Below are 120,989 nucleotides of genomic sequence, written 5' to 3'. Positions count from 1 at the left end.
CAGTTACAAACCCAGAAGCGTGCCGTTTAGAAGTAGGTAATGATGGGACTGATGTTTAACTTTGCCGGTTACTACAAGTCTTACAGCTCTTGGTTCCTTTTAATTTCTTTGCAGGACTGAGGTCGAATTTGCACAATACCGTGGCATCAGTGATTTTGTGTGATTCCACAATTAAAAGAAGAGGTTTACAAGGATTACATATTAATGTCTAATCTAATGTATTACCGTCATTATTTCTGTAAGTTGCAATAACGTTTTTTCAGTGCAAGCTTTCAGCATCCTTATTTTGAAGAGAAAAATTCCACACACGCACCCTGAGCAAAGCAGGAACATTCACTGGAGATATGCATCAACAGAGACATGGACGTCTGTGGGTCTGTTAGAGCTATGCTTTGATCAGCTGGTGTTCATTTGACACAGCTGATCCATGAGAGGCTCTATTTTTTAATGATTAATTAGCTAAAATATAGGGCTTTGCAGATTCCCATTCAACATCTTTGATCCAATCCTGGATGTTACAGGGGATTACAGAGTCCTGTTTGAATGGATTGGGTAGCCTTGTTGAGGTTTCATTAGGAATTCTGCTTTTTCTTAGTGCCATGCCTTTTTCTTTCTTTCTTTTTTTTTTTAAATGAAAATCAATGCTTCCTTACTGCCGTTTCTGATATCTCTGCTGTTTTTTTCAGACAGGCAGCTGCCACAAGACAGCCAGGAAAATCCCCGTACTTTATAATCTCATGTCTCACCGTGGCTTGTGGCAGCTGCAGTTGTTTCAGTTACCTCATTACATAAAGGAGCTTACTAGATTGTTTTTTGCTGTCTTAAACTTCAGTGGTGGCAAGGAACTAACCAGTGCCTTTTGTTCAGTTCAGCCTGTTATGTTATCTTTCCATTGTGGAATAGTTGGAAAAAGGTAATAGTGATGTTGTCACCTAAGTACCTTCAGTTGTATTTGTTCATACGTGCCAGGTGCCTTGCTAAATTATGCCCTTATATACACATGAGCAGCTTTGCTGGGTTTACAGGAAAAAAAAAAGAACACCAATTTGTCATGCAAATCTTTTGCTGGCATTAATTTTGCTACTTAAGGCCGACCATTCCGGACTGGCACTTGAAGCGGGGTGGAGCATCATCTTTTTAATTAAATTTGCTATGGAAAAAAGAAACAAAACAGTCATCTTACCATGTCCTTTTTTATATGGATGGGGATTTTATGGAGTAGTAGTGGACTTCAACTGAAGAGCTGAAAAGGCTATTGAATTATTTCAGAGAACAGCATGAAGTCTTTCTTTCTTAAACTTTGACTTAAAGGACAGTTATTAGCCATAAATGGCTTTCACAGCTGTTTGTTAGGTTAGGTGGAGCTGGGAAAGCTGGCAAAACAGCATGAACAAATTCAAAAAAGGAATGAGAATGGAAAAGAAGAGGTTCATCTTGGAAACATTGGTAGAGCTGTAGGAAAACATCCAACAAGAGGACAAAATCTGCAATATTAACATGTAGGAGTTGAAGTGGGACAGTACGTTACGTGTGGTCTTGCAGAACAGCATAATAACAAAGCCTGCAGAATTTAAGCCTCCGTGTGAAGGATCCCATCCCTGAGGAAGGAACTAATAGACTTTCTCTTCCGCTTCTTTGGCATGACCACCCTCTGCATGCTACTTAACTAGGTCACGCCTGGGATATTTTTGGGAATCTTCCTGTTAGAAAATTACACTGAAGGGAATTTAAAAAAGAGCAATTAAAATAATTAAAGAGATGGAGGGATTGATTTATGAGACAAGATCAAAAGAGCTGGAATATTAAAACATGTTTCACAAATGCTGTGGAGTTGGAATGACATCATATTGTTAAGATTAGCACAGGCTATATGGAAAGAGTGTATTCAGTGTAAGATGACGTGTATATTTTGAAACCAGTAATGACTGCAAAAGTGGGTGCAACGGGGAAAAAAAGGTTGAGACACCGATGTTTGCCGAGTTATGGAAAGCTTTGTGTTGAAAAGCAAGGGCAGGGGCCCTACCCTCTACAGGTAGATTGGACAGATTAGATAAAAGACTCGGGCTGACGGGAACAATCTTGCACTGGAAAATGGTTGGGACAAAAGCCTTGCATGGTATGCAATAACCCGCACTAGAGGTGTGGTTTAGTCTGCATCACCTCTCTTCTCTGTATAGAACCATGGTGGGCTGAAATGCCAATGTTGCAAGTCCCAAGATTTTTCAAGCAGAGCGTAATAGGGTTTTTAACCACAGGCTCCCAGTTCGCCTTCTCTGGCTACATCTGCCTGTGTTCATTGGTCTGAAAATATTTCACCTACAACTGCCACAATCCAAAGTTCACCTCAGAAACTGGAGTTAAGACCAACTTTTTGTCACAGACAGAAATCCTTTAACAAAAAGATTTTTGCCTCATATTTATGAGTTGTTCAGAAATTCTTTAATTTCGGGTCTTTTTGAGCCCTACCTAGGGTACACTAGGATTGCTTGATGTTAGTGGACTTTTTTTCCCTGAATGGTGAAGCACATTTCTAAAGTGACGACACATTTGAGACAGGAGTTCACAAAGGTTGTGTTAGCACTTGCTTAAGAATTCCTGTATATCTCATGGCTTTGTCACTCATGAATAATGTGGTCGTAGAATCATAGAATTGTCTAGGTTGGAAGGGACCTCATCTCACAATGCTAATTAAAACATGCCTATTTAAAATAGATGCACACACAGGTTCTCTCCCCTTGCCTGATTCTGTATATTCAAACTAATGTTAATCAATTTATGCTAAGCAGAGGCATTTATACAATACAATTAAATAAGCAGGGTAACATGTAAAAACGTAGCCCCATGCTGAAGTGACTGCTAGAAGATAGTACCAAAATGGGAATAGCAGGGGCTGCAAACGAAAGAGGGTTAGAGTTTGATTTGAACGCTTGGAAGTAGTTTCATCACCTTCACTGTTAATGCATCGTACTGCGTCAGTTTTTTCCCTAGGCATTTTTTTTTTTAAGCACAGCTCTAGTCCTTAAGTATTTGCTTATAATTGGTAGGAGTCACAGTAAATTTTGAGGGGTAGGAGAAGGAAGATAATACATGATTTCAGAAAAGTCATATGGGGGGAAAAAAAGGGTCTTGTAAGTTAGTTGTTGTTCTTAGAAAATGATTTGAGGTAAGAATGTAGTACCACAATCATGACCAAAGATGAAGGTCACCTCTTTGCAAAACAGTGTATATTATTATATAAGACAAATTAATGTTTTCTAGAGGTGAACATCTGTTTAATACAGCCAAGAAAACTAGAACTCAATATTATAATGAATTTACTTCTTTCGTTCTTATTTCTACTTTTGTGTCTGAGCATGTTACTGTTTACTAAAACAAACATAATTTATCTCCCTGTTCTTGGATGCTTACAATCAAGTATGTAGGCTTGCTGGGGCATTGCTCTGGAGACTTAAAAAAAAGATAGCAAACTGACTTTTTCAAAGTAAATTTCAGCACTGCAGAGCCTACATCTTACTGGAAACCATGAAAAAAATCTCCAATTTTAAAACCAAGCATATTGAGTTGAACAAGGAAACACATTCAAGTAGATTACAAGATGAGTAAAGACTTTTTTCTTTCTTTTTTTTTGAAGTTGTGCAAACAAGGACCCTGGAGAGTCAAATTATATCCTAGGACATAAGGCTTCTCACAGAACAAGAGAACAATTTCAGGAAGTTTTAGCAAACTCAGATAAGAGTTAATTGCTTAAATAAGTGCTACCATAAATTATAGCAGCTATTATACTCCCTGCTTTTTGAGAGCCCTCTGCTGGATTTCGGCCAGAGCGCTGCGTTTGAACCGTTTCAATGGGATTTCCTGTGATCCAAATAGACTCCAGTCTGTCTCTTTTGGGCAGAGGTTATTTACCACGGAGGTGAGACCTCAGGTCCAGTGTCCCCAGGATCCTGGTCACCCTACACACCTTTATCACGGACACTTTAGTTAGGCTAGCACACTCACTAATCAGGTTTCAAGTTTGACAGAAGCTAACAAATTATTTTGATACCACAGGGGAGTAGCCGTGGAAACCACTGGCAGATCATTCCCTACCTTTGCCTCCCCACAAGCATCCTCTCAGCTTAGCCCAGGGTCGTACCTCTCACCCGCACATACTGGGGGGGCTTGGGGTTGGTTTTTTTTTTCCTAACTCCCAGAATGCCACAGTCCTGACAGAGTTTCTTTCTATGTTTCTCTATAGATGTTCGATCACACAACAGAATTCCTCAGAATCCCAACTACTATTTCATCACCCCCAAAGTGAATACAAGGAAAGGCTAGATGAACACTGCTTTTCCACCCCGACCGCAGTCTTGCTTGTGAACCCATCACATGACACAGTGAATTGGGGTCAAGCTTTTCCTTAACGTCTGTGTCGTCTCTCAGAGCAGCTACATCCTATAAGCGGTCCCTTTTGGTGTTTGAAAACAGCTCCCGAGAAACCATTTTATAACTTTTCTCAGATGACCTCCCCCACTCCATCCCGAGCCATCATCTGATCCCAGAGCTGGCTCATCAGGTCATTCCCAATCCCACATCACATGATCATTATCTTGGATAGCAACCAAAGGGCTTGCCTGGCTTGTACATCTTCTTTATCATGGCTGTCACGTAGTCCAGATACAACTCTTCAGACATTGACAGGGCCTGCTAGAACTAGTCTTCCTTGGTGATCTAAGCTATAGAAGTTACGTTCGATAGCTGCAGCAGCTTGTTAGAATATCTTAACCACTCCCAAGTGGTGACTTACAGACCCAGCTGCAGAACAGGACCTGTAGTTCACAAAAAGCATAACAGAAAAAATTGGATTCTGATGCCTTGTTTCCTTGTAGGTAGAGGAGAACGACGGCAAGCTCAGGTGAGGTCAGAACACCAGTGCTGGGGGTGGCTATGTGTGGTATGGTTGGGACTTTAGGATAGCCCTCTCCTCGTTTCCATCAGTGACAGAACAGAGTCATTTTTCTATTACCATAAACTAGTTTTTTCTGCTTTGGCTTCTATTTCCTAATAAATACAGTCAGAAAACCAGTAATGCACAGCCCATTTTCCCAATCCACCCAAGTCACATCTTGTCTACTGATTGATCATTTCCCATGTTATGCAGGTCACTTCAGGAAGAGGTTAACCTCTGAATATCAAAAAAAACCCCAAAACCACAAAATACTGAGTAGGTAAATGCCCTGTGTTTTTCATCACAGCACTCTGTATCCAGTGGACAGCATTCTCCTTTCTTTTGATCAGAATTAGCAGTTACAGTTGAAATAATGTAAAAATGATATCAGACCAAAGAAATCTTAAAAAAAAAAAAGGTCAGGGAGAGAGGATTTCTTTTTCTATCTTTTAAACCACTGTAAATTAGGGGAAAATATACACAGGTCGATAAATTGTAACCCTTGCCTTGCATAACATGAAGGAAATACTGCTCTTTCTGATCAAAGTGTTTATAGGGAGGGAGGGAAGTCCTGTACAAAGAAGAATGGATGTTAAATTGTTTAAAATTAGAATGCTTAATTCATCCAGGCAGCACAAGAAGGCAGTAAAACAGATGACGAAAACAGAGTGTAAAAAAAGACAGTGGAAAAGATATTTTTACCTGCAGTAGAGACCAGTTATACTTACCTTACTTTATATGCATGTTGTGCAATACTGTTTCTTATAAAATTGTTCCTTTTAGTTGTCTTTTCTAATTCCTTTTGAGGGATGATGCTTCAGTGTGCAATCTATAGGAAACACTGGTAAGTGCTAACGTGAAATTTTTTGTCGTACCTGTATTCTGCACTGAATTCAGGGCTTCTTATGTGAAATGCTGTTGCCGCCAAGGTCAAAGACAGACTTACTGCTGATTTCGAGGGAGGCAGAATGTCAGTGTTTGTCTGGCGCACTGCAGACAAGATTATGTTAATACTGTGTTTGTTACATGGTCATCTGACTTTCTGGGCAGAATTGTACGTAACTGCGTTCAAAATATAAAACCAGGGAGAATGAACAAAATGCTTAAACCCACGCTGATAAATCATAGTAGCTATTAAGTCACACACATGCTGTCATAACTCTATAAGAGGTATTAGTTTATGTTCACTAGGTCAGCTTTTTTATTATAAGCAGAGGTATTACCAGCTTGCCTGTCATGACTGAACCTTTTGATTGCAAGTGCAATAAAAATTCCAAGGAAAAGGATGGTCTCTTCCTCAAAGGGATTTCCAGATTAAGTAAAGGTGCCTGTCTAAAAGGCCTGAGTGTGAGTGCAGAGCAGCTGTTCCACATCAGGCTCCCCCATGAGCCCTGTGCTTGAAGCTCATCTCATCTAACTTCAGATGTCTACAGTCCAGAAGCCTGTATTTGATCTGGTTGAGTTGACTGCCTTACCAGCAGAGAGACATTTTTAAGATGCGATTCATCTCACCCTGCAGTAGATCTCTAAAACAGATTAGATGAATTGTGCTCTGCTTCTCTCTGTTGACTGTGAACAGTTCAGGTGAATTCCGCTCTGCCGTTCCACATCAATAGAGTGCTTTGCACAGATTAAATTCATTCCCTTCTATTCAGAGATATTCTTGACGTGGAATAAGAGTTGCCATGTAGCGAGTTCGAGCAATGATTGCTTTCTAAAAGTTTGCTTCTTTGCAGAAACTTTTGCACAAACTTCTCCATTCATTTTCTATTGTAAATGAGAAACAACATATGCTTAGGAAAGAGAGATGAGCTTTTCAAGGGAAAAAACAATACAGTAAGATAATACAAATAATTTCATTTTATTTACTGCCAGACCATTTTTGAGTTTATTAAAGGCATCACAGAAAAAGGCTGGAAAGACTTTGTGAAGGACTTTGTGGTTATTCACAGGCAGTTCCTCTAAGAAGTCATCAGGGAACATCTAATTATAAATCTGTGTTTTTAAATGCAAGGTAATTAAATCAAAAGGTAGAGTCAAGAATATAATCCAAAGTGATTGATCTATAGCTCACCTAAATATCACAATTAGAGCTACAATGATTAGACCCGATTTGGAGAAACAGACAAAAATGTAATTTATCCTCCAAAAATTACGTAAAAATGCTAAATAAGGTAAAATATTAATGCACTGTAGTCTGATACCAAAACTTCACCAGAACTCAGTAAAGTAGTAGTTGGCACTAAGTACAGCAAAGTGACTTTTGGAATTAACATAAAAATTTTCAGCCTAAAACAGCCTGTTGTCTTAAGTATCAGAAAACCTATGCGTCCTTGTAACCTAAAAGTTTGTCAAATAACTTATACTTGATTGTGGAGTTTGGTCCTCCCTGGTGCCAACTCAGTCTTTGCTAAATGTCTCAGTGAATACTTCAAGAGGAAGAAATATCTTCTAATTAGAGCAATAGGTTGAGAGTCAGGAGATCAGTGTTTTAATTCTTAACCTACTACTGATTGTTCCACCCTAGATAAGTTAGAAACTATCTGAAAAGTGGTGGTAACAGTACTTTCTTTCTCTCTTAGTTTTTAAACCCATGAGGACAGAAACTGTTTCAGCTGTGACGTTTTTAAAAATACAAATTCAACAGCTAAGTAGAAATTTCTCTTGTGAACAATGTGTTTTATATTCTACGTACATTTTCCATAATGCTTTTTTATTGTTTGCCTTACATTATCTGAATACTCCTCAGACAGTCTTTATTATATTCTCCAGTTATTTAACCATTAGGTTAATAAATTGCTGCTTTTTTTTTTCAGTTTCTCTTCATTACTCTAATAGTTAATTTTGAACTGAAAGAACTTCTGATGAACAAAAAATTATATTTGTAGCTATTGTTAACGATCAAGCAGTTGCTCAAAAGATAACCAGTAGTTTGTCTAGAAGTTTTGGCTGCAACACTTCTAGAATGACTACTATTGCCAGCAACGTTAACCTAAAATACAAGAAAATCAGAAAATTAATCAGACAGGAATACTTACCACATGCAGAGTTCAAACACAACTTTTTTTTTTTCGTCCCAGCATCAGAATTCTGGAAAGTTTTCTTCAAAGAGGTGAGAGGTAAGAATCTTGAGAGGTAAGATTTTCAAATACTTAAAGGGATTTATGATAGAAATGGTAGCTACATTATACTGGTAACACCTGAGTATGATCTTCAAAGGCAAGACTTTTGAGTACCATTTCTGTTTTGACTTTTAGGCTGAAAATTGTGAGAGAAATGCAGACTTCCAAAAAGAGACAGAGCAAAGGAATTTCTTATACAAATATCAAAACATCATTCATTTCCTCTGTCCGGACAAAATTTGAAGAAAAAAACTCCCTTGATGAGAGTTATATCAAAGCAGAGGCAATGAAGGTGCGAGTTGCTTCAATAAACAAAGGTGTAAAATTGCTCGGCAACATAAAGGAAGGCAATTCATACAGGGTTCTGCAGTTTAAGGACTTCAGTTATCTTATGCAATAACATGCAATTATCATTTCTTTTTTAAAGTTTATTAATTCAGAGTCTTACTTTGTGAGTGTATGAATCCCGAAGAGAGCAAGTAGCTATTTTATTTCTTGTAATTCCCCAATCCCAGATATACTGGCATGGCATGCAAAATTAGAAATGTCCATGAATAGATAGTCTTCTTAGAATTTCTGGTGTGGAAACTTTCTAATTTTTCAAGTAAATGTTGATAGAAAGGTTGCCTTTATGATTTATAGCAAATGGCAGGTAATTTAGTTTGGTCTGGTTCCCCGGCTTTCAGTGGTGTTTTGGAATTGTTACTCTGCTGGGGCTCAGTTGTAAGAAAAAACGAATGTATTGTCATACCTGCGGGGTTTTAGAAATCGGAGTTAGGTTTCTCCTCTGATCTGGGCAGTGATATGGTGGCATTCAGTTTGTACTCTGATGAATTCAAGCAACGAGGTGCTCTGTCCTGAGCACTCACTTCTTCCTTCTCTTTCTGTTTTCCAGTTTTCAAGGGCTGCGTCTATCATAGCCTACAGTACTGTATCTCGTGCTGAAAGAGCTCAGGTTGGTGTCTTGCCAATGCCAAAAGACATTGACTCAGAAAGAGATTTGAGAATGCTGAAATGAAACTTCTGGATTATATTTTCTACTTGATTCCTGTTTTAAAGTATACAGTATTGTATTTCTCTTCATCACATACGCAAACTAACACAGCCCCATGTAACAATGAACAATACCGAACTGACGGCCTTTTAACTTTTACTGTTTGCTTAGGAAGCGTGCGAGAGCTAATGTGAAAGCGTATTAATTCATTTTCTGACCAATGTATGATGAATAGCAGATTTTACAATGAAAATGGTTTAGGAAAAGACAAGATACATTTTCTGTGTGACATCCACTTCTGACTATGTCAAACAAAGCCATAAAACTTAACTTTAGCCAATATATCACGCAGACTTTTTGGAACAAAATTATACAGTTGCCTCACTCCATTCTTTCAGAAATCTTTTCCGCAGATTCTATTACACTCCGACATGGTTTCACTATGCCACTGAGAGCCGCCGGCACAAGGAGCCCAGGGCTTTCCTGGCGAATGAGTCCAATTGTCCTTTGTGTTACGGGCAGTTAACGTGCAGCCAGGCTTATCGTGGAGCCTTTGCTGGCTCCAGCACTGTAGGAGTGTCGAAGCAGCGTATGGCTCTGCTTTCCAACACACTGTCCAGCGTTGAAACTATTCAGCTAGACTAAAAGCCCTGGCCCTAAAAGAAAAAAGCTTATCCTGTCACAAACCAGACAGGAGTAAGGATGTCGGAGCCCCTCACGCCGATCTGAGCTGCAGAAGCGTTATTTGCTGCAGCGCTTTCTAATGGTATCGGAACAAGCCCCGTAGGATCGCGCTGGGAGGAGCCGCAATAGAGTTGCAGGAGGAAGCCAAGATGGTCGGAGGAAATACTAGTAAGCACCTTACTCTTTAAGTATTCAGCTTCCCTGAAAATACGTTCTTGTCAGCGTTCCTAGTGTTGGATCCCTCCTTCCAGTTGTGAGACCACAGGATTATGATTTTGCAGGGTAAATCTAAAGGACTCTTTTAAAAGTTTCTTAAATTTCTTGACAAGAGAGCAAGTCCATTATTACTACGCATGTAGGACTGTTTAGACTACTGACCACTTGTCAACTTACCTTCAATGACTTTTATTTTCCTATTGCTTTTCTTTCTCATTCATGGATAATATCAAGCTAAACATACATGAAAAAAAATTTTGCACATGTTTTGTTCAAAATGAAAATGGTACTTTTTGATGGGAAAGAGACCATAGTTTTCTGCTTTTGGGTAATATTTCTAGTCAAATTATACGTTGTCAGTAGCATTAGCTTTAGGCATACTTCCACTAGTGAGCCTCACTTCTACCTTTATAATAATTCATGGAGCCTAACTTTAAGGGATAGTGCATGTGTTATTGGCAGACTTGTGCTATTTATATGAGATGCATCATGCACAGCATATTTCATTGCCTGGATAATATGCAGCCTGTCTGAATGGTGACCCCAGGTAACACATTTACAGTATATCCTTCTGTAGAATACAACTGTTTGGAGCTCTATTTATAAACTGTTTAGGAGTTACATGTCTTGTAAATGTTCCTGTCCATAAAAGCAAGAGTTCCCACTTCCAATTTATTAATGAAATGCACACATTTATTTGCAAATCAGTCTCTGGACTGGTTTTATCAATTCTAAACCCCAGCTGAATCAATGAAATTTTCTCTCTTCAACTGGCTTTCAGTCAAGCCCACAATCACTTTCCCTGTGTGCCTTGAATGTTTAATCGGTAAACACTGCAGGGAAATATTTAACTACAAACAAAAATCTATCATCGCTGCCATGTCATAAACACATAGGGAAATTCCTATTTAATTTTCTGAAATTGCTTGCTTACAGCACTAAGTATGTGGGATTAAACTGACTTTAAGAAAATGCAAACCGAGAAGCAATAAGATGCTTTTGGCCCTATGCTGCTTCTGTAGGCTTTGCAAAGATGCTATCATGCAGCGTTTCAGTCATGGCAGGAATGAACTGGAAGTTGCTTGGGAAGAGGTGGTGGGTAGGTAAAAGGTTGCTATAAAACCTTAAACCTCCCCTAAGGTCATATTGCAAGCTGCTTGAAATAACAGATGTTAGAAACAAGTAATGCAACTGTGGTGTGAATACAAAAGTGCTGTCTAACTAACAAGAGAGGGAGATAAAAACACAAAAAGATGAGGTACCTTTCAATAAAGGAGCAGCAATGGCTATTTACGTGATCTTTCCTTAATCCTTACATCCCTTCTGCAGTTTCAAGCCCCAGTCACCTCTCCCATTCCCCCTCTGAACATCCCGTCTTCTCAGTTCTGTTCCTTTCTTTTGTGTGATCATCACTTAACATCTTTGCCACTGGAGGCATCCTTCTTTAATGCTCTCCCAAGTATTTCCACTCCATCAGCTTGGTTTTTCTTTTGCCACGTGGTACTTCAGCCCTGCTTCTGTCTATAGCTCTTCGATACCTAATTCACCTTATTATCTTTCATTCATCGTAGCATCTTTATCTTTTATTTAGAAATCAAAATCAGTGGAGATTTCTCTGTCTTCCCATTCAAACTGCACAGTCACTTGCCTAACCTGTTCTGAATGAGGCACGGTTTGTTCTCACACCTTTCTTCCTTTTCTTTTTTCCTAAGCCATACTGTATTCTGTTTGATACTAGTCACTTGCATCCCCTCCTGATGCGAGTCCTTTGTATGATGTTCATTCCATCCGTTTCTGATTTCTCTGCTGTTTACAACCTCTTTTTCTTGTTCTGCTTGCGCTGTTTTCAAAATGCATACTGCTGTTTGGGTTTGGGCTGTGTGACAGAGATCATGTTTAAGAGCTGGTATCTCTTTTCTGGAAGCCAGTCTTTCCGGTGCACATTACTCTCAAACCATCTTTGTATTGATACCTGGAGGCCCCCCTCTCCCCAAACTGAGTTACATCCTCCCATCACTGCACTCAGAAGAGGGAGCTTCTACCCAGAGAATTTATGATCCAAATACTGACAATAAAAGGGATCAGCAAAACATCAAAACATTATTGCTGCTGTTTTACAGTGGCTGAACCGAGAGTTTAATTCAGGCCTTGTAAAACTTTGTCCAGTTTGTTAATGGTGGAAATATCCTGCGACTTGGACTGTCATCTCCCTGGTGCTCCTAGAAGCCAAACCAAACCTGGGCAGATATGGGGATTTTCTCAGCATCTGCCCTAGTTACTCGGTGTGACAATTAAGGTGCTGCCGATTTTGATGACAGTTGTATTGCAGACTTTACTGTGATGCGCAATCAACAAGTAGAAAGTAGTTCAAGGGCACTAAAATGGGCTGCTATTATTTCATCTGTCCAGGAAACTAGTGTGATTGTATGTAACAATATGGCCAGTGGCCGTACTGGCAACTGTCTTCAGTTTTTCCAACCTTTTTCTTTTTTCTTCCAGTGAGAAGTAAATCACAAACATTCACAGATATAAACACAAATGTTACTGTGCAGTAAGCAATGTTTCTGGTGTGCAGGTTGGTTCTTTTTAAAGGACTTGATTTTCTGCTCTGTTGCATTGGAAAAGTAAATCCTTTAGAATGGGTATCTTAGAAATGTACCCAGATTCAGTAGTCACTTTCCAGAATCTTGGCCATATCTTTATATGATGTATGTAAGGCTTACTCACTGTAAAAATCTCTTTCTTCCCAAAGCAAATTATTCTTCAACATGAATCCAGGTTTTACTCTAACATCTCTAGTGTCAGGGGAGGTAGAGCATTAAGCTATGGATTGTATGAAAACATATAACCTGGTATATATCAGCTGCTAATAATCCCCACGCTGGAGTGCAGCCTTTCAAATAGATGCCACAGCTGGCAAACTGAACACAACTAGGTAGGGAGTCATAACTGTATAAACAGTCCTTCTCAATCATATCACCACAGTCATTTATTTTAGAGAGGTAAAGAACAGAAAGGTTGACAAATATATTTACTAATGAGGTCCTCCCTCAGCTAAATCAAGAGTAAAACACATAGATGCCTTCCTCCTCCTTTCCTTCCTCCTGACTGCATAGGAATGGCTTGCTGAGAAATCCTCACTTTTTCGTCTGAAAAACATGTTTTTACTGACAAAACAAAGTCAGACAGAAATGAATATCTCTGCAAAGTGGTTCCGGACTTGTTAGAGAGAAGGTGAAGTCAAGATGGGGATCGGGGGGAGGTGCTGGGAAAGGCAGGAGGCAGAGGAAGTACGGGTTGTGAATTCAGTGTCAAACTGACAGGGAAGACGTATTTCTAACTGGCTTTCCAATCTTCAGTCTTGATCTTGACAGAAACACAGAGAAAAGGCTAGTAAACAATTCTGTAGGTAAAAATGTAATTATTTACAACTAGAGCAGAGATGTACAGTGTGGAAGGCGGAAAGGGGCCATTTGAGGCCGCACATATAATTGAGAATCCCTGTCTTTAAGGCTTATTTCTAAGCTTATCCTAACTAGGTTGATTTCTGAATGACTATAGAATCATAGAATGTGGTGGGTTGGAAGAGACCTTTAAAGGTCATCTGGTCCAACCCCCCTGCAGTAACTAGATCAGATTGCTCAGAGCCTCATCAATAGTGTTTCACTATCTTCACCATCAACACTTTTAGCATTATTGTCTACTTTTCTGATCTGACATCTTCAGCTAGATCAGGCTGCTCAGAGCCCCGTCCAACCTGACCTTGAATGTTTCCAGGGTTGGGGCATCTACCACCTTGCTGGGCAACCTGTGACAGTGTTTCACCACCCTTACCGTAAAAAAATACTTCCTTATCTCTAGTCTAAATCTACCCTCTTTTAGTTTAAAACCATTGCCCCTTGTCCTATCGCAACAGGCCCTGCTAAAAAGTCTGTCCCCACCTTTCTTATAAGCCTCCTTAGAGGACTGAAAGGCCACAATAAGGTCTCCCCGCAGTCTTCTCTTCTCCAGGCTGAATAACCCCAACTCTCTCAGCCTGTCCTCACAGGAGAGGTGCTCCAGCCCTCTGATCATTTTTGTGGCCTCCTCTGGGCCCATTCCAACAGGTTCCTGTCTTTCCTGCGCTGAGGGTTCCAGAGGTGGATGCAGTACTCCAGGGGGGGTCTCACCAGAGTAGAGTAGAGGGGGAGAATCCCCTCCCTCCACCTGCTGGTCACGCTTCTATGGATGCAGCCCAGGATGTGGTTGGCTTTCTGGGCTACACGCGCACATTGTCATCTCGTGTCCAACTTTTCATCCACAGACCCCTGGTTTCCTTGTGAGCAAAGACCCTCTTCCCCCTTTCAGAAAGGTAAATCCCATCTGATGCGAGAAAACCTGGTGCCGCGTAAGCCATCCAATTATTGAAAAACCCAAAATTGTGTTGATGACACCAGCCATGGAGCCATGCGTTAATAGACTGGGTCCATCTGTTTCTTCCAATGTCGCTGCCTGCAACTGGGAGGAGAGAGGAAAAAATAACCTGTACTCCAGATTCCCTTACCAACCACGCCAAGGCCCTGAAGCCTCTTTTGATCCCCCTTGGACTACACGTTGAGGCTTCATTGCCACCCACACGGAAGAGCGGCAATGGGTAATAGTCCAAGGGCTGTACCAGGCTAGGAAGTTTCGTAGTGATGTCCTTAATCTGTGCCCCAGGGAAGCAGCAGGCTTCCCTAAGAGGAGGGTCAGCCTGCCATACTGGGCTCTGTTCCCCTCAGAAGGGAGTCACCTACAACTATAACCCATCTTTTCTTCCCTATGGAGGTGGTTGTGATACAGGGGCAGGCCTTTCTGACCTTGGCAGCAACTGTGGTGAAGATGGACCATCACCCACATCATCCATTGACTGGCCTTCCACATCCAGAGCCTCATACCTGTTGTACAGAAGCATCTGGGAAGGTGAGGCGGGCAAGGAGGGGGTTCATCTGCCACCCTGAGCATGGACTTGCCTCCATTCATGCCTCTCCTTTAAGCTACTGCCTTCAGCTTGTCAGGGGGAGGACACGGGATCCCCTTGATCTTGTTTTTTTTTCTGGCGGCTGTTCCCGTTTCTGTCTCAGGCAGGGCAGAGCAGGGTTCCACCAGTCTATCTCTTTCTCAGGCTCCCTGGTGCTCCTTAACCTTTCTCCTTCCTCTCGTAGCTCTGCCACCAGGCTGAGCACATCGTCCACCTGGTCGCACCTCACACAGCTGTTCTCGCTGCTGCGAAAGGCTCTGCCATTCCCTGCAGCCCCACACCTGGATGGCTGCAAATTATTGTAATTTTTACTCTACTGTAAACTTGTATTGTTTACTTAACTTTTTACTTTATTGTAATTTTTACTTTAAAACTAAGAAGAGATTGATAATGTCAGATACCTATCAATTACAAATTGTTCATCATCGTGTTTCAGTGATCTTAATGACACATGCACGTATAAGAAGTGATATTCTGTTACTAGACTAAAATATTTTAAAATCAGGAATGATCCTTACAATTTTTAGAACCTATTCTAAAACATTCTTTAGAGGAATGTGGTGTGCATGAATAAAGACCTTTTGAGTAAAGTAATCAGCCACAAACCGGTGTTTATTCATGCAAAGCTTTTTATCCGTTCATGTGCTATGGACCACAGAAAGAAAGAAGGAATAAGGCACTGTAATACTCACTGGTTTCAAGTTACATATATGGTTTTTGTGGGGTACTGTTTTACCCCATTACTGCCTGTCTAAGTGCTCTGAGCAATCCTATTTATTAACGTACTCCTTCTTCCACACGGCTGTGGAGCAGGCTGTACCTGGGCTGCGTACCCAGGCTGCGCCTATAGTATGTTGGGTGATGAGCAGCCCCACAGCGTGATCGCTCCTCTGATGGCTATCATCTGTGGTGGCATCTCTTTCTTCATCCACCGTAGAGAGGGGAAAAGATAACTATCCAAATACCTAAGCAAGTGACTCAAGCTAGATTGGAATGAATCCCTGAACTCCTCCCCTCATAGCAGCACCCTGTTCAATCCACCAGAAGCCTTGAAAGCTTCTTACAGTCCAAAGCAGAGAAAACTTCCAAATTCCATTTGATTGCTACATCCTTACGCTTCAAGACAAAATAGCTTTTGCAAGATGTGCTTAGAAGAATAGGCCTATGTCTTACACCATGCAAGTAAGGAGCTTTGCAAAATGCGTTAACTATAACAAGGGAAAACCTTTGCTTCTTTTTGCCAAGGTTTTCCTACTTCGGCACATCCAGTTCTGTCACTGTTCTTTAGGCTATGTCACCTTATTCTACTATAATACTTGATATTCCACTCCGTATAGGGGCAGGATGTTTTCCTCTGCTGTCAGTGTAGCCAAGATCGTGTCCGTGGTGAACGAGGATGGAAGAAAGGAGTCCTTTATATTTTCATATTGATAACAGTCTTATTACTCATGCATAATTTGGCTCTGTTTTCACGTGAATATCATATTCAGGGCTTAATTCATGGACTCCATTTAATCTGGACCTATGATTTTCTGGTATCAGGTCAAATTGTCTCGCTGCAGTGTTGAATTTCATAGGACAGCATTCCAAAGGCTGGGATGCAGCAGCAGAAATCTCTAATTTCAGATGCTTGACTGGCTGATAATTTAAGCTGTTCTTAAAACAGATGGCTGCTCACGGCTGGAGAACAGCAAGCTTTTATCAGCAACACGCTTGCCACAGTTTCTTCTCAATGATACACCAAGGTCAAACATTTGGAGCAGTTGAAAAGGAGACAGCCTATTTCAAAGCTCCTTTGTTCATAAGCTTCCGTAGCTCTGTATGCTTCCTAGCCTGTGAAGAAAGTTAGATTTATGGGTTTTTTTAAACATATAAAAGGTGTTTCAGCAAATACTGTAGAAAAGCAGAACAGTTATTCAAATATTAAGGCACTTTTATCCTTTAAAATAATAGTTGGGTTTTCCCCAAAGCTTAAAATTGACAGTATCTCTTTAACGTTCCTCTCCAAGAAGAAACCACTTCATTCTTACACGGTTTGTACGCATCTGTAGAGGAAGCATCCCCACGCAGACTGCTACATGATATTAATGGCCCTGGATACCAAACTCCTTATGCTCCAAAACAAATACAGCAAAGATTAAAAAACTCCCAACAACCAAAAGAGGCAATTTAAAACATTCCTAGAAACATCTTGGCTCTGTCCTGGGATTGTAAGTAGGTCCTGGCCAAGACCTCGAATTCACCTATAGTATTGTATAAACAGTCTGGACAGTGGTTCACTAAACAGACACTGGATTGTATCCAGGCTGTTTCACATCTGCTGTATCCTGCTCCCACCCGTGCACACAGCATTTTTAAAGCCAGGACTAACCCCTGCTGCATTTTCTGGGGTCCTTGATTTAAAACTTCTATGCTGAGACCAAGCGCTCAACTGAGCCCCTGGGCAAGAGGGATGGCACACGTCACTGCCAGACCCTGGCCTGAACCTCGTGTAGCAGCTCTTCTGCTGTGGCAGGGCTGGGCATGTGCAGAATCATAGAATCTTTGTGGTTGGAAAGGACCTTTGAGATCATCGAGTCCAACCAAACACCCTACAATCTCTGCCACTAGAGCATGCCCTGAAGTGCCACACCTAGACGTTTCTTAAACACCTCTAGGGATGGTGACTCAGCCACCTCCCTGGGCAGGCTGTTCCAGTGCCTGACCACGCTTTCAGGAAAGTAATTCTTCCTAATATCTAATCTAAACCTCCCCTGCCACAGCTTCAGACCATTTCCTCTGGTCCTGTCATTATTCACCTGGGAGAAGAGGCCAACACCCACCTCTCTCCAACCTCCTTTCAGGTAGTTGTAGAGGGCAATGAGGTCTCCCCTCAGCCTCCTCTTCTCCACACTAAACATGCCCAGCTCCCTCAGCCTCTCCTCATATGACCTGGTCTCCAGACCCCTCACCAGCCTGGTAGCTCTCCTCTGGACACGCTCCAGCACTTCAATGTCCCTCTTGTCCAGAGGGGCCCAGAACTGAACACAGGACTCGAGGTGAGGCCTCACCAGTGCCAAGTACAGAGGCACGATCACTTCCCTGCTCCTGCTGGCCACGCTGTTCCTGATACAAGCCAGAATGCTGTTGGCCTTCTTGGCCACCTGGGCACACTGCTGGCTCATGTTCAGCTGGCCGTCCACCAGCACCCCCAGGTCCTTTTCTGCCAGGCAGCTTTCCAGCCACTCTTCCCCAAGCCTGTAGTGCTGCTTGGGGTTGTTGTGACCGAAATGCAGGACCCGGCACTTGGCCTTATTAAACCTCATACAGTTGGCCTTGGCCCATCGATCCAGCGTGTCCAGGTCCCTCTGTAGAGCCTTCCTACCCTCAAGGAGATCAACACTCCCACCTAGTTTGGTGTCATCTGCAAACTTACTGAGGGTGCACTCAATCCCCTCATCCAGATCATCGATAAAGATATTAAACAAAACTGGCCCCAAAACTGAGCCCTGAGGGACACCACTGGTGACCGGCTGCCAAGAGGATTTCACCCCATTAATCACAACTCTCTGGGCACGGCCATCCAGCCAGTTTTTAACCCAGCGAAGAGTACACTTGTCTATGCCATGATTCGCCAGCTTCTCCGGGAGAATGCTGTGGGGGACGGTGTCAAAGGCCTTACCAAAGTCCAGACAAACAATGTCCACAGCCTTCCCTGTGTTCAGAAGGCGAGTCACATGGTCATAGATAGAGATCAGGTTGGTTAAGCAGGACCTCCCCTTCCTAAACCCATGCTGGCTGGCCCTGATCCCTTGGCTGCCCTGCACTTGCTGTGAGAGCTCACTCAAGATGATCCTCTCCATGATCTTTCCTGGTACCGAGGTCAGGCTGACAGGCCTGTAGTTCCCCGGATCCTCCTTCCGACCCTTCTTGTAGATGGGCAGCTTTCCAGCCACTCTTCCCCAAGCCTGTAGCATTGCTTGGGGTTGTTGTGACCGAAATGCAGGACCTGACTTCTTGTAGATGGGCGTCACATTAGCCACCCTCCAGTCATCTGGCACCTGCCCTGTTGACCAGGATTGTTGATAAATGATGGAGAGGGGCTTGGTGAGCTCTCCCGCCAGCTCCCTGAGTACTCTTGGGTGAATCCCATCCGGCCCCATAGACTTATGTACGTCTAGGTGCAGAAGCAGATCATTGACTACTTCCTCCTGGATTATGGGTGGATTGTTCTGCTCTCCATCCTTATCTTCCAGCTCAGGAGGCTGAGCACCCTGGGGATAGCTGGTCTGACTATTGAAGACAGAGGCAAAGAAGGCATTAAGTATCTCAGCCTTCTCCTCGTCCTTGGTTGCAACTTTCCCCCCCGCATCCAGTAAGGGATGGAGATTCTCCCTGGCTCTCTTTTTGTGGATGTATTTATAAAAGCTTTTTTTGTTGTCCTTAATGTTAGTGGCCAAGTTGAGCTCCAGCTGGGCTTTTGCCTTCACAATTTTCTCTCTGTATAACCTAATGAGATCTCTGTACTCCTCCTGAGTTGCCTGTCCCTTCTTCCAAAGGTGGTAAACCCTCCGTTTATTCCTAAGTCCCACCAGAAGCTCCTTATTCATCCAGACTGGCCATTTTCCCCGCCCTTTAGACTTGCGACACTTGGGGACAGCCTGCTCCTGGGCCTTCAAGATTTCCTTCTTGAAGAGCGTCCAGCCTTCCTGGACCCCTTTGCCCTTCAGGACTGTCTCCCAAGGGACTCTCTCAACCAGTGTCCTGAACAAGTCAAAGTCCACCCTCCAGAACTCCAAGGTGGAGGTTTTGCTAATCCCCCTCCTTACATCGCTACGAATTGAAAACTTGACCATTTCATGATCACCAAACCCAAAACGACCTCCGACCACCACATCTCCCACTAGTCCTTCTCTGTTTGTGAGCAGTAGGTCTAGCAAGGCACCTCCCCTGGTAAGCTCCCCTACCAGTTGTGTCGGGAAGTTATCTTCCATGCACTCGAGGAACCTCCTAGCCTGCCTGCTCTCTGCGGTGTTATATTTCCAGCAGATACCCGGCAGGTTGAAGTCCCCAAGCAGAACAAGGGCTGGCGATTGTGAGACTTCAGCCAGCCACTTACAGAATACTTCATCTGTCTCCTCATCCTGGTTGGGTGGTCTACAGCATACTCCCAGCACAACATCTCCCTTATTTGCCCTCCCCTTCAACCTTACCCATAAACATTCGACGTTATCATCACTGGAATCTAGCTCTATACAGTCAATACATTCCCTAATGTACAGAGCCACACCCCCGCCTCTCCTTCCTTGCCTATCCCTTCTGAAGAGCTAAGACTTCAGGGCTATTTTGAGTAAAAATCTGAGCTAGTTCTGGAGGCCTGTTGACCTCAGAGTAAGGAAGGTCCCAACTGCAGAACTTAGTGAGCTTAAGCCCCTCCTCAGGACTGTAGATGCCATTCTGAGACGCTGCAGGTCATGCAGGGAAGGTGTAGCACAGCGGGCAACCTGTCCTGCTGCCTGGTCTCACATCCCAGGCCCATACGGAACCACTTTTCTTCACTGCAAGCCCTGATTTATGGATCTGACAATGCCATTTCAGCTTCCTTCACTGCAGCTAGAGCCTGTATGTTTCACAGCCTTCTCTAGCCACTAACAATCATTTTTATCTAAACTGATGACAGTTCAGGTCAGTGGAAGTTAACCAAGTGCTTATCAAATTAGCATCTGTGTGTATGCACAAACCCATGGTAGAAGAAAAGAGGTTTATTTTGCATTTCAAAGCACCTTTTTGATCTAGAAGAGGGCCTTCATTTAAGGGGCATTTTCCCCAATTATTTACATATTTATTTGTAATTAATAAGAAAGATTATTATTTTTTAAACCTGCATGACCATTCATTTTCTGGATTCTTTTTGCTATTTTACATCAGAGCATGACAAGTTTGGTTTCATGACTCCTTTATCAGCTTGTTACTTTATCCTTGTTACTAGGATGAACTAAGTTCCCCAAACCTGGACCCCTGGTTTGGCTGAAACCTTAGTGTCTTCAGCTACACCATACAGCTATAAAAGCTCATGCAAGTAATCTGCATTGCACTTGCATTTGGCTTAGTATAAAGCATGGGAAATGAACTGGAGAATCACATATGTGAGAACAGAGTGATTTATCATATTTAGTATCACATTTAATATCACGTTGTTAAATGATACAGTTTAATTTCTACACCATCATGTGCACATGCTAAAAGCAACCCCCTCTAAGTTAACATGTAAGTGAATGCTGAGATGTTTTCTTCAGAACTGCTTTTGGTATTTTCACATCAAGATAAAAAATAAAGATTAAAAAAAACATTGTGCAGTTTCCAGTTAGGTAAATTCTCAAGTGAACAATAGGTTTCTGCAGCTTATGAAAAAATACTGCTTGATAATATGCTAAATTTTCACGATTTTACTTCTGGTTCAGTTATATTTAATTGCAGGTAAAGTGGTACGCAGAGGCTAGTTAGGTTAACTACTGAATTGCTCTCCCTAGGAGCAACTTGGAAGATAAATAGTGGAAAAATAACCAAAGCCTCCATATATGGCTAATAACTTATCTACACTGGTCCAGTAAATGAAACAGTGAATTTTGTCTAGTTGCAAAAAGCATACAATACAAGTTCTGGTTTGCCCATTTCTTCCTTCAGCGCTGCAGCACGTTGAGCGTTGCAAGTGCCTCGCAGAACATCTCCAGGGAATAGATTCAATCATCTAATAAAGAGTGGTAAACAGTCAAATTAAAAAAAAAAAAAAAAAGTTTGTTGGTATAACCAGTGTTAAGCACCCAGGAATTTGTGGTTTATAATGCACGTTCATAATCTGGCTTTGTTGATTTTGCAGCGATGATACAGATACAGGTGGTTTGGCCCAGTTTCTGCTAGTTATTCAAATAGCTGCAGGAATGAAAACAAAGCCAAGGGGCAAAACATTATAAAAATGGATTGATTAATTTTTCTTAATAATTGCACCTGTGAGGTCAACACGTGCTGAAGAGGGAATGTGGAAATGGGAGAAAAGTTCTGACTTTGCATGCAGACTAACTGAAAGTAAGATCAGGCCCGACCCTTAAAGAGGGAGAGGGACACAACTCCGACGTCTAAATGCCCTGAACTACTATCTAGAAGGACAGGCTTCTGATCTTACTACACGAGATGTTTCTACCCATGATGGAAGTTTGTCAGTTTTATTTGCAGGTCAGCTGCATAAATGCTTCAAGGGGGAAAAAAAAAAAAAAAGTAGTAAAAATGCTTATCGTGGAGTTACTGAACAGCACTTGTATCTCCACTCGTAAAGTACACATGCTCATTTTCTGATTTAAAGATTCTGTAAATGAATAAACCACCTCTCACTGTCACGCCCCTTCCCAGATTTTATCCCATTCCTAACTGTAAGCCCCACGAATTCTTTTCTCCTGCAAGGGGAAGAAAAAAAAAAAAAAGAATCAAGTACACAATTGTGGCAGTTGGCCAAGATGATCATAGTCCCCTCGTGCAGTCTTGTCTCCACCTGGTGCCTCTTCATCGCTTCCTCTAAATCTGTGCACTGCTGTTACCACCACTCCGCATCTGGAGACAGATGGTATTTTCCTTATAAAATAAGCCTTCCTTGTTCTTGCTGTAGATAAGGCAGCAATACTCATTTCTGCTGCTTCCAGACCTAAGGTCCAGAGCAGGAGGATAATGCATGTATTCTGCTAGCCTAACTTTTATAAAACAGCCTGTATGGCACTATTATGCACAAACAGAAAAGCGCGGATGTATTTTTATGTCAAATAAAACTCACGCAAAAAGCCTCATATTCCACTTTAATTCATGAGTCAAAAAGAAAAGAAATGCAAGGAAAGGAAAGGAGTCATTCTGCCTTGATTTTTTTCCCACATCTAAGCATCTGGCGTGATACAAAATGCCCTCAGGTACCCACCCCTCCGAGTATCCAGCTGCTGGTCCAGAATGCCTTTGATCTCCTACAGGGCCTCACCCACATCTGCCAACCCCATGCGTAGGCCTTAGAAACCCTAAGACCTAAACCAACTGGAGACAAAAGGAGACAACTGGGGAATGAGTTTCAAAACGTCATTCCAAGTCAGGTTATTAACCTAAGAACACCTTAGGATATCTCAGACCACAACAGATGCCTATGTGGGTAACTGAATCAAATTCAGTAGGCTCAGAGGAATTTACACATTAAAAAATATGTAGTAGTAATATTTTAGTAGAGATCCTCATGGAGCTGTGAAAGGGAAAAAGATACAGAGACTTTCATAATACAATAGCAAGTAAAAAAAAAAAAGTCTTTCTTTTTAGTTTGAAAGATTCCTTTCAGGGGAAATGAAAAAGGATGTATGACCATGTGTTTTCAAGACTGTCAGAAGTGGCAGTTACATATTATTCAGCCACTACTGTATTCACAAAGAACTAAAAAGAAGTAGAATTAATCAGAAATGTAGAGAATAAGATATGTAATTGTTAAGAACATCCAATGCTATTTCAACAACAATGGAGCCTTAAAAGCATCAAGGTAAACACCAGACCCACATCTATCTGAGGTAAAAAAAAGGGGGAAAAAGTTGGTAGAAGTCTGGGTGACTGCTGGTTAGACCTCATGAAAGTTGTGGATTCTCCCAGCTTACCACCATAAGATTAGAATTAAACCTCAAATTGTATTTCATTGGCTAGCTCACATCAAAATCTCATAAATATCTTAAAAAAGATTTAAGTAAGTCAGTTCAATGCAAACAGGTCTACTGAAGGTGCTTAGGAATGCTTCTGCTTGGTGATTGAAACTGGTATGATCAGAGGAAGAATTATATTAAGCCTTCTTTATAAAATTACCAGCAGTAAGCCTCATAGATACAGTATTTCTTTTTAAATCTCATCCTGAAATTATATTAGTGATTAAGGGAACATTCCTCCAGATGACATTAAGACATCACTGTTTTTATTCTAGACTACAGAACATACGTGATCAGACTAAGGGTTAACATTTCTAAAATCAATTGAAAAACCTCAGGACCCTCCTAGAAGCTTAAATGCTTCAGAAAAAATAAACTGTTGTCTCTACCTTTAACATGGGCAAGAAACAGAGGAAAAAAAGCACCATCTCCTCATGCAAGTATTCAGAAAATTGCATAGCGACCTATCTGGGAAATCCTACCAATGTGTCCGATCTGTGCTTTGTGCCTGTTTCTCATGGTAATCTTTTATCTGGGAACAAAGCCATGCTTGCTGAAACAGCTCCGCTTGTATAAAGTAACAGCTTGTCCAATAAGCAACAAAGGACAATTTAGTTCTCAGTACAAATAACCTGGCTAACTCCACATGATCTTGCTCAAGAAACTGAGCAATAAAGCTTCATTCTCAAATAAAGCTAAATAACCTGGTTACACCCTGCTAACGCAGCCCCAGATAGCATCTGGATACCTAAGTAAATTTGTTCAAACTAGCTGGGATATGTGCCCAGCTCCGGGCTGGCCTGTCTCTACAAATCAAAGATTGTGATACATAACATCACCTTAACGTCATTCGAAGATCTGACTTTTTAAGTCCTTCACACAGGACTGGCCTTAACACCCAAAGAGGTGGTTTCACTTACCTTGACTATGGCACCCTGTGTCAAATATTTCACTACAAACCAAGCTCACAGAGGTCCATAACTCCATCAGAGAATCACACAGGAACTAAGACAAGAGAAAGGGATCTGCTCCTGTAAGGCAGTCACGATGTACCTTGGGCACATTCAAATGAAGGTAGCTTCACTCCAGAACAACGTGTAGGTGTCTGTCTGCATGTATTTCTGCTATAACTCAAACCATTACTGTGGTAAGCTGATAAATAAGGGAAAGTAAAGTGATTATTAATTTTAGGAGGTGGTCAGATACCGAAAAGGATAGTAGTACCTTGTGGTACCTCGTTGGTACCCAGAGACAGAATATAAATTACATACGTAAGAGTATGAGAATATACGAGAGAATACGGTAATTGCTACAAGTAAGGAATTATGTCACTCTTACCTTATTTTTAAAAACAGATCTAAGCACATTAACAATCAAACAATGAATTTATTTGCAGGATACATTTATCATACATAGAAAACAATACTTATTGTTTGGTTGATTAAATAGAGAAAAAAGGCAAAACAAAAGCACAATACATTATTCAAAGTGTTCCATATATTTGTTAGCTGACATTTTAAAAAAAGACGCTTTCTTTTTTTTTTTTTTCCTTTTTTTAAAAAAACATGATCATGAACAATGCATAGTGGGAACAAAGGGTCTAGAAATCTAACATTCCACAGCTGTGAGTCAGTGTGAAAAATAAGGCTATGTAGAGGAAAAAAACTCCACAGTGAATTTCAAAACAATACGCATTTCATTGACAGATTTCAGATAAGATCATCTGAGCATATGAAATCTAAAAGCAAAGTTATGTAAGGAAAAGAGGAATTTAAAATATTAACAAACAACTTGGGAAGGAAGAAACAAGATTTCTCTAGTGATGGCTTGGAAATAGCCTCCAAACTTTCAAATTAGTATCAAGTGAAGGTCAATTACACGATGATACTGCAAAACCCAACCCTCAAGATGAACAACTAGAGGTGAGAAAAATCCAAGTCCATTTTACTCAGGAAGTTACAACTACCCACGCCACTTGGTCACTACACGGAATGACAAAGTGTAAAAAAAAACAAACCCAAAACCAGTTGGATCGCCCGTCACTGAATGATTCAGTGAAAGGCTGGAAAATATATCTGCATGCTCTGAAATGATAATTACAAGTTCAATTCATGCTTCATGCCAATGTAAATGGAATTGCAGTGTCATATCCTGCTCTTTGTTCCTGTCCTTTCACACTGGGTCAGCAGTGCGAAGGTTTCGTAAAGCTGCCATAAACTGAGGTTCTTCACTGCCCTTAGTCACTGCCATCTGCTCTTCACATGACCATAGTGGATGAGTCCAAGGAACAAGAAAAGTAATTTTCTGGAAGTTACAACACTTCCCAAATGCTGCATTAATACAGGATACGTACCCCAGATAACTCAGCCACATTAAACAACTCATCCATCTATAGTGTTAAATGAAGTTCAGGGTAAAAAGGGTATAAAATAACTGCTAATATTGGATCTTACCTGAGTTAGATTCAGCTTCCTTACTCACAAGGTCACAAGAACAAAGCTGAGGCAAGACTGGTTGCGGGAACTGGTCTGAATGCAGGTGTATAGAATGCATATTTTACAAATAACTACTTACTTCTAGAGTTTAATTCACATCTTTTTAAAATAATTAAAACCAGACTAGGCTACCTAAATCTTTATAACCCTTCTTCATCTGTCATAAATTATATCCAGATACAAATTCAGATCTTTCAGATAGAAGCCATACAGAATTTATTTAAAAACTTATTTGCTACAGGTCACCCTTTGCCATCACGTAAAATGTAAAGGAAACTTATTAGAAAACTTGGATTGTTCTAAAGAGAACAAAAATTTATCCTTATTTCAAGAAAACTGAAACATCCTGACTGCCATGGGAGGGTCTGTCCTGAAAACATTATTTCTTCCGTATAATCTACACAGTCTCACTCATCCCAGTTATTCAGAACAGCAGAAACAGCAGCATTTAGAGAGTGATGGATTCTAAGGTTGACTGCTTTTAGTTGGCCTGAAAAATCTGTGTTTACCATGCTTGTAGCTGAGGCCTCACAGAAAGCAAGAAACACATTTTAAACATTGGCTGAGCAGAATTTATGCAGCTGTGCCTACATTATGTCCATCACTTGTCTTCTGTTAATAAAGAAGAGTTAGATCAGTTATGGGAGAAAAACATAGCCGCAATTTTAAAATCCAGTGAAAGGCATGGAATTCATAGAGAGAAGGAAAAGGAAAAAAAAGCCTTCATTGCAGAGTATGGAGGACTGCTAAGTTATCCCTAAAAAAGTACCAATACAGACTGTGGCTGTGGCTGTATCTTATTTATATGTGTCTATACATGTATGCACACGCATATACACAAACACAGAATCATCATCACTGAAAAGTATAACTGCCAATACAGTTTCTTGTTTCATTCTAAATAAAAAGGATGAATTAAGAGATTTTCCACTCTGGCTCATAAATTTGGTCTGACTAATCTGCAAGTTTGTCTTTACTTTTTTTACTGAAGTCACTTTCATTTAACTTGTACAGAAGCAAGCTGCTTTTAATTTCCTAAGTTAGCAAAGAGTGTGTAACTTCCCACATGCTAAGAAGTTAGCCATTTTCATGTCATATCATGGATTATCAGAACATGCTATGGAAGTCTGCTGATATAAAAAAATTCTCATAAAAAAAATCAGAACAATCACTGATTACAATTGTGGAATTCTTCTGGCAGTTTTCAAGTAAAAGCTATATATTACGCTTCCCAATGTTAGACATTGCTTTTTCCATCTGATACAGATTTCAAATGCATAGTATATACATAAATAGTAGTACCCATCCAATCTTTAAGAGTGTTCTGTTCTATACTCCAGTTACTATGTCCTATAATTATATTGATGGATTCTGTATTAAAGAATATGCTACATTCTGAGGCTAATTAGAATGAGAAATGGAAAAATTTCATTTTAAGGAAAGACTTCCTTTCAATTTTTACAAAAACAGAAATAGTCGAGAGTAAAAATACAACACAAAAAAACCCCATTCTGTGTCCTTCTGTGTTCTCTCTTGTTAAACAAACAAAACCCCAGCAAAACTCTTCCCAATGTGTGTCACTTGCTTATCAGAATGTAATCCATATGTTAGGATTATAGGAGAATGAAATGGATCCACTGAAGAACTTTTTCTTCCGAGAGTGGTCCAACTTAACTATTACCTTTGTCCACAAGTAATCTAAGATGCACTGGGTCACCATTCATACCCAGTTTGCTTAAAGTCTGGATTCAAAGCACCTGTACATAACTAAATCAGACCCTTCTTCAGTAGAATTCCAGCACACAAAAAAATGGACCCATGAATTATTTTTAAACACGTCTAGTACTATCTCTCCTATAAAAGATAACCAGGGTCTTTACAGTGTACTAGCATGTCCGTTTTGCTAAAAACATGACTGATGTCTTCTCCTCCCTCTTTTTGATTATAAGGTCAAACACAGACTGAAGTTCTACTTAGTATAACTGTGGCTTTCAGTGATTGTGTAAAGTAAAATAAACTGGATTTAGTTTCCTTTGATAAAACATCATGTTTTGGTAGCACATTAAATAACCAGGAACAACCTGCCAGCCTCATTATAGCAGACGTAACTTGTGTATGTTAAGTCAGAAACTTTGTTTTTTTAAATCTCTTGCCTACACGTTCAGGAGGGGTACTATGCTAAAAGATTGTCCCAAGCAGTTGTAGTCGACTTGAGATGTTTTTCACAAAATATTTTTGAAATCACCATAGATGCATTTTTTGCTGCTTTAGATAATAAGACAGCAATGCAACTCTGACACATAAATAGTAGCCACTTTAAAAAGTAAATATCCTGTCTTACTAAATTGTATTAAAAGTCCTAAATGCCAATTAATGTTGTGCACTATAGATTGGACAAGACACAGAGACAGAGGAGAGTGGCACAGAGCCACTGGAAGGAAGAGCCCAGATGAGTAAGCAGCCACTTAGGCGAGCGACAAGGCTCCTGGAGCGTAGTGTCAGAGCCAGGCTTTGTGCAAGAACCGGGCTGCTCCTGCCCCTCCTCTCCACGGAGAGATGGCAGTGCCCATCAGAACTGCTACCCTGAAACCTCGATACGCTTCCAGGAGTGACGATGAGCTATAGACTTTCGGGGTGTCTCTGGAAGAAAGAGAAGCCTGCTGGCAGTTTCTGACTGTTTTTCCTTTCTTGCACTTTGTCTGACCTTTAACAGTCCCCAAAGGGACCGACTCACGCTGGATTGACCGGAGGATTTACTCTCTCTTACCAAGATCTGTGCCGACAACGCCTGAGTTGAAATGGCTGAGAGGCGCGGGCCTGCCACCCCGCAGAGGTGAACTTCAAGAGGCCCACCGAGCCTGTGACGGCACTGGAGAGGTAAGTAAACTAACACAACAACAAATAAACAAACATGCTCTCTCATCACTGCTTGCATCAGCATCAGAAAAGAATACATCTTAAGCAAGCGTGAAGGCTACTGTGCAAAAATACATCAACACATCAGTGGACAAATGCAAACATCATAGTTACGAATCCACACAGTAGCACCAGGAACCAGGCTCAACCCCTCTTTTACAATTACCCAGGCTTTCACCTGTAGTGCCCCGAGCATCCATGTTGGCCGGCCATGAACGCTTCAGTACTCCCTGCAGGCCAGTACCCCTGAGATCAGCTTCCACGTCAGCTCCTGATGGAAAGGCCATTTCTGTAAAGGAACTCTGAGCTGCAGCAGCTCCTATGGGGAGCACTGTATGAGACAGAAGCTGCAGGGTATTTTTCAAAATATCCCTAATGCAAATATTTAGGCTCCCAAACTAGAGCTTTTTTTTTTTTTTGTAATATCAGCCTATATTGAGGCAAGCAGCTGAATGAACCTGATTTATATAAATTAGGCAATATATCACAGGAGGGTATGACAGTCAATATGTATTCCTATTGGGGACAAACCATTACAGACTTAAAGACCTTCAAAGTATGTCAGACATACTTCAGTCAGCAAAACACTGGCTGTTCCTCCACCGTTCATTTACGAACGAGGATATGGTCTGTATTCATTTCAGAAAGCAAAGCCAAATGTTTAAATAGTTCAATTCACAATTGTATTTTTCCTCTAAGCATTCTGATCCAAGATCAGCTTCAGCTAAAACATCTTTGTTAGCTATCTTTGAACAGAATGAATTCTATCAAAGGAAAACAACCCTTTGAAAGACAGAAAACCATCAGTGAGTTACTGTACATATTACATGCATAGCATCAGAAGATAGACACCGTAAAAACAATAGGTTTCACTTTTGACTGTAAACAGGTATAACACATATTATTTTCTGAGTAAAACAACACAAACATTACTTATCACTTGTATTGTGCACAGCATACTTCATCACTCAGAAACTAAATTTCCGTTATCTAATGGCTATTGCTGACAAATATTGCCTTTAAAAAAAAAATCTTCATCTGTGTATGATAATATACAACTGAATGTGTAAGAAACACAGACATGTGGGCTTTGTTATCCTCCCACATATCCTCCCACATGCCTCATTCTTAACAGATGTTGGCACTTCTCATATACATCCTGAGGACAACGTGCTTCCAGTCATTTTGGCCAGCTGAAAGGAAAGATACTAACCCATATGGCCTCTCACTCCTCATTAACACACCGTAAGTATTTTCTTAGCTTTTCACCATTTTGAGATCAGACTTTAGGGCTTCTTAGGGTCCAGTCTGGTAGAACACCAGATTAAAAAAACAAAACAAGACACTCAAGACTATGCTGACTGAGAAATGATCAGAGCCTACACACAATTTTCTGACAATTATTCAAATTATAAAATAAAACCTAAGCATTTTTTTTTTCCTCCCACTTTACAAATATTTGAGGCCAAATAATTCCCTTATTTTGAGATCTAAATTAATGAATTCTCAGGCTTTTTCATGTGAAACTTTACAATGCAATTTCTCCCAAATTAGTACAGTGCTTAAAGAGTACATGAAAAGGTTCCTACTTCTTTCTATTAGTTTTCTCACGACCACAGGCACAATGTACAGATTTAAATTAAACCAGCATCCACCAGTGATTGTTCTTTCAGTGCCATTTTAAGGGAATTATTTCAATCTCAGTACTGAAGTTCTAAAAGGCAATGGATTAATTATTTCTGTGTACTTTGAGAACTGATGGAAGAGCGTCCAATATTCTATCGTGCTGTCACCATCCAAAGTCCCAGTGCAACATTGGCAGCCAAAAGTGCACTACCAGCAAGCAAAATTAAAAAGCCAACAAGCTCTCTGTTTTGTTTTTCTACAATCAGGGAGCTCAGAGTGGCTTCCAGGAATGAATTCAATATCCACTGACCATCCAAAGCGAAGCAGGGTACAGCATTGATAACTGCCAGTGCTCCTGACAGGGAAATTAGGTACCTGGTTGACATTAGTTAAGGTTTATTAATGATATTCAAGAAAATGTAAAAATAAAATAAAATACAAAACATTTTTTTTATTTTTAGTATGCAGAAGCATATGAGGTTTATTATCTTTTTTTAGCTACCATTCTGTTTCACGGAAATTACATGAGTACAATGATTTTTACACCATAACATACCAACTCAGAGAATTGCCTTTATAGATTCATTTTTTTTTTTTTAAAGCACTAGGTTTGGATACTTAAACAACCTGCACTCTTCACAACTCAGATGAAAGCAGGAGACTGCAAAACAATACTTAACGCTGCCCATCTTCCTCCCTCGCTTTGTGTGGTTTTGGAGCCAGGTTATAGCTCTGACACCATGCCTGAAGTAAGAAGGTATTCTAGACCTATGACCTAAGTATGAAATAACAATTGGGAATATTTTCCAAAACACTCCCTTGCTGGAGTAAGTAAATGGCTAGAATATAACTGGAAACCTGGCCTCTCTCTCCTACTGGCCTGTTAGCCAGAAAAGATCAGTGTATTTCTGTATGTGCATATGCATGTGAGAATAAGGCACGGGTAGATAATTTTTATTGTTGGTAAAGGCTTGCTAACATTAATACCTACCTCCATCCTATAATGGCTGGATAAAAAGACATACGACTCAGAAAGCAGCTGGGTCAGCGTGAACCTTGGTGTGTTCCCAGAAAAGGGAAGCTCATGTAGCATCTTTACTCTAGATTTATGGACAAATCTGAACTACACTGTTTAATTGTTCTATAGCCACACATAAACATTTCCATTTCTAAGGCTAAGGGTTCTTAGATTAGCCATATTTAAGCCTACTCACCTTTACGTATACGGATATATATAATCTTGCTCATTAATACAAATGTTTTACCTGAATTGTAATCCTACATTTTGAATAGGCTAGGTTTTCTTTTCTGTTGACGGAAAAGAAAAAAAACCAACAACAATAGCCTGTTATTTAGTTCATTATAATGACTGAAAAATGATAAAACTCTGACATAACAAAGCTAGCAATAACATCCAATTTGTCCTGCCGTAAATTCAGGATTACTTTGACTTTGTCATCACAGCTTTTAAGACTTACCCTTAAGAAAGAGTTAAAAAAGCACTGACCAAAAATATCCTGCTAAGCACAAGAAAGTGAGAGATTTCATTTTGAGCTTGTCACATGGACAATAATCAATGCAGAGATGGGATAAAGATGTTAAAATGCAACAAAAATGTTTCAGAGCTTCCTGTCTAAAATGATATCCAACTGAAATTTTGCTGGGTCACCAAATTCTAAACGCTTCCCTTCTTGCCTTAAAAGAACAAGCATACTTCAAAGGATACTTGCAAAACGTCTCTATCACCACAGGCAGATCGATGCTTAGAAAGTTTTGTCTTGGTACAAAACTGCTGAGACTTACTGAAATGAAAAGATAAAGATACACAAAACATGAACAGTCATTCCAGGATTATAACATTTATGAATTATAATTTTGCAGAAAAATCAGATCTGAAATCACATTTCTTCAAGGATGAATAACCAATCTAAATATGGTTTTGCTTTGTCTTTCTTTTTAAAAGAGTGCAGCCATTAAATCTTTCTTAACCATGGTCACTATCATAGTAAAGTCACTCCACAAAATAACAGTTAGCATGATTTCAGTAAAAGTAGATCTAAGATATATATTTTCAGAGGCAACTGGACATCTGTAGTAGTAAAGACCACATTGTGTAATTTAAGTCCTTTTCAAAGAAAAACATATAAAAAGAAATTATAGTTACCAGTTACCATAGTTTTTCAACATATGCAGTCCACATGTATACATTCATACTGTGGGTGCACATGTGTGGGTACTTTCTCCAAAGGCCAGAAAATTCTTCTCTTGCAGTACCTGCAGAAGATACCCCTGTTCTCAGGGGGTATAAGAGCGGGGCAGATATGGAGCAGAGTTCTAGAGTCACTCTGAGAAAGCAAAGGCTAGGACATGATGCACGGGTGCATTACACATCTTAACACCAGTTAGCCAGTATGTAAGTAGTTTCTTTTTCAGTCTTCAGATGACTCCAAGGTGTAACTTAATGCAACTTAAAAACCTGAGAGGTGGGACACAGCATCCTTCATATAAATAGTGACTGTAAATTTGAAGTGTCAAGCACCACATGACCTTGAAACACTTCTTTAGTATTGTAACTTCTTTGAAGGTGTACATGAAGGTTCATCTGTCTGCATGTCAAATGTTTATGAGAGACTCCTCAAAGAAAACTGAGGTAGCTTGAGACCTCCCAGAGTGCACTCTGTTTGTACAGGGATGCTCCATCTGGGCTGTCTCATAAAAAGTCTTGATGCAGTCTTTCAAAGTAAACAGCAGTCTTGGTCTGTGATCCTCAGGGACCATTTGAAAGCCTTAGTTCTGTGACAGCTGGAAGAGGGACACCTTTCCTACGAGAAGGCTCCACTCATAGCATAGGGGAGTCTTACCCATGGAAGGAAGAGGTTTAAGTAAATTAAGGCAGAATTAGAAAACCACCTTAAGAATGAGCTTGCACAGTATCAACAATAGTCCCTCTGTCCCTAAAGAACAACTCCGGATGCGAGTTGAGGCCAGCCACAATAGCTTGAATTTCCCCTGTCAACCTGGGAAAAAGTTATAGCTGTAAGAAATACCTTGTCCACAGAGACAGGTGAAAGCAAGAGTTCAAATCCCACTCAATACAAACACCCCCTGAGAAAGGAACAATTTTACCCGCCCTTAGAGAAGTTTTAAAACCATAGGCTAAGAGAACACTGGAAACCCCAGTATTAGTACATAATATACCAAAAGTGCTGCTAAGTATATCTTGCTTAAGATTCAGACCAGACTTCTTCAGGTTCAATAAACAATTCAAGGACATTGGAACAAAGACGAAGGGAAAGTAGTTGCAAAGGCAGAAGAAGCACAGAACTGGTCCACTCAGCCACATAAACACATTTTCTTCTGTTAGAGACCTTCTTGACGAATCAGAAGAGGTAATTATTACAACCAGCAAGCATACCATGGAGAGATTTGGATAGCAAGCAGTCCCAAAGAAGGAATGCTTTTGGTGTGGCAACAAGAAGAGAACTTTCCAATACCAAAACTGCCACAGCTATGCCAAGATGGCTTGAAAATTATGTTCTCTCTTACCTTAGCTTAAGACAGACCTCTGATGAAGGGGAACTGAGAGAAAACAAATAAGTCTGTTGGACTCAGCTCAAAGACTTCCAGCTCGAAGGAGATGCTTACTTTCAAGACCAGGCTGGATGGGGCTTTGAGCAACCTAGTCTAGTGGGAGGTGTCCCTGCCCGTGGCAGGGGGGTTGGAACTAGATGATCTTTAAGGTCCTGAACCTGAACCATTCTATGATTCTATGACTACTGAGTGAAGAACATAACAGTCAGAAATCTTGGACATCACCCAGCTCAGAAAGTCAGAGGCATCCAAGTCAAGTGATATCCAAAGCAAACAACTCATGAAGCTGAAGGCTGGTATCAGAACATCTGATCAGACCACCTGACCAGACCTCTTGTTCATGAGCCAAAACAGCAAAATGGCTGAGGCAGACAGTGTATTCAAAGGTTTCGAAAGACACACACTGCAATACAGCGTAATTTCAAAGCCTGACTGCTCTTGACGAACACCTAATGGCAGCTAACAAGTCATCATCCTTAACCTGAAGTTGTGCCTACATTTAGAATGGATCACTAATCTCCTTCCCTCTTTGTTATAACAAACTGTCTGCTGTCCCTGACAGACAGTAGACAGGCTCTAAACTCCAAACCTTGCTGCTGAAGCAATCTCCAAGACACAAAGAAACTCTTCAGGAAGTTACTGTACTGAACTCTAGATACTGTAATATGAGGCAATGAATTTAGTGGCTGTAATGGATCAAACCTAATGGCAGCAGGCAATCTGTCCTTTGAGGAAAAAGCAAAGAATTACAGAAATAATGTTCTCCAGCCTTGTCTTCAAAAGACGCTGCTGCGAAGAGATGAACGGCAACGAGGCTGGGTGAGAGAAAACAGTCATTGTTTTCCCACTCTAATTAAACAATTCTTTGACCTGGAATTAACATTTCTTTTGTGGGCTAATGCTACATGGTGTTGGCAAATATTGAGAAGAATGCACAACAGGCACAATTTTAATTAGAAGTGATTTGGAGACTACGTTTACCAAAAAGCTTTTCAAAACCTCTTCATGGAGGAAAGGGCATGTATGCTATGGAGGAAAGAGACAGTACAGCATGAGATATTTCTGAGTGGTCTCCAGAAGAACTACACCTGTAACCCTTTAAATATGGGCTGAAAGCAAAGAAGGATCATCCTCAGCAATAACGGGAAACATGCATGGAAATACTGAGAAACCAGACTCTAACAGACAGACCTTAATCAGGGATTATGGCTGTTGTTGCCCCAAAACCTTCCCAAAGCTAGGAAGTGGCTTTGGTAAATTCCATCTTATTTTCATGAAGAAAATCTTGCAGTTTTGGATCCCTGATGGGCGATGCAAATAGAGTAACATTCAGGGATATGATCTTCCCTCAAGCAGTGCAAATTCCAAATGTGAATGTTAGTCACCAGATTCTTCCCAACCAACAAGGGCCACAGAAGGAAGCCAAGATTTTGCAATACCAGCAATGACATGAAGGAATAAAAAACAACACACAAAATAAAGAAGAAAGACTGCAAAGTTGCATGGCAATAACAAAAGGGCCCTCCATTTCAACCTTACAACCTTACATATCATATGTCCGACATAGGGAGAGCCTCCAGAGCATAACTGTCCTGCAGTAAGAAAAGTATAGAAGTCTTGAGTAATACCACATGACTTAAACCCACAGTATGAATTTATATTGGATTACATTAGATACTTTTTACAGGGAGAGTGCTAATTAAAAGGATTAATCAATGTGTCATCCTAAACAATGTGCATTCCTCATCATCCCTTCTCGTTTAGTTTTGTCAAAATCTCCAGCACTGTAAGTTCATTAAGGAGTATGATTCCTTACATTTTTTTTATACTGGAAACAAGAGCAATATATGGCATCTATATCAACAAAAAGTATTTTTGCTAGGATATTTTACATTGAGGAAACAGGAACATTTCATGGAATTAGGCTGTATAGCCTTTTTCTTGTGAATGTGAATACAAAATTTTAAAAATAATGTACCTGGAAGCTAGCTTCAAATGAAAATATGAAATAATTATTGCTTCTCCGTAAATCAGGACTATCATGACAACAATACAAGCCTAAGTAGAAAATAATACATGCATAATCTTAGAATGTTTTTCAAACATTACCTTAGTGACATTACTAGAGAAAGTAAAGCTACAGTACAAACTAGTACAACCACCGTATCAGGTTGAGCGTTAAATGTGGCACTACTCTAAAAAGTAATGTTTCCTGCAGGCAGAAAGATCACAGTCAAGAATAAGGCATTTCACTAAAATGTATTCCTATTTCAAAAGTCACACAGTAGAGGAAGAAATTATTTTCCTTTCTTAACTGTAAAAAAATGGTTACCACATTCTGATAGGTCACACTTGGAAAAAAAAATCAAACCTGTTGTCCTGAAGCCAGCATTGTACAGTGCAAAGTTAAGTCTGAAATATTTAGAAGTTGTTTCATTGGAATGCATGGAACCCTACGATGGTACAGCAGACCACCTGCTGCCCAAGCCAGGATCCTATAATTTTAGCTCTGGTGTTTTTCCAAGGGGAGTACAGTTTGCATTTGCAGCGAAGTTTATTATAAAGTCAAGCTTTTAGCTTTCAAATTAGCACATTCAATGTGCAGCTCCCCGGGTACAGTAAATCACTTAGGAATTATATTCCTGTAAATTGTATTTTCACACAGTAACTTCTTAAAGTAGAACTACCTCTTTAGATGCAATAACATTCTTTTCCGACTTCTGAAAGACTGACAGGTTCTGATCGTTTTGCAGAATTAGCGTTCAGTAGGAAACACTGACTAAAACTCCATTGCTCCAACATATTAGAAAAGAGAACAATATCAATTATTCTACAGTACCTACAGTTTGTATTGTTAGAGACCAAGAAAGGGAACTTGAAATAATTATCAAACTCTATTCTTAAAATTTGTTGCTGCGTTTGGAATAGATGTCATCAAATATAGAACTGTGTATCGATATCACACAGGTGAACAATGTTTTTCCTCCTAAATGGCAAAAGGGCAGAAATAACAAGTAAAGCGATCGTATTTTGCGCTTAAATGAGGGTAGAGTGTAAACAAGTAGAAATAAATAATTTGTCATGCAGTATTAAAATACGACCAGTACAGAAAGATAAAGACTGAGAGATTAACTAAAAATATGTTTATGCAAGATTGCTAATGGATTTACACTACCAGATTTCATCACTGTTTCTAAAGCTTTTAGTACCTAATTCCAGTGCTTATTCAGAAAAGTACAATGCCTTGCTAAGGAGGTACTTCAAGATGTCTGAAGTAGAATCTCCCCCTGTGAGGTATAGCCGTCTGTGAGGAACAGAGAACTTCCTCACAGGAAGGGACATTACTTTAACACTTCAGAATTTTTTAGGCCATCTGAAGCTAATTTTCACGATGCCACTCAAGCTACTAAGTAGGAATGTAGATGAATTTGTTCATTCTTTCCATATTTGCTCCAAGAGCAGAATTACTTTTTACTTGTATACCTGGCTTAAGCATATAAGCTTGCCTAAAGGAGAGCCATAGTCCATTTCAAAGAAAGGGACTAAGCTGTTGTATGTTACTTATTTTAGGGCACTCAAATAAATAAATAAAAATCAGGAAAAAGCTATGTTGTAATTGTACCTGTGGCTCAGCAGTCATGGGAATCTGTCACAGATACTTGGATATTAGGTATGATTTAAGCAGTCATGCTAATATTCCAGGCAAGGTCTTACAGCAAGATGCCCTAGAGATTTTACAATAGTATTTTGAGAAGTTTATGTGTTAGGAAAATGCAGGTGCCTGGTTCCCATGACTAACCTGAGTGAGATCTGTTATTGAAATAGCCCTTTCATACTTTTCTGAAAAAAACCCAACTATCTCATATCACATATGGTTTCTATTACCTTCGTAACTCATTGCACTGTGCACATTTCATTTTAGGCCTGAGTAGTCCATGTCTCTCCACTGGCTGTAACAAGAAATGGATTCTGCATTAAACAAGTTAACTGACAAGTGCTCCAAGACCTTGTTCAAGCAGCCAGGCAAAGTAAACAATGTTAGAAATGTTTTTTCTTAAATTGTTTTAATAAATAACACCAACCTGTGTACTGAAGATGCATAGGGTGTCCTACATACAGCATGTCAATATGGGGTGGATGTTTTACCCTGATTAGTCTTGTTTGGTTCTCTAAAGAAGGAGTCACACAAAAGCTTGGAACAGAGTCCTTCTGGCAATCCATGTTGGTTCGACAAACTTTGCTGGCCTCAATAACTTTTCGTGCTGGCAGACAGGCATACTGCAAAGGGCATTTAAAATGATTATCAACTGTAAAGGTATTTTCCAACAGATCAGAAAAAAGGTACTATATAGTCCTTTTTAAAGCGAAGGAAGTGCCTCACTAATATACTACCAGTCCATGAAGAGCTCAAATCTGATTTAGTGTTTTTTTTGTTTGGTTTTTTTTTTTTTTTTTTCAAATCCTGCAGAACCTCTTCCTGATATATATTCAGCTTGTCATTCCATTTTGGCGGAATGTGGAAGACAGGGTGTGCACGTGTACCAAAATAAAGATAACTATTTTTAAAAAGGTACACACATGCACAAAAGAAATCAAGGCATCTAAACATAAGTCAGTGATTTCTAATGAACAGAGCTTGTATCAACATACTAGTGACTTACCTGTTTAAGAAGTTTTAATCTTCATTATCTAAAACCTCATTTGGCTGAACAAAACCTTATGTTCAGCAAACAAACCAAAAAACCTACCGGCTGTGTGATCACTAAGAAACCATTCTCAACTAAGATGAGCACAGGACTTAATGCAGTGCTGTGTCCCAAGTCCTACCTATAACACTCCCTCACTCAGCAGTCTGAAAGTCCAGATCTTTCTTGCTCCCCACAGGCCAAAGAGAGTACAGCAGAAAGGAACAGGAAATTGTTTTTCCCCCCTCATGCCTCTCGTAAAAGCTCAGTGCTGATTTTCATTTTGCTCTTAAACGCAAGCAAGGAAAGTTCTTCATCTACTGTTTGCCTTAGGAAGACAAAAACAACAACAAAAAAAGGGATTTTCTTGCTTCTCATCATGATAGTTGCAATCCCCATAGATGCACGAGTGTCAGACACTCTACATTAAACTCAATACAAGCTCTTTCAATTCTACTGAGGGGGAGAGGACACACTTTCAAATACTGCTGCGTAGCACTGCAAGGACTATTTGAAGTAATTGTTCAGAAACTCACAGCCAATCTAAGTACACTTGAAGGTCACAGGCTTCTGGATGCTTTTATTTCTTCTCTGTTCCTAAGTAGCAGCTATGAGCTTAAGAATGTCAAAGCTCAGTGGGGCAGTGATTTATCAAATCTTGCAGAACTCCGGGATGTTACCAGCCACTGTCATCTTTCAAATGAACTGCTGGTCTGTACTCAGTTCTTAGTGGTTAAATACCACAAAATCACCCTGAAGTGGGAAGTTTACCATCGTAGAAACTGTAAACATAGCAGATGCAGGAACAGACTTATTTCCAGTTCTTTAGGTATTTAACTTAGAGGTCAGAACAATAACAAACTGGTATGTGTAGAAAAGTTTACACAGTTGGTATTTGTGCTCTTTTTCTTGTAAAGAGAACTGTTAGAAATATTCCATCACTGTCAATATCAATCATGCATTTTAACAAACATTTCTGTATTCTGAAGAGAATAAAAATCCTACTGAAAAACTTTATGTGTTTTCATGTGTTACAAGAAAATCAACATGGTGAAAAAGGAATCAAATAGAGGACCTGATTCTGAGAAACCAGGCAATCTCTAGGACCTTCTCTTGCATGTTTTTAGTTTAACCTAGTGAGCAGCACTGCTAGCTTCAGACAAAATAACTGAACAGAGTCCAGTTTTTGCCTGTAGTGCTCAGTACCTTTAAAGACTGAAGCACCAAAATAAGCAATTTCACCTTGTTCTCAAAAGCTGTTTTTTCTCGCCAATATTCTGCATCCAGTGGTGAAAATGGGGGAGATGTCTCTGCCTAAAGGAATGAGGAATCTTTTCTGATTCTTCCAGAGACTCCCTGATTAATCATGGGAAAAATCATAAGTAATATTTTGGGTTTTTTAAGCTGTAAATGGGGAGAATAACATATGCATACACCTTTATTACAAATTGTAGGTATTAAGCACTTGAGTATGCTGCATAAATGATGGTAAATATTACAAATTTAATATAAATAATTTCAGATTTACCAAACAGAATTAGCAGTTTAAGTAACTTACCAGGTGGCTGTCCAAGTTATTGCTATATGAAAAGCAAATGTCTGTGAGGCTGTTGTTACTACAACACTCAACTGTGCCATCCAGTCTTCTGTAGACTAAAGAACATAGGCAAAGAACAAATAATATTACAGTAACTTCATGAAAAGCAATTGGTCTCTGAATAAAGTCAAATCATTCTGTAGCCTTCAAGAACTATAGTAATTCACAGGGCCTAGCTGTGGTTCAGTCACAACTAAAAATAAGCTTCACCGCTTATATCTGTGAATGTCATCTGATTTCAATCATGTCACATACTGATTTTTTCATTGTAATAAATCTCCTTGAGATACGGGGGATCTAACCACTGCAATGTCCTGAGCATTACAAATTACAAAATGCTTTTATCCATTGCCCCAACTTGCGTTAAGGCTTGACATAGAAAATTCTTACCTGCTACTGTACCTACTGTACCTAATTGTCACCTACTACTTCACTGGCTGGCTACGGAAATGACCAACACTCAAAATGTCCTCTTAAATACGTGAAAGCCTTTACAAGTATTCAGGTTTTGAAAGCTTTCCAAGCCTTGAAGGCTGCAGCAGTGAATAAATGATGTTTTAAACCATGATTTAACTAGTCTGGTAGAGAATCTTTGTACAGATACTCTTTAAATGAATTAAACCTAACGTACTCTGCAACAACAGCTTTAAAAAACCCACAAAAGAATAGTCACTGTAAGAATCTGTGTCACAGCAACGCTGCAGTACCTTCCTTAGGCAGATGAAGCCTGCGATACTCGTTGATGATTTATCACTGCATAATCTGCAGTCCACTAACATGAAGCTTTATACCTGGGGCTTACAGGTGCAAGCACTGTACCGTACAATCCTTTTTTCAAGTACCCTGAGGCTAAGCAACCACATACGTTTTTGAATAGTGAATGACCATGAAATTAGTTTCCTTATAAACTACATTGAAAATACTTTTTTACTTTTTTTTTTAATTTCAAGAAGGTCCCTGGGGCATTGTTTTCTGTCCAGCTTCATACTCAAATAGTTTACTCGCCATTTGTTTTATGGCCAAGTAGATAGGGTCCATTTGCTAGATACATTTTTATTGATATTCTGTATTTATGTCAAGTTGTGAACTGTCAAGATTTTGACAAATGACAGCTGCTAGAGAGCAAACAGAGTTCATTTAATTTCAGAGGAATATTTCTCGCTGCTGGAGGCTTATGGCTCTGAAAATGCAGACAGACTGGTCTGATTAGAATGCAGCAGTGGGACAATGGGCTGCTAACACAATACCGCAACCAAGCTTGGAAGCACTATTGAGTCTCTAGTATTAAGTCTCTAGTATTTCAATCTAAATAGGACTGGTTCAGTTGCAGAATATGCAGTTTTATTATCCATGACTCTGAAATTGCATTCCAGAGAACAGAAGAATCTAAGCAGATATACATACAGCATCTAAGAATTGGTTCTTCCTTGCCATCCCTGCACAGCTGAAAGCGTGTGCCAAAGTTGCCCTCCTCTTCAGAGGGATAGTACAAACTGTCAGGTCTCTAAAAGCAGGATCTTACCCATACTCTCCTAATTTCCAGTTTAAATATTTATCTTAGTTCCAGCTGTAAGATTACTTTCCTTACATACTAAAAAATACATAAATTACCTTTTCAGTCTCACAAGAGAACTATAATGCACCAAAAGAACATAGGTCATCAAGCTGCCTGACCTCCTGTTAACTTCCAGTATGATGGTAAAATGCAGTGACAATTTTAAAGCTCTGAATAGCATCATATAGGTTTTGCTCAGCTGCAGCCCCTTACCTTTGGAATTCAGTTTCCATGCATGTTTGCATGAAACAAACTCTAGAGAGCTTTAGGGCACATGACAAGACATTCAGCCAATTCAATTTGACTATTCTTTTTTGTTCTACTTAATTTTTGTTTATTGTTCTAGTTTAGCTCAGTTCACATTTTTTTGTTTCTGAGGGGTAAGCTGTTACAGCAACAAGCACTCTAATGTACAAATGAAAACAGAAGGAAATAGACTGACTTCTAGAAGCAATATGTGCAATTCAGGCAAAACTAAGTTTATGAGTAATGACATCATGAGGTTGAAGAAGCAAATGAAACATAAAACCTGTATAGTTAGACCAATCAGAAGTGGCCATAATAAGGCACATCACTGGGTTAAGCCATACAATTTGTAATGTCACGCTGATCAAAGCAGTAAGGTAACGTGTGGAATTTACAACTGCAAAAGGTCACTGCGATGATCCATATAACTGAACTAAAAATAGAGGAGATAATTTTATTACTGCTAATAACCATGCTATGCAATATCCTGAAGAGGCAAATTTCATTATTTGGATCATACAGGATATTTGTATAGGATGACAGAAGAATTTCACAGGTCTTCCAATCTTCTATCTACCTCTTTCTTCCTTTCAGATTTCACAAAAATGAATGGCGTATTGGTCACTGCTTAAGATAGGATAGCAGACTCAACTTAAGAGAAATCTGTCCCCACCAACAAATCCTAAACCCAAAATAGTCTCTAAGACATGAAAAAATTACAATATAAAATAATGAAGAGAGCACTTAAAGTCATACCTCTAGCTGGAAAGCTTAATTGCTGTAGGGTGGCTGCACTTAAACAGTAGCCGACCTGTGACTTCTCTGAAATGTCTTCCAGACAAGAATTCCAGTCTTCCACACTATAGACTGGGCAGTCTTGTAGGTTAGTGACAAGGTCTCCCACAAAAAGACCTCTTGGTCCATTAGCAGGAGAATCCTGAGAAGAAACAGTGAAGTCAGTCATGTTATAATTAAAACTACAAGGATTTGTTTACAGTTCTGCCAAATAGCCATGAAATCTTTAGGTTAAGACACTTCCCAGAGAAACAGAAAATCTCAGGCTACAGTAGAACTGATTATTTCAACTTATGATACAGCATTACAAAAACAACCTCCTTGACAAATAACAACTTACTTAGTGCAAAGAAAAAGAAAAGGGCAAATCCTGAAGTTTTCCAAGGGAACTCTTCAAATTTGAGTAACTATTTTCATACAAGTTCGTATGTTGTGGGTTTTCCTACCATTTTAAGTTCAAGAAGCTTAAATTAATACCCTGGATCTTTCAACAAAGCAGGGTGTACGTATACTTTTGAAGGTATAAAGCACAATAAATGTCACTCTCCTCCTGAGTTATATCAGTTCACTTTTAGACACAAGAAAAACTGAATCCTTTCAGCTCCTTTCAGCTCTACAGCTGTGCTGTATTTGATTAAGTTGGAAAAAAATCAGTCCTTGCCAGAAACTCAGCAGTCTATCTCTACTTTGCTTCCAGCTGACCAAACAAGCAAGGAAAACAGCTCAAAATAATCTTTAACATTAAAACCAGATAGCAATAACTAGAATGATAATGCAGTTTCCAGTAGATTTACTTGGTGCCAATATTGAAAAGAAGTTAAAAAAAACCCTGAAATTAAGCCTGAAAACTCATCTCAAATGTCTAAACAGTTTTATAGTACGCTGGATAGTCTATAATTATTCATGCTATGTTCCTCCATTTACTAATACTAAAAACATGAGACTGAGAAGGATACTTTAGGCAGACAAAAAGTGCAACGTAATAGATTCTGCAGAGTGCTGCACTGACCAAATTTGATTGTGATAATAAGAGACACCCTTACGTTTCAGGTTACAAAGCATACAATATGAAAACAGTACAGATCTTTTCTTACCTCTGCAACCTCAGTGACAAGTGCCCCAACACCCGTGTAATAGAAAGGGAAAAGAATGGCTGGCAGCAGTAACAGAACAATGAAACTTGCAACACCAAGAACAAAATTATGCCACACTCCTAAAAAGAAAGAAAAAAAATCACGTTCATAAATAAACACCAGTAACAAAAAGGTGGTTTTGAAATGCAAGATCCTCCAGCCAACTTCTAATTAACTTTCCTGAAATGATGAGTTGAAGAATGGATGAAAAGTTAATTTGTGAAGACAGGTACCAAGGAAGAACATGTATATTACTTTACAAACTCAAGTTTCTATGATGTCACTTTGTAGGGGAGTTTTAGAGAAGCCTCTGAGCCCCTGAGAACTATACTACCAGAAAAGACAGGGAAGTGGTAAGTCTATTTTTAAGGTGTCATTCTACCATATTGATACTTCATCATGTAACAGAGTATCCAGATGAAAAACTGGGCAGAGAATCCAAAGAAAAAATGTGCTTCTGAATCAATTATTACACTACAGTTTCTATCTGTAGAGTTGTCATCAAACATAAATATTAAAAAACTAGTGGACTGAAATGTATTGCATGTCACCTTCTACCACAATAAACTGTTGAAGTTAAGATTCTTAATAAATGGGCTTAATATGTGAATAAATACTGCTTGCCTAGTCAGCAAGATGTTTGAAATGTAGTTGCAATTCAGTATTTATCATGGTTATCTCCATTGTATCAATGAAAATAATTACATGTATATGTGCCAAACAAGTTTAGAAAATTATTTCAAAAAAGGCTTCATTTACAAGAAAATCTGGACCTAAAACCACATCAAGAAACTAAGTTGTGCAGTCAGCATTTCCTGACAAATTATTCTGGGCAAAATATTTGCAGCTGCCTTCTTTATAGTATGCTGTTCTCCATAGGAAGAAATGAACCACTATCATAAGACACATTTGGCTTCCTTCAATATCCAGGACTATACAAATTCACTCATTTTATTTGTGTTCTTGGACAACCATTTTGTACGATCAATGTAGGAAAACTTTTCAATGTTGAAGATCCTCATTTCCTTACAGTGCTTCATCTTGTTAAGAGGGGTTTGATTTGATTCTGTATTTACAGTGCAGTTACAGGGCAAGAACTGAAGTAAATACATGTAAAAACATATTAAACTTATCTTTCTTGTACTGGAATCATAACACATGGCAGACTCTTATTTCCCCTGGCTATCTCTATGTTTCACCTCATCTTCTTTTATGTTTCTAATGATGCAGAAATGAGAAGTATTTTTTGAGTATTTTAACTAAGGGTTTGTTGCCATTTCCACTAGTAAATGCTTCTTAAAGTGATTTCTCTTTTTATAGTTTTTAATCACATTTCATTAAAAAGCAACCAGATAGATGAAACGGTTCAACATTCAGTTCTTTTTTATCTCACACACATACATATCTGCGCATACACACACACAAGTGCAACAAAATCAAAAGTATTAAGTAAGTATTTTAACTTTATTGTTTTAACTTTTTGATGTTAAAAATATTTTTTTCAGCTTAACAAAGGATAAAAACTAAGACAGAAACAAAATACCTTTGTAACAGTGTGGCCGATAGAAAGACTAAACTGAAAACAAACCTTAAAATAATAAAAAAAAACAGGTGATGGAACTGCTAGAGGGTGACAAGGAAACAGCTAAGAAAACATGGGCCTTAATATCATATTCTACAGAGTATGCTGTGTGGAATATAGCAGAAAAGTCTAAAATAGAAAGGCTTCAAATTCATCCCAGGTGATCCACAGAAAAATAACCAGGCTCAAAATGAGAATATCTGTAGAAGCACACTGCTGAGTATACCAATTTCATTTTGCTATAACAGCCTCATCCTTGGATACCTAATTCCTTATATTTAGAAAGAAAAACCTTACACAACCCTTAAAACACCTTAAAATAATATTTTTAAAATGTTTAATTCATTTTTCTGTTAAAGACAAGACAAAACATATTAAAAAGGATCTCAAAAAATAATACAAATGTTTGAACTAATTACAAGAAAGTGCTGCACAGAAGCACTTTTCATCTACTAGGCGTGGAATTAATGCTAAAAATATCACAAGTCTTACAAGAACACTCAGTCACTATTCTTGAACTCACGATGCCATCTGCTGTACAACAAATATAGTCTTTAATCTCCAGAATATAGGTGGACTACAAAAGGAATATTCGGTGTCATTCTCCACTCTAGCTCTTTTACTTAGCTGCCACACAAAAATCTGAAAGCATGTTTCTGTAAACTCAGATCTTCAGAACACTGAGAATAGGTTCATTCAACTGCTCTGACAATTAAGAAAAAACTCAGTCAAGTTTACTAAATATCACATTTTATCATTATCAAACATCCTAGTTCTGAAACGTACCTATCATTAGCTGCAAAAAAGGCATACGTTTGTTATACCTAACTGATAAGAAGCCATTGATGCCAACCAGTCTCACAACATGCTTGTTCCTACCTTGTATTCCCCTATTTCAGGTTTCCAAAGAAACATGAAAATGTATTATAGGTGTTTGCTTGTCATCAAGAACATGCAAGCAATTATTTTCTATTACAGCTTATAATTTTATTTTTCTAAATGATTTCTCAGTAATGCATGTAAGCAACCCATTTTGAAAATTGGTATGTCTTCTCTTTCACTTCTGTTCACAGTAGCTGGAAATGGAAATTGATTAATTTGAGCAACAGGGCTTCATAAGTTAGCCTATTGCAGTGAATGATTTTGGTTCATTAGGGTATTCAGAATATAGATATATTTACTTACCTAACGTTTATCATCATTTACCCGATTTATGAAAGTTTGAAAATATGCTTTGCTAAAGGCTTCTGTATGCCCAGCCTAAAACTCTCTTTATAATGTTTTAGTTACAATATTCAAGAAATAATGTTAGCATCTAAACATTACAACAGCCTGGCTGCTATCATACTGCCCCCTGCAATAGAACATCATCAGTATCAAGAACTAAACCAAGATACTAGCTTTTCTATCTTCCCTTCCGTAGTTTGGGAACCACCTTTGTCTCTAGAAATTAGTAATACAAACGGTCCGGGCAGCATAACACAGTCTCAGTCTAACTTTCCACAGCAACTGGGCTCTACTTCCCAGTAGCCAGACACTTCAAAAAACATCAAATCAAAAACATTTGGAGGTTATTTGGAGCCGTAAACTGTGATTCTTTTTGGATGTTTGTGTTTTAGCCTTTATTTTCTCCTGATGGCAACATCAAAACACAGTGACCTGTATATAATTCACACGTCACCGAAAATCACTCACAATACTAGTGAAAAATCACATAATAGATTGCTCCTGTTGCAGAAAAATGGTAGTGAATTGCTCAAGGGTGTTCACCTGTGACAGCAAGTCATGTTCTCATACCACCACTCTTCTGGCTGAGTATTTTCCAGCTTGTGTGCTCCAAGGATTTGCTACTTGGGCCATATAATATGCAAAAAACAAACAAAAAAACCCACCCCAAAACCCCAGAGGAACTTCTGCACCTGAGCTGGTGTAAGAGCTTTTTCTAATGAGAGAGGAAGGTCGGAAACCACATTTTTTCCCCAACCATACAACTGGAATTTTTGACTATTCTGAATCAGATCTAGGATATAATAACATTTTTCATGACAGGAAACTGGTACTCATTTAAACTCCAAGAAACTGACGTCTCTCCTCCAGAAAACAGCACACTATGGACAGGAATGATCAAATGATTTTCTGAAATCACAATTTAGGTCCCGAACAGATGGACGACCTCTAGGTAAAGACAAGCTTTTGTACTTCTTCATTTTAAACTTTCAGTCCTCCATCAAGGATTCACAAATGATGCCTGTAGAATAAGTAACTGTGCTAAGAAAAGATTTAATAAAAAAGCACGAACTATTACCTGCACAAAATATCCTTAATTGCTGGACTGGAGATATAAGTTGCAAGTGAGTTGTGAAGAGATCAACAAATGCTCCAGGATAGACAATGAAGATAAAAATCCCAAATCCATTAAATCGTACTTGTTCTCTTAAAAAGAAGAAAAGAAAAATGAAATGAAATGGTGTTACTGCAAACAAATGAAAAACGGAGAGATTCTACACAGCACACATATTTTTGACAACAAGAAAAACTAAAATTATAAAACGAACTTATTTTTCATAATCCTTCATAATAATTGGAAGATAATTAAGCTAAAGAATGTTTTCTGCAGTAGATACCACCTTTAACCAAAAAAGCCTGGTAAAAAACAAAGGATAAATTCATCTTCTTTTCTGCCTCCTTTTAACAGTAACACATAAAATACTTTTAAAAAAACTCTACTTTCAAGTTAACGTATATTTTAGCATTTGGGGGATCTCTTCAGTAAAAAAATGGCAGTCTGGAGGATGCAGTTGCAAAATAATCTATGAAAAATTATCTGGAAGAAGCAACCACTTTCCTTTTAAGGTACACTTACGGATTTGTGGAATTTATCATTTCTCTGTTTCTCCCAAATGAAATTTAGAGTAAAATGTAAACTAACAAAAATGAGAGAAATGTCATCTGAAGAAGATGAAAACAAGTCAAGACGTTAAAAGGACAAATGCTATTTAAATATATTGGTAGCTGACCCTATCATATAGATAATATATTTTTTTCCGAAGTTTTACAATTGCTCTTAAATGGCACTTTTTGTAATAACTATGTAAAGGTTTTATGAAGCTAGAAATTTCCTAAGGGACTTGTAGAGGCATGACAATCATGTTCCAAGACAATTACGTTCCAGTTATTATCCCAAGACAATCGTCTTCCAAGACAAACCAGGCAAGAATCAGCTAATCCAGCATCTTTACTGATATTGGGCACAGCATTTTATTTACTTACATTTATTTATTTATTGTGCATACACAATAAAAGACGACACAGAATTATATAAAATTAATCAGAATGAAGTAATACAGAAATTCCCTGGAGTTAACTCATCAGACCTGCTCATGCTACTGGTTACTAATGGGCAGTCTAATGCCTATACATGATTTCATGGCTTGGGTAGGAGGTACAGAGGGAAGAAGAAAAAGGCTTTTTTGGCACCAGCCTTGACTAAGCTAAGGCTTAAATACTTTAAGCTCTTGTAGTTCACAGCCAATACTATCTTGAACTAAGTTGGCGAGAGGGTATTAGATTTTAGGGAGTCAAAGTGATTTCCCAGAATAATAAAATTTGTCCCCAGCGCGGCTATTTAGTGAAGCGTAAACCCTGAGGATTGACCATAACAGCACTGTAGACCCAACCTTTGCTAGAAGAAAAAAAAGTCAGTCAAGCAGAAAACAGCAGCATCAACAGCAATGGACAGTGGGCAAAAAAAATTTCCCCCTGGAAAGAGCTGGGAATCAATTTTTTGACAAAGACATAATGCCAACTTGAATATTCAGAGCCTTTGCTCCAGATCGTGAATGAATATATCACACCACTAAGGTATAAGAATTATTCATTCTGCTTAAAAAAAGCTCTAGAGTTACTCCTGGCTTCTCTGCAGTTAGCCAGCAGCATGTGAAAACACTATATAACAAAAAGGAAGTTTTGCTGCTTCTTCCTGTGGTGGGTTGAGCAAGAGCTTCATCCTCCACAGAAAAATCCCTGTGAATATTAGCAGAAAAAAGGTGAAAGACAAACAGAGCATATGAAACACAGAGGGTCCCAAACCACCCCTTTAATTGAGAACTTTTGGGGATATAAAAAAGGCAGTAATGGGTTAAGATGCAGTTATGACTCCCTACACTCAAGAAAATCAGAGAAACAACTTAAGCCTTCATGCTCATGGGGCAGATAATGATGATGTCCACGAGAAATGCAGAGAACGTTTGAATGTCAGTCCCAGTAACCACCACTTAACCCTCTTATGCTAGAGCGTCATTTAACAGTAGTGACTAACCATGTCAAATAACTTTTTTGTAATCATTGTGGTTAAGTGACATTAAAAATATCATATTTGACCAAAATTAACACAACACTGAGATTAGCAGGGGCAAATCACATTTGACTAAGTTACTGCTTCAGCTTGTTTGTACACTACTTCACAAGCTATGTTTAAACAAATCAGTTTATAATCTATTTTAAAGCAGCATAGTACAACAGCGCATGGGTCCCCTTCAAGTGCCACAGCTGCAGAAATGCAATGACTGTCTGAAAACCAGGAGCACTTAAAAGAAGTATTATTTTAAACCTGATGCAGTGTGATATATTTCGCAAAGAAGAAGTCCTTTTTCGTGGTCTGTTGAATAAACAGTGTATTAAACCTCTACCCTTAATCGTACACCTTTCCAAATACTAGGAATTTGCAGTCATCCAACTGCAACTGGAATACTAGGCTTTGCTGGCACATAGTAAGAGAGAAGTAATTTGTATTACCGAATAGCTGCCACACCATGGCCGACTTCATGTATCACACCACTGATGAGGATTGCAGAGAAGAAATAGGTCAGCTGGCTGACGGGCAAATTTACACCAGGCACCTGTTGATGCGGGCATGACAACAAAACAAAACACAGGAGGAAATCAAGAAGTACAAAGACGAATCACTGTGCCCCTAAGCATGCTGCTCTCACTCAGCTTCTTCAGACCCACAACAGAAGAGGGGCCATTCTCACACAGCACTATCAGTTTGTACCTCTTCTCACAATTTTGTCAATGTATTTTAAAATATATTAAGTATTTATTCTTTTGTTGAAGACTGAAAAGCTCTCCAGGCGCAAATGCCTTCTCCCTGCCCTACTTATTCCCCACAGCCCTGACCAAATGTGTCCTACTCTATATTAAGCTCGAGAAGTTTATAAAAATGTACACAGACTTCCACTCAAATGAGACAGGCTTGGCAACTGTGAGCATTGGTTTACAATTTCCTGCAGCCAATCATGCAGCTATAGAGAAGATCCACCCCTCAAAAAAAAAAATAAAAAAAAAATTGTATGGCACTTAAAGCACTGTAAGGCTTCAAAGTTCAAAAAAATGAGCCTACCATTGGAACTGCCAGTCTCCCTTCTCTCTCCCTATCCAAATCATGAGACTATCCCAAATTTACAAGGTCAAAAAAGGCTAACTTTTATCTATTGCTCAAGTTTTGCCAGTCTACATATGGCTAAAAAAGAAGCACTTGAAATGAGTACGCTATTTTAATTTATGTAAGACACAATATGCAGGCCCCTTACATTCCACCTGTGGTGGTGGATTCCCACCACTCCCCAAGTCCTTCATTGCACCAGTCACTCCTTCCAGACCGGCTTCAAACCAGTCACAAGTCAGGGAATGAGCAACCATCCCCTCTTTCCTCCTGATGGACTTTCCTCCTGCTCAGTTCCTGTTGTCCCTGCTCATTGGCCATGCTGCAGTGGGATGATGAGGCTGCTTCTGCTGCTTGCCCTGGGACAGTTCTCCTGTCTGCTCCACAGCTCTCCCGGCCCAAAGCAGGGCGCACTCCAGTACAGTCACTAACAGCTGATGTGAACACAGTCTGAATTGCAATCCAGCAGCTATGGGCAAAAATTCCTGGCCTGTCTATAGGACTCTCTAGAAACTACCCTTGTGTGACACAAAAGGCTGCAGATCCAACTGAACAGATCCCATCTGATCCCACCTTCATTCAGTCCTGCACATTCCTCAATTATATGCATTCACCTTCCCATGCAGCAGAACTCTACAATAGGTTGGTGAGACAACCTAGGTAAAATAAATCCTTCAAAAGACTGTTTTCATTAATGTTAAACTGAATCATTCCACAAATTCTGTCCAGATTGTGATCATGACCGAGATATTTATCTTAACTGGCATGACTATCGAACCTCGCTGTATGAAGACAGCTGCTCTTCATTCGTTAAGCATTCACTGCTTGTATAACAGCATCAGCTGGTGGCACTAATGCACCAGTTAACTGGCCTTGACAGTGGCCCTCTGCTCCGGGTGCGTGGGAGGACAGTCAGCATGTCTTGTGTTCAACTTGTGCTCTACTGGATGCACAGACTGCCCACTCCTGTCTGCTTCTGGAGATAATTCAGGAGCAGGCGGTGGACTGGGTGACCGCAGTGGCAGTACCAGCAGTTCTCTCCCAGGTCTCATTGCCTGCTTTTGCCAACACATACTGCATTTGCTATATTCACCCTGCATGTGTCGAACAGACCCAAATCATCCCAAAGGCACTGAGTTTATGGCACGTGATAATGATCAGGATTCCTGCACTTCTGCAATTTTTTACGTCTAGCTGCACGCGGTCAGTTTAGCACTTACGGGAAGGCCTATCATAGCAGCACACAATTCCCAACTTCTGTTCACTAGACTAGCTGAGTATTTAAAAAAGCGTAAAATGGTTGGGCATCCCGGCTCTAAACCATGCAGCAGACAGCAAAGCAATCTCATAGGACTTTCTGCATTTCTGGAAAATGACTATACATTTTGGCCAGTTAGCATGCTTGGGTAAATAAGGGTGGCCAGGAATCCTTCCAGGTTAAAACTGTTGTAAGGGCAATGTCAGTTCTTCCATTATTGCCTCTTGTAGAAATAAAAAAAGACAGTATTTGCAATATCTCTCATTCTGTAGAATACATTCCTTTCCAAAATCATACAATATATTGTCCAGCATGAGAAATCCATAAAACAATCAAATACATTGTTGTTAGGCCTTTGACTAGATACTGCCAGAAACAGAACTTTCAATTAAACACTGTAAATTAGAGCCTAAGTCCTTGAACAATCAAAAAATATGCCACCTCCTCACTAATGAATCTTTGCTTCCACTGTCACACAAAGCTCTTAATGCTTCTTTCCTTTTCCCCTGATGTTTTGTAATAAATGAAATAGAACTCTCTTCTTGTGGATTACGGATTTGCTCTGCAAACTTTAAGGCCACCAGTGCCTCTACATTGCACAGCTCAGAGGAGGCAAATCCTTAGCTCTGTTTTGTATTCTTAGTACTATGATAATTTAAGGCTTTTCAAAATTACTAGCCAGTTCTCACGCCTGAGAATTTTTAATATAAACTCTTCAAGATGTTTGCCTTCATTTGCCTTCCCCTCTTTTACTACCTACACTCCCCTCCCCATTTTTAAACAAACCAGCAAATTTTTATGTAGATGAATATCAGCAATTAGGTTATTTTTGCATGGCAGGATTTAAGCATCACATACCCCATCAAGAAGCTGGTTAAGATCAGTTCACACCTCTCAAATAAAGACCTGAGGAGAGAATACTTACAACAACTTGCAGCATACGATCATTCTGGGCTTTCGGTGCCTCGGTGAGCATCTGTGTCAGTGTTTGCATCAGTGTCTTTCCGAGAAGAATAACAGAGCCAAACATGGCAACTATACCAAACACCATTCCTATGCTGAACCTGCAAAGAGAAGCAAATAGTTTAGCAATGCATAGCTGCAAGAATATAGGGTATATTCTCTGGACATGTAACTGCTTTAGTGCAATTTAGCACAGCAAACTCATAGGGCAAAACGTATCCGATGCTACTACCATTCCTGTATCAAAAATCCAGTACAAAAACATTAGCTAAAGGAAACTAATAACAATAACATATACTAATAACATATAATATTTTCCTTGTTTAATAAATGTTTTGTATCCAAACCACATCCTGATTAATTTTCAAATATTTTTATGTTGTTCTTACACATTCTAAATTTTATTCAGTTACCCCATACAGGAAACTCGCCATCAGCTATGAATACAAAAATATAATTAACAATGTATAACTTACTGTGTTGCACCACATCATTACGTATTTAGAGACATGGATCAAATGATGGGGTAGCACAATATATTTATTTATGTAAGCTTTTTCAATAAATTTTGCATCTTCCTCACAAACAATAAAAAGTTCTAAAGAACAATAAAGGAGACTCAACCTTTTTTAAAGAAGAACAACTAAAATGTACAATTGCAAGACCAGATTAAATTCAATCTCTTAAAACACATTGTTCTTCTAACCAATTTATTTTTCATTAAAATCAGTGTTGCAACTAATTTCAATTTATGTCAGTCCACCTAGTGATGAATTTTTATTCAGCATTATTATTATTATTTTACACTGTTCAATAGTTGAAGGATGTGATAAAGTTTATTTTCTAGCTAAAACACTACAATTCACTAACAGTCCTTCTTCCTCTCACAATAGCATAACTGTTCTCTTATCATCCTTAATGAAGCTCACTGGGAATTAGTAGATTTATTTTAAGCGCCATGTACTTGTAATGTTAATTAAAGAGACTGGTGGAAACATTATACTGTAATAAATTATACCCATTAAAAAATTGTGATTGATATAGAACTATTTCAAATTGAAATAGTACAATCATTACATAGGAGAGAAACCAATATGAAGCAGACCTCTTATTACTATCTCACTGAGGGTAGCAATACAGGAAATGAAAAGAAATTCAAACCTTATTCGCTTTATGTTTTCAGAGCAGATATAAAGTAATGCTAGGAAGGCAACGGAGCAATAATTTTCTAAACCAGTCCAGGAGCACCCATACAAACCATCCTGCTTATTTACCCAATCTGTAATTTACTGTGCAATCTTAGCAGGGAGAGGTGCCAGCAGATAAAAGACAGAAGGTGAGCAATGAACTTCTAAGCATGTATAAGTGCTGAATGTCTGGGCAATGACTGACAACAGGGACACAACTATCTTTGAATACTTTGTAAACTCTAGGGATCAGGAGAGGGCTCAGTGTACAGTGACGGACAGCTCTAGGATACGAGAAGCTGCTTTCAGACCTACTTCTGTATGCAGTATTACACGTAAGCTGTACTCTAAAGTTTAAACTATGTACAGTTCAAACCATAGGGAAAAATACAGATTTCTAGTTTTATAGCATCTCAATATGCAACCTATATTACAGCTATGTATTTTTTAGTAGAGGAGGAAGACTTATACTGGCACAGAACAATTATCACAACCACGCTAGTTTGGTGTTATCATTAGCCCAGTGAAATAACCACATCTATCTAATGCACTTTTAAGGCTGAAAGGCACAGATGTGGTTAAGTTGTTGACTTTGTATTTGACAGAAAAGGAAAAGTCCTGAATTGATACCATAAATACAGAAATCTGGGTTTCCATCTCCCCCAGTTGTAGAACTGGCGGTTGAAGACAGCTGTTTGCCATCGTATGTGAAAAGGAGAGACGCTCAAGCTGTACGTCAGCAGCCAGTCTTCATAAGATGCCTTCAAAGAGCTGGATGACTGCAAAACAATGGAAAATTAGTTTAACAAAAAACTTCTGGGAAGATTCTGCAGTAAATGTAAGATACGGATCAGTACTCTGGATACCCTTTTGTAAGGGTAAAAATAAGGTCTACTTTTCAAACACAGAGACTATGCCTAAAGAGACTCTGAAATATTTGATCATGCTAACAAAAAGCCAGAAGGAATTTAAAATTATAAACCTGTATTACAACAGGGACTTCACTATGATAATTCCCCATCATTTCAAGATACTGACAGAATGCCTTCCTAGTGGTTCCAAAGATTTTCTTTTATGGGAAATGTGACCTATAAACTATATGATTAATACTTATCTGCAGTATTATCTGATACAATAGACCAATAGATGTAGTTTTGCAATTGCTGCTATATATTATACGGTGCTTGTCTTCTCAATAGGCTTTACTCAGCCTGCTTGATGAAAGCTAGTATCAGAAACCCAACTGAAGGAATGCTTTCCTTGGAGGTGAAAGAGGAACCCCACAGCTCAGGAAAAGCACACCAGAGCTTTGAGCCTTCTGACTTCGGGCAGTTCCCAAGGCAGGAGTGTCTCTGACATAATCCAGACAAGTCTTCAGAGATGTCTGACCTGAAGCATTGCTCCCGGGTTTCCCTATGAGCAGCAGCACATACTGAAGACATCGGGAATGCGTTGTTCACAACAGGCTCCATTCTCTCTCCCCACAAGAGGAGCTTCACAAGTTTCTGGCTGTCGTCCGTGGTTCTTTAAACAAATTTAGAACTTGCCAAGTTCCTTGCATTCCTCCTGTCCTGCCGCGGTGGTGGTGGGGATGACAATCTCATCTTGCACAACTATGTTCATAGCTTTTCTCATTTTGTTGAATTAATTAGAATTTGAACACTAAAAATTTATTTCAAGTAACAATTTTCCTCAGACACGAGACCCATTTATTCAGGTCATCATTCATTTATCACCTATTTCACCAATCGTATCCTGGGCTGCATCAGGAGAAGCATGGCCAGCAGGTCGAGGGAGGTGATTCTCCCCCTCTACTCCACTCTGGTGAGACCCCACCTGGAGTACTGCATCCAGCTCTGGAGCCCCTACTACAAGAAAGTTATAGACGTGCTGGAACGTATCCACAGAAGGGCCACGAGGATGATGAGAGGGGCTGGAGCACCTCTCCTATGAGGACAGGCTGAGAGAGTTGGGGTCGTTCAGTCTGGAGAAAAGAAGGCTCTGAGGAGACCTTATAGTGGCCTACCAGTACCTTAAGGGAGCCTACAAGAAAGCTGGTGAGGGACTTTTTAGGATGTTGGGTAATGGTAGGACTAGAGGGAATGGAATACAACTAGAGATAGGTCGATTCAGACTGGACGTTAGGAAGAAGTTCTTCACCATGAGGGTGGTGAGGCACTGGAACAGGTTGCCCAGAGAGGTGGTGGAAGCCCCGTCCCTGGAAGTGTTCAAGGCCAGGCTGGATGAGGCTCTGAGCAACCTGATCTAGTGGGAGGTGTCCCTGCCCATGGCCGGGGGGTTGGAACTAGGTGATCTTTAAGGTCCCTTCCAACCCAAACCATTCTATGATTCCATTACACCATTTATCCTTTCTGCCTATATATTTCTGTGTCATTTCCTTCTTTGCCCTACCGATTTCAGTCATATTTTTGCTGTCAGCTGAGGTTACCTACTGAAGTTTTCATCATAATGTATTCCCTATTCAATACCAGGCACTCCCTATGACACCACTAAGTTTAGTGACCACAAGCAGATCAGCATTTGCTAACACAGCATTTGCTAACTTTAACAGAAGAGATCACAAAGATGATTATCCTTTTACAAATTATAATACATAAGCCAAAGAAATGACGAAAAAGACCTCAAATAATCTACCAGATAATTAAGAACAAAAATACACATGACATTAAGTACCTTTGACATGAGAGACTGTCTTCTGGGAATTAAGTAAACACGTCCTATTCATTCACACAGAGTTCAAAAAAACCCCAACCAACCACATATTATTATAATAAAGCTAATTGGATATATTAATTTAGCACTTTAAAAATTTACTCCTTCACATGCAAAAACCACTTTTCCCCTAGAAAAGCCACAAATTCATCCTTTCAAATTCATTCAAACCACATCAAAGCCCCATTTTACTAGCAAGACATAAATAAATACGAAGTTTTCCATGAGAAATATGGGATTACTAACCGTACATTTGTCCAATGTGGAAAAAAAATAAATAAAAGGTACCAAAATTAATTTTCCTTTTGTGCTTTCCTCACAAGTTGGGTAAACAGTATTAATGATCACTAAATGACTGAATTTGCAAAATATGTTTAAAAGCTCTATGCAAAGTTTTGCTCCTTTTGTCCTGAGACCAGTAGATTCACCACATTATAAGGTGCATTCCCACACCCTGGTATGAGGTATGCTGGTATCCTATGTTTCATTTCAACTTTCCTTCACACAGGCCTCGGCTCTGCTTCTTCCAAGTGATCTTTGTTATATTAATTTTGCTATAAAAGCAATACCTTTTTTATTTATGCAAGCCTTCAAAATAATGAACATCTGCTAAATACTCCAGGAGCTCCATAAATATCCGCCGGTAAGCAGGAGTCCTTAACATTCTTCTTTGCTGACAAAATCTGTTCAAGAGCTCTGAACCATTTCAGCTTCCTGACCTTAAAAGCTGAAGGCCAACCTTGACTGAACACGCCTAATGCATCCTTTATTTATGATAGCAGAAGGAGGGACAGCCTTATACCCTTTGCTCATTCCTGATCCTTCAGGCAGAATGAAATGGGATGATTTAGGATGCTGGGGAGCTGGAATTTAGGGGTCTGTCTGAGTGATTCCCTTCTGTAGGATCAATGGAAACTTTTGTGCCAGGGGTTCAATGAAGGGTAAAAAGAGGGACTTAAAATTGCAAGTCCCAACTTGATTCAGCATATTTTTAGTTTGCTAACACAAATGTACCTTGTACGGTAAGTCTAGCAATATTATAATATGTGAATCTGTTTGTGTAAAAATGCATTTATACACAAAGTTATGCCTTCTATATTGTAGACTTTCTAAGAGTCGATCTGCCTAACAAAATGTTTAAAATCTGAACAAAACCAGTAAGGGAACAAACTTGAATAAGAGACATTGCACATTGAACAAGTTTACAGAATAAACATCAACTGCCAAGTTACAGCACAGATCCTTCTCTTGCCAAAAATATCATCAGGATCACGCACAGAAAAGTACTTCTGTATTGTTTTTCACTAACGCTCTGTATGTGCTTTCAGTGTAATTAAATTGTACGTGGTTTGAGGTCTAAGCAGGGACTGCCTTTTGCTACAGTTGCTAGTAGCCTCTGGTTCTGAAAGTGGTGGGAGATTTACAGTACCAGCAATAAAACATGCAACCCTGAGTTTCCTAATTATATAAATCTGGTTATCTAAACCCAATTCTATTTTGGCTGTGGTGCTCACAGTGAAACTCATCACTGAGATGTATATAGATGAGATCTACCAGTAAGTTCACTAAAACCTAACAGCTCCCGCATACTTCCCGACGATTAATAACCTTTTTCAACTTTTAATAAAAAGATCAAAGTTCAAATTTAACTCCTGGACTCTCTTCCTTGCTATAGCATTCCAAGCATTCCCCCTTCTTTTTCAACATAAATCAGGCACTACGTTGGCTCCAAACACTGTGGGGTTTCTTTTTTTCTCCTTTGCTGCTGCTAGGCTCTACCAGAGGTTGTAACAAGGACTGGCTGTTCTTACCTACAAAAGTGATTTTAAGGTCTGAAAGAAATCTTCAGAATCTAGGAGATACAAATGCCACAGCATCATGGTCCACTACCCGAATTCAGCTCCTGCTTCACACTCTTAAGATTTTTCATCAGACACAAAATTACTGTAAAAAGAAAATCTGCCTGTCTTAGTGTTTCGCTGCACTCAGGAGCATGTTTTTCTGGTATTCAGACAATCTTCTCATGTGTTTCAAAACAGTGCCACGTTTGCTTCCAAATACCTAATATAGACTTGATGTAATAAAATTTGAAAAATCTTCAGATAATTTACTGTCGTTTTTATTGTCATGATGTGCAGACTAATATTTGGCAATTAATAGCTCTCATCATTTACTGAGCTACATTTGCTCTCCAACGATCAGCAGCAGGGGGAGCCACTTATTTTTCCAAGTTCTCTCATCACCTAAAATTTCTTATATTTCTTCCTATATTTTATAGGAGTGACAGAAGGAACATTTTTCGCTTGGAAATCAGTAGGCCCTATCTGCACTTGGCAGAAACAGATGCAGCTCCTGGACTGTAACATTAACGTCAAACACCAAGAGAATTACACATCAAACCTTTCATTTTATTTTTCCTCATATTTAACTAGCACACATCCTGTTTTGCATACACAGATTAAAATTTCAATCATCTCTCAGAAATCATACTTCTCGAGCTTTAAAAAAAACCAACACTTAATGAAACTTGTGCAATGGTCAAATGCATCCTTAGACACAATGATGTCTATTTGGTGTATTTTCCTTTCAAACCTTCCCCTCCCTCCATCAGGAGGAAGAAGATGAGTCTTACAATGCTCTCTGAAGTTTATTTCTTTAAAAGGGCTATAGAGCTCTGTCTCAACATATTTTTTTTTCCAGTAAAACTAAGGACATTCAAAAGAAAAAAAAAGTGCATTAGTTATGTTTTTATATGCAGTAACTTTAGAAAAATCATCACTCTAAAAGACATATTCTATAAGCAAACTTACAAATTAAGGGGGCATTTTTGTGTGTGTGGTTGTTTTTGTTTGTTTGCTTTTTAAGATAACTCTTTAAGCTCCAGAAAGCACATTACAGTGCCACAGCAGATTAAAAAGCTGGCTGCCTCTACAGTTTCACATCAGTTTTGGTCCTTTAACACCCACCCTAAATCGCAGCAGCCGGCTGGGCGGCGTTTCCAACCCCAGCGACAGGCGGAAGCAAAACACCCCGTCCCCGGACGCCGCCGCTGCTGAGGCATCTGGCGGGGCTGCAGGGCCCCGCGTTGCGGAGGGGGAGGCTTGCCCGCGGGGAAAAGGAGCGGCGGGGCGGGCGGTGGCGGCCCGCGGCCTCCTCCTCCTCCTCCCCCCGCTCCCGGGCCGACCGGCCCCGGCACCTGCCGAACCGCGGGGGCGAACGGCCGCGCCGCCGCGCGCCTCCAACGGCCCAAGCCTCGCGCCGGCCGTTAAGATTTGAAAAGGGGAGAGGCCGGGCGCCGCCAGCTTGGGGCCTGTAGGCCCGGGCCGGGGAGCGGCACCTCCCCCAGCCTGCGACGGGGTCGGGGGGGAAAGGGGGTTCGCGGCCAATGTTGCGGAGGGTGGGCAAGGCGGGGAGGCCGCTCGCCGACGGCGACTCCAGACGCCGCCCGCGGGAAGAGGATGGGGATCGGGCTGCCGGCGCCCTCCTCCCGGCGGGGTGCGAGGGGGTGATGCGGGGCCCGGGGCTCCCCGTTGGGCTCTGCCTCCGCAGCCCTCACCTTGAGCAGCGTATCCGCCAGGTAGATGGCGCACCAGCCCCCTAGCACGGACACCACCACCGCGATTGGAATCATCGCTGCGGCCGAGGCGGCGGCGGCAGTTCATGCGGAGAAGCCCCCGGAACTAAACCTGCCCCGGAACCTTTCTCCATTAGCGATACCGCTCGGTCGGACGCTTCCGGGCACCGCGTCGAGCGAGGGCAGGTGCCGTAGTAACGCTACGGCGCAGTGGAAGGGCGGGGCGTGGCTGCGCGTGCGCAGTGAGGCAGAGTGTGCTGGCGCAGCGGCGGGGGTCGATAGGCCAGGCCGGGGCTTCCCGGCTGGGTCCCTTCGCGTTACTTCTGCTAAATTTGCGTCAGCTGTTTATGTGTCCGTAGGTCGCGAAGGGTTGTAAGGATGTCCACGTGCCGTCTTTTTGTGTCACTTGTTGAATGACAGAGGCAGTCGTAGGCGAGCACCCACCCCGCCACACGCCCCCGTCCGGGTCACCGGCCGCTCCCCGTCGGCCCCCGGCGGTAGCCGTGCGGCTGCGGGCGGAAGGCCTGGAGGCCTCTGCTGAGGCTGCACTGACAATGGTTGAGGAAAGCACGCCGGAGAATAAAACTCGTTTGCGGTGGTGGGATTAGAGGGGATTTTGGAAGCGCTTCAGGGATGAGGGTGTAACAGGATTCCCTTTAACTACTAATGCTCTAACAGAAATTTCACATTGACTTCATGACAACAAAATCATTTCATGAGGCTCCTTCTAAGAGGGGCTTTCAGGCAAGTGCTTTCCAGGCCACTGTGGTTGCTTCCAGTCTGCTGTCATCCTAACTCTCTGAATTCATGCCTCTCTTGATCTTTCCCGGTCTTCTTGGGCGTGTTTTTCACTCGTTACTAGAAGTGGGACATGCCATGATGTCACCAACCTTTAAGAGTTCATTTCTCAGGGCCTTTCCTAGTTTAAAAACTTTCACTCAGAGTTTGAATACTGAAAGCAAGCAAGTACAAGATTTGGCACAGGTTAAGGGAAAGTATTTATTTGCCCACACAAACTATGCAAACTGAACTGCCCCTCCCTTCCGTTCCCCCTGTGCAAAAGAGGCACTCTCATGTCCTCAGTTTTCTCATTATTTCTAAAGATTTTTCAGGAATCGAGGCAGCAGCAGTGAGAGAGCCCTCTACAGTTTGAATCGAGGCAGCAGCAGTGGGAGAGCTCTCTGTGGTTTCCAGTCCACCTTTTCCTGCATGCTCTAGATAAACTTTCCTTGGCCTTGGTTTGTGAGAAATACTCAGAAGGACATCTTTCTTCTGAAAATTCTTATTCCATCCATCCTTCAGCTCTGATGAATTAGTCTGTGGGTTTGCGGACTATTCTGTGGAAGAGCTGGGACTGCTATTAGGACAAGAGTTCATAAAACCAACCTATCTTTTCCAGAAAGCTTTGCAGAAATTGTGTTTTTAAAGAAATATACCAGTGTCTGTCCTTTGAATCAAAAAAATATGTAATCTGATGCATCTAGACTTACATCTAGCCCTCCCTTTGCTAGAATGTAAGTGTTTTTAATGCTTTTTTCAGTCACATTTTCAGATTTTCCCACCCTTTCTTGGTTCCGTATATGCTGCTTCCTTCTGTCCTTCCCAGAACGGATGCTCCAAGCTTTCCTTGTGATAGCAGCAGGAAGAATGTCTTAGGTCTGAACTCCTTGTCTCTATGCAGCTCCTTTTCTTTTCACTGGTAATGTGGCATTGCTGAGGGGAAGTAGGAATAAGGGGCTGTACCCTAGGAAATGGTTAGGTTAGCAAGCAAGTAAGGGGAGACAGCCCTGGCCAATGTCTCATTGTTGACCATTTTGACCATGGGAGGCAGAAGGGAAAGTGAGAACTGGTAATACATATATGTTTTCACTGGTTCTCTGGTGAATTTCTTTGTCTTTCATCTCAACTCAGGGATGGTTTTCCCCCAAGTTTAGATTTTCCATCATCCTTAAACCCCTACCTTTCGGTGGGAGCCGTTTACGTTAACCAAAGCCTTAGGAGAAATTTGGAAAGAATTTCATTCCAACAAAGAGGCAGAAGAATTACAGGAAATTAATCCATCCCTGCATGCAATCAAATTTGAGTTTCTGCACTGACATAGACAACTTTGAGATGTCCCCAGCATCTAAAAGAAATCATAAAGAGAGTCCCAGAATAATCAGATCTGACTATGGCTTTTCTGCAGTTATTTGCAAGCTACCATGTTGAATTGCAAATCATTGGGAAATGATGCAAATATGGTTAATTCTACACCTTATTGATGAAAAACTCAAGTTGTTCCATAGACCAACATGCATTTAATGAAAATATACAAAATTTATTCTAATGATGGCCTGTGGAAGCAATGAAGGGGAATCATATTTAAATAGTTAAGAACATGAGTACTTTTACTAGTAGCATAGCCTCACTGAGATCAAGCATAGTAAAATGTGTGTATTTAAATGATCCTATTGATAAACAGCTTTTGTAACACTATTGTATTTTTCTTCTATGTTCACTTAGTATACCGTATAAAGTACAGACCTGAATTTTATTGAGTTGGCATAGAAATTGGCAGTGCAAATAAAAAGGAATGCAACTAAAATACACAGTCTGTATTTTATTCCTACAAAGTTTAAAACAAGCAAACAAACAAAAATGAGAATTTTCTAGAATGCAGAAGGTAGATATTCTGAGTGAACTGCCAGCACCACTGTTCTTACTTGCGTAACGAGTGGGTATTTTGCCCCTGACAGAAAGGCAAAGTTGATCCTTGTTCTCATACAATGAAACTGTTGCAGACTGTGAAGTGTTTCAAGGAGAGATCACATTTTGCAATTTGAAAGTTAAGATATTCAGGATTAAAGATTCACACTTTAAAATGGCTCAGAAGGTAATACAGATGTTGATATACTTTTTATCACTGCTTATTTTTCCTTACAGCCACATATTAAGCTAAAGTAGTGACTAAAGCAAAATGCCATGCAGTAATCAGGTTAGTGCACAGTATCCGTACGTTATTAGAAAGCAGTGTAACTATCAGAGTTTTGGCAGTCGCAGCTGAGATGTGCGTAGTGGGAGGGCATGCACGGGCCTCCAAAGGGCAAGTAGCAAAGACTGATTAGAAAAAGATATGTATCAGTCATCACGCAAAGAGTATCTAAGTCCATGCAAAGACTTTAAACAGAAAAATAATAATCTCATAAGCGTAATAATACCTATTAAATGTAATTTGGCAAGTAGATACCAAACAGAATGTGTTAATACTACATTAATTAAGATGTTATCAAATTCAGTTAGCGGCTTAATATCATAGGCATCTTTTTCTAGACATAGTAAATATATTTATCTAAAAATTAATTATGCACGTCTAATAATTAATCTCTTCAACTTTGATCTATTATTGAAGTAGATAAGTGATTATTCAGACATTACCATGGAAGACACATTGCAAAATAAAAGTAAAACCAGTCTTAACAACAATTACAAAACCTCTGAGGTTAGAGGGGTTTGCAGGTCTTCAGGGAAATTGCACCTGCTCACAGTTCATTGCAGGCTCAGACCTAAAGCCAGCTAAGATGTGGATTTTAGCACGGAAAGGATTGTAAATGTTGCCAGTTTGAAGACAATACAATCAGAACGTGATTTGGTTGGAAAAGCGTTTGGGCCTTGAGGAGAGCTAATAGATATGTTCTGAGTAGTATTCACTGGTTGGGCATTGAGATCAGCTAAACAGAAGAAAGGAAGGCTGGAATAAAACGTGATTCTGCAAAATTTTATGTTGCAATGTAACTTGAAATGAAGGGGTGCTTTCATGGAGTATGGGATTGTTTGCAGAAGGAGTCCCTAAGTCTAGCTGAGAATTTCAAGTACAGACAAGAATCATAGAATCATTTAGGTTGGAAAAGACCTTTAAGGTCATTAAGTCCTAACACTGCCAGGTCCACCACTAAACCACATCCCTAAGCACCACGCCTACACATCTTCTAAATACCTTCAGGGATGGTGACTCAACCACTTCCCTAGGCAGCCTGTTCCAATGCTTGACCACCCTTTCGGTGAAGAAATTTTTCCTAATATCCAATGTAAACCTCTCTTGGCACAACTTTAGGCCATTTCCTCTTGTCCTATCATCTGTTACGTGGGAGAAGAGACCAACCCCCAGCTCACTACAACCTCCCCTCAGATGTCTGTAGAGAGTGATAAGGTCTCCCCCCAGCCTCTTTTCTCCAGGCTAAACAACTCCAGTTCACAGAGTCATAGAACCTATTCCAATTGGGTTGGAAGGAACCTTTAAAGGCCACATAGTCCAAACCTATGCAAGGAGCAGGGACATCTTCAACTAGATCAGGCTGCTCAGAGCCCCGTCCAACCTGACCTTGAATGTTTCCAGGGTTGGGGCATCTACCACCTCGCTGGGCAACCTGTGACAGTGTTTCACCACCCTTACTGTAAAAAAATTCTTCCTTATCTCTAGTCTAAATCTACCCTCTTTTAGTTTAAAACCATTGCCCCTTGTCCTATCGCAACAGGCCCTGCTAAAAAGTCTGTCCCCACCTTTCTTATAAGCCTCCTTAGAGTACTGAAAGGCCACAATAAGATCTCCCCGCAGTCTTCTCTTCTCCAGGCTGAATAACCCCAACTAACTCAGCCTGTCCTCATAGGAGAGGTGTTCCATCCCTTTGGTCATTTTTGTGGTCTCTGGGCCTGCTCCAACATGACCATGTCTTTCCTGTGTTGTGCTGAGGGCTCCAGAGGTGGATGCAGTACTCCAGGTGGGGTGTTACAAGAGTGTAGAGGGGCAGAATCACCTCCCTCGACCTGCTGGCCACACTTCTTCTGATGCAGCCCAAGATATGGTTGGTCTTCTGGACAGCAGGCACACATTGCTGGCTAATGGCCACCTTTTCATCCACCAGTACCCCCAAGTCCTCAGCAGGGCAACTCTCAATCCCTTCATCCCCCAGCCTGTATTGATACCAGGGGTTTGCCTCAACCCAGGCGCAGGACCCTGCACTTGGCCTTGTTGAGGTTCACATGGGCCCACTTCTTGAGCTTGTCCAGATCCCTCTGGATGCATCCCGTCCCTTAAGCCACTCAGTTTGGTGTCATCTGCAAACTTTCTGAGGGTGCACTCGATCCCACTGTCTATGTCATTGATGATGTTAAACAGTACTGGTCCCCATATGGACCCCTGAAGGACACTGCTTGTCGTTGATCTCCATCTGGACATTGAGCCGTTGACCACTACCCTTTGGGTGAGACCATCCAACCAATTCCTCAGCCACCAAACAGTCCACTGTTCACATCCATCTCTCTCCAGTTTAGAGAGCAGGATGTTGTGGGGGACTCTGTCAAAGGCCTTACAGAAGTCCAGAGATGTGACAACTGTAGCTCTTCCCTTGTTGACTGATGTAGTCACTCCATCATATAAGGCCACTAGGTTGGTCAGGCAGGACTTGCCCTTGGGGGAGCCATGCAGGCTGTCTTGAATCACGTCCCTGTCCTCCATGTGCTTTAGCATATCTCCTAGAGGATCTGTTCCATGATCTTTCCAGTCACAGAGGTGAGTTCCCTCAGCCACTCCTCATATGACTTGTTCTCTAGGCCCTTCACAGGCTTTGTTGCCCTTCTTTGGTCACAGTCCAGCTCCTCAATGTCTGTCTTCTAGCGAGGGCCCCAAAACTGAACACAGTATTCAAGGTGCGGCCTCACCAGTGCCGAGCACAGGGGGACAATCACTTCCCTAGTCCTGCTGGCCACGCTATCCCTGATACACTCCAGGGTGCTATTGGCCTTCTTGGCCACCTGGGCACACTGATGGCTCATATTCGCACCTCCAGGTCCTTTTCTGCCAGGCAGGTCTCCGGCCAGTCTTCCCCAAGCCTGTAGTGCTGCATGAGGTTGTTGTTGTGACCCAAGTGTAGGACCCGGCACTCAGCCTTGTTTAATCTCATCCAAGGATGCATGAAAGAAGAAATAGATGGTCCATTAAGCACTTATGCTGGTTAGGAGATTAGCTCTGGAGGGAATGAAAAGATCAGAGTAAAGAAGAAATCTGAGACAGAAGAAGTGAGATACAGAGAGTGGCACGCTACAGACATGTATATAGCATTGGTTGTACATGTTTGAAGGAAAAATATGTTTTCGTTTACCTTACTGATATTATGTAAAAATCTTAGTATATGCGAGAAATTCAGGTAATGGCGACAAGTGATTGTGTGTGGTCTTTTAAACTGAGACCCAAACAAGAAAAAAAAAAACTTTGATCCTTGGCTGTGCCTAGAAAAGAAAAAAGCAGAATATTATGCAATTTTCTTGATAGGTTTTTATGTTCCAATTACAGTACAAAACAGTCTTGATTTATTTTAATAGAAATGAGGTCAAAGTATTTAGTTAAGGTTCAGGGTTTGTTTGTGGTATTTAACCTGGTTACCAAAAATACATGATGGAAAGGTGGGATTTTGACTCTTAAAAGAAATGAGATTTGTTCTTAAGTCACTGTTCATATGAACAACGTAAGTAAAGGAAAAACACAAATGTTCATAGAAACATGCCTTTACTGGGTTAATCTGCTGTGAAGAGTAGTTGTACATGCTTTTCCACCATTTATTAATTTCTAGTGCTTATCTATAACAAAAAAAATCACACGTTTTTCTTATTTCCTATCAATTTTCAGCATTTACCCATATGTTGTAATTCTGTTAGGCACATCACGACTGGAATTACGTCTAAAAGAAGGTCCTCCAAAGCTGTTGCACTCCAAAGAGAAATGGGTGTCAGACTCTAAAGAAAAACAAAGAAAGATGAGAAATTTGAGAGATGTGGCTTGAATATTTTTCTAGAATCCAGTTCTTACAAATATTAGTTTGAGTCTTCAGCTACTCGTTTAGCTGAGAGTCTTGCGTGCTCACATGTTGGCCTTTGCATCCTCTGCAACCATTTAGAAGTTACGCATGAAAAAAAGCATGGAATATCTACTGTAGAGTAGTTATTCAGCATTAGGTCCTATGTTGGGATCCCTTTACAATGTTAAAAGTCTGTCCTTGAAAATCAGTTTACCTAAACTGCAGAAAAAATAGGCTCAGTAAGTGAAGGAGGAGAGCACACAGAGGAAGCTAATGCCAAACAGCTATTGTGCCTTTTTTTTTTTTGCTCTAAATTACCTGTGAAATCCCAATGTACACAATCGCCTACATTACTCCAGAATGCAAAATCAATATAGAATAGATTCAGTCTAACAGGTATTGTTTCGTGCTCACTGTAACCTGAATAAATGCACGTGATAGTGTTAGACCTATCTAGTTTGAACCCCAAAACCTGTAGGGCAGCCTTGAACCCTGGGGAAAGAAGTGCACTTTGCTTAAGTCAAAGCGAGACAACACGTTAGCAGACTGTTAAAGCCTTTAGCCCTTCTATTCACCTATGCACATAAGGTATTTAGCTGTTCTGAATAGTAGGAATGTCTCGCACAGGACGAATTGATGAGTATAACCATCCACCTGGACTGTACAGGTGGTTGAAGTAGCTCCTGAATTGTTTCATCTTGCAGCTTAGCACTCAGTTAAACCATCACTGATTTTTTTTCTGCCTCAAGGACCAGGCTGTAAGGAGCTGCTTCATGATCACATAGCCCTCCACACAGTTGATAAACTGTAATCTTGACCAGTGTCCCAGTACTACAGATCCCCTCTGTCCCTTGTCAGTCTGAGGACCTGTGACCTACCCATGACAAAACAGTGGTTTTGCCTTACAGAGATCAGGTTATGTTAGGAACCTGATCTAAGAACTTCTCCTTTATTCCTAATAAAAATAAATAATCAGTTTGAGAGTTGGCTGCAATAAAGCTGTGAACATCTTCGTGGATACCCTAGTCAGAGTATAAAGATTATGTCCTAGCACCTCGCCGATAGTTGGTGGCCACAGGAAACACAGAACAGCTTGTAGTTCTCAAAAGTCATTTCCAGGACAGAAGATTTTGAAGCACCACTTTTAGCTCCAGATTTTGGGAACTGAACTGTACTTCAAAGGGCTACCCCCTGTGTTGCACAGCCTGACATGACTGAATGAAGCAGCTTAATATGTATAGGGTTTTTTTTCAGGTTTGTTATTGTCCTTGGATAGAAGATATTGCCAGTCCACAGCCCTGCTTCATATGGGTATAAAGTAAGATGTGAAGATTTTTAAAACTACTTTGTATAATTTCCTACAGTAAACTGTTTATACTGTTTTTAACATTTAACATTTTTAACATTTTAACATCATAAGATTTGATACTGCATTGGGAAACATCATTTAGAAATTAGCAGCTGGAGGACTTTACTGGTCTTCCTGTGCCAACACTGATTTCTTTTGACAATTTCTCTCTGAACAGGTACAATATTTGCATGGCAGGAGACCACAGATGATTGAAAAATGTTCCTATAGCAGATCTGATTCAATAAAAGTAAGGTTTGGTATAGATCATGTTGGACTACTTGATAGATAGGTATGACTAGTGGATTTATTCATATCTTCACCATGGAACGCCTTCATTCTTAATTGTCGTATTTTTCAGAACGTTGGAGGTATGAGAAGCTGAGGATTTTTTTCCTTGTGACTCATGGGAACTAAGATAAGTGTCCTGATATTGATTCAAACTCTAAAAAACTTCACGCCCACGATTTATCAATCTTCATCTTTTATTTTCTGTTCAGCAGATACAAACCAAAGATAGCAACTGATCAATCATGTATGAGTCAGCAGGTTAGTGCAGTTGTCCTTGAATTTGGTAATTTTTTATCTAAAGACATTCAATTCTTTATAATGTCCTTGATATTCTGCTTCCTCCAGCCCATTGCCTGATCTCCCTTATTCTGGGTCCATCTTTCTACCAGGCAGATTTTTCATGTCTCAACCATGTCTTTATTCCTGCTAATATGCCATTTAGATGAGGAATCATCAGAAATTAGTCTTTGTTCTCTTTGTTAGACTGCAGATGATTGCTCTACTCAAGTCTACTGCATTTGCTCTCACAGCGGATTCATAGCTGTGTGTGAGCTGATTACCTGCACAGCTGCAATTTTGTTTCACGCTTTATTGCAAGAGACAAGTACAAAGCTTTGTGTGGTGCTGAGTCCTCAAGTCCTCTGGTATATCAGTACCTTGTTCTTGTACATTTTTGGGTCAGATGGCTGCAGCGGCAAAATTCCTTACTGTACATCAGGTGAGGTCTTAATCTGACCATTGAAGACAAGAGCTAACAGAGTTCCACAAATGTAATCAACTGACGGGGATGGCCTTCATCAAAAGAAGTCTGTTATGGGATTGAAAAAGAGACTAGATGTCTGTTCAGATTATCCTGATTTGTGAACATTATTAGGCTTTCTGTTCACAATTTCACCAATGATTCAGTCAGTTCCTATTTTGTCAAACTTATTTCTCCAGAACAAAATCCGATGGTGCAATGTCATGTTTTTTGTTTCTTTTCCAAATGATGCTGAATCACTATAGCAGACAGGATGTTTACAAAATCAGCATGTCATTTAAAATTCATATTCCCTTCAAAATCTGCCAGTACCCTTGCTCTTTCTTACGGTACGAGCTTTGCCAGGTACAGTGGCTAAAATTTCCCAGGAGAAAAGTGGAAACAAATTCGTTGCTTGTATGTCATCATCACATTTCAGTTACTCAAAAGCTTTTGGTAAGTAAAAATTTTACAGAATAAAAAGCAACAGAGAATATGGCTTTTGGGTAACTCAGTGGTCAGAGCTAACTTGTGTGCATTATATTCATCATGCAGTTTTTAGAACTTAATACAAATTCTTAGATGATGCTGACAATGCTATTAAAAGATGCTGGAACTCTGAAATTTAGAACAAGGTCACTGGCAGCCTCTAATGAGACCATATTCTTAATACAAGGCTAATTATTTCTTGATGGAACAGTCTGTGATAATAATCACCATGCTTTTATATGGAAAAGAAAGAGAGCAAACAGGAGTTGAATTAATATTCAGCAGCTCAGAAATGTCACAGAAACGGAATCATCTAATTTAGATATGTTTGTTGATTTCCTGTCCACTAGATAATAGCAAACATTTTTGCATGCTATTTTATGTCATTCATTATTTAAATAGCCTGATGTTATTGTTGTTGGCATAACTGTACAAGTAGAAACTCAAGAGAAAGCGCTTGATTTTTTTCTTGATATTAAGAAACATATAGACAGTGGGAAACTAAGAGAAACAATTGAACAGTAGATGATACTTCCTCAAATAACATTTATTTTGACAAAGCAGCTGAGGTCTGATATTCTTTCTGCAATCTAGGTTTCAAAATTAGTTTCAGTTTAAAGCAAGAGTAAGAATGGGCTCTGATGCCTGGTAATTGCCAGCTCCACTGTATTTTAAATTTTTGTAGTTCTGGCTAACCTCATATGACAGGGTACCATTGCTAAAAGTCTCTGTCTTTCATCAAGCCTATGCGCCAAATCATTGTTACAAGGAGTAGACACATCTTTACTAAGGGAAAAGAGCCCCAAAGCACAAATAAAATCTGTGTGAGTTAGGAAATGGATGGTGTTATTTTTTTTTCCAGGATCCTCTACGTCAGTCCTCTGATAAATCTGTCTGATAGCAGGATTCTTATTTTTAAATCTTAATCAATAACTTAGATGTGTTGAATTAAGAGAATAGTTTATCTTGCACTGCAACTTCAGTTTTCATATTCTTCACCAAACAATTCACATGAAGGTAGTGATAGGAATTAATTAACCAAATACTTATTATCCCAGGCCCACTATTCTTACCTGGTAATAAACTGTAATTTATAGAGCTAAAATTAAGATAGGGAAGCAAAGTTTTGCATTGCCGAATGTCTGCAGTGTGTTGCCACTACTTGGTGATTTGAAGCAAAACTCCAGGAATGTATCTTTTAACTTTTTATTTTAAGAAGTCTTATTTCAAGTGAGCTGAGGTTGTGACTGCTCCTTTGTTGACTTGCATTTTCAGTTGTTGTTTTCATTACACTAAATTGGACTTTACACATTTTGGACTATAATAGAAAAAAATTTTTTTCTTTTGGCAGACTCAGGGAAGTTATAGCTGTGCTCATGAGGTTTCTCAAAAAGCAAAACATTGAAGAAAGCACATTAAATAGTGACAGCTTAAAGAAACAATTCTGACATTATACAGTGAAATATCTTAGTCAAGAAGTAAGATACATACACGTTTCTGTTAACTATCAACTTTGTTTTCAAAACCAATAAACTGTTCCAGAAAGCATGTTAATTAGACAAGCTTGTAGGAAGGAATGCAACAAAAATGTATTTGAACTATATGAGGATTTTCATACTTCAAATAAATACATTGTTACTATGTCTTTTGGATCTCTGTATATGAGAAATAGAGAAATAGCAATTTTATGCAGTGTGTGTCAATGTACCTGGCCCTAACTTGCCAGGCATTGGATCCATCACCTGAAATGCACACATGCCTCATTCTTTACTTACTAAATCATCTGCTGCAAGTATTGAGCAGATGAACCTGCAAGTCATGGGGCTGTGCATCCCAGTAGTTATTCAAAGGCAATGGAACTCTACAAAAGAATAGTAAAAATGTCTCTTTTTCCCTTTAAAATCTACTCAGATCTACATTTTCTGATATTAGTGATCAAATTTGAGTTTACTCCATTTATCCCAACAATTTAATACAGTTTAGGTGTGATAGTTTATGGGTGTTAGGTGTGTGACAGAGGTAGACTATCTATTAAATTACTTGTCACTGCTATGAGAATTTGCTGAAGGAAACAGTGTTCAGCTGGTATTTCTTAGGCATATTTGCAAGATGATGGGATTATAAAATGTAAACAACGGCCTACCTTTGCTAAATTAATGACACATGGAAGAAAGAACCATATATTCCAGAGCTGGTTTGTAATAAAACTACTGTAATACAAATCGAAATAAATTCCTGTACAAGACCACGTTACAAAAATATATCGCCTCTTTCATTGCCTTCTAATACTTTTGTTGTAAAGGTGAGCCTTCACAAGGGGGTATATAATGCCATTTGCCTGACTCAGGCTTTGCTTTAAGGTGGTCTCAACTGCCTGGAAGGCAGGACCTTAGATGTTAACAGCAAAGTCCTCCATTCTAAGAGGACAAAATGCAGTTCCATGAGCCCTGTTGTGAGCTTTGCCATGTTTCAAGTGCAGTTGTCTTCTCATGCCTCAAAATATTTGACAACAGCCATGCTCAGCCTTTCTGAGGAAACAGGCCAAGGGGTCCCCTTGGAAGGAGCTGATTGCTCTACATATCTCCATCAATCTTGACCATGCAACACAAACGCACGTGCCTGTTGTGTGCATAGTTGTGTGTTCATCTTATCATGGCTCCTTGGGAAGGGGGTGGCTATGAGTAGTCTGCAAGCTGCTAGAGCAAGGCATCAGCTTTATCAGCTGCTTCCAGATGACAGCACTTTTGGGAGAGGGCAGCAGAGAGTGAGTCTCAGGTTTAATGAGGTGCTCTGGGAGGTCATCTTCCTCTTTGAGATACATGAAATGAAAAGAGTGGTTGGTCAACTAAGTTAAAGTCAAGGGAAATCCTCTCAGAATCACTATTCCAAACATTATTTGTTATAAATATCTTTGGCACTAATTTTGAAAATTGTTGATCATGTAGAAGTTGCCCTATCCTTCTCCAGCAGCAAGTGGCCAGTACAGCGTCACCCATAATGACACTGCTGTTGTCACCGTTGCGGTTGTGGGTCGGGTGGAGAACAGGTACGGTAGAGGAGTGATGAAGAGGAAAGCACTCTTGTGAAGATGCAATAAATAGAAGACTTCGCTTCTGGGAGTGGAAACGTGAGGCTGTGCCCCACGCACAGCTTGCTGTGACAGATATCCTTTGGTAGCCTTCACTGAAGACAGCACTCACAGGTAGCATGAGCACAACCGTATAATAATGTGTCACTTCCCTCACAAGCTATTGCATCTCCCTCCCCCCACTCTTCATTTAGCTTCTCTTCATCCACATGCCCTAACATTCAGCCACTGGCTGCTATGGCCTCGCACTGTCAGAGGTCCTCCTCCCCGTGACCTCGGCTCTCCTGCACGCAGCAACACTACGCTGAGACCCCGAAGCAGCCGCTGCGCAAGTTGGCTCCCAACCCAGCAGCGATACAGTCACGTCGGTGTGGCATTCACCTCCCCTAGTTAGTCCCTCCAAGGTGAATTCTTCATAATTACGTCTCCACAATTATTTCCTTCTCTGGTGTGGCAGCAGGGAGGCATGCGCTGCCCCAAACACCATGGGAGGAGTTGTGTGTTACCTTCTGCTGCCGTATGCCTGGCGCTTGTGAAAAGCCCAGAATGGCAGGGAGAGGGAGGGCAGGAAAAGGACCCAAAGGTGTGTTCCTTCAACACCTCCTGCTTGCCACTTGAGCCCTGGTTTTATGATGGTCAAGTGTCACAGGGGACCAAGTTACAGGGTGAATCAAACTCTATATTTAGGAAGAACAACTGGAAGCTATGACAGGAATTCCCTTTTACACTTTGCTTCTCAGCCGAGTCCCACTCCAGCCTGGAGCAGCTCTCAGTGCCGTCCGGGCTGAAAGCATCGGAGCTATTTCAGACACATTAAAAGGATCACAGTCAATACCTCAGCTGGTAGAAGAAGGTGCCTCTTTCAGCATCAAAAGGAGGTGCACGTACTCACTTGACGGTTTGGAGCTTTTCTTATATAAGTAAATAAGTAAGCTAATCTTGAAGGGGTCAGTTAAAAACTTGAAAGACCCTTAGGAAAACTCTTTAATAAGTGCTACGAGGTGACTACAATAGTTGTGGGTTTCTGCTGATTTTAATGTTTCGTGCAGCGTATCAGCGTATTCAGAGCAGATTGTTATAGTTATTGCTTCATAGTCTGTGGGGATCTTTAAAGATTTAAAACAGAAAGTCACTTAAATGCCTAGTGACTCATAAGAAGCCTAACTCTGTATTAGCTTGAATACTGTTGTACATAGGTACATGCTTTCTATGTGTTTGTTATGGCGAATGAAATATTACGTGGGGGTTTTGATGGTAAGAGAGATGTTCTTTCACTGTAAACTTAACAGGTAACTGTAGTGGAGAAAACTGCTTTATGGAAAATGTGATTGCATTTGCCTAGAGCATGTAGTAAGTTTTTGTGTAACAGGATGGAAGCTGCAAAGGGGGGGTTTCTCTTCTTTCTTTGTGCTGGCTGGGTCTCACAGTAGCCCAGTTCCTGTCAAAGACTTTTAATAAGATAATACACTGCAGTTCTGTGTCCAAAATACCCGTTGCGCTTGATGCCGTTGAGTGCGGCGGGGGGAAAGGACGGCTTCCAGCTGGGGTGGGGGGAGGGCTCTCCCTCCTGTCTGTGTGCTACTGTGCATCTCTTGTGCGGATTACAAAAGCTGGTATTATGATATCTCATCGCATTTAAAGCAAATTGAATAAGTCAGCTTATTATCTTGCTGCAGCCCTGTCAGCGATTATTTTTAGCAGAGGGGCAGAAGATAGATCCTTTGTTTTTCGAAGGTTCTTTTCAAAACACTGAATTATTTCACTGTAGTGGTCCTGTGTTTCACAAGTAGTCCTGTTCACGGGTACTTTCATTGCGAAGCCAGGGAATTTGCAAGGGAAGTCTGGCATGAAACAGCTCCGAAGTGCCGTTGCTTTCTGAGTTTGGCTCAGCATGCAGCCCATAAAAGGTAAAAGGTAAGGTGTGGGGAGGCCAAAAAGACACCGGGGAATACAGGCTGCGTGCATCTGCGTTTCTCTGCCTGCGTACATGTGAGACCCTGGTGTGGAAATCAGAGTGAAGAGTGACTTTTGCAAGTTTGCAGAGCTGATTGGAATGCCAGAAACAATACAATCACTGCAGCTCTCTCAACTCTCTCTCCAAGACGCGTGGCCAAAGAACAAAGGAATTTATAAAAATGAAGTAATCACTTCAGTAATAGATGCATCTGTAATCTACGGTTTATTTTCCTGTGGTTGATGGTCAGTGCTGCTCTGGAGGGAAACTTAGGGAAGGGAGGGAAGGGGAGAGAGCCAGAGAAGATCGTCTATTTTTACTCAGTAGCGTGCTGTTGTCCTGATTTCTCTGGCGGTAATGAGGACAGCACGAACTGGTAGGAAAATCACCTCCTCCAAAAGCAGTCCTACACAATTGTATCATCCATCCGTCTTTAGGAACTGGTGTCTGATTGCAATCATTTCGAACACAGGCTTCTTGCGAACCCAGGGCACCTAACTGAGGAGCACTATTGCTGTGCTTCTTTTAAAATCCAGATTAAATATAAATCCTTGCCCATTTAGTTCTAGGTGGCCCAAGAAGCGTGTATCGGTGTTTTTGCAACGCACGAGCTCACAAGATGAAGGAGTATATCTTACCTTGAATTTCTTTGCAACAGTGTTTACAAAGTAGATCCACAGGGTTTTAAAATGTTTTGTGTTAATTTCCTGTGCTTTTGTTTCCATTTTTCATTCTGATTACAAAGAGGAGAGGTGATAAGAAAAATTAATTAAACTTTTCTGTATTTTGAGTCTTATCTTTCCAATAAACTTGGGGATCGTTTTGTGTTTATCTTTGGAATACAACCACTGGTTAACAGCACAGTTATTTCTATGCATAGTAAAGATTTGCAAAAAGAAAGAGAGAGAGTGGAGTAAGTCCTTTTGGCTTTTCGAAATCTGTGCGAACTTTGTCATGAACTTCAGTGACTGAGATTTCATCCCCTAAACTAAATTCTCAAGTTTTTTAAGCTACCTCTGATTTTAAGATTGTAAATGTAAATGTAAAAGCACAATATAAAACTCACTGGAAGTGTGCTGATTTGATTTTCCATGGTGGGATTTTTTTGCTGATTTACAAATTTAGCAGAAGCAATTTAAACCCGAAGCAATCTATGAAGATGCCTTCCTCTGACTTAAGGCTCTGTGTTGGTTTGGACAGCACTCTTCACGGCTGAGAGTGCGATCAGGGAGAGACCTCTAACGGTGGGTCATTTTTCATTTAGGTTCTGCTCAGCATTACATGGATTTAAAGCCTATGTGAGAATATGCAAGGGCAAGTCTTCCATGCAGCCCCAGTGATACAGTTTCAGGCTGACATTCCAGGCTGAAGCCAACCTACAACTGAGCTATACTTTTCCTTTGGTACCGCCTCCATGTGACAGTCGTACTCTTCGGAGTACCAAAGCCTTTGACCCACTTTTGATTTCTTGCTATATTTCTACTATTCCCTCCTACGTCATTTATTACTTTTTGCAATATTTTTTTCTTCTCATCTCAGGTTAAATATAGTAGTCAAAATAAGCTGTAGTGCGATTGTGATCAATGAGTTCTATGGTGAACTCATTTCTCACCTTTTAGTATTACTATCTTATTTTGTATTATAATGGTTAAATAACCAGACTTTGATGAAGATCTAGCCCAGTTAAAATCTTAATTCTCAGTGAAAGAATAAAAAACTGAGGTGGTGTTTCAATTAAAATTAATCTGATAATAAAATTTCTTGCCTTTTTTTTTTTTTTTTTTACCTTTACAGAATCTTTCGACTTTGGTGTATTTCTGCTTGTTATTGTATATTAATATTGTATCAGTCCATATTTCTCTGCCTACATAAAATTATATGGAAAACTCTGTTCTTTTTTATCTTATTGCTAAAGAAAATTGATGAATCTATATGATCTAAAATTTGGAAGAGACGCTACTTTGTGCCATAGCAATTGTCAAAGAGAACTTTACAGTTTGACCATCTTGATTATTTCCAGTCTATAGGTATTAAGGATTTGCAAGGATTTGTGAGTCAGAAAATGGTTATGCCTGCATTTATCAATGTTTTGTAGTAAGTTGTGCTTTATTTGAAAGAAGGTTTAAACTGAGAGTTCTAATAATTCCGACATACATACTGTGACAGAGATAATCATACGTTGTTTATCCTCAAATGCTTCCCTTAATTCTTACTCGTTTTACGATGCTGTTAAGGTATGAGATATTCCTTATCTCTACTCATTATTGTTTTTAATGTGAAAGAGATAGCTCCATTTGTGGCTATGAAAGATTAATTGGAGAAGCTCAGGTGTTCTGTCTCCTTGTGATATTCAGAAGGAATAACTAAGCAACTCTGCAACTGAGATGGAAACAGGAGCTGGGCAGATGAAATGGATGCCTGTCAAGAGGCAGTGCGGGTTAAGTTCTAGCTTATCTGCCTTAGCTATCAGAATGTCAGAGCCTGTAACACTTTCCCATTTTGCTTGCAGGGATAAGCCTCTGTCTTAAAAATGTCAAAACAGCCAGCATCACATGTCAAAGCCATTCAGGTAAGAGACGGCATTTATGTTTCTAATATAATAAAATAATAAATCTCAACCTCCATTACTTGGAAAACTGCATTTTTGCTCAGACAAAACACCACAGAAGTGCTATCTGGGGATTATTCTTTCAAAGTGGAAAGCTTGCTAGATACGAAAGCACTGAAAAAGTTTGACCTGAAGAGCATCTTATGATCTGAGCTGATCAGATAGGTTGGTTGATCGCTTGCTCGCATGGTCTTTCGAGTGTTAGGTTATGCCTGTTGGTGGATCAGCTAAGCAAAACATGGTGATACATCTGCTCATAACTGATCAGTATTATGAGTAAAACTAATTCTTGCAACTATTGGATTTTCCACAGTTAATGTAGTGCTGGAAAATTTATAGACTAAAAAGATGGCAGAGGTGTTGTGAAGTTTTTCATGTCTGCAGTCCTTTAGGAAAAAAACCCACAAGTTCCAATGTTTGTTTAAGAAACATTTTATTTAAAAGCCAAGGTAAAATGAGAGAAATGTTAATATTTTCATTAAAAAACCCCTTGTATGTCACATACCTTCTCAAGTGGCATATGCTCATAAGGATGAAGTTGGTTGTTACATACTTGTAAAAGAAACAGCTGAAGAATTATCACAACATCATCATGAAGCAGCACCATGAAAAATATATTTAGCTCATGCTATCATTGATTTTTCCCAAAAAGCCAAAATACCTCCTGAACTGCAGAATTTTAAAGAATTTTCATGCATTTTGTAAATTGCACTTGCAATGAAATTTTACAACGAGTTCAGGTTGCCTTGGAATTACATAAGAAACACAAAATGGAATTTCTAAAGTCTGATTTGTCCTCTGTTTCCCCAAGATAATACTAACTCAGTGGATTGGAGTATCAAGAATATTAATTACCCAGTGGCTAGACAGCATACTGAAGTTGCAAGGCACTGTAAAAAGGCGAATTCTTTTTGTCATCATCAACACTACTGGAACAGGCATGCAAACTGCTCTACTCTGACTCAGTTGAAATTAGCAGAAGTTTGCCATTGATTTCACTCAGTTCAAATTTTCATCCCTCTTTTACAGTGACTATGGAAATGTTTCTATGATTAATGAAAAGTGTTGATAATTTATGGCTCAAAAGTATTTACATTTTACATGTAAACTCTATAGGCACATGCAAGCATTTTTAAGGAATGAATTTGGTTTACTTGTTTCCTTAAAGTAAAGAAGTAGTTATAGACTCCTTTTTCATTTCATGATGACTTTCCAACTTCTAAATGTAAAAAATTGCTTCTAGTTTGTCCACTTAAAAACTGCATTAAGCTCAGGTATTAGGTTTAATATTTTAAGAAACTTCAATTTTTGCAAACGTAATTTGAATCCTGAGAAGAATTACAGCACAAACTTTAAAATAAATCTATTAAACATTGTGTCAAAGGTTGCTCCAGCAGGGAGACTTGCACTGGAATTGATGCCTATTACTCTTCGCGCACTCTAAGAACCGTGACTCAAAATGTCACATTACTTTTGTATGTTGTGATTCATATATTATGATGCTTTGCTATTAGGTGCTATTATAGTAGGACCGACATCCCCTGGAGAATATACATCGTGCTGCAGCAATGGAAATGTAATGGCCCTTTACTAACTGAAGTATTGCATGGTACTCCATGTCGGAAGTGAATTCTTTCCGACCATATGAGATGTATGCTAAAATCTTCACTTGCCAACAGCCACTAAATACAGATGTGAGAGAGTTAACAGTAGAAACTGGTTCCCGAGAGTAGTTTGGAGCAATAGAGGACCAAAGTGGTTCCCAAGAGTAGTTCAGGGCGATAGAAGACCAAAGTAGTGTTAATTCCTGGTAACATTCCTTGCTGGCCTTGCCCCCTCAGTGTGTAAAAGGCTGTGTATAGCTCTGGCTGACAAATATTCTACCTACAAACACCACTCTTGGCTTTCCCCACAGGTAAGGGTGAGGGGTTTCCTATTTTTTTTTCCTGAATTACATTCAGTTTTGTCTGTAGTTCATCTTTTTTTTTTTTTTTTTTTTTTTTAACTTGCATATGTTTATACTGAAGTGGTTGTCCAGCTTATTCAGTCATCCTTCTGGACAGCTGGGAATGGCTGTGATGCTGTGGAGAACTTACCCGTAACAGTCCTCAGCTCATGCAGGGCTGCCGGTAATTCCAGACCCAACAGTTCCTGGTCTGGATGCCCTGTCTCTAGTAAACAGAAAGAACAACACAAACACATCTCTAAATACCAGTTTAACTGAGTCAAACCAGCTTACAGATACTTTTCCTTTGGTCTGCTCAGGAAGACCTCAGTCCAGTACATCAGTATGCATACCTACTCACTATGAACGCTGCAATGACATCCAAAATATGGTAGGCACTTTCCAAAAACAAAGGAAGATGCAAACCCAATAGTTTTAATAATTAATATGCTTTAAAATAATAATCACACCTAGATAGTCTGTCTAAAGCAATTATTATTTAGGATTTCAGGAGTTTGGAAGAAAAAAATTCCTGCTTAGCATTTCACTGGATGGGGAGCAGGCGAGGAAGAGGTAACTGAGGCTCATATCTCAGCCCCAGCAGACAGGTGACAAGAGCCCTGAAACATGTTTTAAAAACAAAATTGCAAACTCGTGCTGATTGCAGCACAACACAGTCCTCATGGAGCTACACTGGCGTGCAGAATTTGGTCCACCCATTACACGTCTGCTCAGCCATGGGAAGGGACCAGCATTGGATTAAGAGGGAGACTTAGAGCTCCCGACTTTGGTACAGGAACTGTTCGGCAGTCAGTCATACTTTCATTTCATACTAGAAATACTTGAATTTATAGTACATGTTATCAGATCCAGACAGTGTTAAACTATGTCTTAAAGGCTGCTTGTTTCACCAAGTAAATATTTCATGTCTGCGTACGTCTTGTCCAAACTCTGATGCGAATGCACTTGCTGCAGATAAAATAGTTCAAACCGCTTCCGTGTGACACAGATTACTGTGAAAATGCTGAAGCAGACCAAAGAGAGGCTTACTTAATTTAATTAGCAGTCTGGCACCTAGTAGTTCATTTTAGTCCCGGTTGGCCTGTCAATCACAGCAGGAAGTGCAAGGGCCGGGTATCAGAATTAGGGTGTTGTGGTACGCCCCGGGTGGCTGTGGGAGGTTGGCTCCTGCTTTTACTGACTCCGAGGGGAAGGAATGCCTGAGTATATAACAGGAGACATACCTCTTAATGGTTCAACTCTGCAAACTTGTATGACCACGCTAGCTGTAAAGCGCAAAGAAGTTTCTCGTTCCAAAAAAAGAAGCTGCCCAGAGGTACCGGCGCCTGGAAGGGCAGATGCTTAAAATTAATAATAGCAAAGCTGGGGTTTTTTTCCACTCCTAAATGAAATAATGGGTTAAGCACTGCGAGGCTGAAAATGTGCTGTCTCCTGGGAACTTAGGAAGTGCAGGTGAAAGGTTTCACAATATCTAAACTAATGCTTTGTGAAAAAGCATTATGAAATGAATACCCGGTTGTCTATAAAGTACGTGGCCTTACAGGCATTTGCCAGCCCCACTGAAATGGCAGCATCGCCTTGCATAAATAAAATAAATGGAAATAGATAAATAGAATACAGGGAAAGCTGCTTATTTCTTGTCAAATGGATTCTTAATTTGCTTGAGGTTTGATTGCAGCTGTCAGAACAGTTGCTGTTACTGGAAACAGTGGGCTGTTTTCCTGTGGTTGCCCAACCTGGGGCACGATCTGCAAGACCACGATTTGAGCAGAAGGACGGGATTATTCATCTTCATTTAATGCAAATCAGTCAGATGGTAAACTACAATAGCACAGCTTGCTGTTGGAAGGTTCTCCGTTTCCGCTCCATAACATTACTGATTCACCCCCTGGTTTTACCAGTGGGAGTCATGATATTTTGATGACATTTCCTGGGAGCAGCTTCTCTTCTGAGATCACAAGATAAGAATAGGTATAAATTGTGCATTTAGTTGATCATGCCATTTGACTTTTAAAATAATCCAGGCTGGGTCACATCAGGAAATAGATACATTTTAGCTGCTCTTTCCTGAGCAATGTTTTCTGCTATTCTTTTATCAAAATTCTTTATTTTTAAGGTATCTATTGTAAGCCCCATTTATGCTATGGCTACTGGCTTTCGGCCACAGTTAAAAAAATCAGACTGATGCAGTCGTGTGGGTACCATTCTGCAGGGAGTTTGCCAAAGCTGGAGGCTAGCGGTCTCTCTGGCACTGGAGCCGGCTCAGCCTGCTCCGACCAGTCAGCCCCCACTGCAGACCGGGCTGGGGTGGCTGGGCAAAACCCAGCGGGGGCTAGAGGGTCGTATTTCTAGGACTAAGGCATTGCATTTGCAGTTTGTGGCACCTGTGGATAAATTTTGTCAGTAAAATCATGTTTGAATTGCTCATGGCTTAAGTTGGCTCAGGACGGGCTTTCCTTCCGAACTACCTGTGATTGAACGAGATTAGAACTGGTGTCACTGGGAGGGGGACAGTGGTCCGGTGGTTTGGGTGTTATTGTAGGATTTGGGTGATTTACTCTTAAATGCTGATTCTAGCACTCCCTTTCTGTTTGACCTTGGCCAAGTCGAAGCAGACACAGGTGCCTAAAGACACGTCTCGTACGCATTTGTTTAAAGTCCAATGAAATCAGGGAGCATTAGACTAAAATGCAGAACTTCAAAAGCTTTCTAGGCAGCTTTGTTTTTCCACTTTCCATCTTTAAAATGGAAATGAAAGCACTTCTTTTTCCCACGGGAGTGGTGTGATGATGCATACATTGAAGGCATAAGTGCTCGGAAACCTCAATAATGTCTATACTCTTGTCCCACCCCTTTAGAGTTTTGCCATTTCCTGACTGCATGTCTATTTGTCAGTCGCTATTATATGCGTCATAATTTCCTTCTCACAGGCTAATATTAACATCCCAATGGGTGCCTTTCGACCTGGTGCAGGCCACCCTCATAAAAGAAAAGAATTTACACCTGAAGAAGTGGAGGAGGTAAGAAAAAAAGGTGGTGTTGTGTTTTTTTAAATTTTTTTCTCCCAGGAGAATCTCTGCCATTGATGGAAGAAAGCCTTTTAGTCAAGTTATAGCACTACGTACCAATCTTAGGTAACACAGATGAACATACACAGCTGATTCCATGATCATTCATGGAAATAACTGGCCACCTACTGAACACTTCATATATACATTGTTCTGGTTTTGATGCCAAGGAACCTACAGGAATTTAAACTGTTTTAAAGGTGTGTAGCTCTGCTTCAACAGCAGGATGATATCTGCTGTCAGGAAAGCCAGCCAGGATTTCACCAGCAGTATTTATCGAGACTGGAGTTGATGGGATGTAGCAGAAAAAGTTATAGCGAGGCTTTGGAAGAATCCACTACTACCTGCTGCCCTGCAGAGGGATTTATTGATACAGCTTAACAATATTGGAACAGGTTTTCAAACCTGACACTTTTTGGAATATTTACCAGCAAGTAGAAACTGAACATGAAGACTTCACATTTGCAAATTGTAAACAGAAATTGCGAACCCGTTTACCGACACAGGGTGAAAATACTCCATTTTAGATGGAATTCTGTGTTTGCATGCCTGTATTTTACAGGAGCTATTTAAGACTGAGTTTTGAATAGGAAGTCAAATTTATACCTTAACCAACATCGATCACAAAGGTTACGATTAATCACAGATATCATATTTCTGGATGATATTAAAGCATCTTATTTACCGTGAAGTTTTATAATAAATAAGGACTAAAACCAACAGTGGAGAACAAGGTATCGGGATACTCTAAACAAGAAAAAAATGCAAGTAAGGATGTGTGCTTATGGCTTCCTGGACAGCCGGCTTAGTTTGGATTTACAAGCCAGAGCTGGGGATGCTCCCCAGAGCCAAGGGCAGGAAAGGCTCAAACCATGCAGCCAGGCTGCCGCTGGCAGGACTCGGCCAGAGGGACGTGCTGCCGTGTGGGTGAAACCAAGCTGTCGTGGCTGGAGGGAGTCTCACCCTCACAGAGAGCAGAGCCGTGAGGACCAGGAGGGAGGTGGGTACCCACGTCTCTCCAGGCCTGCAGGGGCACCGCTGCTGATTCAGCCCCAAACAAGAAGCAGCCAGGTTAGTTTTGGACGAATCATCATCTCCTTCTGACCTGGTATTGGTACTTAAAATGCTCAGGTTTAGTTGTGTAAGAGCTAATTCTTCCCTTTCTGTCTAAATCTGACTGATTTCTTTCTGAATTTCAACATATTTGATATAAATAGCACTGTGTTTACACAGAACTTTCCTGAAGAAATCAAACACAGTTTGACTTAACTCTTCTTAAGAAGATTTTAAAAAAACAAAACCAAACATACAAAGTGACCTTGAACACATATTGTGGCTTTCTTCCCTGGAGAGAAATGAAAGCGTATTCTCTCTGCAGTAATTAAATTGGTGAAGGAATGCATGTTATTAAGCAGAAACTAATATTGCATGTGTGAATTCTGGTGGTATTTAAGAAATAAAATAAATGACTTGCGCTGATAATTAGATTTGGTTGGGTAATTGAATATTGCTTTGCTTCTCGGTTATGTGAATACTATATATGAAACAGACATTATGGAAGGAAAGTTCTTGGCCCTGGTTTTGTAGCCACCAAAGCAATGGGAGTAGACTACAGAAACAGACCTTGTAATAGAAATAGAATAAAAATGCTACCAGTGGACTTATCTTTTCAGCTTTGTCACCTCGTCAAGTTTTGCAATGCAGCTTGTGATTCTTTAGATAAGCTTTACACAAATACAGCTTTTGCTAACAGTGCTTAGCATTTTCCATTGTATTTTAAAGCCTTGGCAAAGGAGATGAGGTAAATATGGGTCTTACTCAAAGGGATGGTGGAGTCAGAAGGGAACGTGTATTTTTGAAGGTCAATGGAGCAGACATGTTAACATGCAAAAGTAATAGGTGTTGGAAATTTCAGAAAATAACTCTTCTTCAGTCAGAGCATTTCCATGCATGTATTTGGTAACTCTTGTCGTATATCTAAGACACTCTTCAGACTTCAATAAAACTGAAGGCTAAGGTCTGATCTCAGCTGTGCATTGCACAGAGTGGGTGATATAGAGAGGGATGCAGTCATAAATAACACACACCCGAAAGCTAACATCAATTTATGGAGTGCAAAGTCTCCAAAACATGGTAAAAGTTTGCACCGTTTGTACTACAAGAAGGAATGGTGTTGTAGATGGCTTGAAACAGTATTTTTAACGCCATATCTGCTAGGGGGGGTTGAGGCATGGTAGTTTTTCCTGATTATTCAGATTAGCTAGCTGTGCAAGAAAACTGTCAAAGGCACCAATACAAGCTGATGGCATCTTTGACTACTGATACAATTTTGTACATTCCTTCAAACACCTTCTGTATTGATTTACTTATTCTCCTGCTGTGCTTTGCTACTCTTCCAGGATGTTAGATCATTAAAATAGATATTAGACAGTGTATATAGTATCTGGGGCTGGACGAATGACCGAAATTTTAAATGATCAAACCAGAAACAATAGTATGATGTTATTAGTATTATTTTGAATTAACTAGTAGCATATTACCTAAAAAGTGAGAAAAGATAATACAAGTTTACAAAGCCATGCAATACAGTTGTTGCTTTGGTTTTCTTATATCTGGTGATCTCTAGAAAGTTTGTAAAGATCAGGTAAGAAGAAAATATCAGTTTTCTAAAATTCCTTGGTTCTTTGCTACTTGACATTGCAAAAAGTCTGCTTCCTGTTTAGCATGTAGTCCATTAGTCAATAGAAAAAGGAGGGGTTTATTGGCCAATAATATTTGACGGATAACTTTGGAATTTTAAAAATGAAGTCAAATATTAATAATTGACTGTTCACAGTCAATACAACTTTCCAAAAAGGGTGGCTAATAAATCTAAATAATGAATTAACTCCAAAAAGCCCATACCAATAGGATATCCACAGAGTAATCAAAAAAGAAAAAATAATTTCATTGTGAAACTATTTGCAGTAAAATATGAATTCATCTCTAAACCTACATGATTCTCCCTATGTGCCAGCTTTATAAAATATGGAAAAGGCTGGAACAATCTTAAACTCCCTACTGGAAAACTACTTCTTCAAAACATTGCTCAGTCTAGAATAGAAATTGTCTAAAATACATGCTCTACCTCACCTAGGAGCAATAGTACAGCTGAGGTACCAAGGGCTGAAATACTGTGGTCCATTGGGAAATTAGCCGAGATGCTCACGATTGTGTAAGTGCTGTTATTTAGCTTGTCTTTTTACAGTGTCAACAAAATAGCCGTCAGGTGCTACCTTAATTCAAACATAAAATGACAAAAACCCTTCTGGTCTTACAACTAAGGTTAAGAAAAATTAAACATCAACTCAGCCTGAGTTTGGATGGAGCTTTTGGTGTCCATAACCAGCTCCAGAGCTGCAGAAGTGCATGATGGTTTTCTTCCACAATTGGCCGGCAACTGTGAGACTCTGAAAGAAATTAGATGATAAAAATGGTTCTTCTGCTTCTTTTCCCTAAAATATGAAGGACCTGAGAGTTGCCTTTAGTATTCCACTCTGTTAATTTTCCACTAATGGTCTGACACTGTAAATTCTTCCTCGATACCAAAAGATTTACCACATTCCTCTGCACTGAGCACCTTCTAAATTTTTTTTTCTGAATGTTTTTAGACATTTTAGACAACAACTAACAAATTAACCTGTCTCTTCCTGCCCTCCCCCGCTCCAATTTCCATTGGGATTGTATTTAATATAAAAACATCCTTCCCTGTTCCTCAAACAACTGACTTACACTCATGCTCAAGAGATTGCTGTTGCAGCAGTAAGGTCACTGATATCCTTTTGTGCAGAGTGTTCCTGCTTCAACAGAAGAGGAGAAAGACAAGAAACATCTCCCAGGAGCTAAGAAACTTCCAGGTCCTGCTGTCAACTTGTCAGAGATTCAGAACATAAAGAGCGAGCTGAAATTTGTCCCCAAAGCTGAACAGTAGCTGGAACAAGCAGGTGAGTAAAAGAGAGGTTCTTTGCATGGCTCTAGGAGAAGCAGCCCGATCCAGAAACCTCTTTGTGTCAAAAGATGGTTTTCTGATTGCTTCAAAGGACCTGGAGTAACACCCATATTTCAAAATATAAGAAGGTAACACTCCGTATTTCAAAATATAAGAAGAAAAGTTCATAATCCTTGGAATACTCTGTTGTTTCAAACAAGGAGCATGTGGGAGACTATACCTGATGATATATGGCACGCACCAACCGGCTTAACAAAAAGCGTATTCAGCTATTAGGAGTATTGAAGCCAGCTTAAAAATCTGTGATTCAAAACTGATATGCTAATGGCTTCATGTATTTGATCGCATAAACATACCCAATGCTACTTGTGGCACCCAAGGACTTGCTATATATCTGTGCAGGGCTCAGAAATACGATATAGGAGCTTGGGGGGATCTGTGCCACGCAGGAGCGGCAGCTGGAGACCAGGCGGGGACCCTCAGGCACTGAGGCAGCACCAGACACCTATGGGTTGAGCCACTGGTCTATGACCAGCACCACAGCTCATACTTCATCTTATTTTATTTAAAAGGAAATACTCAGCACTTCAAGGCAGATTTCGGGATTATTTCCATCTAATTTCAAACAAGGCCAATAAGCCTCTGTTGTTCTACATTCTGAGCCCTAAAGAAATTAATGATCATTTTTGTCCATGAAATTATCCCCTGATTTTCTTTGAAAAGTCTGAGTCGGTAAAGATGCATCAAGCAATTATGATGAAATTTCAGCTTTAAAAAGAAGTTTCGATTTAAAAAAAAAAACAAAACTACCCAGGGTACGGTAAGAAAAAGATAGTTGCGTCACATAGTAGCCATCTGAATCGTCAGTTGTGCCTATTGACACAAGTCCTTTTTATCATGAAAAGAGGCAGAGGAGCTAAGCTGAGGAGAAGAACACAATCTAGAATTTACTACACCGAAACATAAAGAAGAAAACAGAAAGCAGTGCATCAGGGTTCTGTGAACATAGAAGGGCTATGGACGAGGAATCTTGAAGTAAATGGCATATATTCTGAGTGAATTGCCCCAATACACACTGCAACATTAGCTTATTTTTTATGTGCAGCATAAATATGCCATTTAGAAGGAAAAAATGTTTATTTTTTTCCTGTTTTTACCCTGCTGTGTCATAATGTTCCTGTTATTTTAAAGAAACAACAGTCTTTCTCTTCAGAAAACTTGGGAAAAGGAAAATTAACATCTTGTAAAATGGAACATTGTAGTCATCGCAATAAAGCAGTGGCCAGAGAAATATGAATTTTTAATGTTGAGGCTTTAAAAAGTTTTTTTCTCTGTAAGAGATATTTAGGCATAAACGTAACCCCATATTTATTTTCAGATGATTGCTATTTTCAACGTTTAAAACAGTTTTTTAATAGTCAGCTCACTGAGAGTCTGACAGAAACATTTAGGGTATGCACAGAGATTCACTCTAAAGATAAGATTTCTATGGAAAGGTCAGCAAAGTAAAGGGCATCTTGAAAGCTGTGAGGTCATTATGAAGTCATTTCTATCTCCATCATTCTTTCAATGTTGTCTTGGTTATCAGGTTCTGACAGTGACACAGATTTCTAGATTTTGGATAGGACAGTCACAGATCATATCTGAAAACTTAGTTTCTAAAAGCGTTGAAGACACAGTACTCACTGGAGACTAGGATTTTGGGCTGGGAGTTGCAGTGCAGGACTAAGCGTGTGCATAAATTCGGCATAAAGTTGTGGTGTAAACCAATCACTTGCCACGTCCAGCAGCCTTGAATGGTACTAAATCCAAGGATTGTCCCCTATAGAGGTCAGTCATCACTTCAGTTGTTTTAGGCATGATCTGTAGCCTTGTATACAATGTGATATAATCAGTGAATTGTTTTATGACTGACCATGCCAAGCCAGTGAAGACTTTCTTTATTTGCAAGAAATCCACGCTCACATCTGGCTAATACTTTTCTTCATCTCCAAGAAAGGGTTACTGATCATCCTTTGGATGTGACGCTCTCTAAAGAATGACCAATAGAATATGCCTGTGCAGAGTGCGTACTGATAAATGAGTGCGTTCTTTGGTTTTCACAGTTTGGAAATGAATTCTCTCTCACATCAGTACAATAAACTCTTCAGATATCCACTGTTCAGGGATTTCCCTTTCTTAGTATTTTTATATTTCTTGTGGTGCTCTGTGGGAAATACCCTCTGAAACTGGTATAAGAATTGCAAATTCTCTGGATAATTTCCGTTATGCTGTGACCCTATAACATGATCTCATAAAAGTATCAAAAATATACATAAGTATGTCAAAAATACCAATTTTTTTACAGCTACAACAATTATTTCTAACATTTCTTCCTAGTATTGTCTTTCTTCGTCAGATAGTTTCAGTAAATTGCAAGTCAGCATCACCAATTTTGTTTTAATTTTGATCCAAGTTGTCATGCTCGGTTTTACAGAGTGCAAAACCATCAGCAAAAATAAGAAACCTGCAAAACAGTAGGTTGGTTCATTATTTACAAACCCATTCCTACGTAATTTGCGCTTTAGAGTAACTTCTGTTAAATATCTTTGGTCTTGCTCTTTCACCAAATCAGGAAACATGAATAGACTTGCTAAGGTCATAGTTGTGAGTCTAACAGTTTGTGGGAGGGATATAATTAGTAAGATGTCATGAAGCTGGATCCACTGAAGGTCATAAATTGCTTATCAGTTAAGATATTCCTGTAGTCATCCCCTGCTGCTGGTCTATCACCTATAATTAACTAATTAGCATACTCTTCTGTGTCGTAAAGAATTTTTTTCTTCCACAGACCTGCAGATGATGTGTTTGAAACAGCTAGTTTTAATATACAACATGAGTTGTATATTCATTTTCCTTTTCTTCATCTACAATTGTTTTTTTTTTTTGCTGCTCCCTTCGCATGTGTACATTTCTACCTCCACAAGAGCAAAACATATGCAAAATAAAATAGTAATAAAATAGCACAGGCTAATCAGCTAAACATATGTTCTATTGAATAACTAATAGTAGGAAGCATTCAATTTGTGACAAATGGAGCCTCCTGAGATTTATTGCTGACTGTCGTGTTATCTCATGTGGTATCTAGTATGGTGATTGTACCTGAAAACATGCCTGAGCACGAACTGGCATTTCACCTGAGAACATATATAATTGCAATCAGTTACTGCTGTAAATCATGTTTGGGTTCTTTCTTCATTCTGTACCCCTTCGCGTTTTGTGTCCCGAAGTGTAGAGGTTTGTGTAACAAGACTTTTTACAATGTGCCACGAAGGGCCATGGAGTCTGAATGCTGGACCTCCCTTTTGAAGGACCTAAACCTTCAGCTAGAGTGGTCTAGTCCTTTCCTCTTGAAGGAGACTTTCATACTTAAGGAAGGAACTTCTGAAAAGGCAAAAAGAGAAATTTAACTGCCTCGAAGTTACAAAAAAAGTCTGTTGTGAACATATGGGCAGCACCCCTGGCACTGCATTCTGGTCGTGTTTGGAGAACAGTGCCTGTCAGGATCCCCATTGCAGTTCCACTCAGAATTTGGTCAGAGAAGGTTGCTGAACCATGCCGGGGCGGTTCCTATCTTGTTTAAGGTGTGAGAAACCATGCCACTGGTACCTGTGAATAATATGTTGTCTTTACTTGGAACTCTAGTAGGGAGGGTGGTTTAGTTGCAGAAGCTGAGTGGTAGTTCTCCTGTCAGGTTACAGAAGCAAGGCAGTTGTGTTTTGAGGGCAGAAGATTAAACAGCTGGCAAAAGCTTATGAGGGCAGCTTAGGATTTGTATTACTTGCTGCATTACCTCTTCTATAACATATTAGGAATTCTGCCTCACAAAAAAATGAGAAATCTTATCAGTAGAGCAGTCTCTGAGATTGACATAACTTGGGGAAGAAAGAGAGAGGAAGTGAAAAAAAAAGTAGTCCCTTAGGGAAGAGAACTCTTATATCCCTACTTACAAGGTGTTCCTTGGTGTTGCTATTAATTATTTAAAAAAAAATGTCAGTTACCCTGGTCTAAAAATACACATTATAACTTTGTCCACTGAGTACTGCAGATTTTAATTATAGTTTCATGCTATAGACTGCTCTTAAGCTGCATCTCGGTTGACAGTAGCTGTCTACATCTCTCGATGTCACTGCTCTGACACACTGTTCAATGGTTGTGTCTTACCGCTGTGCTGCCCTGGACCAGGGGGATGCAGTTACACTGATGTAGAGTAGCAAGCAGAGTTATTGCCATTTTGTCCAGCAAACACATCCCGTGCCTTGCTAGTAGAGGGACTCTGACATGCTGTGAGCTCTTCAAACAGCCCCCCCAGTTTTAAGAAAATGTGTTTGTTTGGTTAAGCCCAAGAAGCCCTCATATGAAAGAAAGGAATTTTACATCCAGAGGATGCCAAGGTAGGTCAAGAGCTCAAGTCTCCTTAGCTGTAATGGGAACAACAGGGTGAAGAAGGAGCATGGGCTGCAAACATTTCTGCAGGACCCTTCTGAAAAAGTCAAAGATGGCGCAAGGGGGAACTCATCAATGTGTCAGTACCTGAAGGGAGGGTGCAAAGAGGATGGAGACAGGCTCTTTTCAGTGCTGCTCAGTGACAGGCCACCCCCAGACCCACTCACTGTTTGGCCTGTGTTCATTTCAAAGTACTTCTTGTGGTTTCCTATCCTTGGTTTCCTACCATCCTGCCGTCTCTGGTTCAGAGTTCCCCAGTTAGTAGCACTTGGGGATTTTATGGCCAGCCATCAATTTTACCAGGTCACTTCTGTTTGTGAAATTGTCCTAAGAAACTAGGTAGTTGAAGGTGTTTAGGATTTTTTAACAGCACGTTTAAGGTTCTTTTGGTTTGCCTTCCAGGTTTTGTGAGTCTACTTATGGCATGCTTTCAGACTTTAAAACAGAAGAGTTAGAAATTTCTTTTCAAAGAGAAAACTGGAATCCCCAGGGCATAATTTAATATTAGAGGAACCTTTGGAATCATATTTTCTCCTTGGGCGAAAAAAGTTATTAATGTTTTTCTTCCCAGAGTTTCTGTGTTCAGAAGAAAAATTTAGTTCATTGGCTCTAACATGGCCTGCAGCTGTCCATCGTGAACTGAGTCTCTTCTCCACCACTGAGGAAATGCTGTGGTAAGCCCCCAGCACACCATTCCTCAGGCCTTTCCAAGTCAAGGAGAGATTTTCTCCTTCTCTTGTTGAATGGTGGAAGTGAGGAGGAAAGCAGATTGGAGAGACTCTGCCTTCTAGATGCCTAAAAAAACTTGAAGGTATGCGTTAGGAGGTTGATTTTACTGAGTAAACACCAGGGCATATCCTTACAAACAACAAATGATTTTACATAAACTAGTTAGGAAAAGATTGGTTTTGGGGGTTTTGAAAACTGCCTCTAATAACTTCAAAACAAACACTGAAAAATCAAAAAGCATTTTTCTCCGAAGCAAAATTCTTGTATTTTTTCAAAATATAAATTATGAAAAAAAAAAGTATTTTGTTTCCAAACTGTGTCTTCAAGCAGAGCGTTTATATTGCTGGAAGAGGCAAGCACAAAGTAATAACTCCAAGAACTCTCTACTAATTTTTAGAACATGAGCATGTTATTTACTCCTCTACCTTTGCCATAGTCAAGACAGTTTGCAGACACGTAGAGAAGAACAGACCTCTACACACAGACAGAAGAATTTTCTGTCACTTTGAAATATTAATGCCCTTATAGTAATAAAATACTTCTGACACTAGCAATTTGGTCCCAAAAATCTTTGCCCCAATCCTGAGTGAGAACTGACAGTTTCTGGGAGAAAGTTTCATGTATTTTCTTTGAAAGATGAAAATTCTCCTGTTTTTTTTCTTAAAAGATAAAGACTCACTGCTATTCAATAACTGTTTTCCTGTGATCACTCTGTTGATTACTTGGTTCTGAACTTTTATTGTCAGAGTCTTTTATATAGAAACCCCTATGTTCCCATCCATGCTGTTCATGTCAGAATTTTGTAAGGACTAAACTTTTTAGTCAATTCCCTCTGTTGGATGTAATTTCTGGGGTGATTTCCCTCAAATGAAGCTCAGAAAGGCAGAAGGCCTCCTGAAGATAACAGCTGTGGAGGGATCGGTGAAGTGTGAAGATGGGATACAGTCAGCAGGCTTTTTCTTGCTTATCTCTGTTATATGTGTTAAGAGGTAGTATGTATGAACGGCAGCATTAAACAATAAGTACCACTGGAATGTATTCCTCTTGGAAATCCCAGAATAGGATATCATGAATCGCTAAAACTTCAGTTGTTTACTGTGTGAACAGATCCTGGTATTTAGAGAAGGTCCTGTGATTTAAATGGCTCTTACCCCAAGGCACGTGCATATAAACCCCGGTAACCAGGGAACCCCCAACATTAGGAACCGTTTGAAGTGTGGAAAAGAGATAGTACTGACCACTATTAAAGGGTTAGGAGTGAGATGAGAGCGATGCTGTTCCTCTGTACCTGGGAACTGTCCCGCCAGCCTGAGGTGCGCCTGCAGCATCAGACGCTGTAATGGCAGGCGTCATCAGGAACCCAAAATAATAAGTAATTCCTGTCTCTCTAACCTTGTGCAGTTCAAAACGTGTTCAGCACAAAGGTTTTCAAGTGCCTACATCAGAGTAAAAAAGCTAACCGCTTTTCAATGCGTGAAGTGCAACTTCCTACGTTATTAACAGCTCAGATAGTTTTATCAAATCTACATAAATTGTAGCCAATTAAGCTGACAGTATGATCTGAAATATCACAGCTCTGATGTGATAATCAAATGAATTCTCTTCTAAATTTAGTGCCTCATCATTTTGTTTTATAGTTTTTATTCGTTTCATTTGATAAAAGACTACCTAATTATGTTTTCACAGCCTTGTGCTCAAGAACCACATAAATTACTGCATCACTGTACTTTGTCATCTCCTGCAGAGACAGCTTGCTATTGCACGAGCTTTGTGATCCCGGTCTGGGAGCAGGCCATCTGCAAGTGACAGGAGCCCTACTCTGTACTTAGGACGAGGCCTGCTTCAGCCACCTAATTGTTCCTCATCTGCCTTGTTTTGAAAAGCGTAGCTCTTTTTAGTGCCAAGGCTGCCTCTATTCCACACTCGGTTGCAAAGTCCTTCTGAGAATAAATAGCATTGTATAATGGTAGAGCTCATGGTATATAGGTAGAACGTCATATATAGGCAGAGCCCACAATTACGGTGATCCCAACATCTGTTGCCCCAGTCAGCAACACTACCGAGGACATATTATGCTGCAGATCTCCAACTCTGGAGACATTCAAAACCCGCCTGGACGCGTTCCTGTGCAACCTGCTCTGGGTGACCCTGCTCTGGCAGGGGTGTTGGACTAGATGATCTCCAGAGGTCCCTTCCAACCCTATGCTTCTATGATTCTATGATTCTGTGTTACTGGCTTTTGCTGTCCCTGTCTGCTCCTGTTTTAACCTGCTAATTCCCCTTTGACTTGCGGCAGCAGTCTCAAATACACTGTATTTCCATGCACTAACAGAACAAACTGCACGGGATAAATAAGCATTTCCTACAGGAATATGTATTGGTTTTACTCTCAGTGTTGGTCATACTTTATTTTTCACACTTGATTTGCTGCAGGGTGTAGCTGGTTGAAAGGAAACTCAGCTGAACTAACCTTTACTTGAACTTGGGAACAAATACGAAGTCTGGTTTTCTCTCCCTCCATTTAGTGGTTATATTAGTATGGCTGTATTTGTTTCTAACCACAAATGACTGAGCCCCATGTAGAGACATGGATTCAGTAAAAGCAGAATAAACCCCTCAGACTTGGTGCTCAGAACTTACCCCCCCACTTTGGTAAAGTTGCCATAACATTGCTTTTAATTTAATAATTCCGTCATTCAACTGATAAAAACCAAATTGCGTCCTTCAGCTTTTAGCTCTCCCGGGTCTTTGTTCCTGTTTGTTGCCTCGGAGCCAACCTCGACTTAAAATTGCTGTTCCTCCTGCACGGCCTTAGAGAGCCTTTCATGGTGCAGAAACGTAATCTTGGAGCACACAATAGCTGCGGCCGTGAATGCACTTAGGGAAGAAGCGGGTGATGGCCGTACTTGCCCCGCTTTCTAGCAAATGAAGCCCGGGAGAAGCAGGGTAACCGGCCCACGTCCGCTGCCGTGTTAGTGCATTGTAACGGCGGTGGTAGCAGCAATACTGGTGCGCAGGAGGAGAGAGCGGGGTCTGGCAAAATTGCTTTTGCTGAGGAAACGTCAAAGAACAAAAAACTTCCCCCAAAGCCAAACTGCTCCTGTTCTGAGGGAAGGATGATGACAATAACTAGATGGTGTTGTTTCAAGGCTTTGAAAGGTGCTGCCTTTATATATAAGATGAAACCAACACAAAGCGTGTACTGAAATGGAAGAAAATACAAATCCGAAGACTTGAAACCAAATATTTGAGCTGAGATAGGCAGAATACAAGGAAAAGCAAACCTCCAGTTGTTTCTGTGTTTGCAAATCATGCTGTTCCTGAGTGCAGTATCCTTCCCAAAGATTGTCGGAGACCAGCAGAGAGTATGTCCTCTCCTGTAATTAATTAAGGATCTCAGACCTTAATTTAGCATTTAATTAAGGATCTCAGACGTCTTACTTCTGAATTTCTCAGTTTCCTTTGTTTTGTGTTTTTGTCTGAAAATAGTTGAATTGATCTTGACTTGGTCTGTCTCCTCAGGGTTTGAATGGAAGTGTTTATTTTGGAAAAAAATGTAATTTTTTTCCCTTTTAGTTCTCAATTCAAGAAGAGCTCTCTCTGTGAAGACAAGAGGCATATTTTCAGTTTTTCAATCCATTTTGCTGAAAGTAAATTGAATTCAGATGAGTATATCTCACATGTACCCTGTTTTTTAGTTTAAGACCTTCATTCCAAAAGTACCAAATTATGTAGTATTGCGGTCCTTCCCATTCTATATATGCTTTTCTTTTTTTTATTCTCAAGTCTGGCACGGGATGGATTTGCTATTATATACTTGAACAATTACTTCTGGGGCAAACCAGTGCTGCTTAATTAAGGAGCAGCTAAGTGTTGTCTGTCAAGGTACTTCACCTGAGTCACCGTTGAGGACATGCATGCTTCAAAGTCTTTGACAAACCAGTAGAAACCTCAGTGAAGGTGTTCATGTTCTGCTTCACATGTATAGAGAATAAGAGGTTGAACCTGGCCAAAGACCACAGCTCAGCTGACAAGCAGTAGCTTGCTGGGTCATGGGACGACTTGGTCACATGTCCAAGTGTGAAGTTATCTGCAGTTTGGTTGAAATTAAAGAAATCTGTTTCACTAAGGCAGGATGAGAAATAGAGCAATTAGATCCAACTCCCTCAATGCCTTACCTTAATAGATGCCATAGAGGTGACTGGAGATTGGCTCCCAGAGAAGCTTGTGCTGACCGGAGGCTAGAGGCCTCATTTTTGAGCAGAAGATTGACCACCCTTTAGCAAAGTCAAGTCCTTGGGACTCCACCTGCAGTGAGAGTTTTGGCATCTAACCATTTCCATCAAGGCAAGCCCGTGGTATGAAAATCATGTGCAATGGCATTAGAGTGCCTTGAGCCAATGGAGTGTTTCTTCACGTCCCTCACCAGTGTCTGGGATTTTATTAACAGCACAGGGATGAGATACATTTTGGGCAGAGTGATGCAGGCAGCTGTTTCTGGTAGCCATGGAGGGTGGCAGCAACATGCATTACACCACGTCATACTCATTTGCCTCAGAGAGGCACTACAAGCTCTGTGTCTCCCAAAGTCTTTCTTTACCATGGAGATGATCCTCTTGCATGATCTACCAGTGGATACAACTGCCTGGACTCTTCCTTCTGTTAAACACCTACTGGCTGGCTGGCATCACCTTTTAAGAGGGGAGATGAAGTGCCCCAGACTCTGGGGGTAGGCAGACAGGAGTGGAGAATAGGTGGCCCAGAGCCTATGGCCTTGATTGCTGTGTCTCAAGGCCCGGATGAAGGTCAGTGTTGTCTTCCCCTGCCAGCGTGCACTAGTGTTGCTCAGGGACAAGTCCTGGACCCTTCCAAGAGGAAACTGGCTGTATGGAGACATACAAGGTTACAGAGAGAAGAAAGGGGGGTGGAGACCCCTGTGTCACCCATAGTCCCCAGTGTCTCTGATCACACAGGTCCATTCAGAAACCTTCTGCCCTGCAGAAACTCACTCTTCTGCCATCTCAGGAGGATGGTGCTCCGTACACTGTTAAGAAATCTTGAGCCACTTCTGCAAGCAGCATTGTAAAGCTTGTGTGGAGAGCTGTTTAGATACATCTAATCGAAAAGAATTAAAGCAATCAGGTTGTCTTCTCTGTGGCTTCATCAGTGTCCTGAGTAGAGCCAGGAGCCATTTCCCCTCACACTAGATTTACACTGTGAACCGTTTCCTCCAGATTTGCACCTGACTACTTTTTTTTAAAAACAAGAAGAACAATTTGAAAACATGCAAGAGAAGGAACATGCTGGTGGCCCCTCCCTTCTGCCTTGGCTCAGCGATTATCACACATACCCAGCCAGGATGCATGAATAACGCAGGTCAATTCCTTCTTCTCCTCAAAGGGATTAAAATTCACATTTCTTGCCTCCCTGGAGACTGCAGACTGCCTTGGCAGGGGGGACCCTTTCTAGACTTTGAGCTAAAGCTAGGCTGCTGTGCAGAAATGAATTAAAATTAATCTGTAGACAAGTGAGCCTGACGGCGGCTTAGCAATGTGCAGCTCAGCTGGCAGGAGGGAAACCCACTTCCATGTGCCTTAGCCTGTGGATTGCTGTGTACCTTGTCTAAAGGCTAATTTGTGTGGCAACAGTTTCCTCAAGCTGTGCTTTAAAAGAAACCAGGGTAGCTGCTGCTGTGATTTTGCACGAAGCCTGATGCAATTAGGTAGGTGTTGAGGAGGAAGGTCTCTGTGGGAACCCACAGAGTTTCTGGGTGCTCCTCAGGGTTCTATGTCCCCCTGGTACTCAGCTGAGCAGTATTTGTAGATGGGGATGAGCACAGCTTGAGGTTACGGTGTAGTTGGACCACGGTTTTGGAGTTAAGCATCTATGTCCCGTTTGCACTTTAGGCGTCTAAATCCCTGGGACTCTGTCGCCCAGCACTAAGGAGCACAATCCCATTGCCACTCAGTGGGAACCATGCTCCTAAATCGCTTAAGTGCTTCTCAAAATCCCACTCCAAATGTGAATATGCAAATTGCGTATTGTTCATTGTTAAGAGTGAATGGGCCTCTGTGTCCCTCGGCAGTCAGATCCAGGACTCGTACTGATACAGCTGTGCGAGTGCTCCAGCAGGAACTGCTACATGTACATTCTGAGAAGGGCCCTTCTGCCGAGCTGAGTAAAACAAATCTTTTCCGCAGAAACTGTAGATCAGGATGGTGGTGCAAATTCACAACCAAAGTAATTGGTATTGGATACATGTTTTTTACCAGCAGGTGATTCCTTTCACCTTTTCCCCATTTCTCTGTGGAATATATACTTTTTATTTCTTTTTGGTTTGTTTAATCAAAAACCAATTTTGTGTCGTGAAACAGGGTATCAAGGGAAAGTTTAGTTCCCCCATGTATCTACCACTCAATCCTAATACCTCATTTCTAAATGCTCGCCTGCCACAGATTGCAAAGTCAAGTATTAGCAGAACAGTTTTGTACAGACAACATGCTGTAATGCCTTCGTTATGTTTATGCATCTATTTATTCCATGGGAAAAAAAAGGGCTTACATTTGGAGCTCCAGTAAAGGGCAAAACCCTATAAACACAACATATATGTGGTGGTTACTGATGTGAAAGAACTTCATGTGTACTGTAGCTGTATGTATCAACTATTAAACGACTCGACAATAAACTTTCCAAAGCAGAGACAATTACCACGCTACCTGCAGTAGCTTTGAAGGAGCAAGATATGTGATAAGCATATCCTGCGTGGAGCAGATGCCAGGATACACAGTTTTCTAATACAGTCAGTTACATGTCAAGTTAAATGAGCAGCCTGAGTGTGATGTCTTGCCTTCATGCTTATCCATCTCTGAAGAGATCCTCTGGGTTATGGACAAGACGGCTGTCAAATTTCCTGAGATGATTAAGACACTTTTCCATGGCAAGGAGGCCATGAAATCCAGGACAAGAGGGTTAAATATTCAGAAGAGGCTGCAGAGAATGTGGGTTAGGGAAAGACTATGCTGGGTTTTGACAGTTAGCAACCACTTTCTTACCATCCTTCCTTTTCCTCCTGTTTGCTGTATTTTTTCAATGTATTTTGCTTCATATGAAGTGCTAAGCATTTCAGAAAAAGTGTTCTCAAAGTGCAGAGAGACATCTTTGTCCTGATTTGAATATTTTGAAAATAAAACCATAGCCAGCTTCCATCTCTTCTCTGACTATATTTGCAGAGATGTAACCATTGTCTCGGGCCCACTCTTTTTATTGCACATGCCAGAGTTATATTGGAAGAGAACAGGTGGATGAATAGTACCACGATTAATCACGGTTCAATCGTGCTATGATATTATCTGTAGGCATATCAGATGTACACTATATTTATATGGAACAACACTCAGTCATACATTATGAATTCTGTTGAGAAGCAGCCATATGACCAGGAGAAAGTCGCATTTTTAGAAACTGTTAACTAGCACAGAGAGTCAAACGTGGGCTATTTGCAGTGCAGCCTGGGTAAGGTGGCAGAAGAGGCAGAATTCATAATGAATAAATTGGATATCGCTACCCAAATAGAGACAGCTGAGATTTCCATTTTCTTGCTTGGAGGGGAGCCCGTTCTCAGTGTCTCCCAGATCACAGAGCTTGCTGCTAATGCATTAAAAGCAAAGAAATCAATCTGAGAGAGCTTAGTGATGGGTACTGCTTCAGGAGCAGCAGCATTTGACTTGCCCCAGCCCCATCACCCCCACACTCCCCATCCTTGTTCCCACCATACAAAAGTGGGGAGCCACACGGCGGAGGAGCTCACAGCAGAGGAGAAATAACCTACCCAGCCTTCGCACATCTGCGAGGACCACTAAACACCGCCTCAGTTGACTGGCATCTCTGGGCACATCTTCTCTTTCAGCTGAAGAGCAGCAGCATGGAGCAGTGCCGTTTGCCTTGCAGAGCTTCAAACTGCCTGAGTGCCAGGAAAATCCCTGAAAAATCCCCAAAAAGCTGAAATTACAGCCAAGCTATGTCCCTTTGCTGGGGCTTTCAAACAAACCTGAGATCTGGGCAAAGCCCTCGCTGGGGTTTAGCTCTAGGCAGCTGCTGAAGCAAAAGGGGATGATTCTCTCTCGGTAACTTTTATTGTAGTTTAGTTTTGAAGTGGCGAGTGCAGCAGGTGGTAGCGGAGGAGCGTTGGCAGGATGGTCATCCGTCCATCCGTCTGTCCGGCCAGCCGTCCATCCCCACTCCAGCTGGGGGGCTCGCCTCAGCCCCCGGGCACAGCGGAGTGGGAGGAGGGAGAAGGCACCACGCTGGGCAAGGGTTACTTGGGTTTTAAGTGCCAAGGAGCTTCTTGTCTTTACCAGCAAAGGCAGCAGGGCATCACCTCCCTCTGTACAAAAAGGACTTGTGTAAGTTAACCAGCTGTATTTTTTCCCTTTCACTGCAATAGCAGAAGCAGGTATCCCGTGCTGCTGCCCTCTGGGTTTCCCTGGCTACCACAGAAATGTGCCTTTTTACTTTCCCCACCCTCTTCTCAGTAGTAACAGTCTGTCCTGCGGCTCCTTCAGCCATGGGAACTGCTAAAGTGCAAAAGAGTCTTTTCCGACAATCATTTCTCTTCTTGTGCTCACTGGGTTTGTCATTAATAAAGGGTATTTTTGTTTTTCAAAGCTTTAGTTTTCAAATGAAATTGTGATTTTACTAACTCTACTTATGATTCTAGTAGAGAACGTTGCCCAAAGGGTTAACTCTGAATCTACTTGCTTTACACCCTGGGTTGTTAGTGGAGGTCTTTTTTGGAGTGGGAGGGGGTGAGGTTTTTTTATTATTATTTTTTAATGGGAAAGAAGGGGAAATAATTGTTACACTGAGACAAATCACAGTCAAAACATATATCTAAATACTGAACCGTGACAGTAACTCTTCAGGGAAACTAGAGGGCAGACTTTTAAAATACTTCAAGCTCTGTAAAAATGTAGATAGGTACCTCATCGGCTTCCCAGAAAAACGTTAAGTGCCTAATTCCTAGGGGGTTTGCATGTTTAACCAGCTAAATGCTTTCAAAATACTGTCCTGAGATGGCTCAGGAAGCTTATTGCAGGAAAATAATAGTTGTTGCTGTGTGTCATCAGCCAAGCAGCTCCTATTGTAAGTCTGCTAATTATTATACCCAATATAAAGGAGTTGCCTTTTCCCTGTGCCTCCCTTTGTCTCAAAGTTGTTGTGTCATGAATTATGTCTTATTGTGTACTAGAAATCACTTTGGACTGGACAGGGTTTTTTAAATTATTATTACATGTGTGAGTATTGCTTAGCATCTGCGTGGGGCTTGGCTTCCGACCCGTTCATTGTGGGATGTTTACAAAGAACCTTGCAGTGGCAGAGAAAAATGGAGAGAAGTGAACCCTCATGGTCGAATCGCCAAGAAGGAAATTAAATTATTAGAAAATGTATTTGGATTTTTTTTTTTTAACGTCTCATGATCCAGTCTTTAAGTCTGTGGGAGATGGGGCGTACGAGTGTTTGGCATCAGACACCTGAATGAAGGTAGAGATCAATGCAGCAGGAGACTGAGATGAAGCGAAGGCTGTGGAACCGGTTTGGACGTGCCAATTGATGTTATACTGCAGAGCTGGGCACAGCTGGACCTCAAAGGTGCAGGAATAGCTGGAGTAAAACCATACTATTTAGAGTTTTAAAAAAGCCAGAGTATTTCTCTCCTGATTTGAGAAACTAGCTGTCTCCAGCAACTTCTGGATGGCAGGAGTGTTGAGCAGGAATTAGGGTTTCCGAGTCTGGCAGACCTGAAATTGTCAGCCCTTGGAAACCCCTGTCAAAGAGCTACACCAGCCTGTTGGCAGCCTGCCGGGGAGCCAGCACGGCAGCTGATAAGAAACTGCCCAGATCAGTCATGCTCAATGTTCCATGTTGCATCAGGAGAATTGCTGAAAGCAAGATGTTTCCATAAAAAGTTACACTTTCAAAGCATAAACCTTTCCCAGTGGAGAAATGTTCCACCAGAAAATGTTGGACCAGTTTGACTCTTGGCATACTCTAAGGTACAAAAGCTCATTGCATTTTAAATAAACTTCGGCAGCCTCAGCCCATGCCAACTCCCAAACAACAAATCAAGCAAACTTGACTTTTTCTCCTGTAATTATCCAACCTAGTAATTCTCTTGTCATTTTCCCCTTTTGCTCCACTGAAGGAAGAAAGATTGTGTTTGCATTACACCAAGATGCTGTTTGCTTCTAGGTTCATTGCCCTGGAATTTGAAATTCATAAACAGTCATGATATAAATATATATAGCTTTGATCCCAAATTGCGTCTGCACAAACGGCACCAAAATTCAATTACCTTTAGGAGACACATGATCAGACTGGTTTATAAAACACTTTTTTGACATAGTCCTTTCCAAAACCAGCATGAAATGCACATTTTTTTCAGGGGCAAATGAAAGACAAAGTCTGCCTTGCCAAGGTTTGAACACACGGCTATTGAAAGTCTAACAAGTTAACACCTAATGCTTAGACCTTTTCCCTGAAACATTAAAGTTGCATGAGAGATGAAGAGTATTTGCAACGAAAAATGAATGGCAGAGCTAGAGGAAGATCCTGGAGGATATGTGAATTCTGAAGAATAATGAAATAAAAGTGTCCAGACAATGTTAAAATCTGGTAGGAACTGAAAAAACAGGCAGTACGGAAGCCTTTAAGGGGGAGTGTTTATGTGTTCGTCGGTGCAGATGAATTAACATACTGTACAGCCAGCCTTATATTGTGCTACCTGAAAACTACAATTTATAACTATTTTCCCCTGACCATCTCATATCTGCAAAATTATGTGTGGTTACAAAACTAACACAGTAATGCCGATTCATCTTTTGTACATACCAGCGTGTCTCTGAAGTAACCTACCTCACTTTAAGTATAGGGGAAAGAAAATTTGGTACCTATAACTTAACTTTTGAATATGAATAACCGCTATTAGGCTAAGTGTTCCATCTTATCTGATTAACTGATGGTTATGTGAGTCATTTATCAACTTAATAGTGTTTTAATATGTGCTTTTTGTCATTCAGTTCCTCAACTTTTTTTGAAAAGGAAAAAGCCATTCGCTCCACAAATGTCAGTGGGCAACAAAGACCAATGGCACTTCAGAAATGCCATTAGTGAGGGCACGTAATTGTGGACTCCACAGGAACCAGCAACGTGCCAGATATTTCACTTCCCGCAGCCTTTGCCCCTGCAACTCTACCACCTCCCGCAAAATAAAAATTCAAAATCTCTTGCTTACAATTTTTTATTTAAAAAATACAAATAACTTTCTAAACAGTATGTGGAAACCACGCAGACGCCAAGCAGTGTTGCTTACCCCTGGGCATGCATCTCTGGAGGAAATGCCAACTTATCAGGAGTATTTAAGTGGCAGCCAGCATGACAATAACAAAAGACATGAGCATTCAGGTGTGAAATCAGAGAACCTTTCCAGCAGAAACATTTTGCTGTGTGATATGTTGCCTTCAGATTTGTGAGAAAGTTTTGTACATAATTTAGAGTGAAGCTTTAATATTTGATTGGAGAGCTAGCACCAAATGAAGTGCCAGCGTAAAAGAAGTCCAAGGCAAATGCCTTCTTCCAGAATCTCTTTCGTGGGCTAAAACAACTTACTTGAAAATCATTGCTCGTCATTTAATTATGTAGCACTGTTACGCATTTTAGAGTTCATATGGCGTGAAACAGCATGATCTTGAGGGTGATAGCCCACTCCCACAACGCCTTTTATTGCACGGCTTGAGGGACTACAATAAGACTGCTGAAAGGATTCAACTGGAAGAGTCTTTACCCTACCATAACAATGTTAGTAAAAATAAAGTCACATTTCTCCGAATTTCAGCCTCCCCAAATCAACAATTTTCCTAGAAAAATGAATCTGGGTGGCCTGAATTTTCACAGAAAAGCCCAGAGCATCTGGGGATTTTCAATTTCCTGAGAAAGAATCCAAATTTTTAAACTAAATCGGGCACTTTTTGCGAGTAGCTTTCTTCTGTTAGATTCCCAGCTTCCTGTCCACCTCGAATAACAAACAACATTTCTAAGTATTTCTGACACCTGTTGTTCAGTGTCTTCAGAGCCTTGACACTACCGGTCTGGTGCAGACAAAGGCCATTAAGATTGTTACAAAATTGTGTAGCCTGAGCTACTGACTGAGGATTTACAGGGCTGCGAGATGCCACACCAAACGTCCTCCTGGGCAGAGTTCCTGGTGCTGGCGGGCCCATGCAGCTCTCTGTAGGTCACTCTGAGCCAACTACCTGGCCAAGGCATGTGCGAGGCTGGTGGGGTGAAGCTTCCACCGAAGTGCATGGGACTGTCACGAGAGCAGGCAGCAAGGTTTTGAGAAGTGCAAAACGCGTTTGGTCCCCCTGCTTGTGCTGCCCTATGTGGGACATGAGAGGGTTTGACTTTCCAGAGCCATAATGCTTGTGGTGAGCGAGGTCATGGTACAACCCAAAGGCTCTGGAGCCCGCACTCGTAAGTCACTTTTCGAACAAACAAGGAATTCTGGTTTTTTCACTTTATAATAATTTGACTGTGTTTAATCCAGGTTACACAGCACAGTACCAGTTATTGTGTTCTTGCCTCTTGTACTTTAGCCGCAGACACCTGCAAGGCACTTCCCCCCCGCCAGTTATCTCTGTGGTGGGCTACCAAGCGCTGACTGTAGGGAGTCTTTGCGGCAAGAGCACTCACCACCATATACATTTTCTCCTAGCTGGAAACTTTGCTTTCAGAGACACATCCTGGTTGAGAAACCCCAGTCATGCAATTAACTCTCAGCAGGTGCATTTCATATTGCATCAATGAGTGCTTCCTTACAGAGCCTTTGTCACACTCACTACAACAAAGATGTCCTGTTGTTTCAAAAGCCAGGGGTTTTTGGACTTTTTTAGTAGTTGATTTTTATTGCTGCTTTTTTTTCTGTGCTGAAAGTCTTATGAATCATCATTTTATTTCTAATAGTGCTTAGTCTGGCCCCTTCTGCCTGTATCTTTGTCCTGTAGACATCACAGTTACCAGTCTGAGGGGTTGGTTTTTTTCAGAAGGGGAGCTAGAAACATCTTTTAAATTTCATGGTGCATCACCACCCAGGTGCATTTCTACTGGCTATTTTTCGCCCTGTGCCTGCAAGCTGCTAAGTGATTTTGGTTATCACTGGAAAAATCAATAGGATTTGTAGCACCTTGAAGGAGGTAATAAGCACTTTGCAGGATCAGCTCTTGGGCCTTGGCTTCCTCACTGATGAATTTGCTATGACAATAATTCCTGAAGTTTCACAGCCTCTGTTAGCCTTTGTCTTGAGAATCTGAGTTGCTATTATGGGGAATGAAAATGAAATAAAACTAAACTGTCCTGGAAATCCTTTTCTAATCTCAGTTGCCATAAATTTTTTACTACTTAAGCTCTTAAAGTCACCTGGCTTCATTAACAGTCTATTTGGGTGTCCTTGCTAATACGATCAGGATGATACCTTAAAAAGGGGACCCAGCCCTTGAGTGATGCCTGCACTGGGAATCAAAAGCCTTTTAAAGCAGAGGTGGTATAGGTGAACGAGAACAGCTTAACATGAACTCAGAGAACAATTTTTTCCCTATATTGATTAATAATTGCAAAAAATAATAATTATAGGCACATGTCTGCATGAACTTAGCAGGGCTTAGTAAAGCGCCACAGAGGAAAACCTTTTTTTTCTCTTCAGAAGGCAGTAATTTAAAAGGTAGTAAAAGTACTGCAGCATAGTTCTCATTAACAGAGGTAGAAAGAGCCACTGCAGCTCCTCGTCAACAACCTTAATGACGGTGTTTGGTATATAATGCCTGATTTTTACTGCAAATCCACAGCTGGAAGCTTGGAGATGCCAAAACCTGGGGTCAGCCCATAATTTCTAAGGGTTTCAGAGATTGTCCTCAGAAGTCAGATCCTTGAAGCCCCTGGACAGAAGGACTCCCACAGGTTCCCAAATGTTGGACCCTGCCATGCAAAACAGGGCTTGGGCCCTTGGAGAGCTGCCACCTCTGGTTGGCTCTCTGGTCCATGGCAAGGAAGGAGGTTTGAGGGAAGAAAAAACCTCTTGAGAAAAACTTCAAGATGTTATAATTTGAGTGGGTCAGCTGCACTGTTGTCTTCTCAAGATAAGAAGATGCCTGCAGCTGGATAAGTGAAGGACAAGTCTCTTGCCAAAAAAATTTTTAAAGAATTTTTTCCTTTTGGGTAACAACTGCCCTAGAGACTAGCTGAACCATCCAAATCACTGGATTTTACTATTGTTACATGGTTAATCCAATGGCAACTAATGGGAAATATTGGTCCGTTGGGGAACTGATAGGCTTCTGTACTTACACAATACTTAGAAATTTGCTTTAGAAAGTTAAAAAATATCTGATGTATAGAACGTAAAGAAGCCAAGTTGCTGTTTCAGCTGGCTTCAACCAGGAGTCCATGCACAAACCTTACTATGAATAATGTTCACATATATGATTTGTTCATGTGTTCTTTTGTTCATGCTTATTAACTCTCTGGGAACCATTTGCATAAACCAGCTGCTGTGCCCAAGCAGTTGCAATCTCCAAATAACTAAGGGAACAACTTAGCAACCGTGCTCTGTTTAATACTTCTGCACTGAGCCAAAAATCCTCCAAAGAGCTTCAGACACATAATGATATCTAATCGGTTTTCTTTACCACTTCAACTGTTATGGCAGCCATTAGGTCAGTGCAACGCCATTCTTCTTAATTGTGTTATGTCAGATAAGTACCTAATTTATACCTTTTGAAAATGCCACAGATTTGTTCCTTATTTGGCAGGAGATAAATCTGCTGCCATATGACGTGAACCTGTTGGAGCGGGTCCAGAGGAGGGCCACAAAAATTATCAGAGGGCTGGAGCACCTCTCCTATGAAGACAGGCTGAGAGACTTGGGGTTGTTCAGCCTGGAGTAGAGAAGGCTCCAGGGAGACTTTATTGTGTCTTTCAGTACTTAAAGAGGGCCTACAGGAAAGATGGGGACAAACTATTTAGCAGGGCCTGTTGCAATAGGACAAGGGGTAATTGTTTTAAACTAAAAGAGGGCAGATTTACATGAGACATAAGGAAGAAATTTTTTATGCTGAGTGTGGTGAAACACTGGCACAGGTTTCCCAGAGAGGTGATAGATGCCCCATCCCTGGAAACATTCAAGGTCAGGTTGGACGGGGCTCTGAGCAACATGATCTAGTTGAAGGTGTCCCTGCTCATTGCAGGGGGGTTGGACTAGAAAAACTTTAAAGTTCCCTTCCAACCCGAACCATTCTATGATTCTATCGCATATTCATTTGAAACACCTCCATTCAATAGCTGTGGCTCCAGTTCTCCGTTCAGAGCCACTGGGTTAAATTGTCTCTTTTGCAAATTCTTTTACTGATAAAGCTTTGTGTCAATGTAGGTAAGAAGAAATTTTATAAAAGGAGGAATGTTTTCACTTGACTGTTTTTTTGTCTTAAATAAAAAGGTCTACTGTGGTTGACTAGACATGCTGTTACACAGTACTCTATTGCAGCTCCCTTGTGCGTGCACTACTGAACCACAAATAGTGGAAAAGGTCAAAACTGTCCTTAGTTTCCCATGTTGTACTGAGAATTTGAGGAACAATATGTATGAGAAAGTGAGCATATGGCTCTCAATAATTTCTTTAGTGGAAAAGACATCATTTTTGTCTGAAATTCTTTGTCAGGCACATCTAAAGAATAAAAGTTCTGATCTTTTTTGTTTTGAAACCCTGTGTGTATGTGTATGCACAACCTGTATCTCCATTTTCCCCAATTTTAGCTGCTTCCCCACATATTTCAATTGACTTTAGGTAAAGTGCAAAAAAAAAAAAAAAGACAAATTATTTAATATTTCCAGTATTTCACAGAATCACAGAATGGTTGAAGTTGGAAGGGACCTCTGGAGGTCATCTGGTCCAACCCCTCTGCTCATGTGGGGCCACCTAGGGCAGGCTGCCCAGGACTGTGCCCAGAAAGTGTAAATGAGAGCAAATATATTTTAAAAAGATATACGAGAGGTGCTCAGATACAGGAGAGTTGCTACTATTATCCTGACAGAAAAGTAACAAATGTGTTGAAATAATTTGCAAAAAGCATGCAAGAAATTTCAATTTAAAGTCGTCTTTTTCATTTAGTCAACCAGCTACCACTGGGAGGGAGTCAAAGGATGAACTCCCATTTGCGACCTAAACCCTCTCTCTGGTGTCCCATCACGGTATTAATATGTTAACCTGGAGCACATTTGACTTCCTAGTGCTTCTTCCGCCATCTGTGTGGACAGTGATTCCAGATACCCTACAAATGTTAAAGCAGTTACACATGAGAAGATGGTCTTAGCAAGTGGTGCTTACCGAAGGAAAGTGAGGGCAGACGAATTAAAGCATATTCCTTGGCTCTTCAGGTTACCGTTTCAGGAGAGACAAGGCTTTTACTAGACTTGTAGGAGAATTAGGGAGTCAAAGGGGACAGTCCAGCTTTATTTCACCAGAGCAATCAAAGTAGACATGACCCTGGATTTACTTTTTTCACCAGTTTTTCCTTCTGAAGGTCAGTGTGTTTGTAATTCTAGGCTAATTCTGCTCCAGACTAACAAAAGTTCATGAACTCTGTCCCCTTCTTACCTTACTGAAACTGATACCCTTTTCATTCCCAGAGTGCTATTTGCTAGGAATGCCCAGATGTCATTTAAAATTTTTGCGAACAAACCCCTTCTCTGGGTCTCCGAACTCCATAGGATGTCATTACCTTAATTCCCTACTTGTATTTTTGAAGAGGCATTTTTTGACCCTTTTTATGAATTTTTTCCAATCAGTGCAAAATCTTGTCCAAGTAGCCAAACCTGTTGTCTATGTGCAATCCCACAGTATGTAATGAAAGCTTGCGGTTGATCATAATCTTTAGAGTTCACATGATTTAAATCATGCTTCACAGCTTGGCTAAACGGCATTGTAGGGAAAAGACCCAGTTCTCCAACTGTAACCCCCCTTCCGCTCCCAAATAGAGGACTTCTTGCTGCCTTTTCTTAAGTGTTGCATGTATGACTGTGATAGTGGTGAGTAAGAGATCTATAAATGGGTTCTGATGAGGAGTAAACATCATGTGGTTGTTCGTTTTGGAAGCTTGTTGAGTGGGAGGCATTTACTGAACCTCAGTGCACTTGTTATAATCACTGATTTTCTATGAAGTGCTAATGGGATATGTCTGTTTGCTCCTTTGTAAAGTTACTTGTTATAAAACAGGCTGCCTTAACAGAATCTTAAGGTTAAATATATAAGGCTGGAAACTGTTCAAATAAAGATAAATTTGATTAAAGACAGGTGATTCATGCATGGCCCTTAATTATATAATAATAGCACCGAATGTGGTCATTTTATTGCAAATATGGAGACAACAGCCAAAATCTGGATTCATTTCATGTTTCGACTTCTTTCAGCTGACATGTTGTGTAAGAACAGAAAATAGTGACAGTTGGAATTACTGGTGCTTTTTTTTAGAGTAAATCTTTCATCTCTTTGCTGTTAACCAGTTTAGGCATATTTTCAGGGAGATTCAACATTAAAAACTATTTTTGAAGGAAAAAAATGTGAGATTTTGCAATTTATTTATTTATTTAGGTGTATTTTTGAAGTTGTATCTATGTTGAATAGCACCAAAATTAAATTATTTTTAACATAAAAATAGCCATTGCTTTTTCCCATGGCTAGAAAACTTGGGGACCCAGTCTTTTTTGTCCCAGAAGCTAACACTGGTATCTCATCGACTGCAATCACAGCCCTGCAGATTCTCAGACACGGAACGAAGAAACTCTTGAGGGCTGAAAAAACACCTAATTCCATGATTCAAAAAAGCTCCTAAAGATGTGCTTATGTCCATCCTTAATCAGGAAAATATTTAAGCATTTGCTGTCAAGTACATCCTTTTCTGTTTTCTTTAAAATGGCAGAGTGTTGTTCAGTAGAATAAGGTTGATTGGATTGGCAAGAGAGGCGCTGGTAGATAAGCTGCAGCAGCTGAAAGAATAACCAGGGAACATAACTGTGAGGATTATTAATGTACCATAAGCAACCTATTTTTGAGTTTACAGACTCCTATTGATCTCTGGAGGAGTTAGAGCTCTAAAAATAACGTGCCTTTGGGAGCCGGGAGAGAAAGAATTGGAGCTGGCTGGAGGGAGGTCTGAGTGGATCAGAGCGTCATGGGGAGATAATAGAGGGTCCACTGACTGCAAAGGGAGTTCAGGTAGCAATTATAAGGAACCAGAGAGCAGAGAGTGCACCTGAGAGAAAGATAATATTATTAGCAGGTGTTAAAATAGCACTGCTTGCAAACAGTGTGCTTTAGACAAAATTTGAGAACAGTGGGCTTGGTTTTCCTCAGCACCTGAGCAAGGAGGCAAGGCTCAGCATCATGACAATTTGGTTGCTCCTGCATTTGGATGGCAAGCGGCAGGGTTCTTGGGGCTGTAGTACTTTTCTTGCTCCTCTCATTAGTTAACTAGTCTTGTGGATGCATGACCTCTTAGAAGACTGGGTTTCCTTTGACTAGAGTTGCTATGGCTCAGTTGTGACTGGGAGAACTGGAGACAGTAGACTTTTTGGAGGGTCCACTGCCTAGTCAGGGTCCTGTGCCATGGGAGGGGGAAGAAGAGAGGTGCTTGCTTGGCTGCCTGTGATATGATGCCAGCTGGGACCTTTTCCCCCTGAGATCATAAAGGTATTAAGTGACTACTTGTCACTTAATATCTTTATTAAAAAGAGATAAACATGTTAAGTAACTACTTGAAAGGACGTTGTAGAGAGGTTGGTGCTGGTTTCTTCTCACAGGTAATTAGCGATAGAACAAGAGGGAATGGCTTCAAGCTGCAACAGGGTAGGTTTAGGCTGGACATTAGGAAAAAATTCTTCACAAAAAGAGTGGTTAGACACTGGAATAGGCTGCCCAGGGAGGTGGTGGAGTCACCATCCCTGAACGTGTTTAAGAGTCGTTTAGATGTGGTGTTAAGGGATATGGTGTAAGGGAGAACTTTGTAGAGTGGAGTTGATGGTTGGACTCAATGATCCCAAGGGTCTTTTCCAACCTAAATGATTCTATGATTCTATTCTATGATATGGGGCCTACAGGAAAGATGGGGAAGGACTCTTTATCAGGGAGTGGAGCAATAGGACGAGGGGTAACGGTTTTAAACTGAAAGAGGAGAGATTTAGATTAGATATTAGGAAGAAATTCTTTCCTGTGAGGGTGGTGCGACGCTGGAACAAAGTGCCTAGGGAAGTTGTGGGTGCCCCGTCCCTGGAAATGTTCAAGACCAGGCTCAATGGACCTTTAAGCAGCCTGGTGTAGTGGGAGGTGTCCCTGCCCATGGTGGGGGGGTTGGAACAGATGATCTTTAAGGGCACCTAATCCGAACCATTCTATGATTCTACGATTCTACAATTCTATGATTCTATATTAAAACTGATTTCAGCAGAAGCTGAGTGTCAAAGGTCTGGGATCTATAACTAAATGAACGGAGGCCAAGGGAGTATGTGAAGAAATGGAGCACGTGGCTAAAAGTAATCCCAGCAGGCAGATTACTTGGATTATTAACAACACAGTAATAGAGTATATAACACCTTGTTGGTTTAGTTGTTAAACTCACTGACAGTTCCACAGCAAAGGAGGGGCAAGCAGTGACCTTGCACCTGGCCGTCATGAGTGGAGGACAGCTTCCCTTGAGACCAAAAAAGGCTCTTCCCAGACTCACAGACTGGCTGGGGCTTGAGAGCACATCTGGAGACCGTCCAGTCCAACCCCCGGCTCAAGACAGGGTCATTGCTCAAGGCCATGCCCGGTCAGGTTTTGAATATCTCCAAGGATGAAGAATCCTCAACCTCTCTGGGCAACCTGCTCCGGTGTTTGACCACCCTGACAGTAAAAGAAGTTTAGTTTCCTGCTTACATGAAATGCCCTGTGTTTCAATTTGTGTCCTGTCATTGGGCACCATGGAGGAAAGTATGGCTCCATCTTCTTTGTACCTTTATCACCAAGATCCCTGGGGGCTCATTGTGCACAGCACAGGATGGCTGGTATTAGGAGCTCAGGAAATTAAGAAAGGCTAAGTACTTGGACAGTAATGTGGGGGAAGACAAGCATGGTATAAAAAAATCCCATATAATCCTAAAAAAACAGAATGCTAAGTTACAGCTGTCCTTCAAGCCACAAACCAGCCCACAATGCATTTGGAGGCAGAACCTGACGTTGGCCTCTTTGAGCAGAAGGATCAGAAAACACTTCTGACACCGAGGACCACATTGTGCTGGGATGTGCCTGCTGTGCTCTGCACACCCTCTCTTCTGATCCTGGTCTTCAGCACATGGGTTTAATCACAGCCAGTAATGTTTTATCCACCCACCACGAGAAAACAGTCACCTTGGGGTATTCAGGAACAGGCACAGGACAGAAGAATACTCGACTCAAACACAAGGAGAGCGTGTGTAGGCAGGCAGTAATCACATAGGACAGGATTACACGTGCCTGCGTATCCTGGGGAGCCATCAAATACAGCCTTACAGTTGGATTTTGCTTTTGAGATCGGAAAGATAAGTGCCTAAAATTACCTGATTGGAAGGAAATTTCAGCTGAAAAAAAACAGTACGTTGCCATACTGAATGAGGCTACAAGACGATACTGTTGTTCGATTGCTAATGTCCACAGAGTGCGTTAGTAGCACTGCATGTGGTTTTATGACCTCTTTCCCATGGACAATGACACCCCCTCACTTTTTTTCAAGTAAAGTTAATTAACTTTTGACTTCTTTATTCAAAAGTCACCAACGCTTTCAAGCAGTTAGTGTAAGCCATGAAGGGTTTCTCTTAATGGCACTTCTTTTCTCCAGGGAAGCGTTTCTTCTCAAAGCTAAGCAATCCCAGCCTTTTGAATGTCCCTCCAATATTTGTTCAAATGTGTATGGCCCACACATGTTCAGGAGCACAGCAAAAGCTCACTTTATGCAACACATTATGAAATATAGAAGGTTGTCATTTTTTTTTCTCTGTCCTGTGGCTTTTCCTCTACTTTCCAAGCATTTGTTAAAGGTTCATGAGTTCAATAACATATACCAAAAATAGAGATATTCCTTCACCCCAAATACTTGAACATTAGCTGATTAAATACATACTCTGAGGAAGCTGGTGTCTTGAACTTTTGAAAGTCAGTCGCAAAACCTGTTTTCCTCGGTATTGAGCTGTCTGGAACTACTGATGCCAACAGCAACCACAGATATCTCTTAACTTCAAAAAGAACAGGAATAGACCCTACGCTGGGCTTCAAATTAGCTGTGACTATGCAGGGAAGACTCACTGTCGACAGGTCAATGGAAATTGCTCTTCATTCACCAGACAGCAGCTAAACACCTCCCACGGACCCCCCTTTTACATAAGTAAATAAATTAGCTCCAGTGGTATTTATACAAACAACACAGGAAAAACTGTGCTACTATGTCTAGAATACTGTCTCAGCGCAGGTCAGTCGTGGAAATTAAAGCAGAAATAGGGGAGGAGTGGAATTGTGACAAAAATAGTTGCAGGAACAGACACACTACCAAAAGAAGAGAGGCTGAAAATCCCTGGGACTGTTCAGTTTGGACAGGAGACAAAGAAAGAGACTCACTAGCAGTAAGGACTCTAAGGGGCAGAGCAGAGAAAGCAAGAGAAGAGGATAACCAAAGCAGCTGAAAAAAGATTTAAGAAGGAATATATATACATATATATATATGTATACCAGTAAATAGTATTTACTGGTAAAATCAAATTATATTTTGACTTTTATCCAACTGATGCATCCCTACTACCTGTGGCATGGTGCTGCTATGTCATACGGAAGGATTTGCCACCGGTGCCTGTGGAAGCAGTGCTGGGGCATCCCTGGGGACGAGTCCATGGGCCCCTGTAGGGTTGGACCCGGCTCACCCCAGGGCAGGGGCAGCCCCAGAGCCCCCCACACCTGCCGGGGCAGCTGGGCAATGGGATGGCGCAGGGGGAGGCACAGCTGCCCTGTACTGAGGGCAAAACTCAAGGCTTGAAAGGCCTGAGCTCTTAAGAGAGTCGTGAAGTTTCGTCAGACAGAGATTTGGAGAGTGGGCGGAAAAAGCTAGTGGATCAAAAAGATTTGTTTCACACCCACTCTGTATTCCCTGAGCTTGGGTGTAAACAAGTACACTCGGTGAAAGCAAAATTGCGGGTGCGGGGCATATACTCCCCCTCGCAACTTCCAGGCACTTTTCTGCATGCTCTCAAAATACCTGTGAGTGTACTGATGAATTATTGATTTCTGGTCTTGTATTTGTCACACAGGTCTGACAGGAGAAACCGAATGGATTCCAATGAATGGAGATAATTTGAAACATTTTATATATTTGTATGAAGACTCTGAACTTCCTAACTCTGCAATATCCCATAGGAAGCATCTTGGTACATTTACATCAACACTTTATTCTTGTCCCTTTTGCTTAACATAGGAAAATACTGCTGAAATAAAACAGAACACAGCAACTAGCAGTGAATGTATGTATATTCAGGAATGATTTTGACTTGAGAACAGGGAATAGTGTAGTTTGAAGTTTGAGCAAAAGTAGAATGAATACTTAAAAAAAAAATTATTTGCAATTAATTTGGTTTCTTCTTTTGAAAAAAAAAATCAATGGGGACAAAAGAGTTTTAAACTGATTTGACAAAATGCAGAATTAATGAGGAATGTAACATCTAATTTCCTGCTGTGTATTCCTGGTTATAGAACAGGAATCTTGTATCATGTGTGGTAAAGGAAATGAAAATATTAAAAGGGATGGTCTCTCTGATGAGTTTAGCTAAATTCTTCTTGTTGTTGTAGAGCCAAAGTATTTCTTTTTCTTGAGAATCTAAAATGCACTGGTGTACTGATATTTATGCATTACCTTTACCTTATACAATGAAAATACAAGATGGGAGCTGGCTGACAGAAAACCTGCAACCTTTATTCAAATAAACAGGTCAAGCAGCCTTGATGGAACACGCTCCTGAGCACAGGCTGAAGCATCACCGCCTCCAAAAGCCCAAATAAAAAGGGGACACTGAAATACTGATGCTGAGCAAAAAGCATGCATGATCACACCAACTCTTGCATACGATGCTTAATCCCTGGCACTTGTTTTATACGGACTGTACATAAATAGAGACTGTTTGATGCATATTCTATTTTTGGAAATGAGATCTTATTGTTAGAGAAATTTAATACACTGTGTCTCCTTGGTCTCTCTTGTGTTATTTACTGTGAAGGGAAAAGAGGAGTTGTTTTGTAACAATATTCTTCTACTGTTGATTGAAAACTGTTCTACATGCTCTGAAACTCTCTGCCTGGCTCTTGTTTATTCAATTAAAATAAAGATAATTATTCTGGTTAGAAAGCAGATTTCAAGTTGAATATTACTAACAATGACATCCCTTTAATTCTTGTTTGCTACATCAAAAAATACAAAAGCTAACCTGCAATATTTTTGTATTTGAAGTTATTACATATACATGCATGGCTTTGAACAGGAAATTAGAAAGGAGCTCTACTTGCTGCAGCTCAATTAAAAGGACATTCTTGTATTTTTTACTTTCAATATGCAATACCGACATTGCTCACTATCCTGCTTCGTCCTTATATGCTTATGTCTGATTTCCTTTAATGCGTTCCTTGGAGGCGAATGTCCCCAAAAAACAGGTTGAAATGAAAGTGTCAAGAGGCAAAATGCATCAGGAGCACCTTTCATTTACATACCGATAAGATTAACATGTCTATTCAATCGAAAATGAACTATTTTCCCCCACACTGCATTATCAGTCACTGATATTGAACTGCATTGTTCCTTCCAGTATGGAAGTGATAAGAAGAGGAGAAAACACAATCCCTTGAGCCAAAGGCATGTTGAAGGCGAGCTGAGTCAGGGCCTCTGCTTTTATTATTCTTTACTCACTTTAAAAATACTAATTTCAGAGAACTGTGGAAAGGTGAAGCCACATTTTTTCCCCTCTTTTCACAGTTAGGAAACTTCATCATTTCTGGGGAAATTCCAGGGGGTGGGCAGAGCTAGGACCACATCCCAGTCATCGTGTCTGAATGTGTAAGTGAAATAAAAAAACACCCACCCCTGACACAGAAGTGTGCTTCTTTTGGCAGATTTCAGCTCCTTGCTACAAAGTGGAGGTGCACCACCAGTGGCCATCGAAATATCTTCATGGTGGGGAGAGGCTAGGCAGAGCTTTTTCTCATCTTCATATTTATTTTAAATGAAATTTCACAATATATGTAACTTCAAACCAACTCAAGGCTGACAGCTATGGGGCGTGGGGATCAGTGAGGACCCCGAGTTAGGTCTTAGCATTATGAGGAATCTTTATTAAAGCATAAAATTAGCATCTAAGTTCTAGAAAAACAGGAGGCTATGAAGGCTCTCTGTGTCTCAGCTAGCTGTTAATGACTGGTCTGATCCATCATGTGCTAGTGATGTTACTTTTCATCGAAGCCTTATGAAAGGGTCTGGTTGTGGGGCATCCACAGACCAGTGAGAGGAGCCCCAAGCAACTCTGCAGTCTATTACTTCTGGCACGGAAAATTTTGCCCCCCAAATGTTAGATTTTGGCACAATTTTAGGGAAAGATTGAGGTCTTGCACTGAAAGATGAGCACAGAAATACATAATAGCAGATCATGCTAAAATCATGCCTGTTTTATATGGTTGTGTGCCAGGCTTTGTCAGTATGAGCCAAGCCCGCTAACAGCTCTACATTAGCACCTCGCTAATGAGATGATACATGACCACCCCTCAACAGTGAAGCCAGAGGAATGGTTGCAGCAAAATAAATAGTTACCGTAACTGAACCACAGAGAAATAAACTACCCTCCACCCCACAACGCCTAACCTGCTTAATGAGGAACTCATGAAATAAAGCAAAATAGCCAGATTTCAGCATCATCCCTATGCTCTGGTCTCCACACGGTGCTGGCATGACAGTAAATCAAAGGGACAGTATTGCCCTGGTGTCATTAAGCTCTGGGCATGTAAAACGGAGGAAGAGTTTCCTTTGTTAACTCCCTTCCCAGTCCTCTGCGCAGTAATTTTTTTTGTCCCAATGCCGAAAGAGAGACTTCTTTAATCTAACTGAACATATTTTTCTGAGAAATTGCTCAACAATGTGGTGGAGACATGTTCTGTTAGAAAACCAGAAATAGTCATTGCGCTGTGCCCAAGGCAAAGGGTTTAGTCTAATGAGACACCAAAACCTCGGCACATTCGGGGGGAGACTTTTAATCATCGGCCACGTGAACAAAAACACACTGTAATGATTCCTCTGATCATCTGCACAGAAAAATCCAAATGCATTGAACTTAGAGGTAAAGATAAAGGTAGAGATAAAATAATAATTACTGTTACCGGGAAACTTTTGGTGAGTTTGAATGTATTTCAATTGCTGACTCTGATTTAATCACTTTCAATTAAAAGATTAAAATGCTTCTGCATTTCTAAGACAAATAGTGTTACTTGCCTTAAAACTCTGGAGGTTTAGCTGTATGCATAACTTGAATTATAGAACTAAACCAGCAGTTTTGCATTTTCTCTGGTGGTGTAAGCTATTATTTTTAGTAGTAAAAGGAAGGCCCCACTCTACTACTTTACTTACTGTACCAGAAAAACATCTGTAGTTACAAGAAACTGTGTTTATGGACGTGAATTCCCAAAATCAACATCTTGAGATACAGTTCATTGAGTTCAGTGGCATCTTACCAGGACTGTGCTCAGTGCAATCACAGGGGCGATAAAGATGGCCTTTCTATTTATCTCTTGTTCCATGCTGTCTGTAAATTATTTATGGGAAGATGTAATAAAAATCCAGCACTTTGGCCATTTTGTATTATAAAAAATTGATGTTGAGAGAAGAGAATCAGAGAAGGCTGTCCAAGGAAAGTAGTTGTGTTTATCTTGGTAATAGCTTTAGGGCCAAAATGTTGAAACAATTTTCTTTTGCCCTTGTGACTAAGTCCTGGTTTCCCTGTGTGCACATTTAATTTGAATGAAATTCTGCTTTATAAGTGAAACAGATGATTGAGCAATGTGCTTGGCAAAAAAATCCTAATTTTGGTATACAAGCTGCCTAGTCCTACTGGTGCATGAATAATTACAAAGGAAATTCCCCCTAATGCCAGTTTTTTGGCCCTCAGCAAGTACTGCAGCTTTGCTCCTTAATTTCCCCCCCCCTCGACAAAACAGTTCTCTGGAGACAAAAAACTAAGAGTTGGATATAAGATCAGTCAGACTTGGTAAAATACAGTTTTCCTGAGTCTTTGGAAGCAGTCTAAAGCCATTTATAAAATAAACACATCTGTTCACGTTGTACTCGCTTCCCACTACGTTACTTTGCAGTAACTATGAAATGGGTGTTTTCAAAGATATCCTACAGAAGACTGGTGACTAACTGCAAGTGCAATAGCAAAGTGACAATGTTCTGCCCCTGATACCAACCGCGGGTCTCATATGCACCAGTGTTTGATAAATCTTGTCTGCTTACTAATTAAATTTGATTTTGTCTTGATGTCGTACTGTGAAAAGTGACCTAATTCTTTGCTGTGTTTTTAGTGAAACTGAAATTCAATTTGTCTTTCTTACAGATGCTGCATTCTTAGTAAATGTTTTTTGCAGGTACTGCAATAGTTCCTATTGAGAGTATTCAGCCAATACAGTGGTTCTTCATTTTCATATAATGCTTATGACTTCCCTAGCTGATCATTTGCGGGATCAGAATGGGTCTTAACAGATCTCCCTTCTGTCAGAAGACTGATAATGCCAGCCCTGACCTGAGCAGAAATGCAGAAGTCAGCATGCAGCTCAACTGGACTTTGTAATCATGCTGCACACAGTATTTTCTGTCCTTCTTAGCACACAGATGTTGATCAGGTGATCCTCCTGTACTCAGCCGGCACTGGAGAGGCCCCACCTCGAGTACTGTGTTCAGTTTTGGGCCCCTCACTACAAGAAAGACATTGAGGTGCTGGAGTGTGTCCAAAGAGGTGCAACAAAGCTGGTGAGGGGTCTAGAGCACAAGCCCCATGAGGAGCGGCTGAGGGAGCTGGGGTTGTTTAGTCTGGAGAAAAGGAGGCTGAGGGGAGACCTTATCGCTCTCCACAACTACCTGAAAGGAGGCTGTAGCGAGGTGGGGGTTGATCTCTTCTCCCAAGTAGCAAGTGATAAGACAAGAGGAAATGGCCTCAAATTGCACCAGGGGAGGTTTAGGGTGGATATTGGGAAAAATTTCACTGAAAGGTTTATCAAGCATTAAAGCTGGCTGCACAGGGAAGGGGTGGAGTCACCATCCCTGGTGGTATTTAAAAGACACGTAGATGTGTTCAGGGACATGGTTTAGTGGTGGACTTGGCAGTGTTAGGTTAATGGTTGAACTCGATGATCTTATAGGTCTTTTCCAACCTAAACAATTCTATGATTCTAAGTTTGGGCACAAGGGGCAGGATTCACATGCCTGCTTGGACACGAGGAGGGTCCATATGGGTAGATGGATTCATCGAGTGCGGTGGGAGAACACAAGAGGGGTCGGCTACTAGAGACTGAGATGGGGAAGGTGGGAGTGAGAGGCAGAAGAGAAGGACATAGATACAGATTTCTACTTTGAGAAACAAGCCAGGGCCCAAGAGTGATTCCAGGGCTACCAAGATCCCTGCTGCCATATCACTTCTTTCCTCCTGCTCAAATTTTCTAACAGGCAGCTCAGCAGAGACACCAGAGCAGGTCCAGAAGGCTAGAGAGAGGTATGTGCTGGGCTGACACATGACAGATGAATGCTTAGAGGAAGGCCAAAGACCTGAGGAGACATTTCAGGGCCCTTTGGATCCTTACTGAACTCAGGAAAACTACCTTGCTCCTTGCTCCCCACCACCATCTTGGTGTGTGCTGAGGTGCTGATTTGCAGATGCAGGGTGATTTGGAGTTGATGGAAGAAGCTGGGGGGCTTGAGTAGTTAGGGGTCTACTTCTCAGTGTTTTTGGTTGCCCTCAGAGTTGTTGCCAAGGTGACCCTGGCCTGGAGCCCATATCTAGAATTAAGAAGGTCAGGAGAATACCCATATTCATGCTTTTCTACAGAAACCGGGAAAGGAGCACACATTTCTACCTTTTACTGCAAAGTCAAATAAATCACACACACACAAAATCAAATAAAACACCCTGCCCTGTGGAACACATAGTGTCCTCCTCCTCCCTCTTTCCATGACAGTCACATGTCACCGGAGCTGGGGTATGGTTTACCAGCCCTTTGGCTTT

At 40.5% G+C, this 120,989-nt stretch overlaps 2 protein-coding genes across 7 annotated transcripts; one reads left to right on the top strand and one right to left on the bottom strand.

The window, feature by feature from the left end:
- Nucleotides 1-25,027: 25,027 nt before the first annotated feature.
- MBTPS2 (membrane bound transcription factor peptidase, site 2) lies at nucleotides 25,028-61,165 on the bottom strand. 2 transcript variants are annotated; one of them, XR_010072163.1, is made up of 12 exons: nucleotides 60,991-61,165; nucleotides 55,332-55,480; nucleotides 53,477-53,615; nucleotides 50,645-50,748; nucleotides 48,156-48,283; nucleotides 44,230-44,348; nucleotides 43,097-43,277; nucleotides 40,501-40,595; nucleotides 38,340-38,535; nucleotides 38,143-38,207; nucleotides 32,393-32,468; nucleotides 30,984-31,041 (listed from the first exon to the last, which is right to left on the bottom strand). XR_010072163.1 is itself a non-coding variant. In XM_063343065.1 (11 exons), the coding sequence occupies exons 1-11, from the start codon at nucleotides 61,063-61,065 to the stop codon at nucleotides 30,819-30,821; spliced, it is 1,485 nt and encodes a 494-aa protein (XP_063199135.1). In that variant the 5' UTR covers nucleotides 61,066-61,165; the 3' UTR covers nucleotides 25,028-30,818. The 2 variants fall into 2 exon arrangements, 1 of the variants encoding a protein (XP_063199135.1); XM_063343065.1 differs by lacking the exon at nucleotides 38,143-38,207 and having other exon boundaries at nucleotides 25,028-31,041.
- Nucleotides 61,166-74,350: 13,185 nt separating this feature from the next.
- Nucleotides 74,351-119,204, top strand: SMPX (small muscle protein X-linked). 5 transcript variants are annotated; one of them, XM_063343049.1, is made up of 5 exons: nucleotides 74,351-74,373; nucleotides 78,254-78,313; nucleotides 83,249-83,338; nucleotides 87,216-87,369; nucleotides 114,996-119,204. In XM_063343049.1, the coding sequence occupies exons 2-4, from the start codon at nucleotides 78,275-78,277 to the stop codon at nucleotides 87,354-87,356; spliced, it is 270 nt and encodes an 89-aa protein (XP_063199119.1). In that variant the 5' UTR covers nucleotides 74,351-74,373; nucleotides 78,254-78,274; the 3' UTR covers nucleotides 87,357-87,369; nucleotides 114,996-119,204. The 5 variants fall into 5 exon arrangements, with proteins under 5 accessions (XP_063199119.1, XP_063199110.1, XP_063199102.1 ...); XM_063343040.1 differs by lacking the exon at nucleotides 74,351-74,373 and adding an exon at nucleotides 74,450-74,710; XM_063343032.1 differs by lacking the exon at nucleotides 74,351-74,373 and adding an exon at nucleotides 74,451-74,670.
- Nucleotides 119,205-120,989: the final 1,785 nt, after the last annotated feature.

This window comes from Chroicocephalus ridibundus, chromosome 1 (assembly GCF_963924245.1).
Source record: "Chroicocephalus ridibundus chromosome 1, bChrRid1.1, whole genome shotgun sequence".
Classification (NCBI taxonomy): domain Eukaryota; kingdom Metazoa; phylum Chordata; class Aves; order Charadriiformes; family Laridae; genus Chroicocephalus; species Chroicocephalus ridibundus.
This window is presented reverse-complemented; position numbering and strand designations above follow the sequence as displayed.

Coding starts and splice junctions, on each gene's coding strand:
- SMPX (XM_063343049.1), top strand. CDS start 78,275: ATGTCAAAACAGCCAGCATCACATGTCAAAGCCATTCAG. Junction 78,314..83,248: donor CACATGTCAAAGCCATTCAG/GTAAGAGACGGC, acceptor TCCTTCTCACAG/GCTAATATTAACATCCCAAT. Junction 83,339..87,215: donor CACCTGAAGAAGTGGAGGAG/GTAAGAAAAAAA, acceptor CCTTTTGTGCAG/AGTGTTCCTGCTTCAACAGA.
- MBTPS2 (XM_063343065.1), bottom strand. CDS start 61,065: ATGATTCCAATCGCGGTGGTGGTGTCCGTGCTAGGGGGCTGGTGCGCC. Junction 53,616..55,331: donor CCCAGATTTCTGTATTTATG/GTATCAATTCAG, acceptor TTCTCTTTGCAG/GTTCAGCATAGGAATGGTGT. Junction 38,536..40,500: donor ATAACTTGGACAGCCACCTG/GTAAGTTACTTA, acceptor TGCCCTTTGCAG/TATGCCTGTCTGCCAGCACG.